General features: G+C 35.7%; 3 protein-coding genes across 3 annotated transcripts in view; all 3 read right to left on the reverse strand.

Moving 5' to 3' along the window:
- Window positions 1–2,367, reverse strand: part of LOC145664155 (myrosinase 1-like) — an 80,871-nt gene extending 78,504 nt beyond the window's left edge. Inside the window, exon 1 of the mRNA XM_081730557.1 lies at window positions 2,091–2,367. Within this exon, the coding sequence (XP_081586683.1) occupies window positions 2,091–2,241 (151 nt within the window). The 5' untranslated portion in view covers window positions 2,242–2,367. The remainder of the gene's footprint in view (window positions 1–2,090) is intronic.
- A 12,725-nt stretch (window positions 2,368–15,092) lies between these two features.
- LOC145664154 (myrosinase 1-like) lies at window positions 15,093–48,987 on the reverse strand. Its single transcript, XM_081730555.1, has 11 exons — window positions 48,801–48,987; window positions 37,461–37,594; window positions 35,380–35,514; window positions 33,931–34,053; window positions 31,979–32,162; window positions 27,737–27,831; window positions 26,124–26,271; window positions 23,848–23,996; window positions 20,956–21,090; window positions 17,690–17,796; window positions 15,093–15,325 (listed from the first exon to the last, which is right to left on the reverse strand). The coding sequence occupies exons 1-11, from the start codon at window positions 48,946–48,948 to the stop codon at window positions 15,181–15,183; spliced, it is 1,503 nt and encodes a 500-aa protein (XP_081586681.1). The 5' UTR covers window positions 48,949–48,987; the 3' UTR covers window positions 15,093–15,180.
- Window positions 48,988–59,012: 10,025 nt separating this feature from the next.
- LOC145665164 (lactase-like protein) lies at window positions 59,013–110,699 on the reverse strand. Its single transcript, XM_081732447.1, has 20 exons — window positions 110,621–110,699; window positions 107,843–107,937; window positions 106,513–106,660; window positions 106,028–106,176; window positions 104,535–104,669; window positions 102,484–102,590; window positions 99,412–99,512; window positions 94,861–95,359; window positions 89,948–90,027; window positions 88,102–88,287; window positions 82,547–82,680; window positions 81,556–81,690; window positions 79,489–79,611; window positions 78,249–78,432; window positions 75,115–75,209; window positions 73,595–73,742; window positions 72,537–72,685; window positions 70,265–70,399; window positions 62,893–62,999; window positions 59,013–59,808 (listed from the first exon to the last, which is right to left on the reverse strand). Exons 1-20 carry the CDS (start codon window positions 110,682–110,684, stop codon window positions 59,661–59,663), a joined length of 2,922 nt encoding a protein of 973 aa, XP_081588573.1. The 5' UTR covers window positions 110,685–110,699; the 3' UTR covers window positions 59,013–59,660.
- Window positions 110,700–144,179: the final 33,480 nt, after the last annotated feature.

Here is a 144,179-nt window from a genome sequence, read left to right on the forward strand (position 1 = left end):
AACTGTAAGTGGGGACCCTGTAGATGAATATAAAATTATGAGGTTATTAATTTTAAAGTTGGCACTGGTCGATTTTTACCTTTTATGAAGGCAATATTTTGCTGTTATTTTCTGAAAAATTAATCGCTATATATATGAAAATTAAATTAGATATTATACATGTTAGCATATTATGTGCATAATAAGTTAAAGACGTGAATCGTCATTGACATTGCAGTAGAAGTACCGTGATTGGTTTTGATAGTATACGTTTAAAATATATACTGGCAACCCTGGGAAATTTCGTTTTGTCTGCGGACAAATGTCTGCTAAAATCACCGCGGTTTGTTTTATAATGTGATTAATTATTTGTATTTAGTACAGGCATAGTAAAAAGAAAGTTACACATTGGATAAGTCTCATAATAAACTTATTTATCGAAAATGGTATCGGGTTCGATTTCAGGTGGGAGTTCATGTAGTTTGGATCCCAGTATGCTGTAGGTCCACGTCTTATATAGAGATATTAAACTCAAACTCAGTCTAATGGCGTCGGCTGATTGAAATTGGTATACATGACAATTTCACCACATCCACCAAATCCACTACAAAACTAAGGCCTTGCGATCGAATATGTCTTTTAGACAGATTGAGAGAAAATACATCACTCGCACCAGATAGGGATGCGCACGAGACAAGATTTGAGGCTGTCTCGTCTCGAAAATGTGCTGTAAAAGTGGTGTCTCGACTCGAAAAACGTATATTTTTCTATTGGAAGAGCTGTGTCTCGACTCGAATTTTCTCAGGAAAATTCTGTCTCGACTCGACTCGTGCCCATCCCTAGCACCAGAGGTGAACGCTCTAGCATTGAAACACTTTACCCCAACTACTACTCCTGCTTTTATTATCTATAGCCTTCTACGAATATCCTGACTCGGAATACTACCCGATCTACGCACACCAAAAGCACTAGCGATAACCATTTACAATAGATAAGAAAGGTGAATTGTTTTTGTTTACGTAAGCTAGGCAATGAAGAAAGTGGGAGGAAACGGAAGAACCCTGAGAAAACCCACGCACACGGTGTTTGTCCACCACAAAGTTCACCTGGCGCTACACTTTTTTTCACGCGATTTGTTTGTAAAAGTATTTCATATATAAGTGCTCATATATAACTCAAAATTCCGATTGAGAACATGTATTTTGGTGCTGGCCATACAACCTGAGACAAGTCAAAAGTTACTGAGAATAAATGTTAGCAAAATGAGATAAAATAGCAGATGATTCAATGTGCTGAGCACATATCTCACTCAAAGTGTAGCACCTCATGCACCTCAAACACTAGATGTTTCACTTATTTCTAAATAAATCTAACATGAAGTATTAATCATGATAGATAGACAATGTTTGGTTTCTTTCTTTGCTTGCTCTCTTTTTCGTTTTTGCAAGGAAAATAGGCTGCTATAGCTTATATTTTGAAGATGACATCCCGCAATCAGCTTGGTGGTGATGAAGAGAAACTTCTAAAAACCTATAATGAGGACTATACGATTATTATACTAGATCGCTAATCATTTATGTAGGCAGCTTAATGGATTAATGGAGAGAAATCTGGGTTAGTTGCAGTGGCTTTTCTTTGGGGAAGTTATATCGGTAAACATTTAAATTTTTATAACTACAGTCTAAAAGAGTGGTTAACAATATTTTTTGACTGATGACACATACTGAATGCCCTCTACGTCATAACCCGCTTGTTTGATTTATTATTATTAATAATAATATAAATTATAGTGGTGTAAGTTTATAAGTTTCTATAGAATAGTGACTCTATGGAATGTAGTATTGAGCATTATTACTGTCGATGAAGACGTTATCTGGTACAGCCTGTGACAATATTAAGTGCTTCATTCTGAAATTTTGCAACACACCGTATGGAACTACGCGAAACACCAGTTGAGATGCGCTGGACTAAAGAAAGAAAGTTGATGTACTAATTCTTCTATAGGCTTAATTAGTGATAAAATATTTTTTTATGGATGTGACTTCCCTATAGAGCCACCTCTGATTAGTTTTAAGAATTATTATTTTATACATATGGAAAATAGTACGTACCATCCTCGTTCCAAGCACCTTCTACCTGATAGGACGCCGTTGCAGCACCAAACATAAATCCATCAGGAAAAGTGTCGAAGTAAAAATTGTCCTCATTTGCACAAAAGTACACGTGAGATGCACAGAAATACAAGAAAATCGATAACCACATACTACCTTATTGATGCTTAAGCCACTTTGTTAAACACACAATTTTCAATACTGTTCTTGAATTGTAATGATCTATCACATTCGACTAGCAAGTAGCACATTTAACACTAAGTCATATTTCAAAGTGATCTTTGTGTGTGAGTGGATATAACAATGAATTTCACACAACGGAAGTTAAGTAACATCAATCGTCATTTTGTTGACACATTTGTTTAAAAGAAAGAAGCGTGAAGCATCTCTTCTTTAATCAAGGTCGCAGTTTTCTTTGCTCGTGAAGTTCTAAAGCGTGTGACAGGTGACGTAACCTGACATTAGTGTTCATGATTTTATTTTTCAAACTCACAGGTAAAGTATAAAGTTAATAGTAATAATACAAGGGTAAATCATATATTTCAATATTCTGGTACGTACAGTGAGAAAAAAAAATTGTAGGTGGCGCACTTAAAAACGTAGGTTACATGAGTAATTCCTGTAGTTTTTCGACTTAACGTGCAACAGACGTATCACTGAAAACGCATGTTTTATAATACTTTCTGTATAAGTGTTCAATCTATACCTACTTTCCGTATGAAACAATGTAGGCGGTCAGGATTTCACATACAAATGGACGTATAAGGTACGGGACAAAAATAAACGGCCAAAATCTTCATTAGTTTTAATGGCATTTTAGGTCGTCTATTTCTGTCCCGTACTTTATAACAAATAGCTGACGAAGGTAACATAAGTACCATATATGCATGTGATATACGGAAAACTGATAGATGTCCGACATCCTGCAACGGCATGATGTAACACCTAAGGGCAATGCCTATGTAGCATACGGATAACGTATGCTCCGTACTGATTTCTGTAGTAAGCAAGAGGATTCCGTATATTTGTACAATATACCGCTGTCCGGAGAAGGGATTTTTCTCAGTGTAATGTAAATATATGTGCTACAGTATAATTAGTACATATCTAATGATAGTACATATGTAGGATATGGATAACGTATGCCCCGTATTGATTTCTGTAGTAAACATAAGAATATCGTATATTTGAACAATATACCGCTGTCCGGATAACGGAGTTGTCTCAGTGTAGGTAGCTTATATGTAAATAAAAATTATCAAGTAAATTTTTTTAAAGAAAAAAAATCATATTTGCAAACTAAGCTAAGAAAACTTAAATATATGCTTAGTGGTTATTCTCCAAAGTGGTGATTGCGTGAACGTTAATTTCGTGGACTTTCCCCGAAAGAAAGATATTGTGGCTTTTCCCCTAAAAGATCTGGTTTTTGCTCAGATGTACAAAATTAATCACAGGACAATGAAGTGGATACTTTTTCTAATGTATAATACTAATCCTCATTGTAGTGGCGTAACCAGAAAAATATTATTGATAATTTTTAACTTAATCTTGTTTTCAATAGCAATTTAATACAATAAAAATATATAAAAAATGTTCACCCCAGTAATTAAGATATGAAATCAAATATAAGGATAATTTATAGAAACGTGGAAGGGCAGGATGCAGACTACAGGTCTGCATGGGCCGGAATTTACAATGTGAGGCTCAACCCGAGTCCGATATATGTTTTAATATTTAGTCCCGAGCCCGGCCCGAGCTCGTGTGGTAATCAAATGAGCCCGAATTACATAAACTTAATAATTAACGCCATTTACAGCAATTAGAGATTTAATTTTGCAGTTGTGTTTTAAAAGTTCTCCAGAAAGAACGATGCAATACATACCGTTGTACAGTACTGTATGTTTACAAAGTTAGGTCCGAAAAGGCCCGAGAAATATGGCTGTATATTTGAAAATTTACGGCCCGAGCCCGGCCCGGGCCTGAGGTGATATATCCTTTGTAGGCCTAAGTCCGGCCTGCGGGCTCAGCCCGAGCCCGTGCAGACCTCTATGGTAGACAGACATGAGTGATATAAACAAATGCATGTTTGTGATTAGTCAAAACTGACAAATGTAAACAAATCCTTATCTCTGATTGGTCAAACGTCTGTCTACGATATTTATATAATAGATTCGGTCTCATGATTTTTGTGGAATGACTACGAGTAAAAAATCATTATGGGCAGAGAAACACGACGTGGAAGCTCCACGTTGCGAGAAGAAACTATTTAACGAAAATATACTCTATGTGAATTAAAGGGAAAATAGACTCTATGTGAACTAAAGGGAAAATACTCTATGTGAACTAAAGGGAAAATATATTCTATGTGAATTAAAGGAAAAATAGACTCTATGTGAACTAAAGGGAAAATAGACTCTAAAGGAAACTTTACTCAAACCATTGTCCTAATAACACATCAAATCATTTGGAAAATGTGCTGCGGATAGACAAATAATCAGATGCGGCTTCGAAATGAAGCCTTGTCCTCTATAGTAGTCAATAGGTGTGCCATACAAATTGAAAAAAAGAAAAAAAGAAAAAAATCTACAGCCATGAACACACTATAAGTATATGTGAATAAAACTGATTTTTAAATTAACAAAATGAAACTTTAAAATAAAAGTTGCGGCTTCCAAAAAAGAAACCTCGTCCGTTACAATAGTCAAGAAATCATATGATATAAACCGAAAGAAACAAAATTCAACAACTATGAATAAGTTGTATGAAAGTAAGTGATTTTTAAATTAACAAATGCAATCCAAGTGAAGATATTAAAATAAACGTGCATATATGCAGAGTAAATTGAGGAAAGTAAAATTATTTGTGATGTGTTTGTGTAAAGTTATTAATTATCTAATCCTCTAAATGACCGCAGTGTACCACAGCAACAACATAGTTGTTTAAGTCAATGTGACCACTACGAAGTCTAGTCTTGAGTACTTTAAGGGGTTCTTTTATACGATTCAGCTTTAACTTCTGTGGCTTAGAATAATGCTCAACTTCCAACATAGACGTTAATATTTTGTTTTCTGTTTGTTTCTTTTGCATTATGGTAATAAACCTGAATATATTTGGATGATCGTAATTGATTTTCTCCTCATCTTCGAATGCCATCTTTCCAAATTATTATTTGCACATTTAATTTAGAAGTTTCTTGGAAAGGTGAAAGCATTCTGTATCTAACAATATCTAAGTGAAGTGAAACGCTCGACGACGATAAGCATAGCTTTCCATGACAATTGGTAACATTGCACAAATTAATCATAAGAAAATGAAGACTTAGATGGGAAAAATCCCTTTCTGTATGCAAATTCCCTTTTAACTAGTTTTCAGTCAAACAGGATTCGGCGAAACAAGAATTCCTGTATCGCCGTACATGGCCGACAGCCCATGTGTGCGATAATTTCGTAGCTTAAGACATTCGGCGAAACAGGCAGGAACCAAATATTCCGCTTACAACACTTCTTGGGGCACTTTGACTGTACATTTACGATCAATCATGGCGCACATACGGGCCAGTTATTTCACTTGTGAAAATATTGCAAGACTTACAACTCGTCTCTGTAAGAATGTTAGTGACTATATATAAATATTATAGTTTCGGGTGACAGTTGAAGAGAATTATATATTTATATAATAATTATGAAATGAACGAAGCAATTATGTTTCCAAATCGATATCTGAGCCAAAAAAAATGAACAATGAGAATATTTCAAAGAAAATTCGGAACCAAGTGGAGCAGTAAATTGATGAACTGAAATGGGCTCTGGAACAGTATTAGAGCGTTCACCTCTGATGTGTAGGGTCCCTATTTTGATTCCAGCTTCGCGCTAAGTGAGCTTTGTAGTGGACACACGATGTGTGTCGTTTTTTCAAGATTCTTCCCTTTCCTCCCACTCTCTGCATTTCATTATTTCATTCATTCTCATCATCATCATTACCGTCTCCATTAACCTACACCACATAACCTTGTGAAACGTAAAACTGAAAGATTTCAATTCATTTCTAATCAACTGACCAAAACAAAATCCATTACTACTCTACCTAGAAGACTCCCATCTTACCGTCCCAAATAGCGCGAGCATTAACAAAATTCCTTCTTACAAGTACCATAACACCTTATAATTCACCTTTGTCAGCATATTATGTCCCTGTCATCACAATTTCGGATCATTCTTACAGGGATTACTTGCACACTTATGACATGAAATGAAAATGTCTTTATTGAAGCGGACGAGGTTCAGCCATGGCTCCTCTACCACCTAACCCTTGTTAAAAGAATACAATATTAAACATTACACATCAAAAGGAACTAAAAAGAAAAAAAATACAAGTAAAAGAATAAATCAGAAAATAAACAAGTCACATATGCAATAAAAAAATATCGATATTGTTGAATTTAGCTAAGTTGTTACATAAAACTGTACATATCGCAAGTGCCAGAGGCCAGTCGCTGCGATTTCATCAAATGTGATTTTAATGATTTTCGAAATGAATTTCGACATGGTAGCTAGACAGTTATTTCACTCTTAACATTACAAAACGACGTAGGCTATATTGCGTATAAAGGATTAAAAATAAGCCTAAGTAAAAGTCAGCAAAGGTTTAGAACAGGAACATAATCAAAATAAAAATCTATCTAAGTCAATTCGTTGAGTGGAAAATATAGAGTATATTAATGGAATCTAGGCTCAAAATTATCACTTATCTTCTTTTACCCGATTTTCATACAACACTTTGTTCTTAAGTTATCGTCTTTTGTTTTATCGTTTGAACGAATTTTTGAAGGTCTGTAGTGAAATGACTTATTTATGCAACTCTTTTGCTCTATAATTTTTGACATGGTTTCGTGTGAAGATTTCTAGTTCCAAAGATTTTTGTTGTGTTGTTCCCGAATAATGTATATCCTTCATGAGATTCTGAGATAATGTTTTTTAGCATTTCTGAAGCAAATCTCAGTTTATTTAGAACATTCATGCTGTTGTAAGTATGTAATGACTGTATACTTTGTATTTATTTGTTATTTCATGCTAGGAATTATGCCATTTTTTTCTTATCTGTTTTGTCTCCTGGTATCGCTTAAAAGATAGTTGCGAAGGTGCTGCTATTGAAATTAGAAATGCAAAAGTGTGGAAGCAGGTAGCAGTGGCTTTCGCAATTGGGCAAAACAGAAGCTTATGAAAATAAGCAAGTTACAACACTGAAAAATAAATATAATACTGTAACTCTAGTTTGTCATGGAGAGATGAAATGTTTAATAATCTGACCTAGTTCAACTTGAAAAATGCAGCTTTATGTCAGGTTGGCAACACTGTTAACCTTGTGGTATTACCTTGTAGTCAAACAATATTCCTCTGCGAGATAGAAAACAGTGTTGCCAATTTGGGGTAAAAGTCGCTAAATCTAGGGTATTCAACTTTGAGGATAGCGACAAAAAATAGTTTTTTGGATCAGCGACTTTTTTGGTGATTTTTGAATGACAATTTGGCGATTTACAAATCTAGCGACTTTTTTGCTGCGAACAACTTGTCCTGTTAATTAAGTATTATTAGATCGAATTAGTTCAGATATATGTTTACTTTCCTTTTGGTTACTTGAATCAGCGCAAGTGTTGACAACTGTGAAAGTACATTGCATTTACCTCCAAATTCTCTCTTTGATTCTATTATCTCTTGCCCTCTAAGGAGACCAACTTCAACCTATAATATCCTTTAGTTTGCAGAGCTTCCGTTTAGAGGCACTAATAATATATTACCACTAGCAAGCTGATTTTCTGCAGATATGAAGTGTGTGAGGTTTTTTTTGTAACCTTTTATTTTTGTTTGTTTTTCTAAACTCAATTTTGATTTCGTGGCAGTGAAATTAGTCATAAAGTTAAAAAATATACATTGCACTAAAAGTGAAATTATTGTTAACTACATATAAATCCGTTATTTACGTTTTAGTAGCGTAGATATCACTATGGCTTGAATTGATCACACACACACACACACATATATCTATCTATCTATCTATCTATCTATCTATCTATCTATATATATATATATATATATATATATATATATATATATATATATATATATATATGAGAGAGAGAGAGAGACAGAGAGATGAAATTCCACGAATAAACTTTTAGCGACTTTTCACCCACAATTGGAGTAATTTCATCTCCTATTCAGCGAGTTTTCGCATCAACTTGTTGGCAACACTGATACAAAACTTCAACATTTTTGTTGTCTATTAGCTTAAGTGTTACACATGCGTATCAAGATAAATGATCAACCCTATATACTGTATTTGTTACTGTATATAGGCTATATATGTATGTATGCTGTATATGTTTGTTTGTGTGTGTTCCAAAATAACTCTGGAATGACTAGATAAATTTAAACCAAACTTGGGACACATATACTTATAGTCTGAAAAGTGTATTCTGGAGGTTAAGAGTGTCTAGCGCAGCTACCGGGGGTGGAAGAGGATAACGTGTAATAATGATCTAAAACAACCTATATTAGTGTAGAATCCATAATTTTAGGGATCCCTCAGTAGATTGGTGGCAGTTTCGATGGTCTTTAAGTAACACTTTAGCCTCCAGTGCGAGTACAACCCAGCACGCCTAGGGTGCTAGGGAGGTAGGGAACGTGTAAAAGTAATTTAAAAAAAAAAGAACTATCTGTATTATTATCAAATCCATAGTTTTTGGGGTCCATGAGACGAATAGTGACATTTCCGATTCTGTTTAATTCCATGTTTAGCTCCCGTTAGCAGAGCCGTAGCTAAGGGGGGGCCAGCGGGGCGCCCACCCCGGGCGCTGATAGCAAGGGGGCGCCGAATGAGCAAGGAGAAAGAAAAAAAGTGGTGTTGGACATGAATAAAATACGAGTCGCCCCTAGAAAGTATTAGCGCCCTATTGGATCAATATTGCTGTCGGTTATCAATGAAATACGTAGATTTCTTAAAAAATTTCTTGCTCGCTTCGCTCGCAATCCAAGAGTTCAAGTAAGAGTCACAACAAAGTTTTTACTTATTACTTAAAGTAATTATAGATGACTAGCAGCGTTCACCCCGCTTCGCTGCGGTCACCCCGGAACGCAATAAACTTTGTTACTTAGATAATTTTTACTTTTTCGCTTTCAAGTGATATGATAAAAACCATAGAAGATTGCACTAATGTTAACATTATATCGCCTGTCATTTATGTTAACCCGCCCCGCTTCGCTGCGGTCACCCCAACCCGCCCCGCTTCGCTGCGGTCATCCCCGAACGCAATAAACTTTGTTACTTAGATAATTTTTACTTTTTCGCTTTCAAGTGATTTATAGCGCCTGTCAGTTATGTTAACCCGCCGAGTCACAGGGTCATGCGGGTTGCATATAAATACGTTTATTTTTATACCTATGATGAACTAATAACAAAGGATTTGTACGTATGGACACCTGAATGGTCAATTATCTCAAGACACTGGTAATTGAAAATTAAAGTGATATGATAAAAACCATCTAGGGTCCACATCCTAACAACCCCCCAAAAATGAAAGAAATCGGTTCAGCCGTATTAGCGTGATGAGCGGACAAAGGATTTTTTGTACGTATTGACACCTGATTGGTCAATTATCTCAAGACACTGGTAATTGAAAATTAAAGTGATATGATAAAAACCATCTAGGGTCCAAATCCTAACAACCCCCCAAAAATGAAAGAAATCGGTTCAGCCGTATTAGCGTGATGAGCGGACAAAGGATTTTGTGCGTTCTCTTTTATATATATAGATTTCTTAATGACATGTGGTATACAAGGTGCCGAGTAATGACTTATAGTGTACGCAGGAGCATTTTCAAAATCAGAAATGAGCAAAGTCGTGTTCGGCGTTTTGACAGTGATGACTTTGGTTAGTTCAAAACGTTTTTCTGGCCAATCGGATAAATCACGACGCACAGTGGGGCCAAAGCACTGAATTCTTTTCAAAATTAGGAATTCGCAATGTGAAGCAAAAAATTGAAAGAAAATCAATTAGTTCGGTGTGTGCAGTGGCTACAATAATGTATTCAATATGCATAATGGGGCGTTTACACTTGGTCGATTTAGTCGCACGGCTAAATCGACTCGCTGCATTTGCGACTAAATCGAAGCAACTAGACCGAATGAGATCGATGGATGTGTTCAATTGTTTGAACCGAAATTGAATGCTCCTTGTCGACTCGCTCTCCTCTGGTCGATTCGAAATCGACTGGCAATTTTAAAGATGTCCAAGCAAAAAGTAATTGGTACAATTTGCGATGTTATAGCAGAAGAAAATAGAATCGACCACAGAAAATAGAACGTCTTTCAATTCAGTTGCTAGTCGATTAGTCGCTTTCGATCAACAAGCGATTAAGTTGAAGTCCTGTTTACACGATCGATTAACTTGAAAGTGATATCAATTTAACTGAATCGAACGCAAATCGACAAAGTGTAAACGCCCCATAAGGAAGATTTGGACATAAAATAAATTTCAAGCAAACAACAACAACAACAACAACAAAAAAAAAATAGTTTTTAGGTGGCACGCATCAAGATGCACTATATGAACATGTCTTTCAAAGTGTAAAAGAAGATCCGTAGACTGAAATGTTTATGTTATTTCGACATTATTTCATCAAAAATATAGAGTTTTACATCACCAAAGGAAATATTCCTTATATTAGCGCCTAAATTATATAATAGATTATATGATTGGCATAAACACACGCGTGGGCAATATTATGCTTTGATTTGGCAATTTACGATTGGCTTACATTCTTACGCATGAAAAGAAAAGGTGTGCTTATTCATTTTACAACTGAAGAGTAATAAAATTGAAGAAAAGTTCTTGCTTCTCAAAATTATTTCAAAGTTGTGCAGGATTCGTTATGACAATGAAGATGCAAGGACGCTTCAATATATAAAAATTATCTCATCTTATGAATATATTATTATTTACAAGCATCAGTAACCTGTTCAGGTTGTTTCATACATTGTATCGTGCATTACGTGAGCTCATTTCAGGGCTTGATTGGAACACTGAACTGGAGCTAACGGAGGCTCATTACAGTTGATTCCAATGTCACTTCTGTGCACGCATCACAAAAAACACAATACTGAATTGATCAACATCATTTTTAATATGGTTCTACCTTATTGTTCGTAGATTGTTTAGCAAACATTGACATTTCAAAATGTCGCTACCGTTAATCAAATATTTTTGACTAGAGTTTAGTTCTGTTGGTGAATGCCGGAGAAGTATGACTAGATGTTGGAAACAAGATGGGGCCTGGGGGCAAAATTCCCAGAATCGACCTATATTCAACTTTGTCACTGCGTACATGGGGATCACACGCCTAATAACCTAACACTTGCTCTCACATTCATCCCAGCTCCATTCAAAGCAGCATTGCATCCAGAATGCGGTTTACCTCAAACGTTTTCACGCGCTATATTTCCCAAAAGTGCAAATATGTGCAGGCTTTTTTTTTTTTTTTTGCATAGTAAGAACAATGCTTCCGCTAAGACATGTTAAAAATTTACAGACATATTTTCTACTAAAATGCCATTCTATCGTTTGACCATAGTTTATATGCTTTCAGTATCACAGCATTTTCCAAATGTAATATTAAGTAGGGGATTATCATAGGGATATGATAATGATATTAGCATCATTCCAAATATGACTAATGACTACACATCACATCAACATTCTAAATATACAAAACTATGCATATATGTTGGTCGTGTCACCATGCTTACCAGCCACTGAATATCTATACGCTATGTAGGAATAGTCGCATTCAAAGTCAACTTGCTATCTTCTGTCACTAAGCAGCGCCTCTCCGGCTTCGGCGGATAACCAACTTTACACGTGCCATGAGTTCATTGTAAACTGCTATCACTTCTTTTCCTACACGCTATCTTATGTGTACACTATTAAGGTTTCATTAATATAACAAATTACATCAAGTCAATCTTTTACTTAATTTTTCGAGTTTTTGCTAAGAATTGCCTGGTTTGGCTCCACTGTGCGACAGTAAGACTGAAGATACGAAAGTGTGAAGAGTGAAGAGACACATACAAGCTGCTACTTGCGCAGGAATATTAAAAATATAGGTAAACGAGGGAAACAATAACATTTTTGAACTTCAAGCAGTTGTAGAATAGGGGCTTAAGGCTTAAGGGGGGCAGTGGGTTGTAATACTGCTACTTAGAGCTACTTTTAAGAGCTCCAAACTCTAGAATGTGTTTTATATATATATATATATATATATATATATATAAGATTGTTTCCCCTTCTGGGTTGGAAATCGCCCCCTCTGGATCCGTCCCTGTTAAGAAATTAAGTCATTACTATAATTTCAGACATATGTAGTAGCCAAAGTATATTTTCCATTTAAGTACAAACATTAAACATATTCTTCACCTCCATCGATCAATATTTAGAAATTCGCAAAGAAAGCTCCTTCTGAATTTCCATTACATTTCACAAAATATTTTTACTGTATAAAGATCGAAATTAAAATGCTATTGATGTGGTTACATACAGAAAGAAATTAAAAAGTTTACTATTATTATTAGAAATTAATGCAGTCACCCATTTCGAACTATTGAAGAGCACATAGTTTCTAATGTATTGAAATTTCATTTCTTATCGATAGTATGAAACGTTGTAAATAGTAGTAACTTTCCATAACTGTTCTCCTAGTGAACTTGTATACAAAACAAGGTAGTTTTGTCAAGTTTAACAAAAAGTCCAAAATAAGACTCTTGAAAACAGCTCTTATTTGAAAAAGGATACATAATGATCGTTTCTAGTTGTTGCAATGGTCTTTCCAAAAAGATTAATAAAAATTTAGCATAGCAGAACGACAAAAACTGCTTTTCTTTATATATATAGACCTATATATATATAGACCTATATATATATATATATATATATATATATATATATATATATATATAATGATTGGTAAGGTGAGTGTAGGGGGCGCCGAATTCTACTTCGCCCCGGGCGCCGAAATCTCTAGCTACGGCTCTGCCCGTTAGCACTCCAAGGGGTGTGAAGGAGTAAAAAAAAAAAATAAAAATTATCGAAAACAACATATGTCGGTTTCGGTGTTGCTGAGATGAATACTCGCACTTCCGTTAGCATTAATGTTCAGCATCCATCGGTATGGGTCGGGGAGAAAAGATAAAAAATAAAATGTATCAGATGACGACCCAGATTAGTGTCGAATTCATAGCTTTCGGAGTTACTAAGCTGCTCAGTGACAATTCCAATGAGTTTTAAGGTCAGTCTTAGGCAAGAACATGCATGACAACTGCATTGAGAATTCACATGGGGCAACATCGAAGACTATGCTCGTATATATATATATATATATATATATATATATATATATATATATATATATATATATATATATATATATATATATATATATATATATATATGTCAGCAAGTGCGTCGTGATATTAATTTTTTATGAACCACTGAACATAAACCATCTGACGTTAATTGAGAATTGATGAAGGTCTATAGAGAGAGAGTATTATGAGCAGAAACAAATATATGTGTGTAGAGCAACGCATTCACAAGTGGTAGCAGAACTGTAATACATAATGAGAGAAATGGCAGACCAGCAACGCTCATGACTGACAGAAATGTGTGTGATGTCGATACGATGATTCGTGAAGGCAGAAGAGTAAAGTTGAACGATATTGCAGATGCATTGTAAATCTCATACAGTTCAATGAGAGATATCTTCCTCCATCTCATTATAACGGGCGTTGAAACCCAAACGCCCCTATGGGCAGCGTAATCAAAACACCGGAATATGATATTGAAACATCCGTTGTCACCATCGGCTAAGAAAGTCAAGACCACACCATCAGTCAAGAAAACAATGGCTACTGTGTTTTGGAACCGTCACGGTGTTATTCATGTTAATTTCTGGCAAAAGATACGAATATTACTGTGGGCACGTACTGCACAACCACGGATACGCTGAAAGCAGTCATATGTCAGAAACGAAAAGGGGCTATGATAGGGGGTTGTTACTGCATGATAACGCACGATCACACACAGCCCAATGAACCCGTACATACACAACTGAAAAATTATTCCCCATTCTCTGTATACTCCTGATTTTACCCCTTCCGACTACCATTTCGAAATATTTATCAAAATGATTTACTTTGTCATCCATCTAAAACTGAGTAAGGACTTTTTCCGAGGGATGTTTCGGTGTTCAACAACAGGACAATAGCCCAAATAAGAATACTAACGATCAAAAAATAGTTTCATACATGAACATACATTGTGTCGTTGTGGAATGTGTTGACACCAAATCAAAGATAAATGACAATTGATAAAAATCTACGATGTTGAATTTTTTTAAATTTATGCAAACCGTTGACTGAAAGCATGCCAAAATGAATGGAAATGTTAATTGTAGATAACAGTAGGTTTATGTGCAACATAGTATTAAAAATTAATCTTAAACTATGTACTCAGATTTCGTGGTCTTTTTGAAAACTTGGTTTTAATTGTCCATTTTGTTAATAATTTGTACACGTCTGTACTTGTAAGTTTTTTTAGTACTAAAGAAGCAAATTAAGATTGTATTTCTAAACTCATTAATTCAGTGTGTGTTTGTATCTTTATAGTTCATATAACTGTATTTTGTTATTTTGCACTATTACTACTAATATGCTTAAGTGCAATGATCTTCAGATATTATGTTCGACATTATCAATTTAATGTTTCAAATAATCCATTTAATTGCATAATAAAATATTGACAATGAAGACAACAAAGATTTGGAAACAACCTTTGTATATTCGATAGCTGGATCCTGTACGTATATGTGATCTATACTTTGCATATTCAAATAACTTTATTGCATTACGGCATAAGAAAATAAAGAAGTATAAAAATAAAGCAAAATTTCGTTTTTCACATAACAAGTTTATTATCTTAATATACAGTATTTCGTTTATAATACATTAAATTCTAGTCAGTTATAGCGGCAACTCTTTTGTGATTAGTGTATCCCAGAACTAGAAGCTGTTGTTGGAGCAGGGAAACCATTGTCTGCAATAATTTGTTTATAGAGCCGAGACGATTCTTTCGCTGTGCGAGGACGTGCTGGATCATCGTAATCCACGTAGTAGAGGCCAAATTTTTCTCTAAAAATGAGATATACGTATATAAGAAAAAATCGTTCAATAAAATATATACCCAATACATAAAGTATTTTGTAATCATTATTTAAAAATTATAATTTCATCTGATAAATTCGTAAAATATGACAGACAACTGAATCTAGCTAATACTTTCTATAGTGACGTTTAAAAAGGCATTTACCTTTAAATTGACGACTTGCAACAGAATGAAATTTTCGTCCATATCCATGTAAACACAGTCAAATGATGCCATGATGATCTTTTCCACTTGTTGCCTATAATGGTTAAGTCAAGTCTCTTGAATTCTCGCTAGACAATATTTTGTTTCATCTGTGCGTCTGTCAGTCTTAACACTTCATTTCACAGAAAGAAAATCCATCATCCACTTACTTATCGTCTAACATTTCCTTTTCGCCACATTTTTGCCTTCTGAAACCTTTCATATTCAGTGCAATATCGAGAAAGTTTATTTTAAGGCATCTGTGTCACCTTGTCGACAACTGTATTTTTAGATATCATTGTCATTTATTCAAGCTTCTAATTTAAAATGAAGCCTTTTTTAAAAATTTACTAAACTTCATTTCATTGATGTAAATTTTAAAAAAAATCACAGTATTTTGTTAATGATAAAGATCACTAAATTCAAAGCAATTCACCTCATTCTTTGTTTTTAAATCATTAAATCCCGAAACCAAACTCGATAGAAATACATGTATAAATATGCATGTGGGCGTAATAATAGAAACTTCCAAATTTGTTTACAATTGAGTTGCATTTTTCATGAAGCAGGCTTTAAAAAGTTATACTATTTTCTAAAAGTTTCAAAGCTTCTATATTGCCATGAACGTGAAAAAATATGGTATTCGTTAATAATATCAAATGGACAACCTACGTAGAGGTCGACTACTTACCAGAATAACTGACAACAGTTATTACCAATAAATATTCATTTATTACAATATTGACTCTTCTCAAAATTAATTTTCTTTATTAAGTATTGGTGCTTTTTAAAATAATTCTTTCTTTCTCCAAACGATTCTTATGTTATGAAATACATTTTCTCGCAAAATCAATTACTGACCCAATTTTGTCAAAGTGGATCTTCAGCAAGTCTTGTCTTCGACTGGTGTCCTCCCATCTCGCCTGACTAACTAGCCATTAATTTTTTTTCAATATAAAAATTTCCGCAATTTTAGACAAGAAGTGAGTTTTTTTATGAGAAAATTCATTGGACGCGATTGAAATCAGTTTAGGGTAAGCGGGTACAAGGTATGAGTTCCCAAAAATATCTTCCTCGATAATTTCCATCAAAAATATTCTATTTTCGTGCAATATGCATATATTTTCTCTGGAACCTATCAATAACCCTCACTGCTTCGCTTTGAAGTTTGTCGGAACTGAAAGGATAAATTTACCTTCCCCTTCCCTGCTACTGAACAATTTTATATGTTGTAAGATAATTTTCATAAAATAATATATTTGAATTCCGAGCAATATATTTCGTTTGATGTCTTCATGCCCAATGCTTGGGTTTAAAAATCAGTCGAGAGTAAGAGAGTAAATTTATCCTCCCCCTTCGCAATCTGGGAAATATATTCCTCGATGGCTTTTTTTTTTTAAACTTAATATTAAACTAACACCGTTTATATGTTTCATGAGGCTCTCCCACAATTCCTGCTGGTTGAAGTTAAAATCGGACAATAATGAGGGGGTAAAGTTGCCAAATCCTTTCTACTACAAAATAAATAAATAAAATAAAACATTTCCATGAAATCTTTGTAAAACTTCTATTTTTTTGAGAAACTGAAGTTGGTAGAGGATGAGACTATAAAAACCAATAATAATAATAATAATAATAATAATAATAATAATAATAATAATAATAATAATAATAATAATAATAATAAAAGAGGAGGAGGAAGAAGAAAGTTATCACTCGCTTCTGCGACACACTGCATCATTAGTGGTAAAACAAACATCAAAATTTCAGAAAGTATATTCAAACCAGCGAGCGAGTATATATGGCTGGTTTTGTAACTAAAATGTAAAGAGGAGTTAACTTGTAATTAATTTATCACAGCTGTTAATTGTGCGCTCTTAATGCGATAATTAATAATAACAAAATTAACTATAACACAAAATACATATACTAAGTATAAGGTAAAGAAGTTATGAATATTGTAGTTATCTGACCTGCATTATGTCGTAGTTAGAAGTTAACTCAATAATAAGTTATTTATAGGTTCCAGCTATGTTGAACAGAAGCTGTAAATAACGAAAATTAAACATGGTAAAGTTATGTTCCGTTAAACATAGGTTTTACTGTATTTTTAAAATTATTTGTTAAGTATTTATAATTTAACTTACGTATATCCTCTGAGCCATTCGAAATTGTCAATAGCACTCCAGGCGGTGTAGCCTAATACGTTGCAGCCGTCAAGTTTTATTGCTTTCAACATTTCATTAATGTAACCCTATACAAAAGAGAAACAATATTTGTGAAGTTTGAAGAAACTCATACTAAAAATGCATGGTTTAAAACAATAATTAATACTGCCATTATCCAAACATGATCTAAAACCTTTGTGTGTATTTTTTTTTCTTTTAACTGTTACATTTTAAAACTAGGTGAAGCACCGATAGCCATTCTTCGCTTATCGAAATTTTAGTAGGAGTCTAATGGAAAAAATGAGAAATAAACAACTTCGTAATTTCTATGTTAGGAAGGTCATTATCTAATTCATTGAGCATTGATATCTTTCCTCCATTGCATACATAGGCGCCCGAAGGTGGGGGCAGAGTGGGGCCCGGGCCCCCTCTCTAGCTCACGAAAATGTATACGTAACACAGCAAACCACGTATATTAAATACCAGACCTAATATAGCAACTATGGAGATGGGTCTCCCTCTAGAAAATATTCTTCGGGCGCCCCTGATTGCATATATTCGTCCTTCACGAACTTTCCTATAGCCGGTAGACTAAGATTGAGGCTGTCTTATATTGAAAAAGTGCTGCGAAAACAAAGTTTACCTTTGTTACGTGGGGTCCCTGATTCGATCCCCGTCCAAATAAGTTTGTGGTGGACAACAACGTGCTCGTGAGTTTTCTCGGGTACTTTCGTTTCCTCCCACTTTCTCATTCCACCAATTCATCCATCATCATTCACTTGCTTTAATCATTGTCTCCCTTAGCCTAACGGACATATTCGAGGGACGGTAAACTCAAAAGACTTTATTTTTTATCACAAGAATTCGGTCTCGCCACAAAAATTTTGTAGTGTCTCGTCTCCCAATCCCAGATACGTAACGAAATTATGTTCACGCATTCTAAAACGGAACGGTTACTCCCATTCCATGACATTCATTACGCAAAATCATCGCTCTCTTCCATCAAAATGAGTTTTTCAGAAGTTAACATTATATATATAGCATATCGTTTTCAGTTTAAGTTCCAGCTAAATCCTTTCTTACACCAAGTACCTTATTTTATGAAATGAGAAGAAGTTAATTAAGAAGTTATTATTCAATGTAATTACACCTTGCTCTACCTCTTGTGCTTAAGTATAAGAATATTTAAATCAACAACATCCTGATATTTTAATATAGAAATTGATGTCTACATTTCACTCCATTTGGATTACAAGATAAGATGAATGTATGCATAGTATAGCTTTGTTTTAAAAAATCTAGGTCACCCACCTTTCTGTAAAAATGTCCTGTACTCTCACTCATAAAACGAAATCAATTAAATATATATGAATTTTCTTTAACTATTTGAGATATCTGTTTCAAGCCTGCTAACGGTAACATATCAGCGCCTTGGGCAAACATGATGGTATGTCACATTTTTCCATTTTCTAACTTTCCCATACAATTCAATTCATTAAGGCATGCCAAACAAGCTTCTCCTGCCTTCTGCAGGTCTGCATTTCTAAACTAAAATTACGTACATATTCTTTTGCGGTTCGATCACATTCCATTCCACCTAATAACTTGATTCCAACAGAAGTAGCGCTTAGCATTATGTTCACCCGAGCCAATCATACATGAATGTGGGCTTTTCGACAGAATAGAATGTCCTATGTTTTTTCGAAGATAATATGACGTACTGCATAAAGTAGATCGGTTTATATGCGGCAGAAACAAAAAACCGGAGTCAAATGACAAGTCGACAAAAAATGGATTATTTTAGAAGATTTATAATTCATTATCAGTATGGTATCTTTGCAAGTATCAGGTCCTTGTGAAATGGCACCAAAGAGTACATAATCCATTTTTTCCATGTATAACTTTCATACAACTGAAGAGTGAAATAATGTCGGGAAAATGGTTTAACCACAAAGAGACTTCAGCTATAGCTATCGTGGACAGGTAAATGCAAACGCCTCACATACGTTAAAAATAAAGGTTCGAGGTTATTAGTGAAAGTGTCCTCTAAGGTGATTCTTGGACTCCGTCAGCTAGTAAGCAGGAGAATCCATCACCTTAACGTGCCATGACACAGAGATTAAAACTAACACCGTCTACTGCCAATCACATAATTCGCCGCACTCTTGTCCTGCGGTGAGTCACTACTGAGTTCACAATCTGCTCCTGTACTATATTCTTCAATGAACTACTCTTACGAGGGGCCAAAATGGCAAATAGTTATCATATTGGAGCAGTCTTACAACTATCTTATTTATAACTCTAACATTCGGGCAGCTAACGGTAAGATCTCTGACACTTCTTGCGAGAGATATGTCGAGTTTTACCACCAGTACCGATCAAGTTTTCCACAAGGAAACACGTAAAGTTACGAGAGATAGTTGGAAGTACGTACGGTGGACACAAACTTAAAGGTGAATTCTGTCTACTTTCAGGAATCCATCATACTCCAATTGATCCCTCATTTGTACGGAGTCAAGAAGAACGAGATGCACATCTTCATGAATAAAGCTTCCAGCCACCACTCCACATTATCCTTCTGATACTGTCATGCTATGGAGCAGGAAATGGAAATCAGTGTTGTTCCCTTTCATGATATTTCTCTAAAAGTCTCTAGAAATAACCCAATAGGTTTATGTGTATTTGTACTGCTACAACTACGTCTACAATTTACTGTCATTGATCTTGGGAAACGTTTAAGAAGAAACGGGATGGAATTCCTATGCCTGCACTACAACTTTGTTGTAGTGGAAATGGTTACGTCGGACGAAAGTCCACAACGCTGGTAGTTCGATATGATGATACAGGTAATGACACTTTAAAAATCGATCGGATATAACCCGATCAACCTTCTTTTCCTTACGGTAATCCTTCCTAATTTGTTAATATCTGAGAACACATTGTCTCTAAACAATGAATGTAAAATGCAGTCGAGACTAAGTCACGGTCTGCACGAGCGGTATCTTCAGACGGTCGACTCTACTATTAGTGTACTTGTTTGCTGCAACCACTGCTATGAGAAGACCACATGGCTGTTGTCATCTCTCATGTTTATCTTCTGCGCTGTTGAGCATGGGAGAAGGAAAATCAACATCATAGAACATCTGATTGGAAGTTTCTAGCTTAGAATTCTATACGATACTTAGTAAAGATGAATAGCACACTACTCAACCTCTAACACTACGGAAAGTGACAGCAATACTAACCCTATAATATTCTACTCTTCCGGTATCGTTGATTACTCCTCGATCAGAATAACCGTTTTCTGTTACATAGATTGGAGGATTGTTGTATTCGTTCTTAATCCAATTGATCGTCTTCCGGAAGCCCCATGGAACAACCTGTAATAAAAAACACCGCAACATAATGATCAGTTAGAATGTAATTTACTCACATTAAGTTTATTCTATTATAATGAACCTAACGCCTCCATCATATCATCGGTAATCTTTAAATCAAATTACAAGGATACTATTGTCGTATATGATTTCATACAGGCTCCTGCGATCGTGATATGGAGGATCTTGAAGTCTAGTAAGCATGTAAAATATTTTTTCTAGTGTTTTAAAGTCGTGTCTTGTAGAAAATGAGACAACATATCAAGAACCATATGAAATCGACGCAGTACTAAACTGCATTGAATTAGGAACTGTATTGCAATTAGTAGTATACAGCTACTTGCTAAATCTTTTAGCACTGTGATTCTTGTATACAACAACATTGCTTCTCGTTGCAACTTAAACTTGATGATTCAATCTTTGAAACTTAAACCAACACTGTGTAGATTGGTGAAATTCAAGATATATTCGGGCTGATATCGCTAACTAAATATGGAATTTTCTTGTACTGTTAAAATTCTTCGAATCATTATTCGAATACTTTTCCAACTGTTATTCGAATAACCGAACATTTGTTTTCAATATTCGTACAATTATTCGAATAATTATTCTCTGTTCGAACAATTGATCGAATAATTATTCGTTATTCGAATAATCAATCATTAACAGAATAATTATTATCCATTATCTGAACTATTATTTGAACAATTATTTGAATAGTATTCAAAGAATGTATTATCCGAATTTTGGAATAATGAATTATGCAAATTTTAACAGCACTAGGCTGCAAACAAGTATTCGACAGCATAGATAGAAATGGTCTTCTACAGGGTATTTAAACACTTCAAGATCCCCCAAAATTAGGTAATTTAGTTAAAATAATCCTAGAACAAACTAGTACAAAAATGAAAGTAGGACACAGAGTAGGAGAAGAATTCGAGTATAAAAAGGGAGTGAAACAGGGAGACGGGCTGTCCACAACTTCATTCATAATAGCTCTGCATATTGCAATACGAGAAATAGATTTAAAAAAAGATACAATTATCAATAAAACCAGCCAAATATGCGTTTATGCAGATGACATTGCCATTTTGACGAGAACGAAATATGAACTCAGGAAGCTCTACAACGAACTAGAGAAACTAACGAATACGCTGGGACTGCAAGTAAATACTGAAAAACAACAGTCCACATAACACCAGATAAAAGTAAAAGAAGCAAAAGAAGACTTGTAATAGAAAACAAGACATTTGAAGAAACGGACAGATTTAGATTCTTAGGAATGACAATAGATAACAAGAATAACATGAGAACTACAATCAGAGGAAGAATTCAAGCAGGAAACAAGGCGTGCACAAATACTCAGGAACAAACGTATTGACAGGCAAACCAAGTTGAAGATTTATAAAACGACAATTAGACCGATAGTCACATACAGCACAGAAGTATGGACATTAACGAAAGAAAACGAGGAAAAACTACGAATATTCGAACGAAAAATAATATATATATTTGCCTAATCAGAGAAAGTAACGAATGGAGAAGCAAAACCAACAAAGAAACAGAAGACATCTTAAGAGGAGAAGATATTGTACTGTTTATAAAAGCGCAATGGCTGCGCTGTCAGGGTACGTAGAGAGAATGCAAGGACGGATAGCGAAGAAGATACTACATGAAAAGATATTTTCCACGAGAAGAAATAGAATAAAACAGAGATGGCACGAGAATGTAAACAACGATCTGAGAATACTGAAAGTTAAAAGCTGGAAAGAAAAGACAGAGAGCAGAGAAGAATGGAGGCGCCTAGTGAATGAAGCCAAAGTCCAACTAGGCCTGTAGAGCTGTATGGTAAGGTAAGTATTTCCTCCCCACACTTTTAAAAATTACGTTCTCAAAATAGTTAGACTAAAATTCTACTTAAACATTTTAAAGCACTTTTTCATCATGTTTAGCAAATATTTGCGCTCATTATTGAAACCATTTTTGTCATAAATAATAAATTCAAATTCTAAATTTTTTAAGCAAACATTTCCTTAACGCACAGGTAGGAAAGAGCTTTCCCACATTTGAGAAAGCGTTTTTAGTAGTGTAGAAATCGTCATTGAGTAGTGTGGAAACAAAATCATTAATTAAAACACTATTTTAGTATTATAATTTTAACTAATATATTAGACTTGAAAACCAGTTTATTTCTGTTTTTTTCGTTTCCAATAATTATTCAATCTTTCCTTCGTTTTTCCGTTTATGATTTCCATACAAATAACTGTTCGAAATGCTGTGGTTTCTAAAGGCTAAAAAATTTTATTGAACAGAAATAAATTCAATAACTCGATTAGCATTAATTGGTAACATATTCCTCTGTCTCTGCTTCTAGCTTAAACTCAGTTTTTGGATCAATAGATCCAACATATTTCAATCAAAAATTTTCTTGTACGCCCCTTATCAAGAGAACTACATACAGTGTAGCTAAATCCAAACTATCACTTAACTCAGTATGATATGCTTATTCCGTAGAAAATTCGAAAACTCGATTTAGGGGCCGTTCAAAAATTTTGTGATCCAAAAACTAATTATTGGTCAAAATCGCAATCTTTTGATCCTTGTTTGGATCATTTTCCTAAAATTCTAGTCCGATTAATAAAATACAACACTGCTCGTCTACCCAATTCACGTATTTGACTAATTGTATGTTACGAGAATATGATTGATCGTTGTCATTAAAAATGTATAGGAAAGCAAATAAAGTATCTGTTCTCTTACTTTGAGCCAAGCAGATGCAGAGGCTGGCCAAGATTCATCGAAACTCTGAACATTCTCCTGATCTCTTTCCCATGAAGGTTCAGGTCCTGTGAACCCTCTCTCGGCGTAAGTAGTTGTGTAGTGGTTGAGACCCAAGAAGTCGTAGGTGCCTGTAATAATCAAGGTTAATTTGAGTACATTTATTCAATGGTTACTCCTTGTAAACATCGCTTAACTATAATAAAGTTTTACTTTATAGCGATTTACATCTTGAAGAGCATTCGTTAATTGATTAGACACATTTTCTTATTTATACGAAGTATCATACTAAAGCTCGTATCGACATTAGTGAAACTTCAACTTTTTCTTTACTAACGACATGAAATATTTTATTTTAACCTCGGAACTGTTTTGTGGATTGAAAGAGGAAAATTGTATAATTTTAAGTGAATGATAACGAGAATTTTGAAACTCTAAACGGAATATGATACATAATGGGAAAACTTCGAGAAAGCACATATATGCAATGCTTACCACCAGCAGGGGCGGATCCAGGACGGACTTCTGGGGAGGGCGGTGGGTTGTAATGTTGCTACTCAGAGATATTTTTAAGAGTTCCAAACTCTGGGATGGGTTTTATTTAAATATATAAAATAAGAAAGTTTTCTCTGCTGGGGGGAGGGGCGTTTGCCCCTGACCACCAGTTTGTAACCGAATTTGTGATTGTATTTTACTTTATATTAAGCAAACTTAAAAACTAATTGTTACTTCAAACAGCACGTTGAAATTTATCTCGAGAAGAAAATCTACGTCACGGGACAATTAAGGGCTTTGAAAGCGAGTATCCAATCATAAATGTCGGGGTGATAGTTATCACAGGTAGTGTCATGGTATAAGGTTTCTGTAGAAAAGGACCACAACACTATAATATTCCTGCCTTGCAAATTGTAACACATGGTCAGCAGCGTTTGTTATTTTTAACCAAGTTGGAGGAAACACAGCGGATGTCTCAGCTTAATAATCACTACGCGGCAACAAGAAAACACATGCTTATCCAAATGTCTATTCATTTCTTATTTTGCTCCAAGTATAGTGCATAGTTTTGTTGGAAAACTACAGAACTTGCCTACCACTTTTCTTTCAAAGAACACATTTTTGCAGCAGTATGTAGGAAATGTTAATATTTTAAATTGAAGTAAAAGAGAGATGATTCTACAACTAAAAATACGCAAACTGATATGAAATGAAAACTCTGAGTTTTACGTCCCACGATTATGCCGGTTAGGCTAAAGAAGACGGTGATAATGAGTAATGAATGAAATGGTGGAATGAAGAAAGTGGGAGGAAACGAGAGAACCTCGAAAAAACCCTCGCACACGGTGTTTGTTCACCACAAAGTTCACTTGGCTGGGATCGAACCCGGGATCCCAAGCACCGGAGGTGAACGCTCTGCCGCTGAGCCACCGCAGCCCCCACAAACTGATATGAATATGAGGGGACTTTTGGTGCTATGATCTTTTGGGAAATCACCAAGAAGAGGTTTGAATCAGCGAATCTCAGGATTCACAATAAATAACAAAGTAATAGAAAAAGCATATAGAAGTCGAGACTAGGAATAACGAAACATTCTCATCAAAAAATGGAATTTTATAGAAATTGTGGCTTAATTGTCATATTGCTTTTCGTATCTTTTACCCTCTTCGCACAGCCATAATAAAAATGAGTATACCTGTCTGTCAAGAAGGGAATGTTCAAACTGGAATTGCACCAGCCGGGACGTAAAACTAAAAAATTTCATTTCATTTTCATTTTCAATATCATAATATAAACATGTGCATCATTTCATAATATTGCTACTCCTAGTGACCTAGCCTCATTCCATACCAGTCTCGCTCCCAACACTGTCATTAAGTGTTATTTTTGCAATAATGTAAAACAAGTAAATGGATTTAATTAAATTTTCTTCCAGATACAGGTAACGTCACTGTCTGTACATTATTAATAATTTTGTTGTATCTCTCGGAAGTGAGGACTGGAGGGGAAGGTATTTACGGAACGACAAGTAAGAAAAGCTTATCCAGTTTTACTGGTAACTGTTGCTGTGGTATAATAATAACAGTATAATTAAACTATTCCTCTTCATATCATATTTTTCCTTGTATCAACACGCCAAGTAAAAATGTTCAAAATACTCAGTATTTGAAGGAACTAAAAATATTTTTTAAAAGCCAAAGTGTCACCTAAAGTGATGAAACTTACTAAGTCCGTTTCTGTACTTATATTATTTGATTGATTACCTTTGATATAATCTATTTCTTCTTGACTAAAGACAGGCAGTCGAGAGCGGGGTCGCCCTTCTTCTTTGCTATGTTGGTCAATTAGCTGGCGCATAGTTGGAGGATAGTCTCCATCTTCATGGTAAATGGGATGAGCAAACCAACCCAACTGTCACAAACAGAATATAAGAAATTATTATTATTTTCATTTAATTTATTTAAACACACCTTAATTAACATAACTAGCTTTTGTCGGTATTCCAAATTTTGTAAAAATATTGCACAATGTTTCCCTCCTAACCGAGTCGTAGGTCTTTCTAAAATATATAAATAATTGACGTACGATAAAACTCACTATAGTAAAGAATTTCCGAGAAAATTGTACATGAATTTGATGTATCACTTGCACCTATTCCCATTTAAAAAACAAAAAGCTGAATCCAGTATGGCAGATCTAAGATGGCGGCCGGGCTGGGTAACATGCGTCAGAGAAGCAGTACTTGATCCAGCTTGTTTTGCATATGCCCACATTCATGTAGAGTTACATCTAAAGAAACTAAAAGCAATTTTGTGTGCCCGGGAGTTAAAGTAGGACATGATTGAATTCTAGATATATGAAGGCCCATAAATATGAAAATTACCGATATGGGCCTTCATATCGGTGCTGTTCTAAAAAATGTCATAAATATACAATCTATGTGTACATAATATTTTTTCGGTGTACGCATTTAAACTGTACGATAGTTTGGCCACAAAAAGTATTTTACGTAACGTTTTCCTTGAAAACAGACTCCGTGGTTTCGAAAGTGTACGGCTTTGTAGCATGTAGTTAAGAAATTAGCGCTAATGACATTAGTATCATAATTAATACTTGGTTTGACATTGATGAAGTTTGTGCGTGTGCTATTAAAGGACAATTCAAAGTATTGCTTAAGGTGATTATTTTTCATTTCAAGATTAGTAAAGTTTCAACATTTCTTAGGCAAGGGTACAAAATCTATAAATTTCGTACATATTCATTATGAACTAAAAAGTAAACTAAACATTCTGATACTACAGGCTGTAAAGAGCTATGGCCGAGAAATACCTTAAATTCAACTGTTTGAATGTGTGGTAAGCGCATGAACACTATTTTCAGCACTGACATTATTTCTATTAAATCGAATGCCACTATGTCACAATTCAGATAGCTCCTCGATTATCTCATGATACCAGTTAAACATCGAAAAATCAAATTGAAAAGAAGACCATAAGTAATAAATATAAATTTAGAGTTACGAAAGACCATAAACAATAAATATAAAGTTAGAGTTACGAAGTGTTATTATTTTTTTTTTTTAATGTCATACGAGTAATTCATTTTCAGAGGAAAAAGATTTTTCTACAATTCCTGATAACTGAATGACAGCGGTTAACGATGTTGCAAATTTAAAGCTCAGTTTCAAAAATACTGATAAATATTTTTGTTACTGATCAATTTAATAGAGTTATCTGTAACTTAATGTAATATCCTAATCTTCTTTGTATTTTTTTAAAAAACTTTTAATATTAACGTACTTATTGGCAAAATATTAACAACACATTTTCCAGAAAGATATATTTCCGTTACAGTATACTGTATACCCTATACTTACCGAAAATTGCATTCCATTTTCTGCTGCCTGAATGTCTTCAGAAGAATTTGTCTTAGGTTCGTAATAGTTTATGTTGAGGGTAATTCCAATCTGACCTGTAAGAAGTTGTCTTCATGAAAGCGTATACCAAGAATATACTATGTTATACGAACATATGTTATTAATATAATGCGATACTACACAAATTTTAAGCTTTATAAATGTTACATGGATTATTTTATATTGTTATTATTATTCAATAAATGGATTGTTATTAACTTAACTCCTATGCTTCTTTAACAGATCAATGCATCCGACAGTCTGTTTATTTTCATCAGAAAAGAAACATATTTTCATCAGAGGATCAGGAACTGAAACTACTGTGAACTTACAACAACATAAGTCCAAGTGGTTCTTAATTTCAGTATGTAATGTAGAGTTGTCACCCGTCCCGATTTTATCGGGACGGTCTTGATTTTAGAAAAGATGTCCCGCGTCCCGACGTGGCTTTAAAATGTCTCAACTTTCGTATTTATTGATGAAGTTTGTAATTATTATTGTAACTTAGTTTCCATGTTATTATACAGAGCCTTCAAAATAAGTGGAAAGCAAAACAGTAGCAACAGAAAGTCTAAGGTGACTTTGTAATAGATGAAAATCGACTTTTCAAGCTAACAACGAATAACAAAATGGAGATTTAAGTGGTAGCAGCAGGAGTAACAGCAGTAAATTTAGGAGTAGCAGAAGCTAAAGCAATAACAAAAACAAGCGATACTGTTCCTATAACAAAGATTATATTAAACTATTGAGGTAGCTATCTATTTCTATTTTTTACTTTGCATGTATTTAGGTACGTAACATATAAGCTTATGTATAGGGCATATAGAATACTATTTAAATTCGCCATGTCTTTGTTATATATTATTTTTATAGGATCTATGTAATTTAAATTACTTCATTTTCTTTTTTTCAATTAAATATATATGGTTCGCTCTATACTATAAAAATATTTATATTACATTATTACGGAAGAAGAAATGCTGGTCTTCCCTTCCCTCTCGCGAATAGCTGCATAAATTGCCTCTACATTTTGCTTTGGGACGGTGGCAGCTCTAATGTCTTGCAAAATTCCCTTAACGTTATAAAAATGATACGATAACGTTAAGAGATAAAATAAGTTCAATAAAATAAATTAAGAGATAACAAAAATTTGTGTGATATACTTGGATGTTTGAATTTGAGTTTATTGTATTTCAGCACGCAGGCTACATGAGGGGAGAACTTATATATTAACAAGGGATCGAAATATTAGCTCCAACCGGAAATTGTAATGTACCGTTTTGTTTTATTCGTTGCAATTATTTTAAATAAAACTGACCCAGTATCAAATTAAAATTATTCTGCGTTACTATGTAAAACAATATGTGTTTGCTATATAGAAATTCTGAATATCACATACTAGCAGCGTTCACCCCGCTTCGCTGGGGTCACCCCGGAACGCAATAAACTTTGTTACTTAGATAATTTTTACTTTTTCGCTTTCAAGTGATATGATAAAAACCATAGAAGATTGGAGTAAATGTTAACATTATATCGCCTGTCATTTATGTTAACCCGCCGAGTGACACGGTCATGTGGGTTGCATATAAATACGGTTAGATTTAGCTATGATGAGCTAACAAAGGATTTGTACGTTATGGACACTTGAATGGTCAATTATCTCAAGACACTGGTAATTGAAAATTAAAGTGATATGATAAAAACCATCTAGGGTCCAAATCTTAATAACCCCCCAAAAATGAAAGAAATTGGTTCAGCCGTATTAGCGTGATGAGCTAAAAAAGGATTTGTACGTTCTCTTTTATATATATAGATTTTCCTATTTTTCTCCTAAAAATAGTACAATTTTCCCTTTTATCCTCTGAAAAATCAGCCAACTCTAGTATAAGTGGTAGGTCATATATCCGAAATTTAAGGTAACTTTTCTCATGACTACATGGACGACATTAAAAATAGCTCAATTGGATTCAGTAGCCACTAAATAGTATAAAAAGAGTAATTAAACAGTTATCTAAATCACTTATTAGCATAAAAAGAGTAATTAAACTTTTATCTAAGCCGCTAATTATTATAAAAAGAGTAATTAGAAATGTATCAGCCACTAATTAATGTAAAAAAAGTTATTAGAAATTTACCTAAGCACAGATACTTGTCACCAATAGCATAAACGTTAGCCATTTATATTTTTTTACGTCATTATTCGTTGTTGCAATTTTCTACTTCTTTACATTTATTGTTCGACTATCTATTATCGTATAGGGCGTTTGAATTAGGTAGTCTTGAAATGAAAGTCAAACCAAAACTCATTACAGAGATAGTTTCATCATTGTAAAATTATTTATGTAGCTGTTTTTTTTTTTTTAATATTTTACTTCATTTAGGTAGGCCAGCAATTTGTCTTTATCAATGAGTGCATCCACCTATCACCAAGTCCATAAACTCTCTGTTTTACTATTTTATGCACAAATCCATTATTGTATAAATAAGTTTATCATTGATGCGTATTTCATTCACCAACACTGTTTTTACTTATTTTTAAAATTTAAATTTGAAGTGAGTATTAGATTCACATAAAAACTGTAATTCAATGTAGAACACACGGTCATAAAAAAAAAAAAACATCAAATAAACAGTGACCTTCCAAGTTGACGTAACGCTGTTTCTACGTGTGAACAGCATCTTAAAATATTTCCAGCTAATTATTTGCCATCACTTAATGGTGCCATGTCTGAAGAAGTTAAATATACGACAACATAATACTGAGATTTATATTGCCCACAGATATATTTAAATCCACATAGAAGTTTTTGTTCCTGAATACTAACACCCCTTCTAAATATTTTAAAATGTTTCGTTATATACACTCTAAAAACAGTACCCATGATTTTGCACGAGGTATCTATGAAATAGAAGGTAATTTGCTGATGTAGCTATGAAAGTTTAATGTACCGGAAGACTTTAGTAGGTACACACCGCATCCCAGCCCCTTACCTATGATTTAGTTCGTACAGGGATGATCTATAGGTACAGAAAATTCGTACCGAAGAATGTACCTATGACAATAGTAGAAGGTAGTCAATATCCATGAAACTAATTGGACAGGTACCATATTGTGTGTGTTTTGTTTGACGTTTAGTGTGTGCATTAGACATAGACCCTATTTGAAGTAAAAATTTTAGCAATAAACCAAGCGGATCATATTTAAATTAAGTAGGATAATCTGTATTTGTAGTTGTATTTGAAAATTGTAAAGATTAACTTATCTATAGACTATACTATATTTCATAGTTAAAGAGTAATATTAGCGATATTTCCTTTGAAACACAACGGATGGTTAGGCCGATCATGAAATGTAAATTTTAATGTAGTCTTTCTTTCTTTCTTTTTTCTTTAACATGCATTACATGCTAATTTTAATGACATTATCTAAATAATACTCAGACTTTTCTGTAGCTGTCATGAGCTAACGTATTCAGGAAAATGAAGAATCATTTATGGAATTGAAAGTGCAAGGGTCAGCTGAGAAAATAACAAAGAGTAAATATTACAAACTGGATTCCACACACACATGCTTACGTACATCTTGTGCTTTACTGGCTTAAATAGGTTGTGCATATGGCTTCTGATGCTTATGTTTAAGGAAGCATTTACTAACGATCCCTCTTCATTGTACTTGTGCAAGGACTTCTATAGTTCCCGAAGGTAGATGGAAGTACAACTAGTCTTAAGTGAAAGTTAGAGATATTAGGTTTTATACCCATGAAATTAGGAGCTTTTGTACCCATGAAATATATTTGTACCTAAGAAATTACAGGTACATTGTACCTGCTACCTCTTGGGTACCATGTATATACCTGCCAAATTAATGGGTACAAAACGGCCGTTTTGTACCTCTGAAATAACGGGTACTGTATTTAGTGTATACTTAAACTAGTAGAAATTCCTGTTTTTCACATCATTAGAATAAGGTTACTTTAGTATATTTTAGTATTACTTTTACTATTATAACGCATTGTCAATACAAACCTAAACTCAATTAGGTTTAAATTATGTGTGGCTGATAAAATATATATGGATAATAGCTAGGATATTCTAATATAAAGAAATTGAATGTTGGTTCTTTGTTCAACACTTAGACGACCATATATATAGAATTGGTTCAATATGTACAAGATACTAAAAGAAAAATAGTAGAATATTTACCTTGCTGTGACTCCCTAAATTCTTCGTCGTATATATGATAGGCTTTCGCATGAGCATGGAGTACAGTATGGGCGCACAGGTACTCTCCAATACCATGAGCGTTGATTGCAGGTGCATGTGCACCCTGATCGTATCCTCGGATGCACGATGTCCATGGCTCGTTGAATGTCAACCAGAATTTTACCTTATTATTGTAAAGGAAGCCATTATTAGGAGACAATTCATTAAATGCTTGTAAAGAATAGTATCCTATTAATACAAGGCGCATGTCTAGGAAGTTCTTCGAAGTTTAAACACAGATTCACAATCGAATACATAGTATTATGTTCTATCATACATGTAAGAATATGAAACAAAAGCTTTAAGATTTCCTACGCAATAGTTTCCTTTTACTTACAAAATAACATGTTTGAACTAAATGAAGATTCATGTTTCTGGTGCACACTAGTGTTCATTTACCACACATACAAAATACAATCACGTCTGCACTAAACAAACGCCTAGATTTCCATTCCACAATAGTTCTTATCATTGCATGTAAAAGGTTAGATTGAAAAATATTATTATTATTATTATTATATCAAATTCAACCAAATTGATTTATCGTGATATTTTTTACTGTAATTGATTTTCAACAGCGCTTTGGGAACAGGATGTAGTAGTGTTACAAAGTACTATGGAGGAATAGTTTCAATCAAAGCACATACTTATGATATGTGCTTTTTTTCTAAATGTTTACCTATGTTTTCTTTCTTAGTAGTAAAATTATTTTTGTTTGGTTAAGTTTCATCTTTCAAAATTCCTTTAAGAAAATGTATTTATACCAAATATACTATACCGAAAGTTATTTATAACATTTCTCAATAGTAATTAGATATTATTCTTTAAAATAAAAAATAAAGTTACCATCTCAAGTTTTCTAAATAAATATGTTTATCAAAAATATTGAAACAATTGTGTTTACTAGATTTTTCTTGTCAGCGCACAGTCCCAATATATTGATGCATGTCAGTCGTAATTCTGGAGTTTCTGTCATACTATACTACGCAGCAGCAAAATTGATATTTGGCTTAAGCCAATGAGAGCGGATGATACGTTATTTCCAACCCTTGGTTGAGTAGATTGCTTTCAGCAGTAGAATATTGTTCAGAAGTTTTCATCTCACTAAGAATATAGAAAATCTCTGCCAAATAGGACTCACGTAACATCACTGGTAACGTTATTGTAAGTGGAATATCATTGGTAAAGTCGCCGTAAATGAATTAATTCACGTGAGATCAGCACTTAAAGCCAAATGTCATTTCGGCTGCCTCACACAATAGTACAATCCTATGAACACTCATGTCCAAAATTATTGTCGCATGTCTATAACTGTCTTCTAAGAATATAATTTGATAATGCTTTTGCAGAGTATTATTAATACTGATACTTTGTGTATAATCGGGAAATATTTGTGGTACATTTCATAGGAAATGAATTATAAATACGAAAATTAGAATGAGTAAAACAAAATGTTGCTAAGTAGACAAGAAAGTTTTATTTTCGTTTTATTGTTCGTATTTACTGCTCTTTTGACATGAAATTTGCCACATACATATCGTTGCCGATTGTATACATACTAACATTGTAAGAAATACTGGGCGAATTCGTTATCAAATTGTATTCCTACAACAACATATTTATAGACATGCGACAATAATTTTGGACATGAGTGTACATCCTAAATGATACTTTGGACATCAATACTCTGAACATCACTGGATTGTTATAAACTGTAGCAGAAAACGACAGTTGATAGTTACACTTCTAATAGCAAGAGAACATTAATGAATTATGCTTCTTATGAACCGTTTTGGATACTCGATTTATTCAATTTGTCTTACAGATTAACAAATAAACAGAATAATGTATAGTTTTATTCCCTTTAATCTGGAACCTCTTTTTATACTTACACGGTCTCCGAACTCTCTGAATGCCACACGTGCGTATTCTGCAAAATAGTCTGCGATCACTGGATTTGGTAGCCCTCCAAGGTCTTGAAGAGATTGAGGAAGGTCCCAATGAAATATGGTCACCTAAAAGAGATAAAAAAATATCAGAAATAAAACTAGTGACTACTGCTGGACGAAGGCGAACAGTGATTCTCGATGTTAATAAGAGGAGAATCTGAAGATCTTTCAAATCAGACCTATCTTTGTTATTTATAATATTTTAAACCGTGATTTTGCTACTCCTTAGTTCAGTAGCAGCAATGTAGTTCGTTTACTATGAAATTTCTTAATCATAAACTAATCAAAGTTGTCTAACTACTAATTTCCCAATAACAAAATAGAATGGCCATTGTGGTTTAATGGTAGAGTTCTCACCACTTGAGCTTGGGTCCTCCCCTATGTTCTATCTCAGCTTCCGTCAAGTAGACTGTGTGGTTGATAAACACCGTGTGTGTGAGTTTTCTTTAGGCTCTCCCGCTTCCAACACTTTTGTCACTACATCATTATAACCTATTTCAACATCACCGTCTTCCTTAACCTCAGATCAGAATCGCGGAAAATTAAACTAAAAATTAAAAAAAAAAAAAAAACGAAAAGAAATGAAAAATAAACAATATACAGGGTGCGGCACGTAAACCCGGCCCGTCGTAATATTCTGGTACATTGTGTTTTTGGCAACACTTAAATAATCTACCTTCCTACCAAGAGATGGCGTGTCGAGGTCGGGTCAACTTACGTGACCTGCAGCAGTCACGTGCAGCCGCAGCCAGTGAAACTTGTCGAAACCAGTTGAGAAAAAGGCCTGGTTGTGTTAAGCCGGGTGAGTGTCAGTGTGTGATAATGCCGTATTCGATACCCGAGCGTGTTGCCATTGTTGAAGGGTTCATTCTCACTGGATCTTTTGTGAAAACAAAGAATTTGTTTCGGGAGAAATTTCCAGGACGTTCTTTGCCAGCAAAAAGCACCATTCAGGAATTGATTGAAAAATGGCGGCGTACAGGATCGGTTCAAAATGCTCCCAGGAACAGACGACCATCTGTCTGCACACCTGAATTAAAGATGCAGGTGGAGGAGATAATGACAAGAAGTCCTCGAAAGTCAACCAGGAGATTGAGTCAACAGGTTCATGCGAGTGAGAGAAGTTGCAGACGTGTTTTAAGGGGACTGAAGTTAAAACCGTACGGGCCGGTTTTACGTGCCGCACCCTGTACTTACAGATATATTAGTGTTAAGAGGTAAATACACGCCGGTGGCCAGCCCAAAAAGGTAAAAGTTAGGGGGGCCCGATCCACCCATATTATAGTTCATCACTAAATTATAGTTCATTTGCAAACCTCTGGATACGGGTCTAGGTAAATACGAAATTTTTTTCTGATAGAACGCTGCTAATGTATTATAAATGTTACTTACAAATGGAATAATATCATTCTCCAACAATAAATTGATAAGATTGTTGTAATAATCGATGCCTGGCTGATTGATAACATCAATATCTCCTGTTGGCAGAATCCGTGTCCAAGACAATGAAAAGCGATAGAAATGGACCTGAAAAAAAAATTAAAACATTAAATGTTTCATTTATCTTTTCCTTACAACTTTATGTCTGTTTTCCTTACAACTTTAGTAATGTGACTTGATTCCCTTTTGCTCTGAACTTTCCAAGTCATTCAGTTAATTTGAAGGCTGATTTTAATAAGGTTAATTTTAAGGTTGTCATATTTATCGCATGATCAGACACTTTCTAGCACTCAAATCTTTTTATTTTTATAAGTCTACACTATTAGTTTATGTTTAGGTTTCCATGTTCTTATTTACGTAGTAACATTGTATCTCTTCTATTTTTAAGTACAACGTATTTTCAATAGAGCAGAAACTTTGTAAACATATATCTAATAAAATACAGCACTACTTAAATGTAAAAATAATAGCAATATCATAGCAAAAGAACACTCCTCAACTATGTCTATTTTCAAAACGTCACGTTAATAATTTCATTAAGCACACCGAACACAGTCTATTCCAGATCTTTAATATATACAGGGTAGCCCATGATTATGCATATGGTTTTTGACTGACTGTAGTATTTGTAATTCTGGACAAAAAGTTTCAAAACGGCACAAATATGTACCCTCAGAATGAGGATAACTGTCACTGGGTTTAAAACTGTAAGTGTACGCCAGACAGGATGGTGGTACTGAACGAAACATTCCCGAACCTCTGGACCGGTGAACGTGGGTCTATGGAGTGGCCAGCTCGATATCCCGATTTACCACCAATTGTTGAAGGACAAAGTGTACCAATCTCAGACACGTAATTTGACAAAACTACGTTAAGGTATCACAGAAGAGTTTGTGAAGCTGCTTGTGACAACGTTTCTCTTCGTCTCCAGGCTTGTATCGATTGGATGATGCATTGGTAGACCATACCAAAGAGGACAGAGATTAAAATTCTTACAAGGAAAGGTATGAGAGTAATCTGTTTATGTTCTATTTTATGTTCAAGTTATGTTGCTAGGTTCTTTACCGCAGTCTTTGAAACAATATGTACATAATTATAGGCCCCTCTATATTTGAAATATCACCACATAAGAATCAATCCTTAGATTGAAAAGTAACAATATCCGACGCAGATATCCATTCTGAGAGTGTAGCTGCCTTTAGGCGAAAATATTAATTAAGAACGTTATTTTGGAAGGAAACTATACGTCTAGGTTCTTTAGGAAGCTTACTCCCACTTCTACACATCTTTAGAGAATAACTTAAAGGACAATGAACAACACGAAAAATGTGGAAAGTAAGCCAGATGGTGTCTTCAAAAACGATAATAATTGTTTTGAAAACCTTTCGTATGGTCTTTAAATTTGTTTACCCAAAAATTATGGCATCATAAAGTGCACACTTAACTTTCTGGTCTGTAATAAAACATTTGGGTACGGTTATTAGTTTATTTAATAGCAATTTGTAGATACTACCTAGTCCACTTCCCACATCTTTCATATTCTTGCTCATCTTTAAGCTATTCACATATACCAGTTCCAAAGACTATTCCAGTCGACTACTGGCCTGAATTTTTTTGTAGTCTTTCTTATGCTATTGAATGTGAAGTTCTTTCATAAAAATATGTCTCTTAATTGTTGAAGTAGTTTCGTAAGAAGTATAAATAAAATACGTTACTACATATGGGTTCGACTTCTTGCAATTATTATTATTATTATTATTATCATTTACTACTGCTATTACCAGTGGCATCAACGTTAGCTCTTTCGATCTATCTAATTTTTGCTTTCTTCTAAAACAGATTTTTATGATTCCTTCTTGTATATTGAAGACATAATCTTCAAGTAGTTGTGCACTTCTTAAATCATCCTGATCAAATAGTTTTTTAACGGTATCTACTATATTCATCAATATCAAAACTGTACAAAACTGAGTCAAATAACAGGAACATTAATTGGTTTGCAAATTAAAACATGAAAATAGTATTATACTTACTCCCATTTCCTTTAGAAGTTTTACATCTTCTTCGTAAAGATGATACGAGTCGGCAGCCACATCACCATTTTTCCCATCGTCTGTCTTGTTAGGGTACATATGCAACATGTGGTCCCAAATGTTTACCCCTTTACCTTTAATAAAAGAATTATATTAGATTTAATCAAATGATGTATCAATAAAATGGAGAGATAACAGACTACAGATACCCCAAAAAATAAAAATTTGTGTAACCAGTGCTCGAAAAATTTTCTTGTGATTTAGACGCTGGCACAAGATTTGTATTTCAGTTGCCACGGTGGCCCAGTACCCGGAATTTTGCCAGTCCTGCGTATAACTTTGTACTTGATAGTATGTCTGTGAGTCTTATTCTCAATGAATGATTCAACTTAGCGAAAGGCGTACATTCCAGGTACAGCTTCCTACCAGTAATCACGTCTGAGATACTAAGACCGATTACTTATCAACAAATATCAAATCAGAACCATGGAAACCCATCTGCATATATGATACATTAGTTTCAAGGCAACGTGCAACCATTATACATCTTAAACAACTCACAAGTAACACTTCCCAAGTGTAACACTGCGATTTTTATAAAAATTTGGCAGGTAGATACTACACATAAAATAAACGAATACGTGTTTTTTTTTTATTTTCTACGGAAAAACAGTTTTAGGGCGCAAAAGCCCCCACCCAAAATTTTGAAAGTTGACGCCTGAAAAGCAAAAACAAGTGAACCGAAGTGAACTAAATTGTGTAAAATTATTGCAGACGTAAAATGAGGGAAGACGTGTTTCGTATTTTCCTGGAAAAAAGGTTAGATGGGTCACGGACTCTTCCAAATCTTTGATCACGAGATATCAAAAGTACTAATAACAGTATGTCAGATGTGTGTAAAAGACATGACGAATTGCAACGAAACTTTGTGTAGGGACAATACCCAAAAATAATCGAATACGGGTTTATTTTCTGCGGAAAAAATGTTTTAGGGGCAAAAGGCCCCACTTCAAATTGTGAAATTTGAGACCCAAGAAACAAGAAGATGTGCACCGGATTGAATGAAATTATGCACAGATATTGTAAACTGAGGTAGTTGGGTTTCGTATTTCTGGAATACCAAAACGTTTTTCCGCAGAAAAAAAAACTCATATTCGTTTATTTTATGTGTAGCATCTACCGGGTTAAGTTCCAAAGTTGGGCGTCCGTTTAGAGCAAAACTTTTAAAATTTACAGGAAAGATAAGGATAATTTGGTCGTTTGTGTACTTGATAATATATAAGGGTTTCTAAAAATCTGTTTATTTGTTATATATAAGTGGCTATAAACACGGAACTATGCGGCGAGCGGAGGGAACTACTTGGGGCAAGGTAACCAAACAGTTGCATTGTGGGAAAGTAACGAGCAATTATGTTATCAACAAGGCGAATGTACGCTTCGCATAAAAAAAAAAAAAAATTGCGACAGTTAACGCCGTGCGGTTAGGCCACCCAATATATACCTTCTTATCCCGTAATCGTGTCAGATAAAGAGACCCCTCTCTCTCCTCCTTTATTCTCTCCCATACTAAAATTAGATAACAACATGAGCGCACTTCTAATTTCAAACTACACATGTATTAGTTTCGATAAAATGACATATCAAAACCGAGACGAAACAAGATTCATAGGTTGATGTAGGGAGAAACTGAAACACACAATGAAAAATTGAAACCAATGAATGTCTATTACACAGAGATTCAGAAATGAGGCAGGGAGAGAGAGAGGATGAGGAGGAGGAGGAGAGAGAGAGGGAGAAGAGGAGAGAAGAGAAGAGAAGAAGAAGAAAAATAAAATGGAAATCAGATAAAACTCTGGAATTCAAACGTAGTAAGAAAAGAACCTAACATTATAAAGTTTCGTTTCCAGAAATCCAACACTAATATAGAAATAACGTTTGTTTTTACATACTTTTTCAGAACTATTCGAATATATAGAGGATGCTTTAAACATTCATTATGTAACTTTCATAAGGGATAGCATACTCGATTTCAAGTAGAACTGTAGATTTCAGACACACATCTAGGATAATGTCAAAAGTTTAACACACATGTTTTGTTTTCGTGTTGTTCGATTGCAAATTCGGTAGTGTTCATTGGACAGGTAACGTTGGTCACATCCTCCATTTCAGACTACTAATGCAAATTGAACAAACAAAAAAAAAAAAAAAAAAAAAAAAAAACGAAACGAAAAGAAAAGAAAAAGAAAGAAAGAAAGAGAAAATTGAAGCGTGCTATTTAAATGCTAAATTTCTATCAGAAACACCCTATATTAAAAGTCCAAATTCTATCGTAATGAAAAGTTACAGATGTAGCGTGTATTATTACTATTGCTATTAAAATGCAATTTATAATAATAATAATAATAATAATAATAATAATAATAATAATAATAATAATAATAATAATAATAAATGTTCACATTCACAGTACAGTTGTCTATTATTATTATTATTATTATTATTATTATTATCAATTACCCGCTTCGTTGGGTTAAATTGGGAAGAAATAGAAATATGTTCCGTTACTCACTGTTTAGTATTACTAAAGCGGTAATATCGGTCATTTTCGACGAGTTTTATATATCCCTTCCAATGACGCGCATCTGCAGTATCATTGTTCATCTCAGCGAGACAGAAAACTATGAATTCGACACTGATATTGGGCATTTTTATCATTTTTATATGTCTCTCCTTCCTCCAAGCTGAGGGGTGGAATTTGGATTTAAATAGCATCAGATGTGTCACTGTTAATCTCAGCGACTCCAAAAATTATATATTCGCCACTAATACCAGTCATTTTTCATTCTTTTTTAAATGTCGCTCCCCCTCCCCACTCTTAAACTGATATGACAGAAACCATCTCAGGTTCGAACTTTATCTAGGTTGAAAATTTGATCGAGATTGGTTTGGTGGTTCAAGAGCCATTAAGTTTTATCTATTTTTATATATATCTCCCTCCTCATTCCCCTCCCCAAGTTCTCCCGTGAAAGTGAAATGGTAAAGATCATATCAGGCCCGAACCTCAATTATGTTAAACATTTGATCGAGATTGATCCTTTGTTTCACAAGGTAACATGTTTTATTTATTTTTAAGTTCTCTCTCCCTCAAACCCTAACTTTTATCGGCAAAGTAAATAGATAAATACCATCTTAGACCGGAACCTCATCTACGTTGAAAATTTAATCAAGATCGGTCGGGTGGTTCAATAGTGATGAAGTCACGAAGACAGTCACTTTCATTTTCATTTTTTTAGATATTCTGTATTTCACTTTCTCCGGCCCCTACGTTGTACCGTCAAACTTAAATGATAAAAGTCGCCCCACATCTGAACCTTATCTATATTGAAATTTTGATAGAGATTGGTCTGGTGGTTCAAGAGATATGGCGTTTTATTCACACACACACACACACACACACACACACACACATATATATATATATATATATATATATATATATATATATACACCTTCCTCCCTCCTCCTCCCCTAAGTTCTACCGTTAAAATGAAATTTAAAAAAACACTTTTCGTCTTATCGTTCTCAGAAAGAAACACTACACCATTTTCAAACGAAGTTTGGCTAAAGCAATCGGTAGTGTAGTGGTAACGTGTAGACTTCCAAATGGAAATCCTTGGTTCGATCCCCCATCAGGTAGTATGATTTTTTCGCATACATTAATGGCTGCAAACAGAGATTAATCTTCTAATGGAGAACTTACAAGGCATCACTGACGATACTTCGAGTAAACAGTGTGTGTGGGTGTGCGTTCTACATCATACACTGCAATGATAACTATGTTTCACATTTATATCCAACCCCCTCTCCCTCCCTTCCTTGATGTTTCCCTACCCTGTCTTTGCATCTTTCAATTCTCCCCCTCTCTCCCTCTCTCACACGCACTTCATGTTCCAAAGTTGAAACGGAGCAAGAGCCCGATATACCTGGTCTGGAGAATCTAATTAACTGGGAATTTTGGCGTCGTGCTTTTCGTGCTCTGGGGATAACATCTCCAGTTCTGGTCATCTCTGACAAAAATAATGTTTAAACACAAGGAAATAAGTAAAACCTTTTTTTTTACCCTCTGGGTTATCGAGTCTCAGTCGAATTACCGGGTCACTACGGATTTGAATCCTTGACCCAGTGGTAGTGTATAACCTAACCAACATCACCTGACTGACACGATTATCCGTTTAAGCTCTTAGCGTGTTCATTCTATCTGTGCAAATTACGTTAGATATATCTGGAAGAGATGAAATCAATACTGGCTGTTCGGAACAGATAAATCTTCGGAAAAGACTAGAAAATGGAAACCTCTTTGGTCATTTGAAAACAAAATTTTATTTATACTAGTTCAACACAAAATGTATTTCCATCCTATAATTCAATGTGTTTTATTCACGTTGAAAAATTTGAAACATACTACATCTATGGGGAACATAAACCTTTCCTTTCGAACATTTGTAATTTTTCATTACGATACTGTTTACACTTTTAATATAGGGTATTTCTGATAGAAATTTAGCAGTAAAATAGCAGGCTTCAATTTTCTCATTCTTTCTTTCTTTTCTTTTCTTTTCGTTTTTTTTTTTTTTTTTTTTGTTCATTTTGCATTAGTAGTCTGAAATGGAAATCTGACCATGCTATCTACTGGGTATATTAGAATGAATTTTGGATCAGTAAGTCCCTTGAATACTACCGAATTTGCAATCAAACCACGCGGAAACAAAACATGTGTGTTAAACTTTTGACATTATCCTAGATGTGTCTCTGAAATCTACAGTTCTACTTGAAATTGAGTATGCTATCCATTATGAAAGTTACATAATGAATGTTTAAAGCATCCTCTATATATTCGAATAGTTCTGAAAAAGTATGTAAAAACAAACGTTATTTCTATATTAGTGTTGGATTTCTGGAAACGAAACTTTATAATGTTAGGTTCTTTTCTTACTACGTTTGAATTCCAGAGTTTTATCTGATTTCCATTTTATTTTTCTTCTTCTTCTCTTCTCTTCTCTCCTCTTCTCCCTCTCTCTCTCCTCCTCCTCCTCATCCTCTCTCTCCCTGCCTCATTTCTGAATCTCTGTGTAATAGACATTCATTGGTTTCAATTTTTCATTGTGTGTTTCAGTTTCTCCCTACATCAACCTATGAATCTTGTTTCGTGTCGGTTTTGTTATTTCATTTTATCATAACTAATACATGTATAGTTTGAAATTAGAATTGCACTCATATTGTTAGCTAATTTTAGTATGGGAGAGAAGGAAGGAGGAGAGAGAGGGGGTCTCTTTACCTAACACGATTATGGGATAAGAAGGTATATATTGGGTGGCCTAACTGCACGGCGTTAGCTGTCGCAATTTTTTTGATGCGAAGTGTACAAGGGCAATGAACTAACAGTTTTAACATTTGTGAAGCAATACGTTGATAATGAGCAATTTTTTTAAAAGTTTGTGAAAAGCACGGATTAATGAACCTAATAACAAATTGCAGAAAATGTGGAACGGAGATGACAGCGAATAAACGCGGCGAAAGCGGACACCCAACTTCGGAATAAATGCCTATCTACCTGCCAATTCTATCAAAATCAGAGTGTTACACTTGGGAAGTGTTACTTGTCAGTATCTTCTCATCGTTCCTCTATTTATTACTCATTACTTTCTTCCACATTATTATGATTATTGACTCTAAACATAAGACTCGATAAAATCCATGATGAATGTATACAATCTATTATAAATATAATATTAATTAGTCTCAACATCTCTTTTCAACGCAGAGGTTTACTTCTTTGTTCTGTGCGTTATACAAGTTTGGCTTTCGTCATTGGCATCGCAAGTTTCGCTGTAAATTCTGTCTCATATAGAAACGAACCTTAATATGAACTTAAATTAAATAAATGCAAACGAGGAGGAAAGGAAACAAACGTAATGAAGAATTTTTCTTTGTTCTAGAAATTTTGCAAGTTTCCCGCCTAATATCCTACGAAATTTTGTGTAGTTATTTCATTTGGATTTTGTAGCCAACGCAATTTTGCCTGTTTTCTCTTCTCCGGTAGTTTAATGCATTCCTGGTCGAACCATGATTTGTTCCTACCTATTTCCGCGTGTCCCAATTTTTTCTTTTGCTGAAATTGTAATGCTATCTCCAATTTTAATCCAAGTATCCTCAACACTAGTGCACTCCGAATCTTCTAAAACCGAGAATCTATTCGAAACTTCAATCTGGTATTCCTCTCTTACCTGGCTTTCTTCTAGTTTCTTTACATTAAGTCTCTCTGTTTTCGGACATTGAACATTTCCTTTATTCAAGGATAATCTCTCTCTTATTATCGCTGCTACCAGGTAGTAATCAGTGTCACAATCAGCCCCTCTAAACAACCGGACATCAATTATGCTAGATTGCCTTCTTCTTCTACTAAAACGTGATTAATTTGATTGTGTTTTTCCATCTGGTGAGGTCCAAGTGTATTTATGAACGTCGCCATGTGGGAATTTTGTATTCTTCACGATGTAACATATTCTAAAATTGAAAAAAAGTATATTCCTAAGATATTTTCATAAATTCTCATACGAAAAACTCAAATGCAAAACAAGTAATATCCCCAGAAATATTTTCTCAGAAACTAGCAAAATTTTCCTCTTCATAATAAAGGGTGTCCCACAAAGAACGCAAATTTTTGAAATGCTCTCCATTTCTCTTCTAATAAGTTATCAGCACTGAATGTCACACGATTTTCATCTGTTGTCTTTGTGGTTCACACTCACGGAGCGGTGAATAGCGCATGATCGTCATTGCCAAAGATTGCACATTCTTTGTACAGTATTCACCACATTTGTAGTAAGTTTTCACTATCAAAACACGCTGTTCTGCTGTGAAGCGCTCCATTCCTACCCGTACAGAAAACAGACGACGATCCTGTACTAATAATATGGTTTTAAGCAATAATTTAAGGCGTAATATTAACCCTTTCAGCAGATACTCTCACAATTGTGAATGCAGAACACACTACTTATAAAAGTTGTGATTTGCAATATACTCAACAGATGGCAATTCAATACCTGACAACTTGTCATTCAGACACTGACAAATGTGCTTGTATCTGATTTGTGTACTAAAATCCTTTGATTGGCACTTTTGACAACTGAAAGTAGCATTCACAATTGTGAGGAAATCTGCTGAAAGGATTAACACTAAAACCTGAAATTAATGGCTACAAGAATTGAGTTACACGATACTTAGTTTGGATTTTGAACAATGTATTTCTTACGCTCAAATTTGTTTTTCGGAGAAGTTTCTACACACGATTTACAGACTGTTCAAGATCAACACAACTACAGTCCTCTTGAGGTTCATTATAATCTTTCTTAATTGGTGATGACTGAAGTTCACATAGGTAGGAAGTTTAGGTTCTTCTCTGAAATGCAGATCACTCCTTAGAAAATATATTGTAAGTATATCTTCCTTGAGTTTGGATATTGGCCTGGAAGTATTGGTTGCTGCAGGAGCACTCTTGAATTCATTGCATATTCTCCTCAGTAATAAAGCAAAAGAACCAGGGTCACTGTAATGACATGATTCAATCGAAAGTTGCATTGAGATTATTGTTCACCATTTTGCTTTCAAAACTCGAATCATTGCTGTGGTTTGAATGGCATTTAGTGGTTTGTAGTTCTGTAAATACTTTGACTTCCAGTCTCGACTTGACCAATCTTGAGAACAAATGAACATAGTAAATATATTTTCAAAAAGCGTTGTGGCATTCTTCAGGGAGGAGAATAGTTTCTTGAAAATGACTTTCTTGTTATAGAACGTCAAAATAACTACAAGAACTGAGGGCACCAGGGCCGGATTAAGGGGCACTTAGGGGGGCTATAGCCCTGGGCCTTCAGATGGCCTCTGATCAAAATCCCAACTGGCTGTCTAAAAACAATCATACAAGATACAGTCATCATCGTGAGATAAAATATTTATTTATTTATTACCTATATGATCACGTTCCTACTGTACTTTCACAGAAGTGTATTAGGCGAAGTCAGCAGAGGCCACACATTTTCTCTAACTCCGGGCCTCTATATATGTTAATCTGGCCCTGGTGGGCACGTTTTCAGGAATATTCTGAAACCAAGTATGAATCATGATTCTTATAATATACTGTTCTTGTCTTAGCCTCCACAGCTACCACTAACCAAGAGAATATGTTTGATGTTCTTAAATATTTCATTCATTGCATAACATTGTTCAGATAGTAATGAACACTATTTGTAGCTTCATTTGCTCCTCTTTAATTTGAATTTAACGAGAACATCAGCACCGTCTCCAATTGATAGTAAGGCCGGCATGCTGCACTTACGTAAATAATAATACACTCCTTCACAAAACTTAAGCAACCCGAGAGAACGTGGTATAAGTGACGTGTGGGGCCCATTCAACACTGGTTAGTGTCATGCACATACACAGAGACACACAGATAAGGCGAGCACCCACTCTATCGCATAAGCAGCATCGTTGCAAGCGCCGTGAACACATTATGCCGTGAGGCGTACACCACAGCCCAGTAGTGCCCGAGGCTCCAAGCATTGAGTTAGTGGTTCTTATGTGGGGTATACACCTTGCCATGGCTGGTAGACGACATTTGAATGACTTTGACAGCGGGCGAATAATTGGGCGTTTGGAATTGGGCCGATCGCAAGTGGAAATGGCGCAGGAATTCAACGTGAACAAAACTGTTGTGTCGAGGCTGTGGAGTCGCTGTCAAACTGGAGGTGAAGTCAGTAGACGTCATGGAGGAGGTCGTTCGAGGAAGACGTCGGCCGTCGAGGACCGATTTCTCACAATTTCTGCCAAACGTAAGCGTCAAGCTTCATGCTCTCAACTGGCCAATGATTTGTTTCAGGCTACAGGACAACGCGTGAGTCGTGAAACTGTTCGTCGGCGGCTCAATAGAGCAGGGCTGTATGCAAGAAGGCCTGTGCTGTGTGTGCCAGTGAAACTGGAACACAATCGTGCGCGTTACACATGGTGTCAGGAACATGATGCATGGTGGGAACACCAGTGGGCGCATATCATGTTCTCCGATGAGTCGAAATTCAGCCTGTCGTCTGATTCTGGTCGGACTTTAGTGTGGAGAGAGCTAGGAACACGCTATCATCCAAACTTCATTGTTGAACGGTCATCCTATGGCGGTGGTTCCATTATGGTGTAAGGTAGAATTATGCTGGATGGGAAAACGGACCTCCATATTGTGCAACATGGCACTTTGACAGCGCAACGGTACCAGGATGAAATTCTCAATGCACATGTGCGCAATTTCCGCGGAGCATTTGGCCCAGATTTTCTGTTCATGGGTGACAATTCCCGCCCACACCGTGCACATCTTGTGTCCGAGTATCTGTAGAGCGAAGACATTACCCGTATTGCATGGTCTGCATTTTCGCCGGACCTGAATCCCATCGAGCATGTGTGGGATGCTCTTGAATGGCGAATAGCGCAGCGCAATCCACCAGCACGCACTCTCACCGACCTGTAAACAGCTCTCCTCGAGGAGTGGCGCCATCTGTCGCAAGACTTGATCAACATTCTGATTTGCAGCATGGAGGCCAGATGTCGTGCCTGTATAGCTGTTCGTGGTGGTCACACACCATATTGACTCCCTATGCCCTCGCACAATCCAGCTTCACCTGTTGAGGTATCGTTGTGCTGAACTTTTTGGTCACTCTGTAGATCCTAACTGTATTGTTCGTCTTCACTTGTGTTGCATTGTGCATCTGGACCGTCTGTTTGTTCATTATACTTGGTGTAGTGATCGTGTCATTTTATTTTCTGCCACTTTCTTCGAGTTGCTTAAGTTTTGTGGAGCAGTGTAATATTATTATTATTATTATTATTATTATTATTATTATTATTATTATTATTATTATTATTATTAATAATAATAATAATAATAATAATAATAATAATAATAATAATTATAATACTTCTAAAAGTACATAGAAATTAGATATACAATAAGTTCGACGAAATATTATAATAAAACAAATGCCAAATGAATAAAGAATAAAATATATAACATGAATATAACATAAAAATGACAATAAGATTGGAACATAAATAGTGAAATATAAAAAAGGAAAACCTCAGAGAATGTCAACTGTTTCAATCTCAAAAATAAAACCGAAGTGAAATATAGAAAGAAAAACCTCAGAGAATGTCAACTATTTCAATCTCACGAATAAAAGCGAAGTGAAATATAGAAAGGAAAACCTCAGAGAAAGTCAACTATTTCAATCTCAGGAATAAAAGCGAGAATACGATCGCAAGAAACAGCATTCTTCCCCCAAAATTTAAAAATCTTAGGTAGTCCAAACGTTCTCTGAGGTTCATGATTTTGCCATCTGCATTTTGCTGTACAAGGCTATTCCTTTTTCACAATCAGAATATGGAAGAATCAGCTTTTTTTTTAAAAAAAAAAAAAAAAAGTCGCAGCGTTCTAATGATAGGTACTACCCTTTACTTAAAATCTGCTGAAATCAACCACTTCCAGTTCTAACGTTGATCACTATAAAATAAAACCAGTAATGGATAGTAAGAAGCGGTTTTCCATAATGAATTATGCTTCCTAAGCATATATTCCATCTCCACTCTAAACTCTCTACTGGAACCGGAAGTGGTAGAAATCTACTACTACTTCCGCTTTCAATAGTAGTCAAGAAAACAGTAGGAGATACAAATCAAATTCTTTCACGTGGTGTACACTTGACACTATTACTAAATTTTATATATTTTATATATATATACAGGATGAACCTGAAGGATGTGTATAAACTCCAGGATGTGATTTGTGACATCAAAAGAATACAAAAATTTCTCTTACACGTTGTCGAATTCCGCGTCGTGTACGAGTGACAGGGGTGCCAACTTGGAATCGGAACTCCAGTCGTGAAAATGCATCGTTTCGATTCCAAGTTGGCACCCCTGTCACTTTTACACGTCGCGGAATTCGTCAGCATAGAAGAGCACTTTTTCTTTTCTTTTGATGTTACGAATCACCTTCCGAAGTATGTGCACACCTTTCTGTTCTGTTTCAATTGTCACGATTGGAGTTTCGATTCCAAGTTGGCACTCTGTCACTCGTACACGACGCGGAATTTGACACCATGCAAGATAACTTCTTATCTTCTTTAAGTGCCACGAATCATCTCTCGGAGTTTGTGCATATCTTTCAGGTTTATCCTAAATATATATGAAATAGCTTAATAAACAAAATTGCTAATAAACAGAAGAAACTTTAGAATTTACCATCTGCATCCCATCCTCCTTCTACCTGGTAGGAAGCAGTAGCTGCACCAAATATAAATCCCTCCGGGAAAGTATCGTATAAGAAGTCGTCATCTTGACTAGCGCTATAATGCACTACAAACAACAAGCATAATACGGACCACAACATTGTTAACAAACGTGTGACACTTCAGAGGGAGACAAAAGTTTTTCTACATGTAATGATTCTTAAATACTATACCCTTGACAGTGACAAGAAACCTATGAGATATAAAAACAATATGACATTGATAATAACTGATAAATGTCATATAATAGTTCACAGATACGGGAAAATTGAATGACCTACATTGTAAATATGATTTAATAGTTTTCCTGATATCTTGTTGTTAAGTAATTGAAGCAAGTATAAGCCAGATTTTATGGAAAAATACTAAAATATATAACTCCAGTCCACATTGAGGAGTTCCAAATATGTCGACCCATAACTTTAAGATGTATTATTTAGTCCCTTTCCATTGTATAAAGCAACAATAGTAATAATGACAGCTTGAAAATATAAGAAAATGATTTATTCATTAGGGTGTTGTCAAATATAGATCTTTTAATAGGACGAAAACACTGCTTTCGAAATATAACTATGGATTTTATGAAATGGTCATCTGGCATTTTAACTCTGAAGCTTATCATTTTCTTAAAGGATAGGAGCTGAAAAATATAGTTTCACTCTAATATCTTTTTTCTACCACTCTAGTGGAGTAGAAAATACATTTCTTTATACTAGAATACAGTTCGCCGAAGGAAGTTGAACCTACCTAATCAAAGTGGCCACGCTAACCAGCCTAGTAATATCTATTGATCTATCTGCAATAAAATTAATTTGAATACAGTTGGAAATTAAAAACCAATCTTAGCATGTTATTCTTTATACGTATTGATCATTATATCGATTTAAGTTACAACTATCAATAAAGATGGACTTTGTAATAAACTCAGCAATGAAATAAGTAATATGCACAAAGTTTCCTAAAATAAAACATTATCTTTGTCAAGTTACAAGTAAAATACTAGAATAAGGAAGCCAATTTTAATTAAGAAAGAGAATGTTTTTTTAATACAACGAATACTATGTCAAAGTCATGCATAGTAATAATGAGAAAATAAACAGTGTTTGAAAATATATAAATCTACATTTTTACAGAAATAATAAACACTTCTGACCAGAGTATATACACTTGTTTATTAAAAACTAAATTACAGCGTATCGATTTCGACAACTTAACGTTGTCTTCATCAGGCACTAACTGCGTCGGCATTAATAAACAAGTGTATATACTTTGGTCAGAAGAGTTTATTATTTCTTTAGTGAGTTCAAGAGTCGTGATGGATAGAGATTTATTAAATCCATTGCAAGATATTTAACTATCAATATGATAATTTTCCCAGTGTTTGCTTAGTTAACGATGAATTTTTATAGCATATACAAATATACTTATTTACAATCAAGCAATAATAACGATGTTAACAAATTTACTGTAAATTTTTATCCGAAAGAAAAGTAATTTGGAATTTGCCCCTACTCATCAATGGGGTTTCGAACATAAGATGTTGGGTTAATTTTTTTAGAAGATAATTTATGTTCTCACTCTATGAAATGGACACCTTACCTTCTCAATTTATTTGAAAAAGTTTGACAACTGTCTTGCAAAGATTCCTTATATGATATTTATTATTCTGATCATTCAAAAGTCTTTCAGGATCTTTATCTTTTCAAAAGTTTCTTCTCACAGTCCTTACTAAAATACTAACTCTATAATATTAAGAAATAAATCATTTTCTCCTTCAACCAAAGTCGTTCTTTGGCATTTTTCTGTCTGCAGTACTTAAAGAAAACATTTTAGAACTCAACTTGTTTAGTTTGATTGGTCTTTCGTGTCCCTTATAAACAGGGTGCTGACCATTGCACTTCTTAGTCTGTTGCATATTCGAACAGAGCGAGTTTGTTTGAGTCCAGAGCACACTTTTGACCCTTAAGAGATAAAAATGCTGAAGAACGCGAAGTATTATGCAAGCTGTCAATGTTGTCTTATGAGGAGGTTTGGGCGAACACGTACCAATATTGTTTCGAACGCAACAGCAGGCTAATTGGCTAATTATTAGGCTAATTGCGTTTATACGGGGTGGGGTCGGACGAGTGGATACGATTGGACGTTAATATATACATGGAACCACAGCACGTGACACGCACACCACCGGTTCAGATCTTAGTGCGGGCTGTGTTAGTGAGTTGACCAGTGCACGGTTGAAGGTGGTACTCACAATGCAACAGAGGGTGTTCGTACGTGAAAACAAATTCATGAAAAGAAAATGAAAATGGAATCTTTGAGTTTTACGTCCCACGGTTATGCCGGTTAGGCTAAAGGAGACGGTGATGATGAGTAATGAATGAAATAGTGGAATGAAGAAAGTGCGAGGAAACGGGAGAACCCCGAGGAAACCCACGCACACGGTGCTTGTCCACCACAAAGTTCACTTGGCGGGGGCTGGGATCGAACCCGGGACCTCAAGCACCAGAGATGAACGCTCTACCACTGAGCCACCGCGGCCCAAAATTCATTAAAAGAGTGTGGACAGTTGTTTGCTCATGAATTTCATGGTCTCAATGTGCCAGCAATGCAATGATTAGTCAGAAAATGGCGTCAGACAGGATTTATTTTGAACAAGGCAAAACACATTGTGAAACGTGTCCGAACACCTGAAATTGTGGATGCAGTTAACCAGAAACTGCTCCAGAGTGCTACGAAATCAACTGACGCCTGTCGCAAGAGACCAATATATCACGTCGATCGCATTTACACAATTTTCACTTCTGACGGAGTTGGCAGCAGAGGTTAGTCTTCTGTCGGTTCTAGCTGGCCACCCCGGTCACCTGATCTGTTCGTGTGCGACTACTTTTTTTGAGGAAATCTCAAGTCTACGGTGAATCCCAACAACCCTCATAGTTTTCAAGAACTGCAGCAGAACATTTCTGATGAGATTGCAGGAATTCCAGCAGCCCAGCTGATCTGCCCTCTGCAACTTGTTGACCAGGGCCCAAAAGTGCCAAGAGATGAATGGTGGTCATTTTCAACATCTGGTATAACAGGTTAGCGAACTATTTCCTTTCCTTCGCTGTGTTTCTTTGCAATCTGGAACTCTGTTCTCCGGGCCACTTTTATTTCCCCACCCTCTACTACAGACTACCAATTCCTCACTCAGAGAATTTATGAAGCTCACTTTATCGCAATAGTTTTATAGAAACTGAATATTTGGATAAATGCTTATGTATTATTATTATTATTATTATCATCATCATTATTATTATTATTATTATTATTATTATTATTATTATTATTATTATTATTATTATTATTATTATTATTATTATTATTATTATATTTAAAGTACTATCAAATATTACAAAATACAATTATTAGTTTTAATCAACTGAAATTAGGTAAAAATTTAAGTTTATTTTTGAAAGGTTAACTACTAGTTTACGCATTCTGTGCCTTTATAACGTAATAAACGCTGGTATTGGGTTCAAGGCAGACAACTGTTTCTATAAGTGAATATTTTATTCGAATAATTTGAAAATTACACAAAGGTTTTCGAGACAAGTCGAGATTTTTACAAGCTGTCGCGTCTCAACTTGTTTCAAATTCCACAAAGGGTGTCTCGACTGAAATCTTGTCTCGTTTTCGAGTCGAGTCGAGACGAGACTCGAAACATGTCTCGACTCGCGCGCATCTCTACTTCAAATGAGGTGAAAATGTTGAATTTGTGTTAAAGTAGATGTGTTGCTTGTAATATCTCGAAATACATATTTATTTCAGTAACTTTAAGAACTTAAAATAGGGGGCATGGTGGCTCAGGGGTAGAGCACTTAACTCGGGTGCGTGGGTTTCCTGGTTTGATCACCGGTCAAGTAAAGGGCCTTCCCTAGTAAGATAGTGAAATCGGCCCTTGGTCCAAATTGGGTTGATATTGACCCAAAAGGCTACCCTTGACCTAAAACTACCTCAATTTTTTTTGACCCCCTTCCCTTATCGAATTATTGTATCATACATGCTCAAAATTGAATATTTTTTAATTTTGGTCGGGGTGGTCCAAAAATTTTCAAAGTTTCACAGATTGTAGATACTATCTAGGTGAAAATGTGCATTTTTTTCAAAACCATCAATGCGTATTTTCTTTATTTTTTGCGTGTTGAAAATTTCAAAAAAAAAAATGTAGAAAAAAATTGAGTGGGACACGTTCTTGATTTTTTGGTTAGAAAATTTGTTATACCCTTAGGTACAACATATATTTTTTTCGTGGCCTGAAAGTGAGGACAACATTGTCAAAAAAAAATAAATAAATAAAACTGAAAACAAAGGTGTTTTTTGCGCAGTTTTTCCACCATTTTTGAGCCCTCAAGGTGAGGGCCTCTTCAAACAACTCTTTGGCAAAGTTCACAATTTTCTTTTCTCTTGCGTCCTTTCTGTTTCTGTCGTTCTTTGGCTGCTTCGATTGTGTCCATTTCGGAATAGAAACACCAAATGTATCCCCGTTACAGTGCTTCCACTTCAACCGACTCTTGCAAAGTTACAATACCTCGCGTCAGGTCCTCGCATCTATCAGTGCTTGCTTCAGCAGCCGCACACAGTAGCGCTCTCTATCGCGAGCTGTGTGTAACTTTGTTGTGCAACAGCCGGTTGAAGTGGAAGCACTGTTGTGGAGATATATTTGGTGTTTCTGTTTCGAAATTGACATAATCGAAGCAGCCGAAAAACGACAGAAGCAGAAGGGACGCAAGAGAAAGGAAAATTGTGAATTTGGCAAAGGATTGTTTGAAGGGGGGCCTCACCTTGCAGGCCCTAAAATGGTGGAAAAACTGTGCGAAAAAAACATTTGTTTTCAGTTTTATTTCTTTTTGAAATGTTGCCATCACTTTCAGGCCACGAAAAAATTATATGTTGCACCTAAGGGTATAACAAATTTTTAAACCAAAAAACCAGGAACGTGTCCCCTCCCCAAAAAAAAATCCTACATATTTTTGAAATTTTCAACACGCAAAAGAAAGAAAATACGCATTGATGGTTTTGAAAAAAATGCACATTTACATCCAGATAGTATCTACAATCTGTAAAACTTTCAAATTTTTGGACCACCCCTACCAAAATTTAAAAAACATTCAATTTTTAGCATGTATGATACGATAATTCGGTAAGGGGAGGGTCGTTTTTTTTTTTTTTTTTTGAGGTAGTTTTACGTCAAGGGTAACCTGTTTGGCCAATAGCGACCCGATTTGGATCAAGGACCGGTTTCACTATCTTATCAGGAGAGACCCTTTGTGGTGGACATCATCATATCTTCGGGTTTTCTCGGAGTACTCCCATTTTCTCCCACTTTCTCATTCCACCAATTTCTCCACCATCATTCACTTGCTTTAATCATCATCTCCCTTAGTGTAAAGTGCATAATCATGGGACGTTAAACTCAAAGATTTCATTCAACAACTTCGCAACTTTGATAAACATGCTGGGGAATTTAGGATTAGGATTCAGATTTCTGGGCTCTCGGCATCAGTAGCGTACCCAGGAATTTATTTCGGGGGGGGGTTCAAACTAAATATAAAGCTATTTTATATTAAAATTGCTAAAATTGCCCCTAAAATTAGGCTAAATTTTTAAAAAGTCGAAATTTCGGGGGGAGTCCGGACCCCCGTGTCCCCCCCCCCTTCCGTACGTCCCTGCTCGGCATCTAAGGCCATTTAGCCCTTCACGTTTGAGGGATGACGTCCCTCGGCGAGCACACTATCCGGGCAAAGGGAAGCCAGAAAGAATTGGGGAAGGAAGAAAGCGGCCTGGGACGTATAAGTTAGATACCACCCCGGCATTTGCCTGGTGTGACTGAGGAAAACCTCTTTCAGAATGGCTGATATTGAGGAATTGTTTCACAATATTTCTTAATGTGTTTGTAAACACCATAGAGACACAAAATTATGCTGATGTATCACTAATACTGCTATCCTTAAATTCTACTTGCTATCTATCTAATTACACGACAATTTTGAACAAAATACGAATATTTTCCATGTATTTTTTCTAAAGCGGCTTATGTGTATTATAGAAAAAGGAATAGTGAACCGTTCAGATTGCAGACCTACCAACTCTCCCGCATTTCGACGTTCACTCCCGCTTTCCCGGAACGAAGTAGCAAACTCTCGCATAGTCGAAATGGGGTAGCGGGAAAAGTAATCGCTTAACATACTTTTCTTTAAAAAAAAAAAAAAAAAAAAAAAAAAAAAAGTTGAAATTTCACCTAATTTATTTTTTGGCTGAAATAAGTATACATTGAAGTACAATAATAGTGGGTACCCGTTCCCCATCCATAGGCGCCTGTTCCCCATGATTAGGCAATTTTGTGTTGGTCACTCACAGTAGAAACTAACGGATCGAATTTAGGGCCGAGCTGCTTACATATATATGTATGTGTGTGTGTGTGTGTGTGTGTGTGTGTGTGTGTGCGTGTGTGTGTGTGTGAGAGAGAGAGAGAGAGAGAGACAGACAGTCTATCCATCCTCCGACGGCTGCTACTATTATAGTTTATATTTAGAGGAAGTCTCCCGCTTAATATTCCTCCCAGGTTGCCAGATCTGGGATTGCTATGAATTGATCATTTTGTTCCTAAATTTGGATTTTTGCGACCACAATTAATGCAGTGGCATGTAAAGATTGTTCAGGTTTCATGTAGTCATTTCGCACTCACCATATACTTTATACTCAATCACATTCCTCTCTTATTGTATAGAAATATTCGTTACACCCGATACAGATATCATTAGCACAATATTTGTTCCTGCTGTTACGCACATTGTATTTTTTATGCTACAACTACCTGTTACGGCAACGTTACTTTCCTTTCTACATTGTTGACTCTTTTGTAGTGTTTATCATAGTTGATGTATGTCCTGAAGTACTGAGAATCTTTCCATAAATGTTACTTTCATCATTAGCTGCTTTCAATTTTATTTTTTTTCAATTACTGAAGATGAAGCCAATTCTATAAATAACTTAGTCACTGTTTCTTTTGTAGTGGACGCCATAATCTTTACGGAGTGCACATGCCGTTCGAATAATGAAACTGAACTGAACAACTGTGGGGTTGCTGGCACTTCTCTACATTTTGAGAACGTTTATTAAAAGCTTCTCTTTGTTGACGTTCTGCAGATGAACCTGAATATAGCTTTTGTCTGTTTGTGATAAACTCAACGGAGAATTAACGCTAGAACTAAATATAGCAAACACATGAACTTGAATCATATACTTGTTCCAAGGTTAAAACACTGTGGCCCGAAATTCTAATGTTATATTTGATAGACCCTACTAACTAACTAACTAACTCTACGACCTATGAAGCCCGGAGATTCAATATCCCGTTCACAAAAGTTCTCCATTGGCCTCTATCCTTAGCCAACTGGATCCACTTTTTACTTTGTATTTCTATTTCTGCGAGATCCATCTTAATATTGTCCTCCCATCTACGCCTAGGCCTTCCTAATGGTCGTTGTTCGATTTGTTTTCCAGCTAAGACTGAAAGCGTTCCTACTTTCTTCCATCCTGGCTACATGAAATGCCCACAAACAATGTTCGGTAAACCCGGTAAACAATAAATTATGTAGTTCCTCGTTATGAAGTTTCCGCCATCCCACATTCCCGTTTCTCTTGGGTCCGAATATTTGTCTCCGGATCTTGTTCTCAAATATTTTCAGTCTATGTTCTTCCTTCCGAGTAAGCGACTATGTTTCGCAACCATTCAGAACAACAGGCATGATTATCGTTTTATATATTTTCAGCTTCAAATTCCTCAACAGAATTCGCGACAACAAGAGATTTTGAACTGAATAATAACACGAATATGGTAGTGGTAATTTTCCATTCTTTGCCAAAGAAAATCCCAAACTAAAAAGGCGTTATTTTTCATTCCTTATTCATCATAAGATTCTATTCAGCGGTTAGTGATATTTTGTTGAATGTATAGGCAAGCATCGTTATTACCTCCAAACTCAGGCATATCAATATCACGTGTAAGTGAAATATATCCACTTAGAAAGAATTATAACATCTTTTCTTGTTGGTTTGCGTGCAAGAAAGTGTTCTTTATCAATAACATAAGTATATCTGAGTTCATATAAGCTAAAAATCCTTGTTTGTTACCACTTTAGATACTGCTGGGCTTCATATTCATCTTTATTATTAATACTTTTAAAGACGTATCGTGGTGGAAAGAAGTTTCTTTGTGCTTTACAACAACCAACCACTGCTATAGATTATCGTTTTTCTTTATTTGTAAGTCTAAAGACGTCTTTTCTACCTAAGTTGCAATCATTTAATTCACAATGTTAATAACTTGTAGTCCGAAATTGCCCACATCATAAGGACTGAGTCCCAGCTTCTTGGTATTATTTTGTACGATTCTTCTCCGCAAAGTACGGCACGGTAGTGTAACATTGGCTAATCTTGACTCCAAATTTATCACGAAATTCTGCAGCAACCGACTTTAGAGACTCCTCACCCCATATCTCATGCTTAAAGCATGTTTTTCTAGTATACCTTCCTATTTCCTTTCCCCCTCCAGACTGTACAACTTCGTTGATATCTCATAGATTAGTGAAAATTCTCGTCACCTTGCAATGAAGAAATTAGTTTCACCCCAGAGGTAGATTTACCTTTTAAAAATAACTGATCCGCCTAAAAGAAGTTGGTCATCTTTCCTTCGATCTCACTGGGGGGAAATTTCGCAATTTTGAAGTAAATGCCTCCCAGTCGATCACGTGGCACCCTCGTACATAAATGTATACAACAAAGCACATTAAGGTTTTCGAAAGACTGATCTGTTTTTTCTTTTCTTTTTTTTTAAAGCAGCTATCTATCTATTCTTCATTCCTTTACTTCTATATAACTACCGTCAAAAGCGTTTTTTTTATTTCGCCCTTTAAAATTATATGCACTAAAATAAGAGTAACTTACACTTGTAAATAGGCCTGCACAAAAATAACTTCTTTTGTCGACACAACTTCCATGTATACATGTACAGTATTTACTCAAGACTGTGTGTCTTTTCATGCACAAGACAGATGCTACCACCACGAATAACAGGATTTGAACATTTCAAAAAGGGGCGTCTTCACTTAGAAGTCATCTCTACAAAGTATACTGTATATAAGCTATTCAAATTCCTAATCTTTACCTTGTTTGCATTAAGTAGTATTTGTATAATCTATACCTGTTTGAAATTTTAACTATAGTGTGCAATAGACCATTCACTTTGAACTAATATTGAATCTAAGGAGACCATAACACCAATTTGCAATCCGTGGCTACAGTTTGAGAAACGGTGCTTTAGTACTTACCAGTAAATTATTTATTTAAAGTATTGAATTGTTACATATAATAATGTTGATTTCTATATTTATAACAATATTTTATATATACAGGGTTTGTTCACAAAGTTTCAAGACATGTTTTCCTGAGTAGCGTTGCACGTACATTCCCGTTCGACCGACAGGGTGAGGTAGTGGGGAGTGTCAGCTAACGAAGCGCACGCGCGTCAGTTGCCTCCGAGACGTTGGAGTGAGAAAATCACTAGTGAAGTCAGTGCGTGTCATTGACCTCCATTGAAAACTGATTGATCCACAAAGAGTTTGTTCCTGCCGGACAGAGTGTCACAGGTGAGTTTCACGCTGGAGTTCTCCGCCGTTTGAAGGATCGAGTCCACCGCGTTCGCCCAGAGATCAAAGACGATTGGCTTGTTCACCACGACAATGCCCCCTCTCACACGTCGCTCGCCGCAGTTTTGGCTAAGTTCAACGTGGCAACACTGCCGCAAGCCCTCTATAGCCCCGACCTCGCTCCCTGTGACCTTTTCTTGTTCCCCCAGATTAAGAAAGTCCTTAAAGGGAAGCTATTTTGACACGACTCCAGCGGTCCAGCAGCTTCGACGAGGCCCCTTAACACCTTTCGCGCGAAAACTTCCAGGGAGCCTATGAACAGTGGAAAAAACGCTGGCAGCGGTGTGTTGATGCCCAAGGGTCATATTTCGAAGAATTTTAGTTCACTGTACAAAAATGTTTAATACATTTTGTATTCTCAGACTAGTCTTGAAGCTTTGTGAACACCCTGTATCTAGAAATAAAATCTACACTTTTGATTGTCCACAAAATTTATTTCAGAACCAATGTAATATCAAAATAACCAATACAAACTTGAATTTGCATATCCAATTTGAAAGCAAGACTTAACAATACAATGTAAGGTTTTTCTGTAGGTGAGTAGCAACAAAAACATCTTAGTAATATGTTATGTCATATGAGATTTGTTGTTTGATTTGAGTTTTCCATAGGTAAGATTTGTTTACTTTATCTACATATTTTGAAACAATTCATTAAATTTTTCTTCAAAAGTGACGGTAACACTCTTTTCACTAACCATCAGAACGCCACGAACAGGTCAAAACAACCAAATTAGAAATATTAACTATTTCTATATTATGTATTAAACACAGGCCTGAAATTCCAGGTATTCTTTGTATTTAACAATAACAATTTCTTATATTCTTGGAAACAGCCTAATTCGTTACAAGAAATAAACATATGTAGAAACACCCTATCCTTTGTTGGGACGCTGATGTCTTTAGCAATACGAGGGTTAAACATATCCCCTATCTTACATGAAAATCAAACCAAAGGCAGAAAAATAATATAGTCTACAGAAGTAACTAATTCGAAATAGTTATAGTTTTATTTTTTCTTGAATTGTAGGTCTCTACATGGTTGCCTTATACTATAAACTCATGTCACTAATGTCTTGCATTGTTGGAAACCGTTGAAGCTGGTGGAGGAAAGCCATTATCTGCGATGATTTGTCTATAGAGTCGAGACGATTCCTTTGCTGTCCGAGGACGAGCTGGGTCATCATAGTCCACATAATATAAACCAAACCTTTCTCTGAAAAGAAGGAAAGGAGGATAAAAGCACACATATTAACTTATATAACTGAAAAATAACTTTCTTAGGACGAATCAAAGTATTTTCTTCTTTCTTTGTCATTATCCTCAATGACATACAAATATAATGTATTTCTATTCTCGTAATCAGAATGCTTTAAAATTGAACTGGCATATAAAAAATGTTAACGAAACAATGTTTTTACAGCTTGAGTAAAAACTTTTCTTCGAAACGAGACTGCTTACGTCTATTAAGCAGTAGACGTAAGCTTTAGACGCAACATTTTATTTCATGCATAAAAGGGACTTCAGGTATACTTTTACTTTGTTTTGTTTCTTTATCGTGGTACCTACATTTTACATCTGCAGCCAGCATTACGAAGCCATCAACGTAGTTGCGACATCACATTTTTCGGCAATAATGATTCCAAATTTCCATCAGCAGGAGATTTCAATACACTATTGAATATATATATATATATATATATATATATATATATATATATATATATATATATATAGATAGATAGATAGATAGATAGATAGATAGATAGATAGATAGATAGATATATTTGTCATACCTATTGTCAAATGATTATAACTGAACTTGTTTTGGTACTATGGAGGTAAATTAGATCCCCGGTAGAGATACAAAATTTTCGTGCAGCTACTTGAATGAGTGAAATTAAATTATAAGAGAGACGGAAGAAATAACAATGAGTGAAAGTGCTGACCCTAAATCTCCAAACCATAAACGGTCTTGCTGACTTCAGTCTCTAACACCAGGAAGTTTAATTTATAATGTTTTATTATTACATTAAGTTTAATACAGTGGTTGGTATGGATGTATTTCGTCTCTTACAATTTTCTCTTTTACATCCGCCATTGATGGATAAATTCGTAAAGGGTTTCAAACAATGCATAGTCGTTTCTAACTGACTGAAATACGATGTCTTATTTTGTCTTTATACGAGAAGTATCGACATAGAGACATAGAATGAATCATAGTTGAGAAAGGGCAAAGAGAGAGAAATAGGAAGAGAAGAGTTGGCAGCGTATAACTAGAAAAAAATATCACAATAACAATTTTTTGGGACTTCTGATATTAATTTGTCGTGGTAAATATTTGTTATACTGAAATAAGTCAAATCTCAAAAACTCAGCTGTTGTTACACCGCTGCAGGATCTGCATTACTTCAACAAGAATTTACAGACAAAAAGTTAATATCTATTACCTATAAGAGGAAAAAGATGATGTAGAGCTGCACCAACTGATAATAAGTGGATTGATTCTTATTTAGAAACTATCTATTAAGCAGTTTAAAATACAAAAGAAATTTATTAACAAATTTGAAATTTTATTTCCTCTAAAGGTAAAATACCTAACTGGTGTACACCATGAATCAGTGCTTGGTCCTCTACTTTTCTTATATTTATAAGTGATTTGACACACACTCGTTAGTCTAATAAATGTTTTATTTGCTGATTACACCAATATTATTATTACAGAGAAAATTTTAAGATACTGAAAATAGCCATTGCATACTTTTGGTTAATTGATTGGTTAAATAGCTACTAATAAACAAGTTGTAAATATAAAACTACTTTGTTAAATTTTAATTATCCTCTTGGAATAAACATTAATAGAAGCCATTATATAATGATTAATAACATAATATAATGCTAAATGACAAGGAAACAAATTTTCTGATTCAATTTAATTTCTTGGTATTGATTTAGTTCAAAACTAAATTGAAATTGGTATATTTTCAAAATCAACAAAATATTAAGCAGTATTTCCTTTGGTCTTTGTAATGAAATAATGTCACAACAAAACCTTTACTTTCAGTCTGCTAAGCAAAATTCGAATCGTTAATAAATGATAAATGATGTTATTATTTTCTGGAATTACTACAGTGAAAGTATTAGTGCTTATCGTTTACAAAAGAAAGCACTATGGGTTATGTATGGGCTATCACGAAAGACTTCTTGCAACATACACAAATATTCTTCTGTAATTATGTTACGAATATATGTGTGCATAAAATGTCATTTTTATTACGGTACTTGCAAGAATTTTGTTCTACCTAAGTAAGTATATCGTTATTTGTTACTTTGAGAACTGTATAGGCACTCAGAAGTAATTTCAATTGTATGGAAAATATGCATATAGGCCTAAATAAACAATAAAATAAAGAAAGAAGTAATGTGATAAGATGTACAGTATTTGTATACTATAAAAATGTATTTTTGTAATTTTTCAGCACTTCTTACATTGTACGCAATATTCTGGACTTTTATTTAATGCGATATAAATACAGTAAACGAAATGATAGAGATATGAAATCACAACGTTCATTGGTCAATTTTAAACGTTGCGCCCAACGTATTCAATTAATGTTATTTGTTTCATTGGAAGATGTACGAAGCTTCTTTAATAGAATAACGCTGATTGGTTACTTTTAAATCGCTGCCCTCTTGACCGATTGCGTATATGAATAATGCCCACCATATTATCTGAATAATGAATTGACGTAATAAGAAAAATATACATTCATGTTGATTATGAAATAGAAAGAATTTCAACTATATTCTTAAAAAATAAAGTTAAATATAGGCAAAAGGAGGCATTTTTATTCCTAATACTGAAAGTTCGAAATTTGTTAAAATGAAGTATTTTAACATACATTAAACACGGAAAAGGGAAGGATTTAAAAATAATTTCACAATTCTAAATATCTTGATCAACTGTCTTTCGTTGCATATGTAGCGATGTAGAGACGAGAAAAGTACCGCCTCAAATCATTAGCTTTTGCATTGATGTTCTTGTTCACTTGCTATTGCACTCTTTATCAAAGGCTTCTTTCTCAGTCTCATTCTTATGTTTCTTCTCTAACTTGTGATAAGATTTATTACGTCACAGATCACGGCATTGAAAATGATTGCAGAGGTATATTTAGGATTTTGTATTAATGTGCGGCAAACTACTTAAATCAAATCAAAAGTAATTAGTTTATTATTCGATACTAACTCACTATACAATTACTGTATGAATTAAATATTTATAAATAGTAAATAAACTTACGTGTATCCCCGTAACCATTCAAAATTGTCGATGGCGCTCCAAGCAGTGTAACCTTTTACATTGCAGCCGTCTAGTTTTACCGCTTTCAACATCTCATTAATGTAACTCTAAAAGAAAATGAAAAAATACATTATAAAAAAAGTTGTTTATTTAGTTTAGGACTTTAGTTGCTCGGACTTTAGTTGGAGTTCAGTTATTCCATTCAAAGTTTGCTTTTGTTCTTTTTATCGTGAAAAATGCCTGTGATGCGTCGACGCTCAGAATTTCGCAAGAAATGACAAAGCATTTGAAGGGAACAACAGATGACGCTAATACAAACTTCTTAAAATGAATAAAAATACGAAGAAAAACACGAGAAAAAGTAATAAACTATTACAATTGTTTCATGCCCAGAATTGTTTACTATGTAGAAAAATCCTCACAAGTATTGAAAACGTTGCTGCAAATTGCATAATTTGTTTTTAGTAGAGGAAGTACGTGTGCTATCATTCCGTCATCAATCGGCTCTATATCACTGCTCGAAGCTTTTTATGCCCAAACCACCTCTGAAAACGCAGCCGTCCGCAGGAGAGAACAGGTATTCCGAAGAGAGTGATGTCGAAGAACTAATCTGATTTTCACGAAGCTTTGCACTCGTTGTAAACAATGCAGACTGCAGTGCAGAAATGTTGCCAACTAATTAAACAAAAAATGTATGCAATTTTGTGCTAAGAAATGAATAAACAAACTGAAGGGGAAAAAATGAGATGGCATGGGCTTGTGATAGGAGAATCAGGAACCATTTTCTCTCGTTTGCAGTGGCGTACGCACTGCTCTCCTGAATTTTTGAACTACTATGTAAACGTAGACACGCACCAGAAGGAAGAAGGGCAGAACGTTGAATTTCTTCTACCAGTGTAAATTACAACTAAAACTTACTATCCCCATTCCTAACGTTTCCTCTAGCTGAGAATCTACCTAAAATGTTAGGATTCAGAGCCACAATTACATGATGATTTAGTGTTCCTACTAGCAGATCTATGGTTGGATGGATGGATTAAAGTTTATCGTCTCCTTCAACAACGAGGTTCTATGAGATTTGAATCTACAGTAGAACGAGTGATCTGAACTACATGAATTTGTTTCCGGAAATCGAACGCGGGTCTCCCGCCCGACGACGACTACGCGGATCATATAGCCACAAAGGAGTTAATTATCAGATCTAGAAACATGTGCAGTTGTACTCACGACTTCTATTCAAAATGAGCTCTTGTGGGACGCGGTGGCTCAGTGGTAGAGCGTTCACCTCTGTCACATGGGGTTCCTGGTTCGATTCCAGCTCGCGCCAAGTGAACCTTGTGATGGACAAACACCATGTGCGTGGGTTTCCTGTGGGTCCTTCAGTTTCTTCTCACATTCTTCATTTCCTCTGGGTCCTTCAGTTTCTTCCCACTTTCTTCATTTCCTCTGGGTCCTTCAGTTTCTTCCCACTTTCTTCATTTCCTCTGGGTCCTTCAGTTTCTTCCCACTTTCTTCATTCCACCATTTCATTCATGTTTTCATCATCACCGTCTCCTTTAGCCTAGCCTGCATAATCGTGGGACATAAAACTCAAAAGATTTTATTTCATTTCATTTCAAAATTGAGCTCCTTGTACGTTTCCATTACAGGCGAGCGAGTGTTTGGAACAAACAATTGCTCATTCTGGAAGAACTTGAAAACTACTGAGTTTATTTATTTATTGAATAGAGAATTTATTATTTTATTTCCTTTGTTATATGTAATAAAATACCTATAAAGTATATTTTGAATCCTGTGACTTATCCTTTGATTTGATATTTAACAGAAAAGTTACGCCATAAACTAATATCAGCAGTGGCGTATTTACGATTTCGTTTCGGGATGGGCTTCGCTAACTTTCGGGGGGGGGGGGGCTTTGCCTGGAAATGTGAAAATTCTGCAAGATATTTCATTTACTTTAGTATACTAAGTAAGATTTCGGGGGGGGGTTAAGCCCGGAATCCCCCCCCTAAATACGCCACTGAATATCAGTCATGAGAGTATGAAGACTCTATCAACATCTTATTCAACAAATTCCAAGAAACTTTTTAGATTCTACATAGGAATAAAGACACATTATTTAACATACACATAGTACCTCCTCTTAATTTCACTGCAGTCAGAAAAAAATAAGACTCAAAAGTTACGATCATTCCTATCCAATATTATAAAAATTCTTAGATGTTGAAGATTCATTTGTACATTATTTCATTTCTGGCACCGAATGTTCGGTTTTTGCATCTTTTAAATGGTCATTTATTCTGATCGAGTTTTAAAAAGGCGATATACAAATTATAACTGAAAAAATTAGCCTCATATTACTTCGTAATGAATCACTAAAACAGGTTTTATCCTCTTTAACTTCTCTCTATCCCCCTCACTCTCTCTCTTTCTCTCTTTTATTGACTATTTCCTCATCTCTAATGAAAGGTCAAACAAAGATCTGAAATACTATAAGGAACTTATTATCTTCAATAAGAACAGCGAGTTTATTTGATTTCTCTTTTTCATTTTCTTAGCCCATTTTCATGAAATGACAACGGTTTGACAATCATTCTTTGTGAAAAACTGAAAAATAACCAAGAGTTAGCAACATTGAAAATGAGACTAATAACAGTTTTTTCTTCCATGAGCAAATAGTACACAACAAATGCAACGTATGGTAATTACTGTATTGTTAAGGCACAGTAAGAACATGTAGGATCCGACTCAAAGTATGTATCTATATGAGATCGAAATCTTCAACCAAAATCAAATTTGTAAGAGAAAACTGTAACAACAAATGACAAAACACACGAAGTGCGCACCACAATTTAAAGATGTCGTCCAAGGAAGCCAGCAGGTTACCTGCTGCTCCGAGTTATTTTGCTAAACATAAACAAGGCAAACCCGTAAGTACAGAAGAAAAGCAAATACCTTATCAAAATATATCAACGTTGTTAACTTCACTTGAAGAAAATTAACACCTATAATAGCTAATTTTCATGTTCTCATAGAATATTTATTTACTTTGTAGTACTGAAATTAGTAGACCCTATTTGTACATTCGCATGCTATACAATGTAAGAAAGTACATCAATAAATTGAACTTAAGGGGGAAAAGTACCATCTGTTTCTCATGGATATGCGTAATGATTTAGGTAATAGATGAAAAAAGAAATAATCTCCCATAATGATAAATATGCTTGCTGTTACATACCAGCGCCATCTCTTTATCGTTCAGTTGATAATTTGACATAACTCATTGTAATTTCATCTATAATTACAGTTTGGAGAAAAATAACAATGTTCAGTTGCTCTTAAAGGAGAGGGGTTATATAGTATTGGGTATTTTGCTCTATATCACGGCAATGGTGTGAGAGTAAGACGAGTAATGCACATCGCAGTAGCAGAAATATAATGCACGTGCTGCAGCAGAAATATTGCGGGAAACAGGCGAAACAATTTCCTCTTCACCAATCAGCAAATAGTCGTGCGCGCAGTGATACAACATCAAGTTACGCGGTTTGTTTTTGAAGAGTGCAAAGGACTGTGAAAAACGCTTTAGATGACTCTTACACAAATTCTGTAAGTAAGAGAAATCATACTATCCTAAACAGCAGAACATTAATGATTTGTGTAGAGATCTAGGTCTGATAAAATGAAACCCTAAGCTTTTGGCATCTAGACTAAAGGAGTTATATTTGTTAGATGAAAGTGTGCGAGTCAGGAAGCGTCACCACATCTTCACAGATCTCTTCACTCGTCGAGATGGACTATGTTTCCCTCATGATGTGTCAAGGTCTCTTTGAGGCAATTAGGAAGAAACATGATCCAAGTGAGTGGTGGCTCTTTATTGACAGCTGATCTCCAAGCCTCATAGTTGTCCTGATACATAACGGGAACAAGTATTTTTCTCTCCCTCTAGTTCATTCAGCGTAACTGAAAGAGGAATACGAAAGCATCAAGATGTTACTAGAAGCCTTGAATTATGACGAGTATGGGTGGGAGGTGATTGGAGATTTCAAAATGGTAGCATTCCTGATGGGTCTTCAAAGTGGCTTCAAATTCCCCTGCTATCTGTGCCTTTGGGACAGCAGAGATGTAATATCACATTACACCAAGAAACACTAGCTACCACGGACAGAGTTAACTACGGCGAAGCAGAATATCATGTGTAAACCGTTAGTAGGTCCCAAGAAAGTGGTAATCCCATCATTACACCTTAAATTGAAACTCATGAAGCAATTTGTAACGGCTCTTGATAAGAACTCAGAAGCTTTCAAATATATTCACGACTTTTTCCACAGGCTGTCCGAAGCAAAGGTCAAAGCTGCTGTTTTCGTTGGACCCCAAATCAAGAAAATATGCAGTGCCAAGCTTAGGAATATTGAGAAAGGCGCGTGGGATAGTTTCGTAGCTGTGGTTCGTGTTTTTTTTGGGCAAACACAGAACTGAAAATTATGAAACTCTAATTGATACTCCGGTGATAAATTACAGCAAGATGGGTTGTAGGATGTCGCTAAAGCTACACATCCTTCTCGCTCACCTGGATAAATTTAAAGACAACAGAAAAGGGGCGATATTCTGAGGAGCAAGAAGCACGCTTCCATCAGTATATTCGCAACTTTGAGCAATGCTATCAAGGAGCATATAATGAACGTACGATAGGAGACTATATTTGGGGCATCATACGTGGAGGTGATCTGCATTTCTAAGTTTTCGCCCCATGTTTTCCTTCTGTGTTAGAATACAAGTAGATTCATAGCCTTTTGTTTATCCTTTTACCTAATTTCTTTGCATACGCAATAAAAGCAAGCTTCAATTTAGAAAATTCCTTCTTCATTCCATAAAAGCAAACTTTAACGTGAGTAATTTGTCATTTGTTTATTTCCACAACATAAGCTTTCAGAAAATAATACTCACTTACCAGGAACAAAATGTGTGTTACATGGTGTTATTGTCGGCACAGTTTAGGCCAATTTTGAATTCTAGTATTGTGCAAAATTTAACTCAGATTAGTAGGTGTAGATTAATAATGAATTAGCCGTGAATAGTGGCTGATATTTTCAGTTAAAACAAAATCGCGAGCGAAAGTGCGCGTGTGGTGCGGTTACGGTATTGAACAGGAAATATCAGCCACTATTCACGGCTAATTCATTATTAATCTACACCTACTAATCTGAGTTAAATTTTGCACAATACTAGAATTCAAAATTGGCCTTACGGTATGGCTTTCATTTCTTTGTTAATGATTTTACAACTTGGTGAATGTCGCTATGAAACGCAGATTATCAGATAATGAGGCCATTCATTTTTTTAAAAAAGAAAATAACTGAAATTCCTGGGGACAGTGGAACTGAAGCTGCGAGCGAAAATATTGAACTACTGATTAATACTTCATAACAACTTTCCACTTCCACCAAGTGAAATTTTGGCGTCTGAAGATTGCATCGAGAAAGGAAATGTTAGTGTGAGTGTTGTGTGTGAAAACGACACTTATCCCACTCATGAATTACAAAACAGACAGTCTCAATATTTTGCTTTTTTTTTAAGTGTAATATATTTTTAGTACTTTTCATAACGAAAATATAATGCTGAAAACTTTAAAAAAAAAGATTGTAGCTATTCAATAGTGTAACATACAAGTAAAGTGGTTTGTTTAGGGTTGTACGAGTGTATATACAATTAAATTTAGTGAATTCAGCAAAATTCTAGGTTTTAGGATTATTTTGTATAACTGGGGTTCTAAGTGTTGTGTTTTGATGTGTTCCAAGAAAGTGAAAACTGCACCTGATGGCAACGAACATGTTTCAGGAAGCTGCAGAAGTAAGTATTTCTTTAAATGTCGTAGCATATGCTTGTAGTATTTATCGTATTTTATTTTCCAAGAGTAATAACATACATTTAATGATATGTATGGAATTAAAAGTATAAGTTGTTCATTAATCCCTAGTTTCAATATAATTTCTTCAAAACAAGCCTCATTATTCATTACTATGATTAATACTATCCTTTCTATTTATTAGTAGGATTATTAGTAGGATTATTGCAAATTTGTTATTAAATAATCTGATCACACAATTTCCAGACAGAATTTTAAGATGCTCATGAGCAAGGAATCAAATCTCTTACACCTTCGTTGTTTAAGAATAAAAAGGGCTAGTACCTACTTGCGTTACTCTTGTCAATTTACTTAATAAAATATGAAATAGGATATACGGTATTTTAACTGAAAAATATACTATCCTATTAGTTATACAACCTTTCGTCAAACAAAGTGTTAGAAACAACCAGGAAAACTAACATTGATATACAAATATTCAGATCATGTCTTGCCCTCCCCCACTTTTAACGCCCAATTGCCGCTGCTGCCCTAACATATGGCATAATTAATTTGTTATACAAAACTCTACAAAGCGTAGTTTACTTTAAGGGGTGAGTTTCCTTTGGATGAAGTTCACGGAACACGCCTAATAATTTTGTTCGTTTTTCACAAGAGAATGTTTCGTTAATAATTGCAGCATAACGTGGTTTAGTTTAAGGAATTGAAGCTAAAAGTTAGTACGGTGGCCCGTACCTTTTATTTTCTAAATTTTAAATATTTATTTCTTTTATAAATATGTTTATTATTTTTACTTTAGAGAATATTGTAAACATTTAGTCTAAATTAAAGGAAAGTGGACTCTACCAATTTGATTTTTTCATTCGGCAACTACGTGCATGAACAAGTGGAACATGCAGCCGAAAAACGAAGCAAATGTTAACTTAAACAAAAGTGGGATTTTGAGTGAAACATCAAATTTAGGTTTCGGTGTGTCTCGCGGTCTGTTTCATGAAAAACTGTGAGTACAGTTTCATATAGATGAGTAGAACAAAGAAATTTGTGCACAATCCATCCTAGGTGGGCGTAGCATGAATTTAAGTTATTTTAAAATTGTCTCGGCGGCTTGCGCAATACGTACGCACGCCCCAATTACTGAAAAAATTACTATCTTCAAAATAGTTATTACTAGAAAAGCTTTACCGACATTCAAATATATGACTGATTCATCATCGCTGTCATCATATTTTGTAAAATTACATCTTACTTTCAGTCTAGAATACGTGGGAAATATACAAAATTTCAGAAGTATACCAAGCCAACGCAATGGTGTGGAGTTGTATAACGGATATACATTGAGCTTCATATGTAAGATTACTTAGATGCTAAGACATGTCTTCTTTCGTCTTCCGAGATATAGCTTTATATCTTTAAACTTTTTACAAGGAATTTATATTAAAATATTATCGATTCTATGCTTATTCTTTCTACTTATCTTTATAAGTTGACAAAATTCTAGCAGATACTAACCCTATAATAATTTACTCTTCCAGTGTCATTGAGCTCTCCTCGATCAGAGAAACCACTTTCTGTAACATAAATTGGGGGATTGTTGTACTCATTCTTTAGCCAGTTGAGTAACCTGCGGAAACCCCATGGGACAACCTGTAATAAAAGGCAATATGATCAGTATATTAAAGTGTTACCACTCATTTAGATGCATTCATAACATTGATGAACCAAGTGGCAGTTAAAAGTTATGTTAAGCTCAAAACATTCAGCAAAATTTTGTCAAATGAATATGCCCATATCTTTGCATAGTATCATTTTATACACTGCAAATTCTGTAGGTAGAGAATTTTAAAACAATGGTATCGTTAAGGAATATTTTTAACGATAACTTTAGTGTTTTTTTCCTACTTTTATAAGATATTAAGTATTTTATTTGAGCTCTAAGAATTAATCTTATTTCTTGGGATTAAAAAAGGTCAATGGTGAAAAAAAGGTTGAAATCTTTTAACTTAAAAACAAATAGAAATAATACTTTCAGAGCTCAATTCTACTCTTAAAGTGAGGGCAAATACACTCCCATACTATCACCGTTACAAATTTCGATCTTAAACAAAAAGATCAACTTAGAAATCACAAAGGAAGCACATGTCTTACGCTTCACAGAAATCTGGTAGTTTTGAGAAGGTTTAACGTTAAATACGTTTTATCAAGAGAGAGAATTAATTTCTTGCATGTGACTGATCTTCTACAAACGGCAAATTTCGTAAGATGAAAGGAAAAAATGAAAGAAAAGAAAACACTTTATTTAATGAGAAGCGGAAAACATCTTATGAAACTATTTACCATGGAAGACATTTTTTTAAAAAAATATTAAATTGATCTCTTTGTTCTCGACCAATTTCAAATTCATGCAATAAAAGATGTTGAGATCATTCAAAGAAAATACCCGCCATATTTAATCAAAACCGAATAATTTTTACGAAAATTATTATGGAAAATAGTTTAATTATCTTTTATGTTACTTCCAAACCCATTTCTCATGTATTCTTCTGGAATTTCAACTTCAATTCTATTTTTAATAAACAAAAAACCGTCAAGGATTTCATTAAAATCTGGTACATTTTATGAAGTTATCGTAGAACAGACACACGATATGCAAAGTGTAGAAGTTAGATTATATTCACGTGAATACTATTATAAACGGTTGGCGTTAGTACTATAAACTTTATTTAATGAATTTGAGTATTTTGTTTTTGTTATGGATTTGGCTATGTGGACTCGAAATCAAAAAAGGAATTTAAATCATGCGAGATTAACCATTGCAGTATACGTCATTTTCCACCACACTATCTACCCTGAAACTCAGCTGGATCACAGGATCACATCGCACAATTTTTTCAGACTTTCACAAATGGTCATATCTTCCTACTTCTGTCACTACGGAGTAGGATAATAGTATTGAGGAAGTAGTTATATCTTAAAGCTTACAGCCGCGTACTCCCCATGTAACTACAAATTTTCCATCTGTGATCTTCGCGTTCTTACATGTATACGCATTAACGCTTGAAGAGTTAGTTAAAAAATGTAGGTATAGATGAATTGCATTTTTTTTCGTTCTATTGAAATCCAGGACAAACAGAGATAAGAAGACAGATCCACAATAATACTGTAAACTATGTTCTAATTACCTTATTTTATTTTCTTATTAATAGTTTTTGAACTGATGGATTTAGTGTATTTCACTATCATCTGTACATGTTTTATGAGGACTCATAAGCCATTGTCACAAGCAGCGCCACAAATCTGTCTTCAACTTTGGAGGGGACGGGTAAGACCCTTCCTATATATATGTTAGCGATGTTCAAAATATTTATGAAGTTAAAAAACAATGTGTGAAGGATCAGGGGACCTCGGGCAGATTTGAGGGTTATTCTGAGGGGGTTCAATTTCATCTCACTTTCCTTTGTGGCAATCGGACACAAATCACCACATTTCTCCCAAAAAATCCACTTCAAATCAGATTATTGTGGGGATAGTCCCCTCGCAATTCCATGATTGGAGGAGACATGTTCCCCCTCATCCTCCCCGGGATTTGCACCAGTTGTCATAAGTGAAGCGACATCACCATTTACATACCAGCGAAAATTTACCTAAAACACTCACGCACACAAAATTTTATGTCATTGGTCGGGAATCTAGGAGAGTGTGAAAGAGTGAAAGAAAGGGTATTAAAAGAAAGGTTGAAGTCTTGTCTTGCTTACAGGGCTAAGAACGAACTTATAATTCTTACCCTGAGCCAGGAAGACGCAGATTGTGGCCATGATTCGTCTACGCTTTGAATGTTAGTTTGGTCTCTTTCCCATGAAGGACTGACTCCTCCTATTCCTGCCGCAGCATAGTTTGTTGAGTAGTGATTAAGACCGAAGAAATCATATGTTCCTAAAACAATTAATATTAATGTTACGTACTCATGTATTCTAGAGTCGTATACAGTGGAGACAATTACATGAAATCTTCATCTACCTCTTTTAGTCATATCCTGTAGGCTCTAAGAATGAAATGAAATGGAATTTATGAATAAGCATTTTCTTAATAGAGAAAGCTATATTTTGTCATCAAAAATGTAGTGTCTCCATCATGAATTTCACCCATCACTTTTTACCGAGCATAACGATAGCCTACTATTAAAAACTTACCTGTCCACACATTTCGTCCGGAACGTTTCGGTAATTGATTATTACTCATTTCGTATTTTATCTTGTTCGATTTTATCTTCATACGTTGATTTGTTTTAGTTGTTTTTCCTTTTACTAAATACTAGAGTGAAATTGGTTTTCTTTGGTGCTTGATTTATGAAAATCTTACATGATTCTTACAGATCGCTTCCGTAATAATATGCACAAGACTACAGTTATTGATTTTAGGTTCATGGATGACTCAATATGTTTACTTCCTGCTCTACAGAATTTTGTTAGCGTGAATTATTAGGTAAAAGTGAGAAATCTCATATATATTGCTAATTTTCACACAAAAAAGTCCCTTTATCAGGAAACAAAAATAAAATCATATCCCACATGCTGATATAAATGAATCAGTCAATTTCTGTAAAGAAAAGTACCGTATTGACAGCAGTGAAAAATAATTTCTGAGTTTTTCAAACTAACAATCATCTCTTTGGAAACGTTTCCCATACTTATTTATAGCAAATTGTTTAGAGAATCTGATTGGTGAACAAACTAATTCATGGTATTCAAATAATAATAATAATAATAATAATAATAATAATAATAATAATAATAATAATAATAATAATAATAATAATAATAATAAAGAATTAAATTGCTCTACCTCTAATGTACTCGATTTCTTCTTGGGTGAAAACAGGCAATCGCGATCGTGGGCGTCCTTCTTCTTCACTGTATTGGTCGATTAGCTGGCGCATGATTGGAGGGTAGTCACCATCTTCAGAAAATATGGGGTGAGCATACCAACCACCCTATTATAAAGAAAGCGAGATTATGTAAATTCAATAAAAGTATATCTTCTTTAAGGGGGAAAACTTAATTAAATTAATGTTCATGTGAAAAGTATAGGGACCTAAAAATATTATGTAAATCGACGTATGTATGTTGTTTGCATCTACAAAAGTAGTACAAATTTATGTGGATCGGCTTTCAAACATTTTTGAGCATGACAAACTACTGGATGTGGGACGTTAACCAAAGCTACTACTGAGATTGCTGTACATTCTGTTTCTACTTTTCCCAGTGTCGTACCAATGTAGGTAGTTTCTTACTGGACAATATACCTCTTACAAGTTTCTGAGAAACAATTTGAGCAATGTCATTCATTCGTTTTCTCGATTTGAAGAAGCCAAATTCTGTCATATCCGGTATTCCTTCAGCATAAATTCTTTCTAATTATATTTGACAGGGCCGTATTTAATATTTATTGCCGTCACCTCAATATAGCAAATCGGAAACAGTGAAATGAAAATTCAACATTTTAAATGGGTTGGTAAGTGTTGGAAACTGTAGGTAACTCTAGAAGTTAGTTAACACTATTAAGCTTTTAAAAATTATGATAAAAGAATACGGTGTCAAGAACGAAGGAGAAAAATAACCATTGATATAGTGCTAGAATTTTTGTAGGCAAACACTCGTTTTCAAATACATAGCATATACCCCTAGCTGTTCATTCCTTCGTAAATTTAAGTATACACTGGACTATAAAAATATTAGGTGGATGTACCGTATACACCGAATTACATTTATGGAAATAATGAATATAAATTCATTACTAGAATATCAATTACCACTTTCTAATCGAACAGATTCTTGATCCATGGATATTTTTTAAATTTAAAATTCCGTAAGAAATTTACATACGCTTCGATAATAAATTAAGGCAATATTCCTAACAATGAATTATCTTGGACAATATCTGACATTCATACCCATAGATATGAATTTGATCACCACAATATCAATGCTTGCCAGCTCAGAGACAAAAACTAATTGACTAGAAACACTGAGTCGATTCTTTCATATTTGTCAAAGTTTGACTACAGCAACAATCTGATATGAGTGCGGTAGTGACCTGATACATGCTTGGAAAGTTAAATGAACTATGATGTAGCAGGTGTATACTTGTATGATGAGGTTTACTTTTTTTTAACTAATAGTGAAGTCTTTGCAAGTTTTTGTGATCTAAAACCAGCTGAATTCTCTTGATTTAAGTAAGCTATTGCTCTCTTACATATTAATAAACTTTGAAGCACAAAACTGTATTGTGCTAATCTAACATCGTAAAGAAATATTATTTTCAAAATTAACTCATTCTAGTACTTTAGACTCAGTTACACTTACCTGAAATTGTACGCAGTTCTCTGCTGCTTGGATGTCTTCAGTAGAATTGGTCTTTGGTTCACACCAGCCAATGTTCAAGGTAATACCAACCTGACCTGCAAAATATTGTCATTTCCATGAAGAATATGAAGCAAATAAAAGGATGTCATTATTTCAAAATCATGATTTGGCAACAAAGATCAAAAATAAGTTTATTTCTTTTATTTATATTTCATAGTGAAATTTATAACATTCGAAAACGGTGATCATAGTATATTATTACATTGCACTTTTTAAATGCAAATAACGTTAACATTTTTTAGATTCGTAGCAGTTATGTCGCTTTTAATTTACATTCTTTTTGTACTTACAATCATTAGATTTTTCATGGTTTTGCGTCTACAGGTTTCCATATTTAGTACATAAATTCCGTGACGCTACAATCGAAGAATAGCTATAGTTACTGTGACTGACTGTTAGTCTTATGAAGGTTCTATTGCCATTATATCTTAATTACTAGAGTAGAGTCTATTACTTTATGGTTGAAAGAGACTCTTACGAGTGGATCGATACTAAAAATGTTGTTCACCGATAATACCAAACCCAGGGCCACTCACAACAAAAGTAAGCATGCTAATAATTCGGTCATGATTTCTTTAAATTCTTTATTCTTGTGAAGAAATGTTTGCAAAGACGTATATATAATATAGTTCACTGAAAGTTACAGACAGTAGTAAACTGAAATTCACAGCATACTTTTCTAAAGTATCATTTACTGTGCTAACTAGTTAATTCAATAGCCTTTAGAACCGGGAGTTTGATACCGTATTAACAGAAGCTCTCCAATTAATTTCTATCCTTAGAAGACTGGATTTACTTTCCAATTTGTATTCTTATTTCTGCTAGGTCCATCTTAATACTCTCCTCCAAATTGCACCTAAGTCCTCCTAATGTTCTTTTTCCGATTGGGTGTCCAGTTAAAATTTTGAAAACGTTTCTACTGTCTTCCATTCTGGCTACATGACCTGCCAACCTTCAAATTAGGAAAGACAAAAGAGTTTGGACTGAATAAAGTTTGGACTGAATAAAGTTTGGACTGAATAATAACACCACAAGTTCCCTGGTTTCAATTGACACTTAATTTCTTCATGGATATGGTTTTGTCTTCTTGATGTTTATCCTAGATATCTGAGAGTATTCACTTCCTCAAAACTATTATTTGATATTTTTAGTATATCCATAATTTGCAATATTATGGTCACGACGAATTTCCATATATTTAGTTTTCTCGGCATTCACTTTTAAACCAATATTCCCGCAAACGTTTAAGAAAATGCCTGCACTTCTTTCTAGTCCTCATATCATCCTCTATCAGATTTACATAATCAGCGTACGCTATATCCTGGTGAGTAGCAATCAGCTTTAAGCCCTGGTTACTATCTTTGATTTTCTTTATAGTGTATTCCAGAACAAATTTAATAATAGTAGTGCCAACGCATCTCCTTCTCTAAGGCCATTTTCGATGTGAAAGCTAGTGGATAAGTATTTCCCACTCGAACTTTATTTCGGGATTCATTTAAATACATTTTTAATCAATCTAACTAGTTTTTTCGGTTTACCAAAATCAGTAAGAATATTGTATAATGTTTTCCTTCTAAACGGGTAAGTCCTGAAATCAATGGATAATCTATATGCAGGGAAATTGTATTCCTATTTGTTTTCGCGTATTTGATGAATGGTAAAATCTGGTCTATAGTTGACAAATTTCGCCAAATCCGCACTGATAATCTCCAAGAATTTCATATGCGTGTGGGATCAATCTTGCTAACAAAATGTTTGGGAAGATTTTATAGGATATTGACAATAAAGAAATGTAATAATTATTACAATCAGTTTTGTCGCTTATCTTGTGAACTAGAAGAATGATTAATTCCTTTCATTCTAGTGTCGAATCCTCCTTGTTCCAGATGAGGAGAATAAGTGTTTGTTCAGATGACCCGGTGATATGACATAATATAGCTGTCAGATTGATTCTCTTTCAGTTGATTATTTGATTAGCAGTAAAATTTTTGCGTCGTAAACTGTTTCTATTTTATAATAAATGCAGATTGATCCCAAATGATTCATTGTGTTTTCGTCTTCAATATCATGCATTCCCTCATTTTTGCTAACCTGATAGGCTATCCTCATAGAAGATTTTCCGGGACAACATAATTGTACGGATCAACACTGTCTTCCTCCGGACTACATCGGACTTCACGTTTGGAAAACGGATTCAACGAGACCTAATGGTTTGTAACCAGCTCACGAGGTGATGAGGTGTGACAAAAGTCGCGTAGAAAAAGGGGAATTAAGTGCCTAAGAACATATAGAAAGAGAAAACTCAAGACGAATAAATTGGGAGCAGATATTGAGGATCGTGGCAATGACATAATTGCTCTTGGAACTAAATCTCCAGGACTTATTTTGCTTGTTTTGTTCTTCAAACTACAATACTCCTTGCAGTCGTAAGACCATTGGAAACAACATGAAGTCTAAGTAACATGAATACAACGAATAATGCTGTGTCACTTCGACTTTTGAGTGTATTACATAGATTTAAATCCTATTAAATATCTGCAGTACTATTTGAAACATTCTCCGGAAGAATTCTTGTTTGCTGATATGGGAGTGACTGGAATTTGATATTCCATGGATACACAATACTTTAAGACTAACCTACGTTTAACGGTTTCATCTGAAAACAAATGAACTCATACACTGTAAGAACCAAGAAGAAATTTTACGGAATCATGAACCCGTGGATTTTTGGGGTCATATATTAAACGTAAATAGTGTTTTTTTATTATTTTTTATGTTGATATTTTCTTTCTAAAGCACAGGGTTTATCTAATTCATAAAGTGCAATTTTTAATTGTTCATTATAATAATAGTTGCTGGATGTAATAATTTAAATTGTTTTGGTGTGTTCATATGCTTAGTGCCGTACTGAATGAATTTCTTCGAAAATGACTGATCTGCTTACGTAGTCAACTAAGTACGTCCTACTTCAAAAAGGAGAATTTTTCTAGAGGTGAAACAGGTTCAGAAATATGATTAGTTACATACTGTACGTGGTAGATATTAAAAGTATCATAGATGATAATTTAATATACCTTGCTGTGATTCCCTGAATTCTTCGTCATATATATGATAAGCTCTGGCATGGGCCTTGAGAACAGTGTGGGTACACAAATATTCTGCGATGCCGTGAGCGTTGATTCCAGGAGCATGCTCTCCTTGGTCGTACCCCTGGACGCAAAATGACAATGGTTCGTTGAATGTCAGCCATAATTTGACCTAGTAATAAAAGAAAACAATTAATAGCTCATATTATATTTTTAGAGAAAATTTTATCTATACATTCACCACAAGAACTCGTTAGTTTACAAGCTATTTGCCTTACGACCCTCGAAAACTCACTTCTTACCAGAAAAGTATCACAATCAAAAATTTGTACTGCTGTTCTTGTAAATTGTCGACGAGTATATTTTGTGTGTCAGGGACTGTTGTCGTTACTTCTCATGTAAGATATCTGTGTTTTGCAGCCAGAGATGATAATATTATAAAAGTATATATCTGTTTATATTCATTCTTAAAAACATCACAAGTATGAGAGGGTGTATATTAGTGGTTTGGATTTCTGCCGTACAAGTGGGAAGTGTTGGGCTTAAATCCCATGACGGGCACCCTGATTGAGATTCCTCAAAGGTTTCTGTCTGGTTTCTCTTGGGAAATAGCAATATGGATGTTAGAAATATAGGCAGTGGTTGACACTTTCTAACGATTGCAGTACAAACTAGTTTTACACATTGTATTTACAACTTTGTGTAACAAAAACATTAATCTGTTGTATCTATCTATCTACCTATATATTATATATATGTATTCAAGTGCCCGACTGAAACGTATCCAACGTGTTCTTTCAAAGGTGCAAATATCAAAATTATAATACTTAGTAAATAAAAGTTGTGTTTGAATAGAAAAATGCGGTGTTAAATAGTTTAATGCGATGTTTCTGTGTTGCCCAATTTGAATTAAGGTTTTAGCAGAAGTCTAGTGCTACATCAACTCAAATGATTTTGAAACAAATTGTTCAATTCCTTAGACATAGCTACTTTGAGTATGGAGTTATTTTAGTAACGCATCATTTATGCTGTTTTATGTGAAGGTAAGAACCAAAAAATTTAAACAAGGTATGATTCGCTTAATCAATTATCAAGATGCTTGATATAAATGGCTAAATAAATTGAAAATGTGTTGTGTATTCTTGTGGATCCGCGGATTTTATGTTGGGAGCGACCAATGTCAATTTTCATTGTAATCATGATTGCATCAGAAGGTATTTATACTTACACGATCTCCAAATTCTCTGAAAGCCAAACGTGCGTATTCTGCAAAATAATCTACAATCACTGGATTTGGTATTCCTCCAATATCTTGCAGCGGTTGCGGAAGATCCCAATGATAAAGTGTTATCTAAATAAATAACAATATATGTGATTAACCAAATTTAAAATTAATGTTTTATCTATCTAGCAAGTTTTAAGATTGAATCATAATATTGCACATACTTGTTATAATTATCTCAAAGGAATATAGTTATCTCTAAGAATCAAGTGCTGATAATAATTATCCTAAAGTATGTTATACTGCCATGAATCCCACAAAGGATTTGAGTCAAGGATTTGAAATTGCTTAATGTGTGATAAGCTCATCACGGGCTCAATTATCTTTTGGCTCATATTCTTATCTGAAGTCTATAGCTGCTGCACTGATCTAATGGCTAGTGCGTCAACACGTTTAGTTCATGAGAACTCGGGTTCGGAATCAGCGAAAGCACTACGGAGGAGCGGATTCCACATTAAACTGTAGGCCCATGTCTCACACGGAGTCAGTGCCAAACGGGACACTAATCTCCAAGTCAATATATCAAACAACCAAGCGAAGTATACTGCCTTTCTTTCTGGTTGCTCTCTAATTATGCTCACATCGCTGGATGAACAACCTGGCCGCCCAAATTCTGTTATTATTTTTTTTTCATTTAAAAGAGATACAACACACCAGTAATTGTTAGATTGTTGTGAATGAAGTGATCGCTTTGATGTCTGGCGAGAGACTCACTTCAGCAACACAACACAAGGATGGACTATGGTCAAGCGTCTTACATCAGAAACTTCGTATTCGTTTAGCAAACAGACTGGGATACCTGAATCGCTGGGAGGCAGTGCGTTGTTGAACAGGATAGAATAAAAGTGTGCCAGAGAAAACACAAAATTACGAGTGATTTTCCTGTGCGACTTCAAACTGAAACATTCTTCAGCAAGCTGAAAAACGACACATGAACAATGCATTTGGACTATCAATAGCGAGCGAATAAACGCACAATTCGCCGTTAATTTCCCAAATTTTATTCCGATGACACTAAATGAGCACCGTAGGCACCGAGCAACATAGATGAGTTTCTCAGGAACATCTTATAGGCTTACACTCGGAAAAGTGTTCGTGCCATTGAAGACAATTCAGTTATACACCATACTACCATATTATCATTTGTTAGCTCCGTGCAATCGGTAACGTAAAAAAAATGAGGTCATGAGTTGAAACAGCCAACAAAAATGGAGCGTACAGCCAACAAAATTGGAGTTTAAGGAACAACCGAGAAAGCTATCTGCATCGGATTGTCACTTCTGATGAGAAAGGAATGGATCTTCTATGATATTCGTAAACGGTCAGAAAAGTGGTTAGATCTACACCAAGGTCAAGATAGATATCAACAGTATGTTGTTGATGATATGGTGTTCTATGATGGGGTTGATCCCTCATGTCTTTCTCCGTTTAGGAGAAACAATCACTATGGATCATTACAGTGCTGAACCCCTTGAAATGCCCTGCAGCTTTGGTCCAAAACATCCAGAAATGATCAAAGGACATGAGGTCTTCATGTTACATGACAATACACGCGCACATTTCACTCAAAAGACGTTGGAGTCTCTCCATTAGTTGCAGTACAAAATCCTTCCTGATTCCTCGTATTGTCTTGAAGTCATACCCACGAACTAGCATCTACGCTTCCGGCATCTTTGAACACTCCTGGGAGGGGAAGATCTTCCTAATTATCGAGCACTGCAATGTGCTGCTGAGAACTTCTTCGTTTCTCAGGATCCCGAGTTCTTTCGCTGCGGTATTCAATTGTTGGATAAGAGATGGGGAAAGTGTGTGATTGCGGACAGCGATTATTTTGGTAATCGAGATATTGTTGTTTTCATTTTTAGGACTTGGGACATGGCGCACTTGAGACAGATATTTCATTCGCACTAATCTAACATAATCAGAGTAGCAGATACTTAAATTTAAACTTTTGGGAGGGAAATATCTTAAAGAACTATTTTTATTTTTTAAAAAGGCAAAGAAAATACTTACAAATGGAGTAATATCATTTTCCAACAATAAATTGATAAGATTGTTGTAATAATCAATACCAGGCTGGTTGATAACATCAAGGTCTCCTGTTGGTAAAATTCTCGGCCATGACAGTGAAAATCGATAGAAGTGAACCTGAAAATGAATTACAGTATAAAAATGCTTGAATTTTTGTTTCTTTATTGTCATTATGTTGTCGTCATTTCTGCTACTAGACATAAAGAGAAAAAGGTAAACTCATATGAAATTCTATACATTATAAAACATTGTTGCTTTGTATTTTATGTAACTGAACTCTTGGTCGTATTTTACACCGTTTTTGATACTTTCGAAATTTTCAACACTTACAAAATACTGCTACTGAAGATATTCACAGGAACACTGGAAGACACGAAACCAACACGGTGGAACCCGAAAATGATCGAATCGCCCAGAAACCACCCATAAAAGGGGACGTGGAGAAGACCAAGATCACTGATCAGATAACCTACAACATCCACTCCTGAGGTCGCATTGGACAAAGGAGTTTTCCTACCTACATAATCTAGAGTAGCTGCATAGGGTGAAAGAAATTCCTATCACAACTCATCTCCGGGGGCTGCTTTGGGCGAAGGAGGATCTCTATAAACCGTCTCCCATAGCTGTGGAGATTCCTCTATAAAACCCTGGAGGCTGCATTGGGCAAAAAGGTTACCCTTACGTACCTAATTCCAACCTTTATCAGCCAACGCTACTTTATGTATGCTAAGGACTAATATTGAAACACTTATTTTGTATCTTTACAAAGAAATTTTGTAATTATTTCATAGAGAATTATTTAATAATAAAATTGGTGAAGGGCTAGTATCGGACTATTATTGACTTTACCAAAAGACCTAACTATATATATCACAAGGCTCAAGGAGGCTATATTTTCCTCACAAGGCTGCGCGACACATCGGTTGGGAAAGACTGATTTTAATCATTGTGAATGATTGTATATAATACTCACCCCCATCTCCTTCAGGAGTTGAACATCCTGCTCATAAAGATGATATGAGTCAGCTGCCACATCACCATTTGAGCCATCGACTGTTTTATTAGGGTACATATGCAACATATGATCCCATATGCTTTCTCCTTTGCCTTAAAAAAAAGCATTATAAAATACGTAGAATCCTTAGATATTTATCACACATACAGATAAAAAGACAAAGAAATGAGAGAAAAAACATGTATACATATAATAGTATGGACAGTAGAGCTCAGAGTTATTAAGTAAAGTTATAACATCATCTCGTTAAAGACGAGGGCTTATTTTCGTTCGTTTTGTCAGAAAGTAGTGTAGATACATACAAAGGTTCATATGGGAATACGAGTCACATGACTGGAAGCTTTGAAATTAGAGCACAAGTTTTCCAAAGTGTGCAAATACAGTGACAGGAAATATCTATTTAATTGTAAAGGAACGAGTTGAAGTACATTTAAATCAACGTTATACCAAAAATGAATATTCAAATTTGAAACCATCCTCAACACATTCAAATTTACATTGGAAAAAGGAAAATTTGTTTCCAAAAGTCTGTAATAAAGTTTTACCGAATACAAGTGGGTTTTGTAAGTCTTAATTGACTAAAGAATTAAGAATAAACCTCGCGTAAAATTTCATGAGAAGTATGGCGCTCTATGAACTAGAAACACGAACAATACGAAAAGTGATTAGAAAGAACTAGAGGCTTTTAAAGGGAAGGATGGAGAATATTGGAGGTCACTAAAAACATGAAAAAGATCTGGTTGGATGGTTAAAGAAAATTAGGAACGTGGTACTAGGTATGGTGGAAGGAAGAAAAGAGAGTGGAAGAAGACGCTACAATAAAAAAATAGCTGCTAATCCAGACCAAATGATCAGCGTAAGATCGTGAAGAGATCTAATTTTTTTGACATGAAAGAATAATTACGTTGATAAGATGGAACTATAGTGATACAGAACCTAAGCAATGTTTCTCAAATTTAAAAGCGCTATAAAATCTGAGTTTCTTGATGGAAGACATATTTCTTAAGCTATGCTTTCCATTAAGAGCTCCTTCGTGACTTTAATGGTTAGCGTAGGTTCCTTCAACGCGGAAGACCCGGTTACAGTTTAAGATGGAAACTCATATAATTTAGATCCAGCCTTAATATTTAGATCCACGTCTCGTGTAGTCTCGGTGCTGAAAAGGACGCTAAACTTAGATCCAACCAATCAATTCAATCAAGCTTTCAGTAACCGTTTAATAATCGATTTATGATTTTACTGTGATTTTGAGTTAAGATTTAGATATATCACACACTTTCACGTACAGTATATTTGACTACATACGAAATAGAACATCTACACTGCTGCGGAAAATACGATTTAAATCCCTTTAATGGAACATTCTCCTATCCCAGTATATTTTGCATTGAGTGTTTGAAACTTCTTAGAATCACTGTTATTATTTTAATTACTTATTTGTGCGTAACATATTTTGCAAACCTCTTGACATTGTGTAGAAGTATGTGATAAGCATATTTGTTTGGATTCTAATACATTTTGCAGTTTATTGAAAGAATATTTGTGTTAACACTTCCGTTACATTTATAAAATAAACACATTGTACTTTAGTCGTACTGAATTGAAATATTACAATATATTGTTTTCTCTATGTAAATTGGAAATCCAATATACATAATAGTGAAAAAGAAAAAGTGCAAAGAAAACTTGCATTTCCTTCTACACAAGGTAGTACATTTTACAGTTTCCCATGGTACAAAAGGAAGCATTCTTTTACTTTGTCCGTTTGCATGTATACAAAAGTATAGGGTATTTATCAACCTAACATTTTTTCAGTCCATCCAATAAAAAAATATAGGTGAGTAAGGAAACACAAAGTATCAGAAACATCCTGAATATTTTCTCTAGAAATATACAGTTAACAGTGACAAAGCACCTTAGTATTTAGTAAAATGTCACATAAAATTGTTATCCGATGGTCTGTCAAACCAGTCACGTAGTCGTTCTAAAATCTGTTAATTCCAAATAACGAAACTTTGTAGAAAAGAGAGATAATGTACAACGAGATACTTTGTATAAATTGATAATTACTTGTATTTTTGGGCAGAAAGTACTTCTACATAAGCACTATACCAGATATAACGTTAATTTAAAAATAACAAAAGAAGAATGTTTTTAATATATGTAAAAAACATACATTATAGTATAATTAGTTGCTATGTTGTGGTTGATAGATACCTAACAAACATGTGCGATTGCAATACAGTCTATGTACATATTCGTTCAAAGAGAATCAACGAATAAAATTGTTTAAAACGTATCATCGTTTTGTAATTTCAATATAAAGGGTTAAGTTTAGAGTTACCCCTCCGCTTTTTATAAAAATCAGGAAAATTTACAGGAGAAATGAGGTAAGAAATGATAATTTAAAGTTTTTACTTGATGTTTAGGAATGTAAGTTCGGCATGAGAGTTATGTTTAATACGAGAAAAGATATGTGGAAGTTAGTACTATTTGCCGGATGCTGAAGCATTCGCGGAAGGTTTTATCAGCATGGTAGTTGTAAAATATGGCGAATATGGCGAACAGGTGTAACGGATGCCCAAAAATAATGAAGAAAACCTTTTAAATTTTTGTGAAGCCCACGGAGTACTAACGTTAAGTGAAATGTAACAATTTTTAATAATTTAAGCACTGTTTTTTGTATGTTGCGAAGTCCAAGGGCACCGTCAGACTGGAGGGGCAACTCTAAACTTAAGCCAATATAAAAGGTGAGAATACTAGTAAATGTAATCACAGAAGATATTTTAATGTGTAAACAAATACTACCACTCAAGATCTACTTATATTATTAGCCGAACCAGGTTGATGACTACCTTTGGTGAGTCGTTGTAAATGGAGATCCTAATCTACTTACCTGGTTCGATCCTGAACTGATAATTCTCTCCTGTTTTCTCGTGCAAGTTAAATGGCTTTCCACCCTCCCCATTTTTCTAGTTGCTATGGTGCACGAGCGGCATTGGTGTCCGGGGTCCTGGATTCGATTCCCTGTGGGAAAACTTTGAAATTTGAAAACATTACGTGGTCTAGATTGCGGCTTAAATTGTAAGTCCACGCTTCATGTAGCATACCTACTGAAAAGAAGTGCGAAACTCCAACCAATCTATTAGATTCATTTTTCTTTAAAACGTTAGTACGTGACACAACAAAATAGCATTTTCTGTACGTAGTCCAAATATAACATTTGATATTTTCTTTTATCCGTGACTAATATTTACTGTTTTGAAGTTATTCCACATTTTTTATTCAATTAACCGTATTTGTATTGAATTTCTTACATATGACTCAAATTTCCTTCAGTTATGGGGAAAGATCTGAATTGAAAGTGAAATGAAATGAAATCTTTGAGTTTTACGTCCCACGGTTATGCCGGTAAATGAATGAAATGGTGGAATGAAGAAAGTGGGAGGAAACGGGATAACCCCTAGAAAACCCACGCACACGGTGTTTGTCCACCACAAAGTTCACTTGGCCACTTTCGATCCCTGGGGATCGAACCCGGGACCCCAAGCACCAGAGGTGAACGCTCTACCACTGAGCCACCGCGGCCCCGGGGATCTGAATTGAATGAAGTCATGCCAATCCAATACGGAAAATGTATCTTCACGTTTTATTTTCAAAGTGTAACATGAAAATAGATTTTCATAAATATTTTAGAAAGAGTAAGTTCTTACATAGAATTCATTCATGATAAATAACAAGGAATATGTCATTCTCACATCTTGCAAAACAAAACCGTAAAATAAATAAATTCTTGCCACCTCTGTCATTGATTCTTGCATCTGCTTCAACTTTCAACGTATTAGTGACGTCCTGAGTATGTCTCTTGTATTACTATACACAGTGTACCCAGGGTTGGCTCTATCATTCTACTATATGTCCAGGACCGAATCCAGAGTTTTCTGAGGTGGGGTTTACCAATAACTACCAAAATAACCAATCACACTGAAACTCTTCAAAGTGACATCTGACAATATTCTTTGTCCCTACCAATACTGATGCATAGAACGGAGGAAAGTATTTTGCAGAACGTAGGGTTGCAAGTATTATGCAGGAGAAAATGTTCTCTCCTCCTGAGTTGTGTTTTCTTCCCTACTTGACGATGTTATATTCTTTTGCTTGGTGAATCCTTTTGCTTATACCTTTAGAAAATCGACTTAAACTTTCGCTCTTTTAAAGTTCTGCTTTCTTTTAAGCCTCAAACGGAAATATGATGACAGAAAGTTTCGGAAAATGTTGCTATTTTTACTGCTAGCTTCTCATTTTAAATATTATATTTACAATTAAGAGGGGGGTTGCACGTGCGCCGTTGCACTCCCCTAAATCCGGCCCTGTATAGGTCCACATATGTATTTGCACGGAGCGGCAATTTTCGAGGGCGGCAAAATCTGTCATTACTATATTATGTAAAAGAAATATTTCTTATTGGAAACAGACTTCATGATGATGGTAGTTAAATTTACTAAGCTGACCTTCTATTTGAATACTACATTCACAAATCATGTTTAGGTCGCATTAGTCACCGATTGGATTAGGTCACATGGACAGTGCTAAAGCATATGATCAAACAAATCCCAGCATGGATTTGCTTGATTGTTGTCAAATACAAGAACTCAATTCTCGATCAGTAGTGAGCACCTGTTCTATTTAGTTAGTTATCACAGTTCTGATAAGAAAACTAGTCTTGTCTTTATCAGAAACAAATTCCTTATCATTGAAGGTAGAAACAAGCACTTTTTTTACTTTTTAACACACACAGAAGGAAAATCAAGAAATAAAGATAAAATAACTAGTTGCTCTGGAATTGAAAACTGGTTAACTGACAAGGAACGGACATGAATGTCATCCCGACATCCGAATCAAGCCTAGTTCATTCGATAAACATAACAAAGATATGTTCATGTGCAAACATTTGGATGCCATGCACAACGGAGTAAGTCCCTGGAGCTCATTAACCCTGTTAGTATAAAGAAAATCGTAGACTCGCAGTGAAAAAGCTATTGCATCAACACTGTTAATTAGAAAGTCATGTTTATTAGTTCATTCTCTTCATCATGAAACAAGCTTTCCAGAGGTGTTACGTACTGGGGCCCATAACGTACTTGAACACGGAAAATTAGGAGAACGTCGGGAAAATTCCCCCTCAAATCCCTCCCATCAACTTTGGACACCTCTGGAGTGGTCCCGGGTAAAAGCACTCAATCCAAATGTATGTCGAAAAATACCATATAGGGAATAAGAAATGTGTATACCAAGTTTTGTATCGATAAACGGAATAGATATGAGGGAAAAGCTTGTATACCAATACACGCTTTCCTCTCATACCTATTCTGTCTAGCAATGCAAAACTTGGTACACCCACTTATTACCTGGGGATGTTGCATAAATCCAAAATTTTCGTCGGAAGATGCTTATGACCACATTAGTGATAAAATCCCTGATTACAAAGGAAGAAGTTAATATTAATTATTTACCATCCTCATTCCAAGCTCCTTCTATTTGGTAAGACGCAGTAGCTGCACCAAACATAAATCCCTCAGGGAAAGTATCGTAGTAGAAGTCATCATCTTGCCCAGCGACAAGATGAACTGTAAACAATAAGCAGAATACGGACCACAGCATTGTTGATACCCGTGTGGTACTCCAGAAACACAAATGATCTTTTCAACGTTTAAACTCTTAAATATTTTTCCTGTGACAATGATCAAGTACTTATCACTTTAAAAATAAGATACTATGATAAGTTAATATCAACAACTTGAACACAAATAATATATACACAATTGATAATAAAATAACCCTAACCTTTCTTTTGATGATCTGTTGCCAACTTAAAATGTATTACAATCATTATTCCATGTACCTGTTATTATCTTGTAAAATGTATATCGTAGGTGATATGATTTTCTTTTCTCAAAATTAAAAAAAAAATACTTACAAATATGTTATCACAGTTTGTGAAAGTATATTTGGTTGTTTTGAAACATGGCGTCCATTTTCAGTATCGAAACTATATAGGACGTGGACCTACAGCTTAACACGGAATCAGAATCATGTAAGCTACCACCAGAAATCGAACCCGGGTCTCTCAAGCCAAGTTACGTATACATAGTCATAAGAGAGCTCTCAGTGTCCCTGAGTTAAACGGTGAACTATAAAGCAAAAAAAAAAAAGGATGTAATTATGTATCGTTTTGTTAAAATTCGTTTCCAGTTGTATTCTGTGACCTCCGTTTTAAAATAAAAAGATTCCATTCCTTGTTCCCTAAAATGGAGTCAATTTTTTGCAATACCTTCATGTAGATCTTACGTTTTTTTTTTTCTTTTACATTCATTCACTTTTCTACAATATGCTTAACAATAAATAACGCGGTTGGTGCAAACATATAGTAGTTTAGATATCACAGAAAACAATGTTAGTGTAATTTTAATTATATATTTAGTACTATAATTGATGTATGTATCCGTGCCCCATCGTGCTATACATGCGTTTTCTTTTGCCTAATACCCGCTACTCATTGACACATCCTCCAGCAACCGCACGTTTCTACCAATCAATCAGGGTTTCTTTACGATGTGTATCCATGCCAAAGAGATCTCTAAACTCGGTCATTATCAGTGTCATTGTTTGCCTTTGTGTATAGCCGCTCGTGTATACATACAAATGTTATTAATCTTTCTCAACTGTCTAACTGCAACCGTACACATAAGTCATGGCATCACAACTGAAGGTAGATCTTGAACGCAGGGATAGCAGATAGTACTGTCTAGATCATGAAAGTAGTGTTAGCAATACCACAACTAAAATTTCACTAACATTGTCCTCTTGTCCTAACATTGTCATAATTTATTTTTAATTGGATATAGTATAATAATACTAAAGATTTGGTATAGTAATATATTGCACAGTAGTCTTATCAATTATTGAAGAGCTAGTATTTTCATAAGTTTGTAGAAAATTATTTTGTCCAAGCTGAAATACAGAAGATCGTTTCAGGTATATGGTAATGAAATCAATCGCAAGATAGCACCATATGTAAATACACCCGAGAAGTTAAAGTGGGTATTTCGAAAGTACGTAGTGTTAACTTCCAGGGGAGATGGCTGCTTGTATATGTAAGTGATAATGTGGATGCGAAAATTACGGCCTTTTGGGAGGGCTACATTTCTGCCCATTCCAACATTCATTAGCCAAATAAATGAAAAATATATGGCACAAGGTTTTTATGTGTCAAAGAACTAATCAACAATGTGATGAATAGCACCAAAACTGGAACCATGTTATTGCTTTCATGATCTTCATACTCCGGGATCTCATTACCATTGATCATCTGTGGAACGATGTGGTAAGGCACATCCAATTTGTCAAGACACTCGACTTCCATCTCGAAATTCTCGCAGCTTCATTGATAATATTAACTATCAAATATAAATATATCATACTCGTACTACATGAAATTGTTTTTGTACATAAAGCGGAAAGACGACCTGATAGGTACAGAGTCATAATTCAATGTTTCGGCTGAGAAATTTGGAACACTTACATTTTGTATCAGTAAGTTGTGCAGTAGCTCTACGTACTTATCATTTCCGTATATGCAATGCTGGATTTCCATGCTTTACAAAATTGCATGTCTACATATTTACTCGATTTAATATATATATATATATATATATATATATATATATATATATATATATATATATATATATATATATATATATATATATATATATATTATGAATATTAAAATTATTCCATTCTGTATTCAAGTGTTGCTCGAACATTTCCAATATTTGCATATGCAAATTATTAATACCATAGATCACCGATAATGTAGCACCCGAAACTCGATAACTTTGTGCAATTAGATAGAGTAAACAAAATCAAGAAGAAATTAATAGTAGTTTCCTATGAGCATTTCCTTTTCACTAAGTTCTTCATGAGTATCTAGTAGTTCTTACGGTAGTGCAAAATATTTAATTGGTTTATGCGTATCAACAAAATGGAAAAGTATACAGAATGAAAGACAAGCTTAAATGTCTTGTATCATTGATTGATATAATAAAAAACAATGTTTGTACAGAATTTCGAGCGGAATGTTGGTAGTGTACATGCAAGATTTTTTGGTTTTTGGTTTGTAGATCGTCCCACAAGCAATTTTACTTTAATAAATGTGAAATTATATTTATCGTTCATGGTTAAATTCTTAGCATTTATCACGCTTGTTAGTTGTATATATATCGGGTGATTCCGTTAGTCCGTACCAGGCCTTTAAATCGAAAACGGTCCGAGATATGTACAAACTGAAAAACACGTATCCCATTAGTTGCAAAGGACAACAGAGCGAAGTAAAAGGTTTCGTCCCAGGGTCCCCCGCAACATCCCAGACGGGGTCCAACTCAAAATTGTCAAATGGAAAGAGGGGTCAAGTGGTATATCGCTTGAAAGCTCTTGTAAAAAGAAAGAAGCTACTAGTCCTGATTCTCTATGATCACACTATGCAACATGGCGACGGGTCAAAATGTCATCAAAAGTTGCATTGAAAACAATATAGCAACCCCTATAAATCTGAAACGGACATCCAGACAGAAAAACTGAAAAACAAGTGTCTCATTATTTCAAAAGTACAACATATCACGGTAACCAGTTCGAGATATCCAGGAAGAGTCCACCTCCAAATTAGCAGTTGTTTACTTGTGCTGGAGGGAAAACCCTGAACATTTTGAACAGCTATATTTCCTTGGTAACATACGTTTTCCGGGTACAATACTACAGAGACTGTTCAGTCCTCTTTCGTGACACTACTGAAAAGTGGTTGTCTTGTCTCGTCTCGTAGTCAACACGGGTAACATACACAGTATGGAAATGGAAGCGTTATGGTGGACAGATAAGCATATTATATTGAAACGTCTAACGTTGTTCTAAGAATTAATTTACCATCGCCTAACGTACAAAGGATATATCATATTTACATTGGAGGCGGCTGCTGTCCGTTATGTAACAGATGTGCACTTCACACAGCACGTTTTACATCACGTTTTACCGAAATTGTCGTCCATATACAGCAAGACAACGGTCCAGACGACGATAATAATTATAGCCCACAGCTTCAAGCTCTGCCTCTCCTATGCTTCGAAATGCGGTCATTATACGTTGCCTCTTATTTTCTTGTGTAGTTGGTCTATTCGTGTAAACAAGCTCCTTGAGTCGACCGCAGAAATAATTTATTTATTTATTTATTTGCTATCAACACAACAGGCATAAGCCCAATTATAGTGTTGGTGTATTACATAATACATTTATAAGTTTTCTTAAACATAGAGTTCATATTGCAGATGTCAATTTCTTTGTGTTTGATACATATTTTGTTACAAGTAGAACACATTCTCCAAATTGGTGATTTCAATAATACGTTGGTCCTTGCTTTTTTGCAATAAAACAGACCAGAGTTATTAGCACGAGTTTTAAGTGTTGGGACATGAAAATTTAATGTTGATATGAGATCTGTACAATTAAATTCGTTTTGTACTATTTTATGGAGAAAAATCAAATCTGTCACATTTCGCCTTTGTTCAAGTGTAGGGATACAGAAGTTGTCTATTAATGTTAGATAATTTTCATAATATGGATAGATTCCAGTTGTCTTGTACGTCAAGTATTTGATAAATTTAGATTGGACCTTTTCCAGTTGGTGTCTGTATTGCTGTTGTGATGGGTTCCAAATCACAGCAGCATATTCCAGTTTTGATCGCACATAGGCATAATACATTTTTGTTAGTGTAGTACTATTGTTAAATTCCTTTCCAATTCTAATTATGAACCCTAACATCTTGAAAGATTCGTTAACTATGTTCTCTATATGGTTATTAAATATCAGTTTCGTATCAAATATAACTCCAAGATCTCTGACTGAATTTAATCTATTTAGTAAGATCTGATTCATTGAGTAATCAAACTCTATTTGACTTTTGTTTCTGGTAAACGATAAAATGTTACATTTGTTTATGTTTACATTAAGTTTATTAAGAGAACACCAATTAGCAATATTTTCCATGTCATGTTGTAAATCGAGACAGTCATGGATGGTCTTTATCCTACCATATATTTAGAGGTCATCAGCAAAAAGCAATTTGTTACTTAATAATATATGATCAGGGAGATCGTTAATGAATAAAAGGAACAATAACGGACCTAGATTAGAGCCCTGGGAAATTCCAGAATATGCAATATAATCAGATGATTTATATTCCTTGTAGATAACAGTTTGTTTTCGATTATTTAAATATGATGAAAAGAACTTGATCAAGGGAGAAGAGAAATTATATTCGCCTAGCTTATGTAATAGTACCTTGTGATTGACTCTGTCAAATGCCTTTTCAAAATCTATATATATTACATCAACCTGACATCCTACATCTAACGAATTTGCTATAAAGTCTGTGATAAGTGCAAGGTTTGTTGTTGTTGATTTGTGTGGGATAAAGCCATGTTGATATGGTAAGATTACGGGTTGGATGTGGTCAATTATCCGTCGGTATAGGATTTGTTCAAATATCTTTGCAAAAGTAGGTAAAATTGATATAGGCCGATAGTTATTTATTTCATGTTTATCATTGGTTTTTGGTATTGGGCAAACTATAGATGATTTCCATTTATCCGGAAAAACGCATGTTTTTAAAGCGAGATTGAATGCAATGCTTAGCGGATATGTAAACGCATCTATACAACCCTTTACGATATATGGAGGTATTCCATCAGGGCCAACAGCAGTTCTGGGCTTTAATTTTTTGATTGCCATTTCTACTTCAGATTGAGTGATTTCCTCAATGGTAAGTGACTCTAGTTTGTTACTTACATAAGTTAATAAATTGTTCGTAGGAATGTCAGTGAAGCCTGTATCTGGCACATATACTGACGAGAAATACTGTGCAAAAGCATTGGCTATTTCATCATTATGATAAAGTTCGCGTCCCTCATAATTTAATTTCCCCCCAAGAAGATGCTTAGTCTTATTTTTTATAAAATTCCACAATTCATTAGCATTGTTATTAATGTTATTTTCAGAATCTTGTATGAACGCTCTGTATGCTAGCTTAATTTCTTTCTTTATTTCCCTACGCAATTCATTGAATTTATTGAGATAATTTACTTCTTTATTACATTTGTATTTTTTATGATGCCTTGCTTTAGTTTTGATTTTTTGATAATTTCATTTGTAAACCAGCATGGATAAGCTGTTCTTGAGTTGTTTTTAAGTGACACGCACTTGTCCAATACACTAAAAATAATATAATAGAGATTATCAACTAGGTCATTGGCGTTTTCATATTGCTTTAGGCAGTTCCAGTCAATAGATGAGAATTCAAGATACAACTCTAAGAAATTAGCTTTCCTAAAATTATATTCTGATATATTAGTTTTCTTTTTAATCTTCGCGGTCCCCTGCTGCATCACGTTTATTACTAAGGATGGATGGTGTACATCTTCTGGAATTAGTGGACAATATTCCCTACTGACTTCTATATTCGTTATATTAGACAGAACCAGATCTAATGTACGATTATTTTCGTTCGTCACATTATTTAATGATTCCAAATTATAATAAGACATAAATTCATATAAATTCTTACATTTAGAAGAGCTTGTTTCAAAATTAAATTCCGTACCGTTTATTTCCGATAAATTGAAATCACCAATCAGGAGAACAGGACAACCTTGAGGACAATTAATTTCAAGGCGAGTAAATAAATCATTATACAATTCAATATTAGATCCCGGTGAGAAATACACAACACAAATATATATGGTTTTCCCCTCACTGTTTATTTTGGCAATCAAGCAGTCATAATTATCATCACACCTGTCCAATAAGAACATGCAGTGTTTACTTAGGGCTGCAATAAGAACACCCCCCACCCCTTGTTTTAAAGGTTTTGACAGAGTTTCTGTCTTGTCTCAACACAGTATATCTGTTATCAAATAACTCAGCATCATAATGAGATTCGTTAATCCATGTCTCAGTGATTGCAATTAGATCGTAATTGTTAGTTAATACACTACAAAAGAAATCACATGTTCGACCACGTAAGCTACGAGCATTTTGATAGAATATTTTTAGAGAGTCTTTATTTGTAAGACCAGTTGCTATTTTTGAACTACACAAACACATTTCTTCGAGATCAGATGTAGATAACTTATCACATGTTTCATTGCATTCCTTTATTAGTCACACTCTGCTTCTGTGAGGGGGTGGCAAGGTCGCCGGGGTGATCTTCCTTCCTCTTTTGTTATCGGACGATGGCATTTCTGCACAGGTGGATGCACTCACTGAAATCGGGGTTTGGTTAACCACTGGTAGTGTTGCAAATTCTGTATTTACGTTCTTCGGAATTTCCTCCTGCTTTGATGGCGTCGCACTATTTTGTTGCAGTTCTTCAAGAGTAAATGCCTTATTATTTATAATTAACCTATTATATTGAAGCTTTGCATGGTCACCTTTGGAACAGGCATCCCACATGAAGACAGTTAGTTCTTTGCGAATTTGATGAACTGAGGCAGAGAAATCTTCGGTAATTGAGACAGGGGTTCCCTTAGCATGATATGCATTTTTTAATATTAGATTCTTCTTCTTGTAGGAAGAGAACTTTACAATGATGGGTCTGTTATGTCCGCGGCCTAGACGATGGGCTCTTTCTATTTCACTTGCGTTTAGATCCACTTTCAATTGCTCTGTAACGAACTTTATAACACGTTTCTCAGATTCTTATCAAGTTTCTGCACCTTCGCACTCGCCAATGTATCGAAATATTAGATTATTTCTTCTTGAATGATTTTCTAATTTGTCCAAGAGTTCACTGTTAGCAGCCAATTGAATTTTCAGTTTTTCGTTCTCCTTTTTAACAGCATTGAGTTCATTCACCACTACTTGCAGCTGATTATTTAGGTCATTAGTCACACTCTATATTCCATTTATCTTTGAGTCCATTTCTTCTAGCTTTTTGTATAAGTCATCTAATGACTTAGGGCCTGGATTTACTTCCACTCCACCAATTACAAGTAGCACTGCAATTTTAAACCAAAGAACGAGAGTTTAAGCACAGCGCCACAAATATCAGAATTTGCACGAGGTTTGAAACACTGGAACTTAGTTCTCACAACAAATAACCCAATCCGAGTTCTCCAAGTTGAGGTATCTACTCCCATCTTGTCACCGATTACTGACTCCTGGAGCGATGTTAACACACGTCCGAACGCTACGACTGCTTATGTGTGTGTGTCCATGCACGCAAGGTCTGGAGAGCGAGAAGGGAAAGGATTATTGGACCCTCTTCCTAACCAACGGTGCGGAAATAAAGTATTTAATGCACCTCTGCATATACGAGCAGCATGTGCTGGACAACCATCCAATTGCATCCACATATTACGCCGCACATGAAGTGGGATTTTTCCAGCAGTTGCGGTAGACGTTCTGTCAAGAATTAATGGAACAGAGCTGACGTTAAATTTCCATCAATAAACCAGGGCCCAATTACATGTGTTCCAATGATACCACCCCACACATTGATGCTCCAACGTCTTTGTCGGTCGATCTGTAGTGTCCAGTGCGGATTCTCCGCAGCCCAATAATGCGCATTGTGTAGGTTGACATGGCCATCACTTGTAAATATTGTTTCGTCTGTCCACAGCACGTACATACTGAAAAACGTTGGGTTTGTCCTCAATTTCTGACGGGCCCAATTACAAAACTGGAGACGCTTATTACGGTCGGCATCTGTTAGCACCTGGCACAAGGAGATATGATACGGGTGGCGTTTATGCTTCCACAGTATACGAAGTACACTTGTTTGACTAATTCCGCGATCCCGGGCAATATCTCTTGAGGATGCATTAGGACGTACTTCGACAGCAGCCAAAACATCAATAACGACATCGTTGTCATCTCCAATTGGAGCATGTTTGTGACTCCCATATTGAGGAAGTATGCGCCCTGCTTGTTTCAGACCGTCGAAGTACATTATGGGAAATTGATTGTCGTTGTGGAAACCTTGCGTTATAAATTCGGGATGCAGCTCTATAGTTTTGCCTACATTCCCCTAACACCATTAACATGTCAAATGCCTCCCCGTTCGTATATGGCATTGTTCCAATACAATGCTATCTTTAGCCGACACTGCACTAACACACGATATTAGGGTAGTACGTGCCACCTTCTACAATGAAATGGAAGCCTTCTGACACACACACACACACACACACACAACTCAATTCGTAGCGTGTATTACTTTTGCGCAGCACAAGTACTTCACTACAATTCGTACTAACGACCCTTCAGCAAAGCGTGATCAACTTACTGTGGAACAAACTGTGTTCCAGCGTACCTCACGTTCGTGCCTTTCAATTCAAGGTGGTCTGCGACTGTTTCTCTCGAAAGACGTATGTTTTGTACAACAAACATAAACCAGCAAACAGCACAATCCAGTTGCAGTAATCGTTATCAAAGATGTGTATGTTTATTCATTTCGGTATTTCATTTGAAGTTATACGTTTCACGACATTAATGTCTCATGAATTTCACTTTTGCACGACGCATAGGGAAGAAAAGGGCAGGTAAGGACAGCGCTGGAACCTTTCGCCAATCCCATTATTCGCCTGAGGAACACTGAGCTTAAGATAGGTATACAGACGAACCAGGCTGTGACATCATTCAAACCTAGGTCGGGAATTGGGGGGAAAATGCATTCTCGAACGGAAATAACACAATAATGCGGAGAGGGTCGCAACGTGACACTCGGGGATTGGCAAGATTTATACGTTATGGGATAGCACACGGCAAGTCCAGAATTCAGATCTATTTATACCACCGTTTTGGGTTCTGGGCTGAATGCGGGCAAATGGTGCAAAACAACATGTCCCAGGTGAATGTTCCGTATAATTGCTGTACCCTGGAGAGTTATGGTGTGCACCATGGAAACAAATCATCGCGTAGTACACACAGCCGAAATATTTCGTCCGTTGCACTAGCCAGTCGGGAGGATACAGTGTTCAATTTCCTAGATCCCATAGTGTCGGAGGTCTGGGAGGGGAAAGGCCACCCTAAGAAGCAACATCACAACTACCGACAAAGGGCTTTCAAACACATATCCTGTTGCGGACACCAAGATCAAGATCTGGGAAGAGCCCCAGACCTCTTACAAAACAGATGCAGGAAACATTGGTACAGCATGCTTGCCTCGTTCCAGATCTCGAAGAATTTCCATACTGTGTATGTTACCAGTGTTGACTACGAGACGAGACAAGACAACGCTTTTCAGTAGTGTCACGAAAGAGGACTGAACAGTCTCTGTAGTATTGTACCCGGAAAACGTATGTTACCAAGGAAATATAGTTGTTCAAAATGTTCAGGGTCTTCCCTCCAGCACAATTAAACAACTGCTAATTTGGAGGTAAACCCTTCCTGGATATCTCGAACTGGTTACCGTGATATGTTGTACTTTTGAAATAATGAGACACTTGTTTTTCAGTTTTTCCGTCTGGATGTCCGTTTCAGATTTATAGGGGTTGCCATATTGTTTTCAATGCAACTTTTGATGACATTTTGACCCGCCGCCATGTTGCATAGTGTGATCGTAGAGAATCGGGACTTGTTGTAGCTTCTTTCTTTTTACAAGAGCTTTCAAGCGATATACCACTTGACCCCTCTTTCCATTTGACAATTTTGAGTTGAACCCCGTCTACGACCCTGCGGGGACGAAACTTTTTACTTCACTCTGTTGTCCTTTGCAACTAATGGGATATGTGTTTTTCAGTTTGTACATATCTCGGATCGTTTTCGATTTAAAGGCCTGGTATGGACTAACGGAATCACTCGATATATATATAACAGAAACAATCATAATTATTTTAGAATTGGTCATGATAAAAGCTTTATAACATCTACAGTCAGTCATTTACAATTCAACAATGAGGTTTCGAACACAGGATGTGCGGTTAAATTTTGTCAGAAGCTACCTAATGTTCTGATCTGATGAAATAGATTGTTTGTGTTTTAGTTTGCTTGGAAAACGTTGTCAACTGTCTTGTAACAATCCTTCATATTATAATGTTATTCTGATCTTTTAAAAGTCTTTTCGAAACTTACCTTTTCGTAAACTTTTCCAAGCTCCCACTACTAAAGTGCTAACTCTACAATATTAAGAAATGAATCATTTTCTCCTTCGATTGAAGTTGTTCTTATACTTTTGCTCTTAGTGGAGTACCTAAGGGCTACATTTCGGAACCCATCTGATTTTGATTGGCGTTTCATCTCCCTCTCATAAACATTTCTTCTCTTTTGCAGTCGTCAAAAATATTTCGGAAAAGTTATACCTTGCATTTGTATATGTTTTTCTTCTTTTTCTTCTTTAACAAGATTTGTTACAGTTAATTGTTTAGTTTACTGTCTGCAGTATCGTTTTGATGGAGTTAAAATAGTAGTTCTTAGTCAGGTAGGTTCGATAATCAAAAACAACTTTCGTCTCATTCATTTAATTCTTTTTAAAAGTTGATAGGCATATCATTATACATAGTGATCTATGAAAATCAAAGTACCTACAATGTAGTTTAAGAAAATATCAAATATACTACTTAGAAAATAATTAGAAGAAAAGGTGTGAGTTAACCAATTTAGCATTCTGATAATAAGACAAAAAAAAAATACATGATTTACCTGTCATAAAACTATCACACTTTCTCTCACTAACGTTTCTATGTATAAGAGAATGTTGTATTTTGAGCGGGGAAGCCGTTATTTGCAATGATTTGTTTATATAATCGAGAAGACTCCTTAGGTGTTCGAGGACGAGCTGGGTCATTATAGTCCACAGAATACAAACCAAACCTCTCACTGAAACGTTAAAATATGTGCATTAGGGTTTATTAAAATACTGGATGAAAAGTGGTATATGCAATCGTGTAAGTTTTTGGGATCTATATAAAACTATTAATGATAAGCACTATTATATTTTAGAAATTTAGTTGAAATGAAATACAAAAAAATATATATAGAAATAAAGACATTTTTGTAGTTTCACATTGTATATTATTATTATTATTATTAAGGTCGGTATTCATACTAAACTAGACTGCTTCCATTGTCATACAAAAAAAATCAAAAATATTGTAAATAAGACAGAGGCAAGTAAGCAGCCATAAATAAAACTTAAATTTAGTTGAAAAGGAAAAACAGAAAAATGTTACATAGAAATAAAGAACTTTTTATAGTTGCACATTGTATATTATTATACCTATTATTATTATTATTATTATTATTATTATTATTATTATTATTATTATTATTATTATTATTATTATTATTATTATTATTATTATTATTATTATTAGACCTCTATTATTATTAGTATTATTATTATTAAGGTCGGTATTTAAACCAAACTAGACTGCTTACATTGCCAATGTTATTATTAAATATTCTCCCTTTCGGCAAGTCCTTGGACTAATTACTTTTATTTTTTGAACTTTAGATTTGAGCCTGGAAATGTTTCTTCCACGTATTTTTAATTTCCAGCTTCCACTTTTAACTCTCAATATTTTCTCCTATTTTTCAAATCATCGATTAGTTGTGTTTCTCTTCTTCCTATTCCACGCTTACCTTCCATCTTTCCTTCGTATGTCAGCACGAAGAAGACAATTTCTTCGCAAGACGTGTCTAATCCAATTGGCCTTCCTACGAACGAGTCTTGCGAGAAGTATCATCTCTCCTATTTTCGTTTAGAAAGAACGTCCATCTTTGTCTTCGTCTATCTTCGTCTCCTTTAAAACATCTTCATTTGTTGCTCTTTCTATCCATTTTATCTACTCCATTTTCTTCCAACACCACATTTCGAAACTCTCTATATATTTCTTCCCTAACTTCCGTAATGTCCAAGTCTACAGTCTAATGCTCCATATGCACTTGACTAATTTCTTCCTAAATCCAGTATTGAGCCTGCTAGTTGAGTGATCTTTTCTTGTTGAATGCTTCTTTGGTTATGGCTATTCTTGACCTAATCTCTTTGGTGCAGTAAGCGTCTCTCATCAAAATTCTTTCCAAATACTTGAAATTATCGATCTCTTCAAGTTTTCTTTGTTCTACGTTGACCCATAACGGCGCGTTTTTACACGATATTCTCATGACTTTCGACATTGTCATACAAAAAAATAAAATATAATGTAAAATAAGAGAGAGTCAATAAAGTAGCAATAAATAAAACTTCAATTGTGGCAAAAAATAAATTTAAAACTTGAAAATTATACAATTAGCAAAGTAATTAGTATCATATTTTCACGCATAAAATAGTAGGGCTACCTAATCCAAAGAGTGACTCCTTATGAACAATTAAGGCAAAATTCCAATCATCTACTTCAAAACAATGGATTCTATCTGTCAATTTAGCGTTTTCTTCACAGCACTGCTAATGTGATATTGGTGGTTTCTTTATCTCTGTCACAGTATCGGTAGCTGTGCAAACGTAGCCAAAATATCATCTATTGACAAGGGGAAACAATTATTACAATTATTACAAGAAGACGGTTATAGCATGTTGATCTTCAGTGTTATTACAGAAACACAAAATGCAAGAATTTAATAACAAATGTCCTGAGAGATTCTATTTAGATTTTTTAGGTTTAATCCATCTCATATTTTAATAAAGCACAGAGCGTACACAAAACGGTGCCAAATGTGATTTGTGTCCAAGGTAAGTTCAAAGACTGCCAAAAGAATCTAAAACACGATATAAACATGTTTAAAAAATATTGTGAGATATTCTGACAATACCTCCAAAAGAAGAAATGGCATTTTGATTACTACTCCTGTACTGTCAAATGATATTCGAGATGTTGCTGAAGCAACAGAACAGAAAGTCATTAGCGGATCGAGAAGGATCGTTTGGAGGGGCGCATTGCCTCCCGAACGATGGACACAGACTTGAAGCATGAAGTTATACATCCAAAACAGAATAAAGTTGTGCAATATTATATATTATGTTACAATTGTTCAACTAATAACATAAAATTTATTTTTGTTGCTGGTTTCTATATATTATCTGAAATAATAATTAATTGCAATGTGATTATAATTATTAGTACAACACTTAATGTCTAAAGTAGGCAAAAAAAATAGGGAAAAGTTCTTACCTTATTTTTTTTTCATCCTATATATCAGGGTATAATTCTGCAGTATTAAAAAACACTATGTAAACTTTCATTTTAGAATGAGGGTAAGCACCGGTTCTCCACTTCGAGCAATTAACACTGAAGTTATATCAGCTACCGTGTGTAGCGTACTTGAATGGTAGAGATACATTTCAGTTTAAAGTCTTACAGGTATATCAAAGTCTACTATTTGTAGGGAGTTCTAAGGTATTGGTTAAGAGGGACGCGTGGCTTTGTGTACCGTAGAACCAACTGAGCTTACAATTAAATGAGAACAGTGACATCTGGAGGGGTCTGTGGTCTTCACCACTCTCCGTGTGGATTCAACAACGCAGAAAGCTATCTTAGGTACAAGGGTATAAAATTTGCTAGTCTTTATATCTCTTTATGTACACATTTCGGAATAGCACATGTAGAATACTATATTCTTTTTTATCAATGTGTTGATCTAAGAATAAACCAAATGTTTAAGAATTAAGGCACAGCTATTAGAAAACTACATAAAATACGATAAACTTTTTCACTCGAATTCCCTTTAACTAATTTTGTTCTTTTAGTTGATTACTAATTACTAATAAACTCACAAAAAACATTAGCATGTATATGATTTTACAGTGCTAGTAATCATATTTGGTTACAAGACGTATTTTTAATTAACTTACGTGTATCCACGTAGCCACTCAAGGTTGTCAAATGCGGCCCAAGCAGTGTAACCTTTTACGTTGCAACCATCAATCTTTACAGCCTTCAACATTTCGTTAATATAATCCTATAGGGAAACACAAAATATTAATGTTTGTTTCCTTACAGTGGTAATATTAAAGTATTATTATACAGTTCTTGGAATACGCCAGTGCAACTCCCTCATTTAATAAAATATACCTTCATTTAACAATGTATTTTTATCAGAATATCATAAATTATTCTTAACACACAGAGTACAACAGAAGTGAGTTCTGATACTAAACGTAGCGGGGAAAAATGTTTTGTGAAACACAGAGCTAAGACTCATCCCTCTGTCACACATTATAGAACAATTTTAGCGACGAAACTTTCAAAACTTTACAAAATGTCAAAACTACAACTTGCAAAGAAATAACAAATTAACAATAACGATAGTTAATCTAAACACTGTTGAATTATTAACGTAGAATTTATGACATTCATACTCAAAAACATAATATAAAATGATACTGATAAAAAAATTGCTGAAATTTTGTAATACTGTTTATTTTGTAATATCCCAAAATAAAAATAAATAAGTAAATAAAATTTAGCATTTTAAACAGACGCTCTGTTGTTGGTACAATAAAAGGTAAATCAAAGACAATATAAAGTAGAAAAACTAATTTAAATTGAATTTAATAATATTAACAGGAAATATTTGGGAGATATTTTACATTCTTTATTCTGCCTCTAGATATTCTTGAGTTCAATTCACTGTAATTTCAGAATGCGTTTTTAAACAAATTACCACCAAGTAATGTTTTCAACATCAATATCAATATCAAATACAAATTCCCAAAGCGAATATTGATTGACTTTTTCAAAACTACCCCAAGATGAATTTCTTTCTGATTGAAACCTGACTAAATTGCTCTACTGCAAATGAAAAAGTTAAATTTTGTCATTTTATGAAAATATTTAGTCCACGTAAACATGAAATGAATTTTTAACTCAATTTCAAAGAAAAAAAACGCTGTTATACTAAGTCAAATAAATATTTGTCAAGCTATCCTTTTCATTTTATCATCCTATAAAGAAAGGAAATAAAACCAACATACCACTTCATTTAATTGTACATTGGCTTTACCGGGTATAAGCATCTGAAAGGTAATTGAAGGTTACATCACCGCTTCTTTGAACAAAACTAACTGATTACACGGATTAAAGTGATAGTTTGCCCAAGTGTATCTCCACATACGACTATTTGGGAATAAGAGGTTGCCCCCAGGCCAAGCGGCCAATTTGGACTTTGTGAGAGGTTTAACATTGCTGAAGGAGTTGTTCCACACCAGGCCTAGACCAGCATCAAATAATAATCTATGATTGGTTACTAGCTCCATAATCGTCACCCTTGGCAAATTGATGGGATGAAAAACCCATTCGTCAATACATTATTGGTGTAGCTACATTTGAGACAGGACATCCCTTAAGTGCTTTGTACAAGTCATCGTAATCTTCAGAGCAATAAGAGATCGTCGAAGAACATCAAGGATAAAACAAAGAAAATGCTGTCACCTTTCCTTAGTTAACTCTTAATCACTTTCCCTCCATTACCTTCTACACCATTAGTGTGCTAACCACTATTTTGTAAGCGTTGTGTTGCATTTATACAATCACAAGCATAACCATTACAGTTTTAGTTGCATGGAAGATTATCAGCTTTCATCTCCAAACACATTAATTGATTTTGGAAAAATTGATCCAATTTAAGAGTAGATTTCTTAGCTATTTAAACTGACAATGCTCACCTGTATGATATCAAAGTTTTCAAATTACTTTTATTTCTTTTCTGGAAAAGATCAAACAAAAGTTGTATGTATTTTTATTAATAAACGCATCTCCTGGAAATTAATTATAGCATGTAGTAGACATTTTAGCTTTATATCTCTGTATTCGTACCAAAATGATCGGTTTGTGTTAGAAAACTGAACTTCATGAATTGAATGTATTACTTTTGTAAATTGAAGTAATAATAAATAATGGTTACTCTCAAGTAATCTGCTCTTTCTGTGTCGTTAAGTTCTCCTCTATCAGAGAATCCGTTCTCTGTCACATAAACTGGTGTATTGTTGTATTCATTCTTGATCCAATTTAATATTTTGCGAAAGCCCCATGGGACAACCTGTGAAAGCGAAAAGGTATTTTAAAAAATCTAACGAATTGATGAGCAAGGGCACCAGCTTGATTTTTAACCCTAATCATATATAAGTAGAAATATTCTATTTTCTTTGAAACGAACAGGATTTTAAGCTATGATTCCTTTCTCAAGTCTATTTAAATGTCCATTCCTATTTCAAAAAATAAATTTATATTATATATAAAATAATATTTCTTAAAACAATCTTTACTTATAAACAAGTGGAAGTGTCGTGTGCTTACGTGAAGGAATTTAGTTCGTATGACTTGACATTTTCTCAATTAGTGTTGAAATCGGAACTGGTAGTAAAGTTACACCACTTCTGATTTTAGTAGAGAGATTAGAGTTCAGATTGAATATGTTCTCAAAATGTGTTCTGCTAGTTGAAGTTTGGAGCACCCAGTTTGTTCTTGGTATAAATCGTTTATAAATTGTGAACAATCGAGAACAAACTATCTACATGATTTATTTTTGATTTCTAAAACTTTTCAAGAACGTGAAGTTGGCACCACTCATTTTGTTTTCGAATAAATTGTTTATAGAACGTGAACGGATGAAACTTTTATGTGAACAATCTCGAATAAACAATGAACACATGATCTGCATGGTTAATTTTCGATTTCGGAGATATTTTATAAAGTTGAAGTTGGCACCGACCGTATTGTTTTTGGTATAAATTGTTTAGTAATCGTGAACAAACGAAAATTCCATGTGATCAATCATGAACAAACGATCTGTATAACTTATTTTCGATTTCCGATTTTTGTCAGGAATGTGAAGTTCGCACGCTCATTTTGTTTTCGATATAAATTGTTTTAAATTGTGAACAGACGAAACTTTTAAGTGTACAATCGTAAAGAAACGATGAACAAACGATCTGTATGGTTTGTTTTCGAATTTTGAAAATAAGTTCTGCTACGGTACTTGAAGTTAGAATCGATCGTATTATTTTTGGTATAAATTGTTTACAAATCATGAACAAACGAACAATTTATATGAAAAATCGTGAACAAACTATGAACAAATGATCGGCATTGTTTATTTTCGATTTAAGGAAATAGGTTCAGACAGGTTCACGCACATCAAAAGTTCTTGAATGATATATTCAAAACACTGTCTATAATATGTGATACATGACCACTGTTGATAAACAAACTGTTATTTTTCAATGAACTACTACTGCATACATAAGCAAACTTTAAGGTAAGTTTTGATGGATTAATGAGTGTATTTTTTTTAGCTTTCTTATATTGCTATCTGTTTACAGATTTATGCTTTCCAAGTGTGATAATTTATCCTGTAAACCACAACAGATGTGCATACAGCAGTCTTATAACACTTACCCTGAGCCAATCAGATGCAGATTCTGGCCATGAGTCATCAAAACTTTGAATGTTAGTCTGATCTCTTTCCCATGAAGGATTAGGTCCTTCTATTCCTGCCTCGGCGTAGTTTGTCGAGTAGTGATTGAGCCCAAAAAAGTCGTATGTTCCTGTAATATTCAATATTATAAATAATACAACATATATATGTAAAACATATATATGTATAGAACTTACAGTGGTATTGTTTCATGGGTATTAATCAAGTTACCATACAGCTAACAATTAGGAAATAAATATTATAATATACGGCCACCTGATCTGAACATTATACGTAATAAGAAAATGGTCTTAATTTCCATGTAACTATTATTTTTAATCCTAGATATTCTAATAGGACGACCAATAAGATAGTGAACAAGAACTTTTCAGATTAGTCAAGTATAGATTTAAGAGGTTTCGAAGGAAACTAAATGTATGAAAGAGAAAAGAATTGAATTAATTACCTCTAATGTATTCTATTTCTTCTTGGGTGAAGACAGGCAATCTAGATCTTGGACGTCCTTCTTCTTTGCTATATTGATCAATCAATTGGCGCATGATAGGAGGATAGTCACCATCTTCGGAATAAATCGGATGAGAAAACCAACCCAACTGTAACAAAGAGAATATGGGAAACTATACATATAATTCCACTCTTCTCAAACATTAGAAAATATATGAAGTATGCCACTTTGTAGTGAACTTGCAGTGTACAAAACTCTGCTCACGAGTGTTTGTGGGTGACCTAATCTTTTTTAAACTTTTATAAGCACACGATATTGTTGTCCAGCATTAAAATTATCTTATTATTTTTATAAATTACCGGACTCATCAATAATGGCATTGAATGACTTAGTATCCATAGTTATGGAGAAAACCTTCAACACTTCAGCTAACATAGGAGGTGTGTTTAAAAACTATTGAACCTTTGGTTGGCAAAAGTACATTTATTCATTTGGAAATCCGAAACAGTAATCCCCTTCACATTTGTTTCCTTGGTAATGCACACATTTCTTCCAGCGCTACCCCATTATTGAAAACACTTCTGGAACGCAGTTTTCGGAATGGTGAGCAACCATGCTGTCGCATTCTCCATTATGTCTTCTCTTGACTCAAATCGGGTCCCTTTTAGTGGCATTTTTAAATTAGGAAATAGCCAAAAGTCACACGAAGCCATGTCGGGTGAGTAGGAAGCCTGACGACACACAGAAACGCAGTGTTTAGCGATGAAAGAATGAATAAAATTTCGTAGGCACTCTCCTCATCCTCAAATTCTCGTTCAAAAGTGAATGTACCGATCCAATTGAATAGCTTCCGCTTAGGTATAGCTAAACTTTTGACAAAATTTGATGCAATATCGCTGCTCAAGTTTTTCTGCCATTTTACAAATAACTGAAATTCGACGACCGCTCAGTACACGTCTTCACTCTTTGGCCGACTGCCAGCGACTGACGCCTTCTGCGGGCAGGAGGGGATGAGTGTTCCTCTGCATCTACAATGAATAGTCTCCTGCGCTTCATTGGTTTACGTGGGAAAAAAGAAAGTAAGGTTCGATACTTTTTGAACACACCTCGTATGGTGTTTAATATCCAGTTTTGGTGCTTATATATGTTTCTTAGACTTACTTTCTATAAATTCGAAAAAGGAAAGTAACTTTTACATTAATAACCACTTTACTTGCTTAACGTACCATATTCTTTTAAAATAAGGTATTCATTCTACAAATTTCATATTTCACTTCAGGGATTTTTTTGTTTGTTTGTTTTTTGTTTCATGACATATACTTTTGCTTACCGAAAATTGTAGACTATTCTCTGCAGCCTGAATATCTTCCGTTGAGTTGGTCTTTGGTTCATTCCAGTTTACACTCAGGACAATTCCAACTTGGCCTGTAAAAGATTTTCTTTTTTTTGAGAATGAGTCCACATACAGTATAAAAAAATCTTAAACATATACTCACATCTAGGTATATATTCGTTGCTTAGTAAAGATCTTGAATCCAGTGATCCGAATAAAATTAAGAAACAAGTGGTGAAAATATGTCGATCTGAATGAATAAAATCCAAGCACAAATCAGATTAACATTTTATTGTTTGTTTGCTTACTTGAAATTGAAGTTTCTCTTTAGTCCTGTGACAATATTAAATTAAGTTTCATAGCTTAATGTGAAATCTATGCACATTATCGTCAAGAATTGACAGATTTGCACCAAGATGTGAGATTCAACTGTAAATCTCACGTCATGGTGCTCGGTATGTCATTAGTGTCTCGTACAGTATGGATGATAAAAAGAGGATACTAAAATGTAAACCAAAAAAATGCTATAGTAATCATATATTTTCTGACACAAATAGGAAAGTATTTTATGTGGAGGAAGATATAGAAGTGTTAAGTTTCTTCGTTAAACTCCTCCCAACTTTTTTCTGAATTTTAATGAAGACAATGAAGAACATCAAAAAACGAACACAGTAAACTAAGTAGTATCTACATAACGATATTATAGAAACAATAACAGTTTCAAAGCTTTTTGTAGACCAGAAATTTGGAAAAATGAAATGAAATTTTTTGGTTTAATCCCGAGCGACTACGTATACCTTTTAGGCTAAGGGAGACGGACCAGAAATTTGGGTGGGTAGTTAGTGATGTCATAATTACTTTACGTCCAAATGTCACTATTGTATCGTCTCCATAAACCTTTGCCAAGTTTTATCAATACACTACTAGCGTCAACTACCCGCTTTGCTCAAATGAGGAAAATTAGTAATATGTTTCGTTAGTCAGTCACTTTTTACCATTACTGAAAAGCTTTCTGATATGTCATTTTCGATCGTTTTTATATATTTCCCCCTCCCTCTCCTCCAAGTTGCGGGGTGAATTTGAATTTAGACGGTATCGGAAGTGTCACTGTTCATCTCAGCGATTCCGAAAACTATGGATTCGGCACTAATATAGGTCATTTTCGATCATTTTTATATATCTCTCCCCTCCCCTCGATTAAGTTACATCATCAAAGTGAAATGATGAAAACTACCTCAGGTCCAAACTTCATCTTTGTTGAAAATGTGATCGAGATCGGTCGGGTGGTTCAAGAGTTATTAAGTCACAAATATAGTAACTTTCATTTTCATTTATACAGATAGACAGATACGTAGATATAAAAGGTCTTAAAAACAATATTAATTCAAGTAATAGACTTTGTAAATTCTATTTGGCTTATTTTCTACGTTTTTATATTCTTCTTTGTTTTAATTATTCATTAAAATAAAAAAATAAGAATGACCCTAGTTAATGCTTGAACCTTCCTCTTTTATTTGCAGCTGGTCACGTTGTTCTGCGGTAGTTGGCGCCAGCATAGGAGTGTTCCAAAATGGAGCCTGGTATGGACGTGCGTATAAAACAACGATGTGTGATTGAATTCCCCACTGCCGAAGGAATTGCGCCGATTGAAATCCATCTACACTTGGCAAAGGTTTATGGAGACGAAACAATAGACATGAGCAATTTGAGGCGATGGATACATTTTCAAGGTGGTGAAAAGGGTATTTATGACAAGCCACGGTCCGGTTCATCCTGAACAGCTGTCATCCCTCGCAATGAAGAGCGTCTTGATCAACTTATCCATGCTGATCGCCGGATAACGATCAGAGAATTGTGTACAAAGCTGAATGTCGGCTGTAATGCCTTGGAAAAAATGCTAGAACATCTTTGTTATCGCAAAGTCTGTGTGAGATGGGTGCCGCGAATGCTTACAGAAGATCACAAAACTCAGCGAATGGAAATTTGTCGGGACCTGATGAACCAATACGAAGCTGAACGTGACAATTTTCTGGATAGCATCGTCACTGGAGATGAAACGTGGTGTCATCACTACGAGCCGGAATCCAAAAGCCAGCCGAATCTAAAATTCCGATTTTTACCAGCGTGGCATGCAGACTTTGGTTCATCGTTGGCAAAAGTGCATAACGAATGGCGGTAAGTATGTGGAAAAACTGACATCTCCAGCTGAAATATTGCTCTGTTTAGCTGTGCTGTTGTTATTTATGTATCTCCATTAGTTTCCATGAAAAAAAATTAGGAGGCATTACTTTCGGAACGACCCTCGTACAAATTTGTCATCGTTAATGTTCTTTAATTTGTTGTTCACGTCCCAGTATAAATAGGATAGTGTTATATGTCCTCACCCTTATACAAAATTAACTGCAGTAAGTGAACACTTTTAAAACTTAAATTTTGGCAAGATATAATTTGATTGAGATGTTTTGTATACATAATTGAAGAGTATAGGATGAAAGTGGTATATAACGAATTGTACATTACGAGAAAATTAAAATCAAAAGTTTTTCTCTGTGATATACCCTCTTCATCGTTTCTGAATCTCTCTACTCAGATGAGAAATCACTTAAATCAAGTATCGTGTTCCAAGAATAATACTTTAACACTTTCCTTCATCACCAAAACTCAACGTCAGAAAAATTGAAATTATGACACCTTCCCATAATCCCTTCAATTACAATAGACTTCGTTATGGAATTGTTTGAACTTTGTTTAATATCTAAAATCATAATTACTTACCTTGTTGTGACTCCCTAAATTCTTCGTCGTATATATGATACGCTCTGGCATGAGACTTGATCATGTTATGGCCGCATAGATATTCTCCAATGCCACTGGCATTGATTCCAGGAGCGTTGAGTCCTTCACCGTATCCCAGGACACATTGCGTCCATGGCTCGTTAAAAGTTGTCCATAATTTTACCTAAGGTCAATTAAAACAATAATACGCTAATATAAGGAAATGAATTTAAGGTGGATCACCACCCGGAAGTCAGTACATATTTTAGCTCATTGCCTTAACTACTGCGCAATGAAACGTTACATATTATAAATATTGTACTATAAGATAGAATAATGTTTCAGCTACAGCACAAGATCCTGATTCGTTTGGTTGTGTCTCCTGATATTGAAAAATGTAAGAAGTAAAAGAAAATATTTGATTCCTTTTACAATGAGCTCACAAGATGGCCCTTGCATCAAGATCTTACAAGAAGTGCTCAGTTTTACGAAATGTTTATTTGTATGTGTAAAATATTTTAAAGTAACGATCTTATTATAAAATAGATAAGGCAAATAGGGGGAATATGGGCATCGGGGAATATGGGCGGAAATAAGGTTTCCTCCTCGTAGCACAGCAAGTACAAGATTAAATTTCTGGTTGCGTGGGTTGGAAGCACTGTTGGAGTCTTGATTGCGACTGTAAGTCATATGAAACTTGGAAGCAGAAATTTAAGAGAATATTAATGGTTTGAAGATTAGTAACGTGCAATTTTCTCGCTCCATAAAATGACTGTTGTTATTCTGCACCGATAAAAATTAAGATATTGTCCAGATATATAAAACAATTACGAAAACTTGGTTACTGGTGTGTAGAGTCCAAGGTGTTTCCCTTTGTTCGCAAGGCATGGCGCGCGCTGCAGAATCGTGTACGAACAGTGTTGCAAACCTAAATAAAATATAGTAAGATGGGGTAATATGAGGTGAGGTATTCGGGGTAATATGGGTACGTGGATTTACGTGGGGTAAATATGGGTACGTGTATTTACGTGGGGTAAATATGAGCACATAGGTAATATAGTCAAGAGACAAAAGATCTTGTCAAATCGATACAAGGTACGTTTCAAATACATGGCTCAATAGGTTGAACAGTGAGTAAGCCTCGCAAGTATGAGTCCTGTCCCATCGCGTGAAAAATAGTAAATAAAAAATCGAAAACAAACACATTCAAAGTTCGGAAATTTCCTGTTATACAGTAAAACAAATATAATATTTCACGTAAATTTTAGGTACAGTAGGCAGTTCCAAAGAATTGACAGCAGACGAACATCTGCTGATGCTGAAAAAGAGAAGGACGTCTACAACGACAAAGAAAGCTAAGACGACGATGAACCCCAAAGTTTCTGAGAATAACACTGACTCTCAATGTTCAGCGTGCCAAGGGTGATTCCATATTGATCACAATAGAAAAGAATGGGTCAAGTGTACACGATGTTTGATGTGGTATCATTTTGCGTGTGTTCATTTTGAAACCAAGAAGAAGTTTATCTGTTCTCAGTGTTCTTAGGCAGAATTCTTAACTTCACGAGTTCCATGTAATATTTTTCATTTAAAAGTTCCTTTTTCGTATTATTGAGTTCCTAATATTGTCTATAAGAGTATGTTTGTCACTACCTTTTGTTCTAAAGCTTATTATTGTAGAATTTATGTGCACTGTGAGATGGTTAGTTAATGTATTTCTATTTCTCATATTCCCCACACTCTAACCCATATTACCCTTAATTTTGGGGTAATATGGGTTATTTCACATGTGTCGCAATTATGCATGTAGTACTAAACAGTAAGCGTAATGTACTAATGTTTGCTAATATTTCTATTGCGTAATACACAAGCTTTGTTAGTACCAAATGTTGATTCATTTGTTTAATAAATTACTGAAATACAGAGCTTTATTTCAGAAACTGCCCATATTCCCCCTATTTACCTTATATTGTTTGACCGTTTTTCGTGTTATGTTTCATATTTTATTTAAATATTAATTTACATTTAAGGAAATAGATTTTGAGACGAAACTTGCGCAGAACGCCATAATGCGTTGTTGCCAAATTTGTACGTTTACTGTAGTAGTCACAATAAGAAAATTCCTGGATTCTAGCGTTGCAGTTCGAGAAGCGGAATTGCGGTAAGGGTTGAAAATTAATGTCTCTAGTAAGTATCCAAACAGAATTCCATGATTACTTCCTTTATTATCTGGCATTTGTAAACACACGACACTTTTTTTTTCAACGCTACACTATTTAAGCAGCATTTAGCATAGCACTGGGAACACCTAGTAATCCATCTTAATCTACGGGAAATGTTTGAACGTTTTAGGGTTTGAAACATTTGAGTACAAAACGCGGTAATATATGTATGATATGCTTTCGTTCTATACTTCAAATCAATAAATCTGAAATATTTGCTTCATAAATAAATTGATAGAAGAATGGTAAGCAAAGTGTAACAAGAAAAACTTCAGAAGAAAGAAGCCGACACTTCGTACCGATGTCAACCGTCAAAAAAAATAATTAATAAATAAATAAAATAAAATAAAATCCACTGAGGCATCATGTACTTTATCGTCAAAAGATAATTCCGTGCGTACCTTGAAGTTATTGTACACAGTATGTAATTTTGAAGTTATTGTACACAGTAACGAATAAAACATGTAATCCTTTTCTTTCATTTCCTCTATTTTAAAAGAAAAAAAGTCTACAATTAAAACCAATGATGCACAACGGTAATAAGTTAATAAAGAACATTATAATAAGAAAATGATAAGCATTGAGCGTGACTTTTACTTCAATAATATTAATTTAAATAAGACTGAAATTATTTAATACATAAAATTTAGTGGAGTATTAAATCAGTGCTTTCCATTTAGAATTTAGTGCTATTATTAATTTGCGAAATATTTTGCAGTTTTGTTAACAGCGTTCTTTTTTTTAACATTTAAGTTTAATTTTATAATGTAGCCGAAAATAGTGGAATTTCAGCAGTAAGTGTACCGGAATGTGACAAAATTTTGACGGCATACTAGCGACTTTTCGAGCTGTGGACCTGGCAACACTGATCTCTCCTATCGTCGCTTGAAGGAGAAAATTAGAAAAAAGGCAATTTTAGGATATAATTTTGTATTTTTTTTAAATTTCGTTACAACACTTCTCAAGTGAAAATAATGCTACAATTTATACTTATGCTTTAAATGAAAATAGTCAGAACAACATTTACTTACGCGGTCTCCAAACTTTCTGAAAGCTAGTCGTGCGTATTCCCCAAAATAATCCACAAATACTGGATTTGTTAATCCACCAAGATCTTCCAGGGACTGTGGGTGGTCCCAAATATACAGCGTGATCTTAAAAAAGAAACATACAAAAGTAATAAAAGTTCTTCGTGTAATACATTGTTTAATACTTTTCAGTACTTTCTATATACGGAGTAAGCATTATGAAATCAGAGTCGATTATTTAGAGTTTTCCAAGTATCGCAGTTGCTGGGTCTCACATATGCTTGCACCTGAGCAAAAAGATGACCGCGTTGTGTGGTGCCGCCATATGCTTGAAGATTTTCGCAGGAGCAAAGTAAAGACGTTTGTAATATCTTAACAGGTGACGAAACTGGATTTACAACTATGACCCAGAAACAAAACACTTTGTGTTCAAAATGAAAGTTCACCTTTGAAATTTAACACGTTAGCTGCCAAGGGTGAATTTTGTTGTTTACCGGTAGAGTGCTAAACGTAGAGTGCCAATAATGGTAATGCTGAAACATAACCTAAGGCGATGTATTGAATTCGCGCGCGTGAAACTTGGGGGTCCAATCGGACCTACTCGTGTATTTTTTGTTTATGAGCTAGGGGATAAATTACAGTTGAACTGGCAACTCTGTTTGATAGTTATTTGTTCATTATTATATAAAGGAGCTAGCTTTGTATAAGAAGTTGATGAGTTCCTGCTGCTTTTAGTGCTAATAAGTAGTTTCTTTGTGCAATGAAAAACGAAGAAATATGTGCAGAACTTAATGTCATTTGAAGTAACAATATAGTGATCTAGACCTTTCTGAAAATTCAACAAATTGACGGAGACTTTACAATACTGGCATCTTGTTAAAATAAATTAGAGTAAGTCATTCAAAAAGGAACATCTAGGTCCGATCCGTCCTACAGAAACAGCAAATACGTGTTAATTGATATTCAGCACCTCTAGTGGCGTTAATCAGCAACATCTAACAACAAAACTACAGCATAAATATCTCCTATATTGTGTGTGATAGAAACACTACAGATCATTAACACTAGAGGCAGCACTTTAAAATACAAGTACTGTAAGGACAACTCGACAAATTAAAAATTGTGGGTGCGATCCGACCTAGGAGGACATTTTCTTAGACCACTCCAGTAGGTCCAATCGGACCCACATGGTAGCTAACGTGTTAAACAAGGACGGAACGTAGATAAAGTTATGGTGGCATCTATTTTTCTAAGACTGGCTATATAATAATTATATAGTTAGATGGTCGACGTATAATGACAATAGAATGGTACGTTATATATTGCCGTCCGAGTATTTTTGAAGCTTGGAGATCTGCCCACCGAAAATCTCCATTGCCTCAATTTCTTCTTCATCACGATAATGCATGTCCACACACAACAGTGAAAACCTTGGAGTTTCTAAAGAAAAAAAAGTAGAGTCCGTATTCTACCACATCAGACTTATTCTCCATATTGTGACAATTGTCTTCTTCCCAAAACCCGACGAAAAGTTTCGAAAACGCCGCTTTCAAACAAAGGAAGAGATTAACGCAGCGTATAATAAGGAAATTTCTGATACTCCGAAAAAGGAAATTTTAAAAATATTTGACTTTTTTTTTAAAGAATGCAAGTATTAATGCTTGTAGGCATTATTTTGAGCACTTGTAAAGAGTTTTATGCAAATAATTTCATTTTTCAAAAAGTATCCCAAAACTTCCGGCATGCTTCTTGTACTATTCGTATTACTGGACAGTTTTTGAGACGGCGAGCATTCCCAACAACTGCACTGGTCTCTACACAAAACTAAAATATGAGATAATTTTATATTTCAATAGTTTCTCTGTTCTTCCCATAATGAACACTCAAGTCTGTCATACAAAACCCAATCTGACCTTTCAACTTCATGAAAGATGGAAGTTTGAGTATGCCAAACTACAACGGGCTGCATTGTACTCCTTGAAAGTCGTAACGTTACGCCACTGATCTAGCCATTTCACTTAGACCAGCAAATTAGTAAGTTTGATTGAAGTTCAACATTCCTTTCAGCTGTGAAGTTATGAAAGGGGAATCTAGAGTGTTCAGGTACACCTAGAGTATATCTGAACATGCAGTGGCGGATCCAGGATATGATCAAGGGAGGGGCTAAACCATAATTTGCCGTTTTATCCAGTGTAAAGCAGAATTGAAGCCCATTTTATCCAGTGTAAACCTGAGCGTCAAGAGGGGGGGGGGCTATAGCCCCGTAGCCCCCCCCTTAGATCCGCCCTTGTGAACATGAACCACCACCAGATATCAAAACTGAGTTTACTGCACTGAAGCCACAACCATACATCTATCAGGTACTTCATCAAACTATCATGACTCCTTTGATAGATTTTTTTTTTTTTTTTTTAGAGTAGATATGTATAAACTGCTAATCAGCAGCGTACACATCTTTATGTTTACATGAATTAAAATGTTTATTTTTAAATAATATATTTTTCAAAGAGGGGTCAAAATCCGGAAATCCCTTAGGTCCATTTTATAAAAGACAAATGCAATAGTAGGTATTTAAATAATTACATTAATGATTTGTGTATATACATTAGTAACACGACTGTTTCTAAATCATAATACTTACAAATGGTAATATGTCATTCTCCAACAATAAGTTGATAAGTTTGTTGTAATAATCAATGCCGGGCTGATTGATGACGTCAAGATCTCCAGTTGGAAGGATACGTGACCATGACAGTGAAAAACGATAGAAGTGAACCTGAAAAAAGAATTTTTACAAAAAATTTAATACGTAATTATAAATCACATAGGCTACCTTGAATGTTTAATATCTTAAACTACCTTACTTTTACTTTTAATTTACGGAGGTTAAGATCGATATGTAAGTAGTACATTCATTCATTCCAAAGTGATAATCCTACTTACGAGTACTGTAAAGGAAGTTTATTTCTTCCCTGAAGAAGTTATGCTACTAGCTTCGCCATAATTAATAACAACACGGTCGCCGATTAGGATTACTATTTTTCCAAAGCAAAAGATTAGGACGCTTCATTTAGTTAGTGGTAGGATGGGTTGTGAAAACGTTTTTTCTTTCTTTTTATCCATAATAACGTACGGTAATGTGCGGTAATATAAGTATTTTTATACTGAAGGGCGAATCATATGCTGAATCTAATTCATAAAAAAGAAGAAAATGGGACGACTTAAGTTATATAGAGTGTATAAAATATTATATATATATATATATATATATATATATATATATATATATATATATATATATATATATATATATATATATAATACGGTAAATTTGAATGAAGTGTAATTTATGGATAGGCCTATGTATTACATACATGCAAAGTAAAATACATACAAAGTAAAAAATAGAAATAGTTAACTATACTAATACTTTAATATACAATATATTTTTTTGTTGCAGGAACAGTTCCGTTTACTATTGTTATTGTCTCCGCTAGGAACGTAGGCTATGGACTGGTCTAGGGGATCTGCATCTTCCAATCCTGACTTCTCTGTAAATATGGTAGTGATTTTAGGAATTTTGATATAATTTATCCTCATATTCAATTTGGACTGTTCCCAAAGCTTTAGAGTTCTCTCGAAATAAATTCCTGCACTCCTAGCTCTACTGCAGCTATTGTTCACATTTAAACATATATATTTTGGTTACTAGTTGTTACCTTGAGAATTCGATCTTCACCAATTAAAAAATAACCTTAGACCTCTTATTACTAAGGACATCGCTTCTGTTGTGAGGTTTCCTTTTATTTTGATTCTGTATAATAACATGGAGACTAAGCACTAATAATAATAATAATAATAATAATAATAATAATAATAATAATAATAATAATAATAATAATTATTATTATTATTATTATTATTATTATTATTATTATTATTATTATTATTATTATTATTATTATTATTATTACAAACTTTAAATATATATGAAAGTTGGGACATTTTAAAGTTCCCACAGAGCCTATCGGGACATAGGAGATTTCCTCCAAAATCAGGACTGTCCCGAAAAAATTGGGACAAGTGGCAACCCTACCGCCGATCCTGAGGATAGAGAGAACCCGTGCCTCAAAAGCTTCCTTGGTCTTGCTTAAGAAGGACAGAACATATTATGTCGATGTCGATCCACCTGCTTTTACAGTACATGATCATTCGTATAGTGCAGAAGTCTCCAAGCTTTTTTAGCCTAAGAGCTGCACTAACTTTTCCACTAAGTCCCAAGGGCCAAGACCTAGCTACTTTATAATACCAACATACTGTAGCGATAGTGCCATCTTGTGGGGAATGGCCAATTATGTTTGGCTAATCAAAGTATACAACTTCATCTTGTAGCACCGAGGAAGCATCGAGGACATGATGTATAAACACAGGAGACAACCTAGAGTTGGGCAGCTCCAAATTTTGAGTTACAAGCGCCATTTGTATAGTGCGATTCCTGTGTTTTGTGACTATAGTTTCTTACTGAAAATACAGTGTTTTTAATTGTGAGTAAATAAAACCAATGCATTCTATTTATTCAGAACTTTGGCTTCTAATGGTATTAATTAGCATTATTTTAAAGTTATGTGCTTTTTGTGTGGGTTTATATAAATATCGAAAAAACCGAGAGGTAAATAGTGAGTACAGCATATTTGGAGAACAATGGAGAGATCATTATTTCGTGATTAAGTCAAGTATTAAGAATAAGGCAATGTACGTAATTTGTAATGCAACAATATCAGACCTCAAAGAACGCAATATAAAACGTCATTACCTGTATATAAGACTAAATATTCTCAGAATTACTCCAAATTTACAGGGAGCATGCAGTTAGAAAAATATGAATTTTTGAAACGTGAGTTGAAATCTCGGCAATTGTTGTTTAAGAAAGTAAATGCTGAACAAGAACCAACAACTTGTGCTTTTTCCGCGTTATTCATTCAATAGCAAAACTTGGGAAATTAGTGATTGCAAATTACTCAAGGATTGCATAATTGCAGCACCAGGAGAAATGTGTCCAGAAAAAACTATTTTATTTAAAATCATAAGTTTGTCAGGAAACACTGCGGCTCGAAGAGAAGTGATACTGCAGAAAGTAATTTAACTCAATTGTCTGACAAAAATCGACACTTAGAGTATTTCTTTGTGATCCTGGATGAGTGAACAGATGTTTCAGATACTGCTCAGGTGTTACTTTTTATTCGATGGATAGATACAAATTATGACGTGTATTAAGAGCTTGGCATTAATAACATTCGCGGTACGACCACGGGAGAAGATATCTTTAAAGGAGTTTAAATACTGTTCAGGAAAACAATTTCCAATAGAAAAAATAAAGCGTATCACTGCTGATGGTGGAAGAAAGATGTGTGGGATAAAATACACGTAAAGGTATCAAAGGCCGTAGAAAATGGGATAGTTAATTGTACATTGCGTCATTTAATCGTACATTGCGTCATTCATAAAAAATGCGTCATTTCATGTTATGAAAGTTAGCATTTTACACAGGTTTAACTGGACATATGAATGACTTTAATTTAAAATTACCAGGGAGAATCCAACTTCTGCCTGATTTATACACTCATGTTAAATCCTTTCAACAAAAAATTGTTTTGGTTCAATTTCAATAGAAAAAATAATGCTTCACGAATTTTAATGCATGCCGAACATTCAATCATCAAACTGAGACTCGATTTCCGGTAGAGTTTGGGTTTTTATCTTTGGGGCTTCAAAAATAAATTGAGAGTCGTCTCTCTCTCTCTCTCTCTCTCTCTCTCTCTTTTTTTTTCTTTTTAAGATTTTAAATTTTCATACAATTGCAAATGACATCAAGATTTTTCAAAATGATTTTAACGCCGACGTAGAAGCACTTGCCCAAGAACTTCAAAAGGAAATGATTCATTTGCAGTGTAGCGATATATTTAAAAAAAATATATATATATTCAAAATCATCATTTTTGGAGTTTTATAGGAATCTTCCACTTAATTTGATAGGTTGTATATATTTACTAATAGAATATATTTACTAATAAAATTTTTCCACTTTCGGAACTACTTATCTGTATGAGAAAATATTCTTCAGAACGAAATACACAAGAATTTTTTTACAGATCAAAGTTAACTGATAAGCATTTGAAGTCGCTGCTCATAATTTCCACTGGTATATTTGGTCTAGGAATTAATTCGTGCGGTTGGTACGCACACATTGAAGCTGTAGTACAAACATAAAATACATAAATACCTTAAGAAAAATATTGTCCATCGCTAGCCACCACTTTCGCCCATCTGTCAGGCAATGTACGGATTCCGTGGCGAAAGAAGTCCTCATCCTTGGAAGCGATCCAGTCAGAGACCCATGTTTCGATATCTTCTGAAGAAGTAAACCGCTGTCCAATCAAATCGTTGTTCATGCAATCGAACAAGTAGTAGTCCGAAGGAGCAACGTCTGGTGAATACGGCGGGTGGGGTAAAACTTCCCATCCGACATTTTCTAAATAGGTTTTGACCGGTTTTGCGACATGTGGGCGAGCGTTATCATGTTGAACAATAAGTTTATCATGTCTGTTCTCCCATTCTGGTCGTGTTCTGGCCAGAGCTTGCTTCAAACGCATTAATTGTCGTCGATAACGTTCTCCATTCATAGTTTCACCCGGTTGCAGCAGCTCATAGTACACCACACCTTTCATATCCCACCATATGCACAGCATAACCTTTGCACAGTGAATATCTCGTTTTGGTTGTGATGGACCTGGTTCACCTGGTTTCACCCAGGCCTTTTTTCGTTTAGGGTTCTCGTAATGGATCCACTTCTCATCACCCGTAATAATTCGATGCAGAAACCCCTTTCTGCTCTGTCGTTGAAGCAGCAATTCGCAAATGGTTTTTCGTCTTTCAACGTCTCTGTCTTTCAATTCATGTGGAACCCAATGTGACATCTTTTGAATCATTCCCATGGCTTTCAAGCGTTTGGAGACTGTTGTTTGATCAACGCCTAATGCTGCTGCAAGTTGTTCCTGCGTTTGACACGAATCCTGCTCGAGCAATGCTGTCAATTCTTCGTCTTGAAATTTTTTTGGCTGTCCAGCTCGCTCTTGGTCTGCCAAGCCGAAATCACCACATCTAAACCGTGCAAACTACTTCTGACACGTTCGCTCAGCTAGAGCATGGTCACCATACACTTCCACCAAAATACGATGACTTTCAGTCGCACTTTTCTGCATGTTAAAGTAATGCAGCAGGACACCCCGCAAAAACACTTTATCAGGCACAAATTGCGCCATGTTCACTTAACTACAAACTGGTGTTGTTGACGCTTTAATCCACTGCCCTATACTACGAACGATACGCGATGACAGGGGTTTGCAACACATGTGTGGATACACGGAACTGTGGGACGCTCCGTTCGTTGCGCCATCTCTTGTCCACCCGCACGAATTAATTCGTAGACCAAATAACTGCAAACAATTGTCAGTAGAACGTTACTATTACATAAATCACATTAATCATAGTTACAATATAATGTTAAATTTCATTATGTATTTACACTTATTGTAAATTTTTAGGATAAAATCACGTTTCATGATATTTTTCTTTCTAAAATTTACCTGGTTTATTTTTTATTATTACTATATTTATTTATATTTCTCATTATATGTTTCCTATTTTGTTGCTTATTATTTTAGCTTTATATATATTGTTGGGAGTCCTTTCATGAAGAGCATGTGTCAGCAATTCGCGTTCTCTTAACGGGAGCAAATAACCTTCATGCTGACGTCTTCATTAAAATACAATCCATCAATCAAGCAACCATGCAATGAAGAATGGGCCATCGAGATAGATTATAAACAGCATCAAGTAAATATCTGAAGAATTGTCACATGTCATATTACACAATGTGTATTTTCATTTCATACTTGCATAGTAATCACTACTACTTCTATTATTATTATTATTATTATTATTATTATTATTATTATTATTATTATTATTATTAACTTTTGGGGAATATAATGTATGCCCCCATTTAAATTCTGACAGCAGACCAGTGTGCTGGAATGAAATCTATGTTGATAAAAAAAAAACAAGTTTCGAAAGGTTTAACTACATTAACCATATGTAGTTCAATGTATTCAGATTCCAAGGTGTTTAAAACTACGGAGCTGTATTTCGTAATAGAAGGGACGCCACACCTTTAATCTTTTCTCTTTCAACGTAGTAACGGTGTTTGGTAAAGCAGATGACACTGTGGTCTGCTAATGGTAGTTGCTAATAAGAAATAATCCAGACATTTCTAATAATAATAATAATAATAATAATAATAATAATAATAATAATAATAATAATAATAATAATAATAATAATAATGAATTAAACTGCTATTGGCTTGTTCAGAGATTATTTAATTATGTATAAATATATACATATAATGTTACCAACCCCCATTTCCTTAAGAAGTTTCACATCTTCCTCGTACAGATGATAAGAATCAGCTGCTACGTCTCCGTTTGATCCATCTACTGTTTTGTTAGGGTACATGTGCAACATGTGGTCCCAGATATTCTCTCCTTTCCCTTAAAGAAATCAATAACATATTCTTTTTTTTACTTGACGTAATCAATAAGAAAGCATTATGGATTTCACTGAGACTTTAATTCTGTAGAGACCAGTAGTATAGAATAAATCTTTACCCACGATTTTCATGAAAATATAAGTGGAACATAATTTTTTCAGTATGCGAGGCAACTTTTTTCAACATCCACGTAACCAACAGAGAGAACTACGATAAACGGCAAATAAAGCTATTCATCGGTCGTCGCCCCATTTGCTTTCGATAGACACATTCTTCAGTTCAATCATTGTTGAGTAGCGAGCTAGAAAACTAGAAAACATATCGAATGCAATATAAACGCCTGACAAGTATGAACTGTATGATATAATTCGATTGCTCCAGGCGGAAGGACATAATACAGAGCAATTCATCGTCAAATGTATGAATATTACGGCGAGACCTTTATAAAGCAAACGTTATCTGCACAACTGTTGCAGATAGTTTAAAGAAGGACTTACCGACGTACACGACGAGGGCAGTCAAGGGTAAAAACTATGGCAGTGGACAACTTTGCTGAACGCGTGAATGTAGTTCGTGAATAGCGTAGATTATGATTTATGAACTGTCTGGCAAGTTCCTTGCAATTTCAAGATCAGCGCTTGGAGAAATCAAATTACATGTGACGGGAGCTTCGATTGCACTTGATACGTTTTAAAGTATTCTCTGTCTATTGTCGTGGGGGTGGGCACTTGATATATTTTAAAGCTCGCTACTCCACAAAGATTAAACGGCAGAATCTGTCTATTATCGTGGGAGTGGGTATTTGATATGTTATAAAAGCTCACTACTCAACAAAAATTGAATTCAGAGTCTGTGTATTGTCGTGCGAGTAGACACTTTATAGGTTTAAAGCTCGCTACTACACAATGATTAAACGGCAGAATCTATCTATTGTCTTGGCGGTGACACTTGATATGTTTTAAAGCTCGCTACTGCACGAAGATTGAATGGCAAAGTCTATCTCGTGCGAGTGTACACTTGATATGTTTGGAAGCTCGCTACTCTACAAAAACTGAATGACAGAGTCTGTCTATTGTCGTGGGGGTAGGCGCCGTCCAATGTAAAATTTTGTCTTATCCCCTTTTCGTTATGTCACATAATTATACTCTGGTGGCTTAGCAGAGGTTGAAACAAAATAGCTCTCGTACATTTATCCATGTTTAGCTAATAAATGTGACATTTATTAATAATGAAAAGTCACTGTACTTTCACTGATGAGAAAGAACACTATAAAGATGACATACAGGTAATAGCAGGCCTGTTCATTTGGAGTGAAAATGAACCAGAATGTTGTTAAGTACATTTTTCTTCTCCCAAAGTTGAGAAATGGATAATTCCTTCAATACGAAAACAAACCAACTCTAAATCATCAAGCGAGCGGTCCCGGATTCGATTCCCGGTAGGGACACTTAATCGAAAAAGTGTAACACGCTTTTTCAGGCCAGCCATCCTGAATGAGGTTTTCCTGGGTTTTCCTCATTCACACCAGGCAAATGCCGGGATGGTACCTAACATATAGGTCCCAGGTGGTTTCCTTCCTTCCTTCCCCAGTCCTTTCTTCCTTTCCCTTTTCCCCGGATAGTGTGCTCGCTGAGGGATGTCATCCCTCAAAAACGTGACGGGCTAACATTAACATAGATGTTGAGAGCCCAGACATCTAAATTCTAAATCCTAATCAAAATCATCAACTTCTCAGAAAAGTAACTTAAATATTTGCATTGTTTCGTGTGTTAATATGGAAAACAAATTACACAATGGCTCCCTGGGAGCGGGTGGGAGGAGGATTATATTGGTTTATCTTATACAAAATTTTCCTTGTCTTTCGGACCATTTTCAACATCATATATCAATAAGGATAATTTTCTGAGTTGTATCACTTTCCTATTAAAGAAATGTATCATGTATGGAATGTGTGAAATGCTTAGTTCAATAATGACAACAAGATAAATGAGGATATAGGTCTCGAAATCGTAAGAGGAGAAGTATTCAAGAAACGCTTTGCAAAAATCTACAGTTCTTATCTCCTAGTTATAGCCTCATGCAATTCGTGTCTTTTATGATCCTAACTCTACTCGCTGATTACGGAAATATGACCATTTTCCGAATACTAGCTTCGACCTTGTTGCCGCAAGAGTATCGTGATGACCAATACCCGCCCTTGTAACTATGGTCTAGGTAGTCAGTCAAAATAGAAACTTTGAATACGATTGATAGAATAAAAGGCAAGATTTATCAGTATTAGACAAAGGTCAGGTAACGAAACTCCGAACTGCTTTTGCTTCTATCACGCAAATGGCTACATAGTTGGATGTTTGAGACTACGTGCACTAAAAGTGTTTCATGATTAGTGTAAACAAAGTCAAGTAAACAATCATTGGCAAAACTAAAGAGGTCGGCGCAAGATTGATAGGAGATAAGAGCCGCACTCAGTAACGGCAGCGGGTAGCGTTATATGCAGATAACTATCCAAAACAACCGTGATAAACCTGAAACTGTTTCATCCTCTATAAACTATTCGCTTTACACTCTCACGTATGGACTATTCCAGACTAAGTCCTCGATATCATTAGCTCTTCACCATTAGCAATACCTATGATTCGCCTGATGCATCAAATTTGTGAACTGGACGAGAGAAGATTGGAAAGAGGTCTCCTGATTTGGTGAGTCACGATTTTTACTCCATTTCATGGATGGCCGTATACTTGTTTGGCAGAAATTCCGTGAGACACTGCAACCTTGGTGTACCAGAGTTCGTGACTATTATGGGGCCAGGGATAACGTAGCAGCAATTTTAAGCATATTTAAGAATTGCTTCGGATAGTTTTGATTAGTCAACCGTCTGCTTCATTGTTCTTAATTAACCATTCCGTTGTTGATTGAAGGATGGGTTAGTATTACTCGTACGGCTTCCACTTACTCTGCGTTGATGCTGTCAAATAGTACAAGCCGGTGTCGCAGGTTGTATGATGGTGGGGCATGTTTATATTGTAAGAACTAGATCACCTGATGGTTGTAGACAAACACATGGCTAGTGGCAGTTATCATTATCTCCTCACGGATTAGATACATTCTACGTGTTGACTTTCCCTCCATAACCATGGCTACTCTATATATGACATCTTATATATGGGTGAAGGTTTGTAGTGCGTAGAAATTTTTTGATATTCTTTGTTATTCAGTGACTGCAACACAAGTAGAGCAACGTACACCGTATGTATCGCCAAATTCTCTTACAACCCTTATTCCATGTGCCAAAGCTTTATAAGACTAAATTCATGCAAAAACCAGGGTAATAATAAAGAAACCGTGTTCGAATGATAACGGTATATATCTAGAATAGGACACAGCTATTTGGAAAACGAAAATATATGTTTTTAACTCCAAAATCAAGAAATCTAGAAAGTTATATACAAATGCTAACACACACGAACTTTGGGTAAGGTAAAGTACAAATTAGAATATTTAGTTTGACAGCTTCCACCAGTTTTTCTACGTTATAAAGTTCTCTGGTGTCCATCGTTATGTTAGCGATAGATGGGATTTTTTCTATCATTGATTCAAGCACTTTTATTTTACCCGAGATAATATGCTTTAGTTGAGAGTAGCACAATTTCATAGTTTCAGCAAGTTTTTATATTCTTGGGTTACTATTTACATTTTCCGCAATGTAAGAGATGCCGGGGAACTGGTTCATTTCTCTACTTCGTGGTTTCTGAGTTTAAGTTTCTATAGGTTAATTGTATTGTTGTCAAAATGTGAGGACACAATAAAGCAACGTTAATGCTAACGGCGAACAACAAAGGACTAACGTAAGACCTACATCGGTACAATTTTTACGTGCACGGATATTGAATGAATACTTACAAATTCGTGCTTATTTAATAAGAATTTCTTGGTTGGATGGAGCAACTTCATTTCGGTGGGCATAAATGTCGAGTTTGGAACCCCAAAAATCATGTGCTAACTTGAAAGCATTGTTTCGGCAATCCCCACATCAAATTTTATGATTTGATGGAGCACCAAAAATCCGAGTCCTAGTAATGACATTTTCTTCTTATTTCTTGATTACACAGGGTCTAATCATGTTTGTTTATCTAGGTAATATTTTATTTATGATATTTATAGTAAATTTTAAAAACTGCTAATAACTTCAATAATTACAAATCACAAAAATAAAGTTGAATTTTATTTCTGTGTTCGAAGGTAAATATATGGATGATGTTCCGTCAGTTGGGGTGGCTTCGGCATACTTCATGCATACTTTTGTTCATAACTTTTTCTGTGATAAAGCTGTTATATTGTTTGTGACATAAATACTGAGGAAAGGCTACTGAATCACTAGAAATTCCAGTCTTAAAAGTAGGACTTCTCATTGCCCAGGAAAAGAAACAACTACACCATGCCAATCTTACAACACTATTGGGGTGACTTTGGCACCCCCTCTTTTCTTTACAGAAATGAACAGAATACATCATAAGGGTGCCAAAGTCAAAACTCCCATATAATTCTGATGGCTTACTGCAAAGATATAGAGATTTCTGAATTTGGGGTGACTTCAGCACCTTCAATTTCATATCACTTATGACAATTAAAATACAATTTACTGCATTCAGTGCTCTATTGTTTTTCTAGAAAAATGCAGAAATGCTGCAAATAAAGATAGTACATTGATAAGGAAAGAAAATTCCCATGGACAAAATATGTACAGAGAAGTGGACCTTCAACTAAGAAAGAAAAAAACAAAGCAATTATTCTAGCGTAGCTACATGAGTGTACCCATAATCTCTCGTTCAACAGAGTAGGTATAACGTGGAATACAAAAGCAGTCACTTTTCTGCTACATCAATGTCCACTGGAAATTAATATCTTTCATGTACCAATTCTTGGATTTGGAGAACTGGATCAGGTAGGCCTAATACTGCCAGTATGTCATGCAGTCCAACTGTTGACTGATCTGATTCATCAACGCTGAATACACTTTTTGTACTACTGGAATGGAGTCCTGTAACAATAAATTCTTCGTCCTGATATACCTCTCTAATGACACAAACACACTTATGATTTTGTGCATTTCTTTTACTCCCTTTGAATGACACTAGAACAAATATCCCAAGAAGAATGAACTCTGTTGAAGCTTCATACTGGTAGGTGTCCATACTAGTAGTGGCTTCATTTCCAGCAGTATCATCATTTGACTGATCATATGAAGGTAAATATAAATCTTCATCTTTGTCTGTGCTTGAAGAACTTGCAGCCGTCACACTTTTGTCTGGATCAACAGTAAGTAGTTTCTTTTTTTTTCATGAAGTTCTGACATGACTTGGAGACTCTAATTGCTCTTGAACTTGTTCCTGACTTGGGTAGCTGAAAGTGCTACAAACAAGCAATATTAAAGAGAAAGTTAATCTAGTTTAAGTTCCAAGGATGCTAAAGTCACCCCAGTTCAAAAAGTACAATGTACATACTCACTCTTGTGTGCAACAATTTCGTACTTTTGAGAATGTGAAAAGAGCAACTAAATAAATAACTATGCAAAATTTTGAAACGGGTATTTTTTTGTGGTGTGACGTGTGGCTTTAAAGTTTTGCAGCTATTGAAAAGTGACGTTTTTCTTAGGGCTTTTTTTTTTCTTATAGTGTGTGGAACTGCAAAAAAGCATCTCGATTCGTAATGTCTTTTTCACACGTATGGACTCAGCAAGTGCAAAGGATATGCTATATTTGGGAGTAAAAATAATTGAATACTTTTTTTTCTTCGTAAATGTGCCAAAGTCACTCTAGATGCTAAAGCCACCCGAACTGACGGTACTGTATTAAAATTTTATCGACGTACTAAGCCAGTGAAAGTCTAACAGCTAAAACCACTAATAGTTCTTGACAAGACTTTTCATATAGTGCTAAATTTAGACACGTGGCAGTACTCAAAACTCCTTAATTACGTCCACATTTTCTTGGAATATAAGAAAACATGAAATTATACATTCACTTCTTTAATAGCTTGATGATTTTCTTTGTAAATATTTAATATTATTTAGTAGTCTTGTGGCATTCACTACAATAAAAAGACATGCTGAAAGAGTATGAAAACTTAAAACTTTATGTTGTTTACAGTATCATTAAATGTTTAGGAAATAAATAAATAAAATTTTAAAATTTACCATCCTGATCCCAGGCTCCTTCTATCTGGTAGGCAGAAGTGCCTGTTCCAAACATAAAATCCTCAGGAAAAGTATCGTAATAGAAGCCATCGTCTTGGCCAACGCCAAGCTCTGTCGCAAGAAACAAACAAAATACGAACCACAACATTGATAACATCAAAGTAACTTTTAAGAGATGTAAAAAGCGCTTTAACATTCTTTTAATATCTTAAGTATGAATAGAAACGTATCACAAATAAAGAAAATGATAGGTTGTGATAAGTGATTATTGATACGTAGAGCGGATACGTGACTTGTAATACTGTACTTATGAGCAGCGGCGCAAATCTGTCTTCAACATTGGGGGGACTGGTAAGACCGTTCCCATTTTTTTCGATGTTCAATATATTTATGAAGTTGAAAAACAATGCTGTGGACGACCAGAAGAGCAGAGTTATCTTCAACATTGAGAGGTGGGCAGATTTGAGGCTTATTCTGGGGGAGGTCAATTTCATCTCACTTTTCTTTGTGGTGACCGGACACAAATCATCACATCTCTCCCCAAAACACATTTCAAATCGGATTATTGGGGGGACAGTCCTCCCAGTTCCAAGATTGGAGGGTACATGTCCCCCTCATCCCCCGGGATTTGTGTTATCCGACGTCTGTTAAATTTTTATATAAACCTTGTGCAAATTCTACTCTATCGCACTTCAGAATACAGTGTTAAAATGATAATCGTTTAATCAAGTACCTAGCACAATTAGGAACCATTTTAGTAACAAAGCATTGATGTTGTTTTGTATGTTGTTACGAAACAACTACTTTTACAAAAAGAATCTTATTAAAGAAGCATTACTTTTATGGTGGTAATAAAGTGTGACATGAATTAATTGATAAGTGGTTACGATGAGCACAATATAGTGGTGCCAAAGAGGAACACATTGAACATTGCAACAACAGATGGCAGCACTTATACTCATAGATAAGAATTTTCAGAAAATTCATTCGCTCCCAATCTCTTCTCGTAAAGGTTTACAACCAATATAATACGACATTCATCGCTTGCTATAAATGTCAAATATATAATGGTGCAAAGATTTCCTCACAGTAAAACATAAAAACATACAAATTCTCAGTGTCACTTAGTATATATATTTATACTATTCTTGGAATTCAATGTGTATGAACGAACTGGCCACCTGGAATCTCTAACCAGGTAAAAAAAATAGGGTATCCGTTGCTGGCGGAGAAAAATAAACTAGTCCTCTGGTGTTTCCATCCCCATTGTTTGATTTTACTCGCGATCTTCTGTATACGGTTGGATTACTTGCCTCCTCGAGGCCCAAGGAAACAACCGTCGAGTTGATTATAAGCCTCCACGGAGGCAAAAATACTAAATTGATCCTAATAGTTGACGACCCTTGCTATTGTTTTTGGCTTCTAGATTTATTTGATACTCTCCTCTTTGGAGGCAGAGATACCTGTACACAGTTGACGACCTTGGCATATCTATCGGCAAACGACTTCGTTTTCAGTTTTCGTAACACAGTACCATGGCTTCTCCTACACAACCCTCATATCAGCATTGCGGATTACCACAGATCATCCCAGGTCCGGCTGACGCTGCTGCTCTTGACAGACAACGCAGGGAAAGCCACAAACGTGCTCAAGGCACTAGTCGATCTCCATCTGGATCTCGATCTCGCTCACGTTCACCAGCTCTTTCACGACAACCTCTGTCCCAGCCATCAAAGAAAGTACACACAATTAGCGATTCTGAATCTGAACTTCAGATAGATCTAGGAGACGACCGGCAATTTTCCCCATTACAAGCACCGCAACGTCCACCGTTATACAACTTTATCCTTCAACAGTTTGATCCTAAATTCGCCAATCTCAAAATTCTGCTCCAGCAATTCTGTAAGTACGTACCTCGTACGTCAATTTCTGAACTAATACCCACTCGCAATGGCATCATCATAAAATCCACAGATGAGAAACTGGCCTATAAAATTCTGAACCGCTGCAGCTATGAAGTCTTTGGCAAAACAGCCACTATGGCACGATTAGCCGACAAAAGAGCCAAACAGCCACCACCACCACGAAAATCGCCTACCTTGTCTGTAGTTATACGTGGAGTGGACCCGTCGATCACAGACGAAGAAGTTGCCGACGAGCTCAAACAGGAAGGCCATGTCATTACGAAATGCATCCGCATTAAGAATAATATGGGCCCTACATATATGATGCGTGTTCTTACTTCGCACCAAGAAACTATCGATGAACTTCTAACTTCAGGGGCATTTATCTTCAAACGTCGACACCGGGTCGAGGCATCTCGCACTCCACAACCTCTCCCGCTCCGATGCGAAAAGTGTCAAAAATATAATTCGCATCCAACATCAAAATGTCCAAATCAACCAACGTGTGGCTTTTGCTCCGGGTCTCACTTCACTAAGGTCTGTCCAAATACCCACCAACCGCCTAAATGTACCACATGTCCTGAACAACACCCTACGTTCAGTTACAAATGCAAAGCCAGGCCACCAGTGGACGAGACTAAACCTGAACTTGTGGTGCCTATCAGAACGCCCGAAACTAAATCTGAATCTCCGCCTATCACTTCAGTATATCAACCTATCACAATCGAACAACTTCTTGCATTTTTCACCGTAGCTCTGCAAAACATTCATCCATTTCAAAGACAATATGTACTCCAACAAATCCAACTTGCAGCTCAGGCAACTCTAAACGTCACATTAAATGCTACATATTCAGGTCCGTATGCTTATTTCCATGCTACTGCGGTTCCACCTAGCTCTTAAAAACCTCACTTACTGTATATCGATCATTATGGCTTTAATATTTCTGTTTCTTAATATCCGGTCTCTTCAATCACATAAACCACTGTTTGAACAACTGCTCAATTGAATTGAATTGAACAATTGAAGAACAAGTCAATGCATTTCTCCTTAACGAAACTCATCTGAAGCCTAAACAAAGCTGCAAATTTTCACGATACACACTGCTCAGACATGACACAACCATACCCATGTGCCGTGCAAATGGCGGAGTCGCCCTTGGGTTTTCTCCATCAATCGCCTATCGCCAACATTTACTGTCAATACCAAACATCCCGGAATACATCATTACCACTCTATACTACAAAGATATATATGTCACTTTGGCTACCATTTACATCCGCCCTGGTCATGCCATACCTCTAAATTTTTTTTCAGTATATCTCAGACACTTTCCGCACCTACATCATTATGGCAGACATAAATTTTCACAGTCGAACAGCCCGCCAAAAGGAAGAATTTCTAGATTTCATTGCAACCGAAACATCCGGCACATTCCATACCCTGCCTCATTCTACCCGACCGATCTCGGATACCACTCCAGACGTTGTCATTACTTCAGCCAGTATCTCTGCACGGTGTACTCTCACAGTACTCGACCCGCTTGGTAGTGATCATGTTCCCGTTAAATTATCACTCACTTCTTCACACCGTCCAGCACCCCACTTACCTCCTGTCACTCGTACCACATTGCGCTTCGACAAAGCCGACTGGCCAGGATATCGAAATTACCTCAGTAGCATTTTTGCAAACTCAACTTTATCAGAAACGGAGGAAGATCTTCATAATTCTTTGGATAGAATAACTACAGCACTCCATGACGCTACCAGCCGTTTTATTCCGACTAGTACATCCCATAGTTATCGCCCAACGCTCCCACCACATTATTTACCACTTATCAGACGTTCACGAGCGCTCTACAAAGATTACAAACGTACAGGAAATCTAGAGTCATTGCACTTACATCGTCAATTTCAACGCACAGTTCACAATTATATTAAAGCATATAAACTCCGTCAATGGATAAAAGCTTGCAATAATTTGGCAGACGATGCACACCCATCCAGATATTGGAACCGTTTCAACATGCTCACTGGTCGCAAGACCCACACTACCTATCCTCTTCTAGAGAATGAAAATCCTCTTCACACAGATAAAGAAAAAGCAGACGCCTTCGCAACCTATCTACAATCTATTTTCACTCCGTCTGAAGCAGCCATTCCTCGCAGGCATCCCACACATACCTTTAACATAAATTCACCAGAACTTCAACCCAGCACGTCTCATGTTTTACCCGCACATCCTCTTACTACGCCTATCACTGTAACAGATATCAACTCCGTCACGGCTCGCAAGCGCAATACTGCCCCTGGTCTGGACTCAATCACTTATCGTCATGTCAAAGAAGCGCCTCTCGCCTTACTACACCTTTTAGCAACTATATTTACGTTTATTCTCCGCACAGGTTATCTTCCCCCTCAGTGGAAGACTTCCAAAACACTCATGTTTGCTAAGCCACACAAACCACTAAATTTCGTATCATCTTACAGGCCCATACAATTAACTCCGACTTTCAGTAAAATATTGGAACGCATCCTTGTCAAAAGACTTCACACTCACTTAACAGCGAAAAATTTGCTACCTTTACATCAAGCTGGTTTCCGACCAGGATATAGTATTAACGATCAGTTACTTCGCCTCACCAACATGATCACTAATCATTACAATTCTTCCAAGCCTGCCTGTTTAGTTTTATTCGATCTCGAAAAGGCATTTGATAAAGTATGGCACCTGGGACTTTTATTCAAGCTTCTGTCTTTCCGTCTTCCAATCACGTACATCCGCTTCATTTTTAATTTTCTCTCAAACCGCCTGGCTTACATTTACATCAATGACAGTGTCTCTTATCCTGTTTTTCTTCATAGCGGCGTTCCGCAAGGCTCTGCCTTGTCCCACTGCTGTATCTGCTTTATGTCGCTGACATGCCGTCCTTACCGCAAAATATTCATACATTTCAGTACGCCGATGACACGGCTTTCCTGGCGTTAACAAAGACTATCTCTCAAATAAACACTGCGATGAATGAAGCTATCCGTCGCTTTAGCGCTTGGTGTCGGACGTGGCGCTTAACAATAAACGCTACCAAAACTCAGGCCATAGTCTTTATTCCACCAAAACGTCGATCACGAGTTCATCGAAACCCAGCTCGTCTTGCCCTTACCGTCAATGATGCTGCCATACAGCACTCAAAGACAGTGAAATACTTGGGTATAACATTTGATCATCATCTTACATGGCGTCCACACCTCGCTACCGTTGTAAGCAAAGCCAAAAATAGATTAAATTTACTTAAACGTCTCATAGGTACAACGTGGGGTCTCCATTCTTCTACGCTTATCAACACCTACAAGGTCTTCCTCCGTCCCGTACTTACATATGGTTTTACCTCCTGGATATCAGCAAGCGCAAAACATTACGAAAAGCTGTTAATAATGGAACGACATGCTCTCCGCCTAGCCTCCCGCATTAAATTACCAAGTCCAACCCGTGAATTGTACGACCGCATCACATTTCCTCACCTACTTTATCATATTGAAGCTCTTCGTATTAAATATATAACTCAACGGTATGACAACGAACACGCTTTATTTTTTGAAACCGTTTACAGCGACGCTCCCTACACTCACAGCCATCACCACACGTCTACACCTCTCTCAGTGCTTTTCGCATTATATAAATATACCGTACCTCCAAATCATCCGGACTATAACATCATCAGTATCCTCAGCACATCACACGTACCGGCCCATATCTCACCTTCATATCATGCACAGTAAACCCGCTTGTCACTAACAGGACCTCCTCACGTATAATAAAATAAATAAATAATTAAATAAAACTTATGGCGGTTTAATACAGTTCATAAATGTCTCTTTGCCCAACTGAAAATATTTCTTTTTCCGACACAAATATGTTAAATCTCTTTCCCTAATAGAGGGTGTAGCCCTCGCAATGGGTGCTAGCTACACCATAGCTAGCTAACTTAAAAAAAAGTGTATGCTTCGAACTGGCCACCTGGAATCTCTAACCAGGTAAAAAAATAGGGTATCCGTAGCTGGCGGAGAAAAATAACCAAGTCCCTTAGTTATTCCATCCCCACTGGTTTATTTTAGACGCGATCTTCGTATATACGGTTGGATTACTTGCCTCTTTGGAGTCGAGAAAACAACCGTCGAGTTGATTATAATCCTCCACGGAGGTAAAGAGACGTACTTGATTCTAAGTTGACGACCTTGCTATTTCTTTGGTTTTTCGATTTACTGGAGCACGCATACGATCTCATTGGTATTTTCAGTGCTGGAGGGAGAAGCTATCATCATCATTCTATCTATTGTCATCAAATCGTTCATCACACATTTATAGACACACATCTTCGTATTTACATTTGGGCATCAGCCCAGGGGCGGATTTTCGATGGCGGACCCACGGCTAGGATCAGGCAAAACGATGAAAGGCAAACATACAGGGTTACCTCAAGTTCTACCTGGACCATCCGAGAGCACACCGAAGGGCAGAACCCGCAAGGATCCGAGTCACACTTCTTCTATTATTAGTAAATCTCAGCAGCGGCGAGGTTCTCAAGCCTCAGTTGCCTCTGCAACTTCCGTCATCTCTTCTGGGTCTGTCCGCAGCAGATCGCCACATCCATCAGAACATTCAGACAGTTATGCCGAACGTCTGCAACAATCGCCACCTCCGAAGAAGCAACATCTCGCTTCTAATTCATCTCTAAACCAAGATCCAATGGACATAAGTCCATCTTCAAATCATTCTGACGGATCCACTCCACCTTCAGTTCATTCCATGTTATTGACTAATTTCGACGTAAAATTCAGCAATGCGAAGTTTGTTTCCATACAACTGCGCAAATACCTCCCTCGAGCAGCAATTTCAGAAATTGTTCATACGAGAAATGGCATCATTTTAAAAACACCGGACCCAACTCTCCTTACCACAATAAAAAACAAAGTGCCTATTGACACATTTGGTCCAAATGCAAAGATTCAATCTCTGAACTCCTCCACACGTAAGCAGCCTCCACCACCAAAGCGACCACCATTGTTATCTGTCGTTATTCGGGGGGTTGACCCCTCCTATACAGACGAAGAGGTCCAAGAGGAGCTCAAGCTAGAGGGACACACTATTACGAAAGTAATACGCATTCGAAACGATAAAGGTCCTACCTATATGGTTCGTGTGCTTACAAACCATCAAGACACCATTGACGAGTTACTAGCGTCAGGTGCATACATTTATAATCACAAGCACAGAGTCGAACCATCACGAACACCAGTTCCAATGCCGGTCCGCTGTGAACGTTGCCAGGTCTACAATTCCCATCACACATCCGATTGTAAAAGTTCCAGTAAATGTGGCTATTGTGCTGGTCCTCATAACACCCGGACTTGTGATAACTTGGAATTGCCACCAAAATGTGCCACTTGTAATGAACAGCATCCGGCCTACAGTTACAAGTGTAAGGCAAAGCCAGACCCTATTCAGGATCATCCTGAACTCGTTGTGCCCTTGCGACCGCCGGCACCAGTTCAAACCCATCCACATCCAATTGACGCTCCTGTTTCATTAGATCAGCTATTGACGTTTCTAACGCTAGCTTTGCAAAACATCCACCCCTTTATTAGGCCGCATATTCTACAGCAAATCATTCTGGCAGCAAAAACCACTTTTCATGTTAATTTTACTGCTACTTATTCCGGAAATACTGTTCATTTTCATAAATCACATGCTAGTTCACTCGTTTAAGATCATGGCTTTAACTTTTCTCTTTTTGAATATCCGATCACTACCAAAACACAAAGTTTTATTTGAACAACTTCTTCTGGAGGAACATGTTACAGTATTCTTACTCAATGAAACATTTCTAACAAACTCTCGTACTTGCCGTTTACCAGGATATACCATGTTACATTCTGCAAATCCTGTACCTGCACTTCGAGCAAATGGGGGAGTAGCCATAGGGATTTCACCTCACATCCCTTATCGCCAGCATCAGTATACAGCAACAGCTCTTCCTGAATATCTCCTTGCCACAGTTTATTTCAAAAATGTCATCATGACCCTAGCAACTATATACATCAGACCAAATCATCCATTACCTCAGCAGTTCGTACAGTATATCTCCAATAGTTTCAACAGATACATCATTATGGCCGATTTCAATATGCATAGCCGCAGCGATGGGGACCGGACAAATTTCATTAACTTCATAACAACCCACACTACTGGGGTTATTGTTGATCTTCCACAAGCTACACGCCCAATCTCAAACACTAAGCCTGACATAGTCATTGTCTCCACAAATCTTATCTCACATTGCACTGTAGAAATCCTTGATCTTCTTGGTAGTGATCATGCACCAATCAAGCTTGTACACAAACCATACTCAGCTACAACCCATTCCTCTTTACCAGTACGAGTGAGCTTGCGTTACGATAAAGCTAAATGGGATCAATATCGTTCACATATTTCAGACCTCACCAGTGATATAACAGAACCGGCCACATGTGACGATTTATACCAGACTGTAGATCGCATTACATCCGCAATCCAGGAAGCCAGCAACTTGTATATTCCAACAACGAAATCTGTTCCATATCAGCCTAAACTTCCGCCACACTATCTCTCCATGATCAAACGTTCACGTCAGCTCTATCGAGAATATCTCCACACTCGCAACCCAGAAGCACTCCGACATCACAAACAACTTCAACGTACAGTACACAATTACATCAAAGCATATAAACTCCGGTGCTGGGTAAAGACATGCAACACTCTGTCTGAAACATCGCATCCTACTAAATTCTGGTCCCACTTCAATGCGCTTTGTGGAAAATTCTCTAGTACACCCTACCCCATTTTATTGGATGATACACCTGTTAGTACCGATAGCGATAAAGCAAATGCCTTTGCAGATCACCTACAAGTTATCTTCACACCGCCATTTGAGAAAACGCCTCACCCTGCAGACAGACTCAATACTTCATCACCAGAACTACAACCCAATCCTACTCATGTTTTACCTCCTAATACTGCTGTTTCCGCCCCAATCACCACTCACGAAATCTCTCAAGTTCTCAATAATAAACGAAATACTGCACCTGGCTTAGATAACGTGACGTATCGCCATATCAAGGAATGCCCTATTTCACTATTACTACTTCTTGCGAATATCTATACATTCATATTGCGAACTGGCTTCTTTCCTTTAGCTTGGAAAACATCTAAGACCCTAATGTTTCCCAAACCACATAAGCCTCCTCAGGATGTTGCGTCTTATAGGCCTATACAACTTACATCCACATTCAGTAAGATCTTGGAACGTATCCTAGTTAAACGATTACATATTTTCATTTCAGATCACGGCCTACTTCCAGTCACACAAGCAGGTTTCCGTCCAGCTTTCTCTATAAATGATCAACTACTTCGACTCACAACGCTCATTACTCAACACTATAATTCAGCAAATCCTTCCTGTTTAGTTTTATTTGACTTGGAGAAAGCATTCGATAAAGTCTGGCACCATGGGCTCATATACAAACTTCTGCAATTTCAGCTCCCTATCTCCTACATTCGCCTCATTTACCATTTCATTACGAATCGTATCACCTATATCTCAGTACGAGGCAGTTTGTCACATCCGATCTTTCTGTTCTCTGGAGTACCACAAGGGTCAGCCTTGTCTCCTTTACTATACCTTCTATATGTAGCAGATATGCCCCGACTGCCAGATCAGGTCCATCTCTTCCAATATGCGGATGATACGGCCCTTCTCGCACTTGGAACAAGTATCCAGCAGCTCAACATTAAGTTACAGACTGCTATTAATCGCTTTCACACTTGGTGCACTCTTTGGCGGCTTACTATCAACGCAGCTAAAACCCAAGCCATCATATTCCTACCACCCAAAAGAATTTCCAAAGTCCGCAGAAATCCACGCAATCTCTCTCTGCACGTTGATGGGGTGCCTATTCAAATCAGTAATACTGTCACATATCTGGGAATTACCTATGATCACCACCTTACTTGGTCCCAACACCTGAAAGTCATTACTACAAAAGCCTATAATAGACTCAATCTATTGAAACGATTGACTGGTACCACCTGGGGCCTTAAAGCACACACCATCCTAAATACCTACAAGGTATTTCTACGACCTGTCCTTACTTATGGATTTACTGCTTGGACAGCTGCACCCACTAAGTTCTACAGTAAACTTTTAATTCTAGAACGCCATGCTTTCCGTATAGCGTTCCGCATTAAGTTGCCTAGTCCTACACAGGATTTATACCGCAAAATCACTTTTCCGACTTTACAATATTACCTAGAAAAGCTGCGGCTAACATTTATCACCAAACGCTTCGAAACACGACATCCTTTATTACAGGACACAATGCGTTATTTAGCACTTCATCCAACATTTCACCGTTATTATCATCCTCCACTTTCGCTCCTCTTCACATTATATCATTATACTCTACCACCGTTAGACCCTGCTTTACTTATAATCACAGATTACGTCATTCATGAACATCTTCCTCTCATTCACCCATCATTTCCAGCACAGTGATTACCATTATTTACTAACAAGGGCCTCATTCGTCTTCATCATTGCCTAGAGTAGCCCCTAGGCTGAAGATAACCTCATCTGTCTAATTAATATTAACCACGTGTTGTCCTGTGTAAGCACCTCACCACATCTTTCACTCCCATTGCTATACTTGTACATATCATGAATTCTATACCTAATCATCATTCCCATTATGTTATCGATTATTTGTTTAAAATATACTGTATGTTTATTTTCCTTGTGTATATACCTGCACCTACTGTTAAGGATTAATGTTCGTTAAGTCTCCACCTCCAAAATTACTTATTTATGTAAACGTTGTTGCTAATAAAGTATAAAATCACTTAGCCCATCTAACATATTCTTTCCGTAGTTAACTATCATGTCTCGTTCCTAAAAGAGGGCGTAACCCTCTGAAAGGCAGCTAGCCCGTCAGGCTAGCCTCTTAAAAAAATAAATAAAAAAAATAAAAAAAATTAAAAAAAAAGTGTATGCTTCATACCACAGGTAGTCTTCTCAATCTTCCTCGCTGTACTCGCCCTATCAGCAACACCACTCCCGATGTAGCAATAGTCTCAAATACCATCATTAATCGCTGCACTATTGATGTTTTAGACTTAATGGGCAGTGATCATGCACCCATCAAGCTAATCTATCATTCAGGTATGGCTTCTGTCAAATCCTCACTTTCACCACGTATATCACTCCGTTACGATAAAGCCAACTGGCCACAATATCGTACGTATCTCCAAAATACTTTGGCTGATTCCGAAGCTCCTACTACACCAGACGAACTATCACATCAGGTCAATATCATAACCACTTCCATTCAAAAGGCATCTGCACTTTATATCCCTCAATCCGAATCAATCCCATACCGTCCAAAACTACCACCACAGTATCTAGCATTAGTCCGTCGATCACGCCAATCTTACCGAGAATTTCTTCGCACCAGAAATCCAGAAGCGCTAAGACTTCATCATCAACTTCAACGCACGGTCCGAAACTATATTTCCGCTTACAAATTACGCCAATGGGTTAAAACTTGTAATCAACTCTCCGATACAACTCATCCTACTCGCTACTGGAAACGCTTCAATGCCCTTTGTGGTAAACATTCCAAGACTCCATATCCGATTCTCTTACACGATACACCATTACATTCCGACAGCGAGAAAGCAAATGCATTTGCTGACTACCTCCAAACTATCTTCACACCCTCAGAGTCTGACGACATTCCACATCCAGTCAATCAAGTCGATCTTAACCGTCATTCACTTCAACCTCATATCTCTCATACAGTCCCCGACCATGCTCTTACCAATCCCATCACAGTCTCAGAAATCACCAGTGTCATTCAGCGCAAACGCAACACCTCACCAGGTTTCGATTCGATCACCTATCGTCATATTAAAGAAAGCCCCGCTATACTTCTCACTCTTCTGGCACTCATTTATACTTTTATCTTACGCACAGGGTTTTTTCCCACGGACTGGAAAGTATCCAAGACCCTCATGTTTCCTAAACCTGGTAAACCGCAGTCCGATGTTTCTTCATATCGACCTATCCAGTTGACATCCACACTGAGCAAAATATTCGAGCGCATTCTTGTGAAACGTCTTCATCCATATTTACAAGACCGCCAACTTCTTCCGACTCATCAAGCAGGTTTCCGTCCCTCATACTCCATCAATGATCAGCTTCTTCGACTCACCACGCTCATAACCAACCATTACAACTCCATTCAACCCTCGTGTCTCGTCCTATTCGATCTTGAGAAAGCCTTTGACAAGGTTTGGCATCTGGCGCTAATCTATAAGCTTATCAAATTTCAGTTTCCGCTGGCATACATTCGCCTCATTTATCATTTTCTTGTCTGCCGTATATCTTATATTTCCATTAACGAACAGCTCTCACATCCTATTTTTCCCATGTGCGGTGTTCCTCAAGGTTCCGCCCTTTCCCCACTATTATATATTCTTTTCGTTGCAGACCTTCCACATCTTCCTCCTGACGTCCATCTGTTTCAGTACGCTGATGATACAGCTTTCCTCGCACTTGGCAAAACTATTCACAACATCAATCATTCATTACAAATAGCCATCAATCGCTTCACGCACTGGTGTTCTCAATGGAAACTAAACATTAATGCCACCAAAACCCAAGCCATTGTATTCATACCGCCTCGTAAGCGTACCAAGGTCCGCCGGAATCCATCTCTTTTGTCACTCCATGTTCATAATACAGCCATCGTTCCAACCCGAACCGTTACATACTTAGGCATACTATTCGATCATCATTTAACGTGGAAACCACATCTCAACCGTGTAAAAACTAAAGCTTACAACCGCCTTAACCTCCTGAAACGGCTAACAGGCACAACCTGGGGTCTCTCATCTCACATAGTTCTCAACACATACAAGGCCTTCCTCCGCCCAGTTCTTACTTACGGTTTTCCAGCCTGGATTTTCGCTCCTTACTCACACTATCAGAAATTAGCCATTTTTGAGAGACACGCTTTCCGCATCGCCTTCCGCATTTCTCTCCCGAGTCCAACTCGAGATCTATATTCTTTAATATCATTTCCTACACTTACCTACCATCTCGAAACTCTCCGCCTCAAATTCATCACTCAACGTTACAAACATCACCATCCTCTATTATTTGAAACTATGCATCATCTTGCACTCCAATCATCTCCTACACGGTACTATTATACTCCACTTCACCTTCTCTTCACTTTATATTGCTACACAGTCCCTCCCAACCATCTCGATCTACAGATTCTCCAAGATTATCGTTTGCATATTCATCCACCGCATATCTTTCCATCATATGCACAGTGATTCCATTTTACTAACAGGGTTCACCATGTCTCCATTGGCCTAGAGCAGCCCCTAGGCAGAAGATAACCGCATTCGTACTTCTAACAACTCTTGTGTCGTGTTGTGGCGTCAAGTGCACCTCATCTCATCTCTCATTTTCATCATGATTTACATATTGCCTACCTATACCTTCACTTTCGATTGTTTTGTTTGATCTCTCACGTTTGCCATATTGTATATGTTCTTCACCTTTCTTGCTATATTATATATTATATGTAGTCTTATGTATCTTGTATCTCGTATATTCTATGTAGTATTTTGTTCTTACGTATAATGGTGATTTATTTTCAGTTTGCCTAAAGTATGTTTATGATCGCAAAGATCATAATGTCCTTCCACTAATAAGTTAAATGAGAAAGATGAATAAATAAATAAATAACAGCCCATAGCCCAACCACCCATACCTTCTTACCATAATGCTCCTCTCAACTCCCTTCCCTAAAAGAGGGTGTAGCCCTCTTAAAGGATGCTAGCCTTCGGCTAGCCTTAATAATAATAAAAAAAGTGTATGCTTGCATATACTTTCCCAGAGCTGTGCTCTGAAGCGTTGCTAGTTATATGGTAACGATTTTTGGAAAAACCTTCCTCTTCCTTATCCTGGGCCTCACTTTCTGTCTCTTTCTTACGAACCGTCTGTCAGACTTATCTAGCCAAGGGCAGCCGGATCCACAGATCGAGCCAGGGGAGTTGTCCCACCTGGACAACTATCCAAACGGGTTGTCCAACCTTACTCATACTTCACATCACATTTCACTACTTCATTGTTTCGGCTCACGGCTCTCAATTATGGCTGATCCTCCTGGTACTACTGGATCCTCGGTGGATGGACGTCATCACGGTCTTCCTCCTGTGTTTGCCATTCCCTCTGCTTCGGCTTCGAAAGTTGCCAAGCGGAAGGATTTGAGCAACAGACAGCGTACACAGTCAGGCAGTTCTACTGCGTCTACAACTTCTAACGTCTCCACGAGATCCAGATCACCACATAGTCAACAGCTCTATGCTGATTCCGTTAAACAGTCTCGACACCCAGCAAAGAAACAACATAGAGATAATGTCGCCGATACTTCTGACATGGAAGCCCAGCCGACAGACATTAGTCGTTTATCTGATCTTTCTTCATCCTCACCAACTCATCCGATACTTCATTCATTTTTGCTACAAAATTTTGATTCAAAGTATACTAACGAGAAATTCGTAACTATCCAACTCCGCAAGTATCTGCCGAGTGCTCCTTTGTCTCAAGTCATCAAAACACGTAACGGCATGATACTCAAATCACCGGATCCTAATTTCGCCATACTCATTCGAAATAAAGCCTCATTTGAGATCTTTGGCAAGCAGGCTACGATTACATCCCTCAACTCCACCAAACGTAAACAAGCGCCACCACCAAAGCGATCTCCACTTCTTTCAGTTGTTATTCGTGGAGTCGACCCCTCTTACACCGATGAGGAGGTTCAAGAAGAGCTTCAGTATGAAGGGCATACTATCCAAAAGGCTGTCCGAATCAGAAGCAATGCTGGTGTCACCTATATGGTGCGTATTCTTACATCCTCCCAAGACACTATTGACAATTTGCTCACCCATGGAGCATATATTTATAAACGGAAACATCGTGTTGAGCCCTCTAGGTCTTCTACACCTTTGCCGCTACGATGTGAAAAATGTCAGCAATATAATTCACATCATACATCAGCCTGTCCAAATCCGACCGTTTGCGGCTTTTGCTCTGGACCTCATCAGACTAGAGTTTGTCCTAATATGGCACAGCCTCCGAAATGTCCAACTTGCACTGATCAACACCCAGCTTATAGCTATAAGTGTAAAGGCAAACCTCCCGCTCAGGAGTCCCGCCCTGAACTCGTTGTTCCTCTGAAAACTGTCGAGTCATCTACTTCCACTGACAACTCAGTTAACGATCCCGTCACGGTTAGCAAACTTCTTGAATTTCTAGCCCTAACTCTACAAAATATTCATCCTTTTCAACGTCAGCACGTCCTTCAACAAATCATAGCTGCTGCGAAATCTACGTTTCATGTCTCATTATACGCCACTTATTCAAATAACTACGTTCACTTCCACACAACTCGACTCGAAACATCTGTGTAATCGTATTCATCATGGATATC

This window comes from Thermobia domestica, chromosome 11, assembly GCF_964235325.1.
Source record: "Thermobia domestica chromosome 11, izTheDome1.hap1.1, whole genome shotgun sequence".
NCBI classification, from domain to species: Eukaryota; Metazoa; Arthropoda; class Insecta; order Zygentoma; family Lepismatidae; genus Thermobia; species Thermobia domestica.

Bases quoted from the DNA above. Each gene is read 5' to 3' on its own strand.
- LOC145665164 (XM_081732447.1), bottom strand. From the start codon at position 110,684: ATGATCAAGTCTCATGCCAGAGCGTATCATATATACGACGAAGAATTT. The intron at 95,360-99,411 runs GCTTCCCCGCTC...AGTTCGTTACAG, and splicing joins ACAAATCATTGCAAATAACG to AGCAATTGAAAGTGGATCTA. The intron at 59,809-62,892 runs GTAAGTTTATTT...CCTTCTTTTCAG, and splicing joins GAATGGTTACGGGGATACAC to AGAAAGGTTTGGTTTATATT.
- LOC145664154 (XM_081730555.1), bottom strand. From the start codon at position 48,948: ATGTTGTGGTCCGTATTATGCTTGTTGTTTGTAGTGCATTATAGCGCT. The intron at 34,054-35,379 runs GTAAGTAACATT...TATCTCTTTTAG, and splicing joins AGAATGATATTATTCCATTT to GTGACCATATTTCATTGGGA. The intron at 17,797-20,955 runs GTTAGTATTGCT...TCTTTTGTATAG, and splicing joins GAAGAGTAGAATATTATAGG to GGTTACATTAATGAAATGTT.